This window comes from Sturnira hondurensis, unplaced genomic scaffold (genome assembly GCF_014824575.4).
Source record: "Sturnira hondurensis isolate 20B ecotype Veracruz unplaced genomic scaffold, ASM1482457v3 Scaffold0022542, whole genome shotgun sequence".
NCBI lineage: Eukaryota > Metazoa > Chordata > Mammalia > Chiroptera > Phyllostomidae > Sturnira > Sturnira hondurensis.
In genome coordinates, this window is record NW_028095173.1 from 60,557 (window position 1) to 182,452 (window position 121,896).

Here is a 121,896-nt window from a genome sequence, read left to right on the forward strand (position 1 = left end):
AGTAAGAGGCAAGACCCTCAATGCTTACTGTCATCTCTTAGAACACCAATGTCATGTGAACTAAACGGCACCTGTGTAATTTTAGCAGCATATTGTGCACATGTTTTTAAAAAATCAATTTTTCTTAAGAGCCAGGGGGTTAAGGAGAGGTCACAGGCACAATTGGAAAGCCTAAAAGCCAGATATTATTTTTGAGAGACTATAATAGCCTGGTGATCAGTTCAAGAAAATCACAGTCATTCAAGATGATGTCTTACATGTACTGGCTTCTTTGTAAAATGAATTTACCTTTTCATTATTATTTACTGAGTGAGCCAGAATTTCATTTGTATGGATTTTATCCAGCAACTAGGAAGAAAAAAAACACAGGGAATCTAATAAAAAGATGAAGCTGCTGTACAATATTTTGAGTCTGTATGCTGCCTTTTGAGGTCACATTTCTGTCTTTTTTATGATGTTCATTTTAGAAAATAAAAAATTTATACATTTGGAGTTATGCATTTTATGTATTTCAGTTGACAGCAAATTCAACCTGACAAATATGGAGACAGACACACCTACCAGGAATGACAGCAACAAAACAGTAGCAAAAATAAAATCACAACCTCACAGCAGGATGGTCTCATTGGTTTATCATTTGAGTGATAATATAGAATCTTGTCTGCCTTGTAAAGGCATTTCAGTTCTATCATTTCAGGATGGGTGGCAGGAACATAACACAGTTAGATGTGACATATGCCATTTTTTAAGATAGAAAATTTTTCTTTTATTAATGACCCCGATAATATTTGAGATACAGGAGTTTTGAATTCACATACTTAGGGAAAACAAGTTAAGATTGCGTTATCCTGAAACTCATTACCAGTAACATATTGCAAATCAAAACAGCTTGAAATAAGGGTAGAAGGGAAGGGGGTAAGGGACAGAAGATAAAGGAGAAGAATTAAGTCGATCAAGTGGGATTTTTTTTAATTCTTGGGAACTATGAAGTCCTTGCATGCACAGCTCATTTCTGCAGGCTATTTTCCAAATGTGTACAACTTAGAAACAAAATAGAGAATCCCTTAAGAACCTGAAGAGGTACAACACTAAAAGCAAGTGTTCCAGCCTTCAGTTCCCAGCCACTTCTTCCTCCTGTTCCCAAGAGGAGTGGAATGAAAATGTCTTCCCTGTGATTGTTTTCATTTCCTTCTTCTCAGCATCTAGGCATGCACAGTTCAGCATCTTCAGGAAGTTGGATGTTTTTGTATATGTGTGTGAATACAGGCCTTAAAGCACTTGATGTGGTAGTGCAGGTGGTCCAGCACATGTGGATCAGGAAGATGGTGTTGTCTCAAGCACCGACACGGTATGATAAGGGAACGGCACAAAGGTAATACAGTCGGTGTTGCCACTCACAGCAGCATCGTCTTTCAGCTCCAGAGGAGGTTCCCTGTGGCTAAAGAGGACCTGCGGGGCTATGTGTCTGGCTATGCATCCTTCTTTGAATTCCTGCATAAATACCTTTCCAATGGCCACACTGCCATCATGCTTAAATAGTGTGCTGAAGACTGCTGTGACTCTGTCCTTTTGAGACTCAACATACATGGTCTCATCATCTCCATAATAGATAACTGCCCTGTTCTCCCCTTGCTTGCTCTCTTCTTGGAAGTGGAAGTATTTCTCAAAGACAGAGGCAAAATGATTTTGTTTCCATATGTCAGCCTAATGCACAATGGAATCTTTGGATACAGGCAGATTTTCAAGGTTGTATGGCAAATAGACATTGTGTCCTGATTCTGGATTTACCAAGTAACTCCAGAATATTCTCTTTCGTAACTCATTAGTAGCACATGCCTAAAGTTCCTTGTAGAATTTCAAAGATACACTGACCATCACTTTCATTTTGTCTTCACTAGGATTTGAAATATGATAGAGGACCTCATCAAAATTGGCAAATGTTGCTTCTACTGCTTCTGATTTGCTTCCGTAAGCCAAGTTCTCAAACTTGGAACTTGAGCATGAGCATCTCCTGGATGATGCGATTGTTCATAGGATCATGGCAGTGGCTGGTCCCAGAAATCTGAATCCACCTGCTGAGCTGCTGCCACTGCCTCACTCGCTGTTGTGCCATTTTTGATGCAGAAAGCTGAACCTTTAGAAAGTATGTTCATTAGCAAGTCCCCTCCTCAGCAAAGTCCTTCATTGCAAAGGAATTTCACTAAACCCCCCACCCTTTCCATTTCTCATGGTTCACTGTTAAGTCCTGGGGTATAGAGAGCTTCACAATTAAACATTTTCTTTATAATATCATTTTATTATGCTGGCTTCCAGGTCAGGGTTCATTAAAAAGTCTTTAAAAATTAAAATCTATTATGCAATGATTTTGCAACCTGTGCATCCCTAGTAGCTATAGAGTCACTACAAAGGGTCTGGGACTCTATTTTGGATTTCCCTAATTAATAGTTACCAAAAAATCTAGTTACTGAAAGCAACCCAAGTGTGTATCAGCAAAGAATAGATAAGCAAAATGTGGTGTATACATACAATGGAATATTATTCTGACTTAAAAAGGAAGGAAATTCTGACACAGGCTACAAAATGGATAAACCTTGAAGATATTATGCTAAGTGAAACCAAAATAAGCAATTACAAAATATAAATACTGTATGATTCCACTTATATGAGGCAATTAGAGTAGTCAAATACACAAAAAAGAGTAGAAAAGTAGAATGTGGTTGTCAGAGACCAGGAGGAGGGGAATGAGGAGTTACTGTTTCATGAACCTGGAGTTTCAGCTTGACAAGATGAAAGAGTTACAAAGATGGGTAATGGCAATGGTTGCATTTGTGATAACTGTATTTAATATCACTGAAGCATACACTTAAAATAGTTAAGATGGTGCACTTTATGTTATGTGTAGTTTACCACAATTTAAGAATTGGAAAAATATGTATTTATGGGTATATATGGCTACTATTGTATAAGGGTTCTTAAATATTTAACACAAAAACAGAGTCCTCACATGCAAAAGGCTGGGAAGCACCAGTCTAGTGGGAAAAGTACAGGTGGGAGACATAGAACCCAGGTTTTTATCCTATGTCAGACACCACGTTTTGGAGCTTGAGCAAATCATTTGTCTTCTCTGTATCTCAGTCTCTACATTGAACAAACAAGGACAGATGAAGGAAAGCTCATGGAAAAGTTTAAAAATAGCCTTCAAAGGAAATAGTTATGACTTATCCAGCTTCCTGCTCCATTGCTCCTAACCAGGACTTAAAATATCAAATTAACAATATTCATTTCTCAAATAAATACCAAATCCACCTGAAACCATAATTATGAACCCCAGATTCATTGATTAGGGTTATTAAATGTAATCCTATTTCTGGCTGTCAATACTTGACCACATTGTGGTTCCCTAACTCTTCAGCTGCTTTGTGAGCAGTGGAAAGCTTACCTGTCAAATGACATTACTTACAGCATCCAAATACATGAAGCAGTATTCACTCTTAATGCAAGAACCATCTGGATGTCTGTACTGCCCAGACCCAGAGCCAGGGAGGCAGTCCAAACCTTGTGGGCCCATCAGGAGAGAGTCAACGATCGTTCAGTACTCACAGCCTGCTGCAGTGAAGCCAAAGCTGGGCCACAGGTCACTGGGGTGGAGAGGTGGGCAAGGCGCTGCCTTCTTTTCCACACCAGCTATTACAAAATACCCAGGTTCACACATTTATTGCTGAATTCCCCTGATTTTGAGAACTCAGGCTATATCCCAAATGTTAGCTTGAGCTGAAAAATCAAAATTCAAGTTAAAATCAACAAACTGCAGTAATTCTGAACAATAGCAACCTTTGAAGCAACATAGCCCCTGTCCACTTTAATTTAAAGATAAGCTTCAGAAATTCAATACTAAAAACCAATTTGAAACCACAGCTTTGTGGCCCATCTTGATGGATATAAAATAACATTATTGTTTGTATGAAATAACATTAAAGAGGAAAAATGGCATAGCAAATGATATTTTAAGACAAAATGATTGATTATAACTATGCAGAATACTTTTATGTGCATTAGAAAAGATAGATTATTTTGAATAATAAAGATAGTTTAATATTTATTATTTTTCATAACTTTGTTTAAGTGTGGAAGGAAATTAGAATGGGAGAGAAAAAGATACAGAAAGATTCATTATGACTTAAGTCAAACCAGTTTTAAACAAGTGACCTGAGATACAAATCTGTAAAAAGCTTCCTTAGAAACCTCTGGCATCCCCCCCGGGGGCAAAGGTGCATAATTCAGCGCCCATTTCATTATCTGAATTGAGTGAGTACCATCCTAGTCTCATGTTCCACCACCACCTTTGTTTTTGTTGTTTCTTATTCTGTCCAGATCACAAACTGCAAGTTGTTAGAGAAGTAAAAGTGCAGCCCCACTGGTAATGGGTAAAACCCCACAAATGTTTGGATAGGTAGTATTATCTACCAAACCAGAGGCACAAAAAGCCAATCAGGAGAGAAGGGTCTCTACTATATGTTAATGCTGACCTTCCTGGAGCATCGTGCTCTCTCTAGCTTCCACACATGCCTAATCACTAGGGAGTTGTCTAGCTACATGAATTTTTCACATTTGTCAGCTAAATCAGAGCTCCAAATGCACAATGCAGCACTTAGAAACATTATGTGAATTTATTAAATTCTCTGGAGGACTTTGGGTCCATAAAGTAGTAAATTGATTACAGGAAACCAAGGCCATAATATTTTCATCAGCAACAAAAGCAGTCATGCCCCCATATTGTCCACGGCATGTGAAGAGAAACTGTTCCTCACTTTTCTCAAGCCAGCAGGCTGAGAATCACACAGCAAAAGAGAAGAAAGCGCTGAGATGTGCTAACAATCGATCATTTAATCAGTTTCTTTTAGAATGCCAACTTTCCAATGCACCAATTATAAGGAAACACATGTGAGAAACTTAAATGGCCTCTTTCTACTCTGGATTTGCATGAATGCTTCCAGAATTAGCCCCTGAGATCATCTGCTCACTGTCTTTCCCATGAAATTGCCAATCAACATGGCTATCAAAATGAGGAGCACAAGTAGCAAGCCCAGAGGAGATGATGAGTCAATGTTGATGACACAGTTTTGATACTAAACATCCTTACTTGTGATCTGTGACCATGTGACTGACTACCAATGCCCTCTCCAAAGGGGGGAGGGACAAATGTAGCATCTTCTAGGATGCCTAATACATCAGGAATTCTTTTAGGTGCTTTCCACTATGTTATCCTGTGTCAAGCATTGCAACAACCTTATGAGCTAGGAATTACGATTTCATTTTTAAGTTAGGGCAGTTAAACAAACTGCCTCAAATCACAGGTGTTACGTGGTTCAGTGGGGATCTAAACAAGGACTGCATTTCCAAAGATATCCTTGTTCTACAACCCCACTCATAATAGTTGCTGCTCATTCCTTCGAAAAGCTTTGACTCTTGCAGAAGATAATTATTGGGCATCTTTCTAGTGCTGCATGGGGAGACTTTCACTATCCTGAACCTTCCTGGATGATGAGTAGAGGGTAAGTCTGGGGACAATCTTGTTAGTGCCTTGGCAACAGAGGTGTCATTTTAAAGCCTCCTCCTAGAATATGACTTTGACCATTTCACTGTGTCTTCGAACCTTCTCTAGGCATGCCAGAACAGGATATAATTATGAAAGTTAGGTATGACGAGTGATAACATGTCTAATTTATCACTAGATTTTAATAAGCATCTAGAATGACCATTCTCCATTCTGTGTTAAAGGGTGGTGGTATATGAGGCATAGTCAGAGGGTCAGCAATTCTTACTTCTCTTTGGCCTCCAGACTAGACCAGGTGTATGTAGGAGTGAAGCAGGGAACTTGCTGCAGGGGGAGCCATGGATTTAGGGACTATTGACTCCTCTCCTCTCACTACAGTCCTTGGAGAAGGAGCAGGGTCTTCATAAAGCCTAAAAACAGCTGGGCTAAAGGCTAGCCTGGAAGGAAGGGCTCTGTTTTATTCATTTGTGGATTCCTAGTGCTTGGCAGGCTGCTTGGTACACAGTAGATCCCAAATAAGTATTTATTAAATTCAAATGAAATATTAAGACAGTTCAGAAGTTCAGAAAGTTATATGGATCAGAGTATTAAGAGCTACTTTGTGAGTTGTTTTTAAATGTAACAACTTGCAAATGTAATTGTATTTCATATATGGTTGTTCACAAAACTGTCCAGCACCTCCCAGTTCATCTTAAAGCTTAATTCAAATGATTCTTGATCCTGTAGTAAAAACTATCCATTACATCCAATTTTCCTAGCAGATGTCCCCAACCAAAACAGCCTTTCAAAACTGGAATTATCTAAGCCATACCAGGCCATATAATAAAAAATGATTCACCACCTTTAAATCTATCAAGTGTTTTTATTCTTCACAATACCATTGGCTTAAGTTGTCTGAATGACAAAGACTGTATCTCCCTCTGACTTTTTTGCTTATGGAAGGGGGGAGGTATTTTTTTTACCCTACTGACTGCTTCTCTGATGCTAAAAAAAAAATTCTATCAATCCTTCAGAAACTAATCTAATTCATTCTGAGGTTAATGTGACACAGTCGAAACCTAAAAAGGTCGAAACCTAAAAAGCCTCAGTTGCTACGTGAAACAGCACCACCTGCTGTCAAATTCCCACATTACATGCTCATATTCTCAGCCCTGAAATCCATTCAAAATAGCTGAATTTGCTAGGAAACTTTGACAAGTAACCTCATAACAGAAACAATTGGAAAAACTTCAAACAATAAATTTATTACTCTGTCCTATGCTCATGGAAACTATTCATTTCTCACAATACTTGTTTTTTAAAAAGGAAAATATCTAACCTGACCAGGTAGCTCAGTTGGTTGGAGCATCATTCTGTACACCAAAGAATTGCAGGTTCGATTCCCAGTCAGGGCACATACACAGGTCATGGATTGAATGCCCCATTGGGTTGCACGCAGGAGGCAACTGATCAATGTTGCTCTCTATAGCAATGTTTCTCCCTCTCTCTTTTTCTCCCTTCCTCTCTCTCTAAAATTAATAAAACATATCCCCAGATGAGGATTACATAAATAAATAAATAAATAAATGTTTTAAAAAGTAAAAAATGAAAAATATCTCTCTGCTTTTTCTTGGGCCACAAAATTGTAAAAGATAGACGTTTCCTTCCAATGTTTCACCAATATCAAATATATTCAAACCAAGTATTTCATGTATTTATGTTACAGGAGTTCATCAGTACTATTTCATGTACAGTAAATTTATTTCTTACAAAGCACCAAAACTAGCTTTTTTAAAGATTTTATTTATTTATCTTTAGAGTGGACAGGAAGGAGAGAGGGAGAGAAACATCAATGTATGGTTACCTCTCCTGCGTCCCCCAATGGGAACTGGTCTGCAACCTAGGCATGTGCCGACTGGGAATCGGGAATCGAACTGCAATCCTTTGCTTCCCAGGCCCGCACTCATTCCACTGAGCTACACCAGCCAGGGGCTCCAAAACTAGTTTTAATGATAATCATATAGTTGTTTCTTTCACTGCAGATATTTATTTATTTCTGATCAGAACATTCATTCAACAAATATTTACTGATCACCTCAACTTGGGGATACCACAGTGAACAACATGGATCTTGTCCTTGACTACACAGAAATTGTAGCCTAAGGGAAAGAGCAGACAAGCCATACAATGTCATACGTTTTATAACAGAAGAATTTGGGGGTTAGAGCAAGAGCACCCAACATAGTCAAGGGGGATTCACAGACAACCTTATATCAAACACTGTTGGTACCCAACCCCATACCCCATCAACCCACACTGAAAGTCATTCGTAGCTTCAATAAATAGTTCTAGTCCCATGGATGTTTTTCTGTTCAAGTACCTGTGTCTCCACAAAATGGGCCAGCTAAAAGTGCCAGGGAATTGATACCTCCAAAGCAACCCTCAGCCAGTGAGGGATGGGAATTGGCTGATAAATACCCTAGCCTCTTTGTCCCTCAATAGATGATTCAGAGTGTATTATTATATGTGGGCCCTTAAGAGGTCCCCAGTGGAACACATCTAATTACTAATAGGCACAATAAATAAATCAATCTTTCCCACGAATATTGTGAGATAATTAAGAAATAAGACCAAAGAATAAGACAGGATATCATGCTGTTAATATTGAAGAATGTGGCTTATTAGGCAACTGGATTTTATTATACTCAGTCTAAGAATTAAACTATAATAGTCCTCCCCCAGCCACCATCTGGTTTCATTTTCTCTGGTTTTAGTTACCAGGGTCGACTTCATTCTGAAAGCATCGAATGAAAAATTTCAGAAGTAAATAATGCTTAGGTTTTAAACTGCACACCATTCTGAGTAGTGAGATGAAATCTCACCCAGCCCTGATGCCCCGACCCAAGACATGAATCATCCCTTGTGCAGAGTGCCCACACTGTGCACCCACCCACCCATGAGTCCTTTAGTAGCCATCTCAGTCACCAGATAAGTTATTAGAGAGGCCACACTCACATAACTTCTACTATACTATATTTTATAACTGTTCTATTTATTATTGGTTATTATTATTATTAATCTCTTACTGTGCCTAATTTATAAATTAAACTTTATCATAGGTGGGTATGTATAGGAAGAAACATAGCGTACACAGAACTTAGTACTATCTGCGATTTCAGGCATTCACTGGGGGTCTTGGGATACCGGAGGCTGCTATACTCATCTTCTCAGTCACAAGCTCCACTGGAAGCAGACAAGCCTCTGAGAGACAGGTCCTATCCTTGGTATATTTGTGGCAAGGAAGAGCAGAAGAGAATGCAAGCTTCCTGTAGACAGCCTCACTCCCAAGGAAAACAGGGAACAGCTGAGCCCTGCAGTAGCAGCCGCTTCCCCCACATTCACCAGTCAGATAAGCGACTCCTCTTTTGGAAAGGAACAGAAAAAGAGACCAAAAGGCCACAAGTATCATACTAGTGGGGCTCCCTTTGCACAGAGCAAAGCATCAACAAAGGGAAGCCATGTCCCCAGCACCAGCACTGATGCTCTGTCTCCTGTCAGCAACACCTTAACATAGTTTGGCTTGTTCAGTTTTTCCCTCACAACACTGCTCAATATAATAGTAAATAAAAACAAAATATTTTACTTTTCACACTCTCAGTACTCTTCCCAAGTGATACTGGCCCCCAATTAAGGCCACGGTGATCAGTTCTGTGAACAATGAGCATTAAAGCAGTGGCCTCTAAGAATTAATAAATGGATTTTAGTGAGGTGAGTACTGGTATTATCCCCACTAGTCAGCTCAGGAAACTGACGTTCAGATTAGAAAACTTGCAGCAAGTCACGTGGCTAGTAAGAGTGGAGCTAGCATTCAAACCTTGCTCAGTCTTATGCCAAATCTCATGCTCTTTTTTAAAAAAAAACTATTTTATTGATTATGCCATTACAGTTGTACTATTTCTCCCCTTCATTCCCCTCCACCCTGCACACCCCCTCCCCTACCATTCTCCCCTTTAGTTTCTGTCCTTAAACATCACCCTATCCTTCCCCTGTAATCATTGAGCTAACGTAACAGTATGTCTTCGAATGAGTCCTTCACAGAAAAGGACAAAAACCATATGATTACAGTCATATGTAGAATATTTTTAAAAAGTGACAAACAAACAAAGTTGTACACACAGACAACAGTATGGTGTTTACCAGAGGGAAAAGGGGGTGGGGGAAGTTGTAGAGGGTAATAGGAGTCAAATATACAGTGCTGGACTTGACCTGGGGTGGTACTCACAAAATGCATTATACAAATGATGTATTATAGAAATGTACACAATCTTTTTAACTAATGTCACCCCAATAAATTTACTAAAACAAGAAAGAGAGAAAAAGAAGTCATTCAATTTGCTTTAAATTAGAAATGCCAATGGGACAATGAGCCCTGAAAATAACCAATGAATAATGTAAATTGATTCTGCTCCCACCTTTTTCAGACAAACCATTGCCAAGTAGCTTCTAACCTGAAATTAAATCCCAATAATATCTCTGACTTTTTGAAGTTCTATTTATCCCTATTCCCTATATCAATGAGATTTCTTATTTCATCAGTTTTGATTATCTATCAATACTACCTGTGAAATATATACAATTCCAGAAAATGCTACAAATGAACATCTTCACAACTCATGCTATAATTACAGCCCCTTAGTATGTAGTATTGTAGTTGTTTTATGTCTTTAAAGAAAAGTTCACAGAAGTCAGTGATATATTCCTAGCACCCAAAATGATACCTGGAAAAATATTATTGGCCAAATAAGTATTTATTTGAATAAATGAATGGGTGTCTCTGAAGATTTGACTTAACTAAAATAAGTTTCTCACAGGATTTTTCTGCTTTGGAAATTTTCAAAAATATGTGATATGAACTTAAAGTTGATCAACTCAAGTGATCTTTGTTATCAAGCTTTTTTCCTTAATGGGAATAGATTGTTGGACCAAGAATAGCATCATATCTGGAGCTATGAGGAGTGCACATTACCCAGAAATCCTAAACTTGGCGTTTAATTCATAAACTCAGTGAATTTTTGAGTTGTCTCCTCTGGAAGAAGAGGGGAGTGAGTGTGTGTTGTTGCATTGCACTCAGGAAAAAAGTACTTTTGCACTTTCAGAATCGCATACATGGGAAAAGGATCTGAAAGTGTGCTGGTGTCCGAGCAGTGGAATGCTGTGAGTGGTGGTTGCTCTTCCAGTTTGTTCTTTCGCCCAGCAAGCATTCCTGCAAATCCTGTCGCTAAGGTAACATACTCATGTCACTAAGATCCCTTCTCCTCTGCCCCCCAACCACAGGGGATTGTCACCAAATTCAAGCTGGTTGTTCATGGAGCCTCATTCCCCCATCACCTGATTGGTGCAGGGTGTGGCAGGTCTCCGAAATCAGGCCAGTCCTTCCTTGAGGTTCCTCTACTTATACCTGAGTCATAATGCAGACACGACTTAAGGTCTGGACTTCTGGCAACAGTCTTCCTTGAAACACGAGGGAATAAAGCCAAACAGAAATGAGAGAGGGGCCTGGGGAGACCAGGTCCTGGATCTAGCTGCCACGGCCTTGGCTCCTACAGCAGCTCCTTCAGTTCCTGACAGGAACCCCTTTCTTGCTTAAGCTACTTTGAAATAGGTTTTGGTCAACTGAGGCTAAAAGACACCTGATGAACATACCAGGTCTTTGCCATAGCCAGATAAGGAGGTAAACTCCCTTTACAACATTGATTCTATGGTGAAAAATTTTCAAATCCAAACAACCCAAAAGCCCTCATAAAGATTTTAAATACAATCTTTCTGGCAAGCTGAAACTGCATTCAATGCATTCACAATATTGGCCACAAGATGGCGGCTGAAGCATTCTTTGAAAGACTTCTCAACAGGACACTCTGGATGACTACTACTTTCTAGGGTCTTATTTTTGTCACATGTAGATCCTATTAGGTTGCAAAACCACTCCACTCTAGCGATCCCATACATGTTCTGGTAGTTACAGTGTGCCTCAAAGAGCATCTTAATGGTCTTCAGCAGAGATCTAGTCACTAAAATGTTGGACAAATGTTAAAAGGTGCGCTTGCTCATTTCTTTCAGGATAAGCGATCTATCTGCAATGTGCTCAGAAAGTTTAGTCATATCCAATGTTCTAAGACTGATGAGATCCCCAAATTAGTATTATACACCCATGATATAGGCCTGATTATCTGCCCTTTTTTCATGGCCAAACACAACTTTATATAATTTTTAAATTGTTTTCCTTGTTGACTACTTAAAATCACAAGCTTATGTTTCTGTCTTTAAACCAGATTTAGTATCCACTAACTAGTCCAAGAAGTCTTTAAGCTTGCCTTCAGTTTCAGTTACACCCTACTACACATAAAACAGCACAAAGATATACTACATCTTACAGATTCTATCTTTGAATTATGTTTTAATGTGAGAGAATGAAAGTGAAAGGACAAAGCCTCTTGAATAAAACACAAGGAAAAGGCCTTCTTTGTTGTCCTTACCTTGACAGTAAAACACCACCATCATTTGTTACAACCTGATCACAGCTTGTAATTTTCCGTTATAACTCTTGGTACACTTTGTAATTATACATTTCTAGTTAAACCATTTGCTTAATATTTTTCTCCCTCTATCTATAGCTACTGTCTTCATGAGGGAGAAACCATATCTGCTTTGTACCACTATGTACTTAGCATCTATAAGAATAAATATTTATTGAATTAAAAAATGAGTGTCACAATTCTAAGTCAATTTCCTGAATACAAAGAGTTGCTATACAACAGGTGCAATTGTTTATCAGATTGCCATTTATGTCCTTCTAAACGATGGCAGGTACAGAGAACAGTTCCAGAGCCAATCCAATCCAAGCTGGGAGAACAGCCTTCCTTGGAGAGCCTTGGATCTGCTCCAGTCCCTGGTACCCATCCACTTCCAGCACACACACACACTCTTCTGTCTAAGAAAGAGTCTAAGAAGTTTCTGGATCTATTCCTGTCCCAGTTAGAGTTCTCCCCAAACTCCCTTGGTCATGGATGACACTTAGCATAGGACTCTTGGCCAATAAACATCGCTCTAATCAACCTTCTTTCCTGCCTTTTCTCTCCTTGTACAAACTGTTTTCAGGTGATCTCAGTTAGATTTCCCACACTTTCATTAAGTGTTTAACCTGCCTCCAGCTTGTTTCCTGGCTAAAAAGACCCTTTTCTTTACAAATTTGTATAGGTGCAAAAATATTTACGTAGAATACGAAAACTGCTCACAACAGAGGCCAGTACTGTCGCAGTACCTCTTACACACATTTAGTTTTAAGCGACAAAAAGTAACTCTGGCCGACTTAAACTAGAAAGCATTGTATTAAAAGGACATGTGAAAACTCATAGAATCAAAACTCATAGGATCACCCTCCATGTGATCTCCATTTCTGTGATTCTGTTCCTGTTCTAGTTGTTTGCTGAGTTACTTTTTGTTTTGCTTTGGTTTTTTTGATTCAGTTGTTGATAGTTGTGAGTTTGTTGTCATTTTACAGTTCATAGTTTTTTATCATCTTTTTTCTTAGTAAGTCTCTTTAACATTTCATATAATAAAGGCTTGGTGCTGATGAACAACTTTAACTTGACCTAATCTGGGAAGCCCTTTATCTGCCCTTCCATTCTAAACAATAGTTCTGCTGGAGAGAGTAATCTTGAATGTAGGTCATTGTCTTTCATGACTTGGAATACTTCTTTCCAGCCCCTTCTTGCCTGCAAGGTTTCTTTGGAGAAATCAGCTGACAGTCTTATGGGAACTCGGTTGTAAGTAACTGTCTCCTTTTCTCGTGCTGCTTTTAAGATTCTCTCCTTATCTTTCATCTTGTGTAATGTAATCATGATGTGCCTTGGTGTGTTCCTCCTTAGGTCCAACTTCTTTGGGACTGCCTGATCTTCCTGGACTTCCTGGAAGTCTACTTCCTTGCTAGATTGGGAAAGTACTCCTTCATTATTCTTTCAAATAAGTTTTTAATTTCTTGCTGCTGTTCTTTTTCTGGCACCCCTATGATTCAGATGTTGGAGCATTTAAAGTTATCCTGGAAGTTCCTAAGACTGTCCTCATTTTTTAAAAATTCTTCTTTCTTCATTCTGTTCTGGTAGAATATTTATGTCTTTCTTGTGCTCCAAAGCATTGATTTGAGTCCTGTTTTCCTCCCCGTCACTATTGGTTTCCTGTACATTTTCCTTTATTTCACTTTTCATAGCTTTCACTTTTTCCTCTATTTTGTGACCACACTCAACCATTTCTGTGAGTATCCTGATTACCAGTGTTTTGAACTGTGCATTTGATAGGTTGGCTATCTCTTCACTACCCAGGTGTATTTTTTTCTGGAGCTTTGATCTGTTCTTTCATTTGGGCCATATTTGTCATCTCATTGTGCCTGTTATGTAGTAAGGGGCAGAGCCTTAGGTCTTCACCAGGGCAGGGCAACCCACTTTGCTGCCTGTGGCACACTGTATGTGGGGGAGGTGTCCAAGAGGAAACAACGCTGCTTGCTCAGCTGTCTGCTGGCTTTCAGTCACTTCCTCCTCTACCCACAAGCAAATGTGGCCCTTCTGGTGCTGATTCCTGGGTGGGTGGTTTTGTAGATATTCTAGGACCCTGTGGGTCTCTGCAACGTGCTCTCCTGTGAGGCTTGGAGTTTCTCCCGCTGCCCAGCCCCACAGGTTCTTTCAGTCAGAGGTTTTTAGGATTTAATTCCCTGTGCTGGAACCCTGGGTTGTGCGGTCTGTCTAGCAACCATTTGTTCCTTCTGGTTTATCCACACACAAATGTGAGGCCACCCACTCCACCAGCCACTGCCTTGCCATGAGTCCTTGCTACCGCAGCTGCCAATCTCTGCCCCTCCCACCAGTTTGGGTGAATGTTTCCTCTTTAACAACTTGGTTGCCATATTCCTGTACAGTTCTATTTTCTGGCAGTTCTGGTTATTTTTTGTTTCGGGTTTTTGTTTTTTAAATTTTTTAAAATATTTTATTTATTTATCTTTAGAGAGGAAGGGAAGGAGAGAAGGAGAGAAATATCAAGGTATGGTAGCCTCTCATGAGTCCCCCACTGGGAACTGGCCTGCAACCCAGGCATGTGCCGACTGGGAATCAAACTGTGATCATGTGGTTCGCAGGCCTGCACTCTATCCACTGAGCTATGCCAGCCAGGGCTGGTTATTTTTTGTTTTTAAATTTGTTGCTGTCCTTCTTTAGGTTGTGGGAGGAGGCAAAATGTATCTATCTATGCTTCCACCTTGGTCAGAGATCGGCATCTTTATTTTCACTAACCACTAATTTAATTTAGTATTTTCTTCAGTTAAGGATATAGGCAGCCGAGGTGTTCTCACTTTTCCACATCTAGTGTGAGGGTGAAGACCATTCTCAGCAATCAGACTGTCGACATCCCTCTGAAAGGATGCACGGTTATTGTGAAGGGCTCCAGGGGCACCCTGTGGAGGGACTTCCATCACATCAATGTAGAACCCAGTTGCCTTGGAGAGAAAAAGATGCTCTGGGTTGACAGATTGTGAGGAAATAGAAAGGAACTGGCTGCCATTCACACTACCTACATTTCATGTGTGTCACACTAGACTTCTGTTACACCATTACAAGATGGGGTCTGTGCACACTCACTTCCCCATTCATGTTGTTATTCAGGAGGATGGTTTTCTTGGCAAAATCAGAAATTTCTTGGGTAAAAAATATATTCACAGGGTTCAGATGGCATTGTTTATTCGCTATCACAAGCCCAGAAATATGAGTTGGTTCTTGAAGGAAATGACATTGAACTTGTATCAAATTCAGTTGCTTTGAATCAGCAAGACACAAAAATTAAAAACAAGAATATCAGATTATTTGGGGATGATATCTATGTCTCTGTAAAAGGAACAGTTCCAATGAATAAAGTCTAAGTTGTTCAGTTATAGAAACAAAGAGATGTCGGATTATTCCTCAGACTTACTTGTGATATTTTAAAGGTACAACAAAAGCCATGTATTGGGCCCTGACTTGTGTGACTCATTGGGTTGGGTGTTATCCCTCATACCGGAGGGTTGCTAGCTTAGGGCACCTGCCCAGGCTGCCGACCAATTCTCCGATTGGGGTGCATGTGAGAGGTAAGCAATCAATATTTCTCTCCTTCTTTCTCCTTCCCTTCCCCTCTCTCTAAAAATAAATAAATACAATATTTTTTGAAAAGCCATGTATTGGGGAGGAAAAAGAATATAGGCAAAAAAAAACACATAGTGTTAACAGTATCTGTGACTTAGTCAACCAATCAATATCACAAATATTTTCTTTTTTTTAAACAACATGTCTTTTTAAAATATTTTATTTATTTATATTTTAGAGAGGAAGGGAAAGAGAGGAGAGAAATGTCAATGTATGGTTGCCTCTCGTGGGCCCCCTGCTGGGAACTGGCCTGCAACCCAGGCATGTGCCCTGACTGGGAATCGAACTGCGATCGTCTGGTTCACAGGCCCGTGCTCAATCCACGGAGCTACACCTGCCAGGGCGATAGTACAAATATTTTCAACACACCTTACAGTGGCGGCAGATATCACGAAGTATGCTGTAAACTCATTACTACTTACAAACTTACTTAAGATGTGCATATATTATAATTTTTAACTATTTTAATAACTGTATTTCAATATAATTGGTTCCCTTTATGATCCTACTTATTTTATTTTATGCATTGAAAAATATTTTTCTGACTTTTACCAGTCTAGCATGTGATTCCATGGCATAAAAAAAGTTAGGAATCCTTGTTCTAAGAGGAGCCAATATAAGATTTTTAAGTCAAATGACATGATTAGACTTTTCTTTCATAAAGAAAACTCTGGAAACCTCTATAGAATGATATAGGGTTAGGGGAAATTGACACGTAATACAAAGTTCTTTACAATCTGGCATTTGTATCCCCGCCCAGTCTCTTGTCCTGCCTTTCTCCCGCATCTATGTGATTTTCCTGGTCTTTTCACTTTCTCTCATAGATTTCATGTTCTTTACTTCTCTGGGACCCAAAACAGTTCCCTTTCCTCTGAATGACTGCTATCCTCTTTTTCACATCATGAACATGTACACATTCTTTACAACCCACTTCACATCACACCTTGGAGTCACCTTCTTTTTTTTTAAGATTTTATTTATTTATCTTTAGAGAGGAAGGAAAGGAGAGAAGGAGAGAAATACCAATGTATGGTTGCCTCTCGTGAGTCCCCTGCTGGGAACTGGCCTGCAACCCAGGCATGTGCCCTGACTGGGAATCAAACCGGGATCATGTGGTTCACAGGCCCACGCTCAATCCACTGAGCTATACCAGCCAGGGCTGGAGTCACCTTCTGTTGCATTCCCAAAGTCACAGCACTGTGCACATAATGTAGCATAATACATAACACATGGCAATCCTAGTAATCACGTCTATCTGTCTCTCAGGCTAAGCTGTAGTATCTATTATCCTGGTATATGCAAGAATGCTGTCTACCAGTTCTCCTGATCTGTCTCCTCTTGTGCTGGTTTTGCCACTTACACAGGCCATCCTATCTTTCTTTGATTTTAAAAGCCTCTGTTCCCACTGCATGCAGACAGTCTTGTGCTTCCCCTCTTCCCCTTAGCTACCATGCCTAAGCAAGAACTCCTGGACTCCAAGGACTCTCCAAGTTCCTAGTTGTGTCCCAGTCAGTTCCATGCCTCTGTTGGTGACTGTTCAGATTCTGTGTACACCTGCCATACAGGGCAATTCCTTTCTGCCCTAACATCTTCCAAGCCTTATTGGAAGTATCTCTCCTTTCTTATCTTCCCCCTCCACCTCCATCACACGGTTCAGTGTAGGAGTCCGCTCTGAGACACTCACCAGCATCAAAGCCTCAGTGCCCTCTCAGTGCTGGCCTCCCACCAGCCACTTAGACTTCAATGCCTGTCAGATGGGGAACTGCTCCCACCCCATTATGCATTCCTTCCAGACTACAGTTAAAAAAGAAATTCGATGCTTAAGGATTTTTTGCTCTCCCCCAAATCTGACTTTTTCAGTGGGTATCCTGGTTTTCAATAAAACAATGAATGCTGCAATGTGGGTTTTTTTTTTAATTGAGAGTCTCAATTTTTACATTTCTCAAGGCCAAAGCATTGAAGGTTGCCAACAGGCAGAATCCTAAGGGGCAAGAAAACTATAGAAGAAAAAGCATTTGCAATTTTACCTTGCCACATTAGTCTGTGTGTTATGTGAAGACTTACAAATGAACAGTAAGGACATTTGGTCTTGTGTTTCTAAAGTCGAATAATGAATTAAACTGGGCCAGCAAACATCTTGGGAACTAAATCTAGCAGCATTGAAAGTCAGAATTTGAAAGACCTGGAGAATACTTCTCTGTTTAATACCCTCACTGCAAAGATGAGGCACTGAAGCTCTAGGAAGGGAGAAAGGGGAGCCATTAAATGGCTCACCTAAAAACACAGAAACCAACACTCATTTTTCATATTTAACTCATACCTATTCAATGCTCACTCTATGCCAAGCACTCTGCCATCACTACATAGTTGTCTCATTTTCTCCTCCATCACTCCTGAGAACTGCTGTAATTAGGTTCATTTTACAAAGGAGTAACTGGTGCTTAGACAGGTAAATTTACTTGCCCAGTGTTATAGAACTACTAAATAGAGGGCCAGTTTTCAATCCTGTGATATTTGATGCCAGAACCCAGGCTACTAACGAGGACCTTTTGTATGTCACTATGCTGAGAGCTCAGAATACGTGAAAAACAAGATACAATGTTACCAAACAGAGGTCTTGGGAGGGGGGCAATATTTGACCCACCCAGGGATGTCAAAAACTGTTACAGAACAACAGGGGCCCCTCACAAGGACAGTATACTAATACCTACTGGGCTTGTCTGTCCACCACCAGAGGAAAGACATCTCTCAATGCCAGAGATGTGTGAAAAGGAAAGGAAAGGTTTATTTAAAGCTATACAGACTTAAAGCAGTGACCCAATGTCCCCATAAAAATATCCAAGTCCTTTAGGATAACCACAGATGCCCACCGTGCTTCCGTCTCCCCCTGCCCTAATTCGTGGTACCGTAACTCAGGGAAAGAAGCACATGTCTGTGTTTCAGGCTGCTGGCACTGTCAGCTGTGTCACCATCCAGGCAGGATCTCTAATTAATCCTAAGTCATGTGGCACCTTCTCACCGTCCACTGGCAAAGAGTTCTTTCACTATTCTTCCTGGCAAAGTCTCCTGCTTCCCAGGCCACGCAGCCAAGGGTAGCACCCCAAAGCCACGTGGGCCTCTTCTACCAAAGCTACAGGGGTCAGCACTCTGACCAAAAGCGTATGTCTTTCTTCTGCACCTGGCTGCAGAGGTCCCCATTCTGGCAAAGCACATGGTTCTCTTTCACCTGGGCAAGAGGGGGGTCCTCACTCTTCTCAAAACTGCATGGCTCTTCCCCAGTGGCTGCCATGCCTGCATTAAATCCCCTTGCCAGTCCTCCTTTGCAGCCCCATTTCTTACTTCTACAATCAGTTACAGCTGCCAGGACTCCCATATCCTCCCAGCTTTACCAGGCTGCCATTCTGAGTCTGGGCAGGTGTGACCCCATGGTGTGGAACCAATCAACTCCAAGCTCTCACGCAGGCACTGTAACTCAGGGGGACCAGCCCCCAGGTACATCTTGGGTAGAAGCCACTCCCTTCTCCCTGGCTCAAAGCATGGCCACAGCTATTTAACATATCTATGAAACCAGTTAAAGGTTATAGATATGTTAAATGACCATTCCAGAGGTTAGCTGCAAAACTGTTGCTATGCAAAACAGCTCTCAATGGCCCTGCTCCATTTGTCCCTTCCCCCAACTGACACCTGGAAGTGGGGGCGGGGGGTGAGGACATCTTAATATTTCCTGGACACCCTGAGCTCTGGACCCCATTCCCAATTCCTTTTGGGGGGCCCCCCTCCTGGCTGCACCCTGTTACAATCCCTCCTTTCAGATTTACAATCCCTTTATAATCATATAAAGGACAATGGACAAAGGTCTCATCTTCTTGTAACTACTTCTGGCTGGACATGGATGTCATCCTACCTACCCTTGGGTCAGGGGTACCCTGAAAGAGGAAAGGGGTGCAGCATGAAGGGGGTCCTTCCTGCAAGGGGAAGGACCTTACAAGGGTCCCGGTCAGTTGGCTGTCACCAGGAAGTTGCAGGCTTGGTGTCCAAAGGCTGGAATTACTGGACCATTGGAATCCTGGTTGTATTCTGGAGGCGACAGATTAGGCAAGAAATTGGAAGCACAATTAAATCATAATCATTAAATGACAAAGGCAGGGTCTAAAGTAAAGAATAGCTTATCTGGAGGAAGGTGTACAAGGCATGCTACACCTATCCAAGACTCTTGTGGCCCATTATACTTCACTCGGGCTGAGGGGCGTACATTAAGATTTCCCTCCTTTCAGATCTCTGAGCTCTTTCTGTCCAAGCCATCAAGACAGAAAAGGGAAAATCAGTTCTAAAGTGAAGCCCACAGACCGCTCCAACCCTTCACCAACCCAACAACTTAGTTCAGCCAAACCATTGAGTCTCGGGGCGGTGGGGGGGGGAATGATGAAGATGGGCTCCTTAAGTGAGGCCTATATTGCAAGCAATCACTCATAGGCATAGGCAGGTCATAGGCATATGCCCTATGAAAACAGAACACACAGGTCGATTCACACAATAATCCCCAAAGCAGTCTAGTCTCCTATGAGACTGTCTTTTGGGAAGACATTCCACTGCAAGGTCCTTCCTGCAATGACATTTAACAGTGGCAATTTGACAGGTCCTTTGCACCTGTAATTTGCACATCTTCAGTGCCATTACAAACCTGGTTTCAACTCTTAAACGAAAACAAACTTTCAAGACAGTTAGCTGTGCCAGTCTGATGTCTAATACTGAGCATTGTGATTTTCCTTGAACCACAGTTCTTCTCCTTAAGATCACCCTCACTGTTATTACAGGGACTACTTTGGGTCCCGCTTTTGATTTTGACTGTTCATTTGCATAAACACACCAAGAGCAGCCTGGATCACTTATGGTCCTTAAGTCCACTCTGCTGGAACTCACACATGGAACCTTCAGATTGACTTCTCAGTTTGCCCCTTGGGGCACAGAGCAGAGCCACACATCTGCCATCTGGCTTTGCCTGTACCAGTCATTTCACTCAAATCCTTGAGCCTCCATTGTGCCTATAGGTTCCTTATAGCCATCTTTCAGGAAGGCAAACTTTGTTCCTTCCCCGGAAAGACTGGCACGAACCGCATAACCAACCAAAGTACCAGGCATTTCTCATGGGCTTTTGCTAGCTTCACAGGTTAATCCCAGTTCCTCTGAGCTTTCTGGTAATGACCAGAACCCATACATGCCTCCTTCAGGTGTGACATTTCAGTCAAAGTCCTGGTTAACAAAACCACTATTAATGACTGGTCTTACTGGCTTTATGCAAAGAAACCTTATGTCATCACTCATTCCTTCAGAATGCCAAATTCTGGAGGGCTCAGGTAGGGAGAAAAATACAAAGCATAATGGAAAATCCTTATCTTCATTCACTTTCCCACAGAGTATGAAGTTTCAACTTTTTCTGGAATCCTCAATTTCCTTTTCAGTGCAGATACAGATCAAATCCGAAACACAGAGTTCTGAAACAACACACAGGTAGAGGCATTCTCTTGCACCAGTGCGTCCACCGTTGCCTTGCAGAGACATACTCCTTCAGGCCCGGTCTCATGGCAGAGACGTGCTATTTGCCTCAGGCCAAAACACTTATCAGCCCCAAATGACCCTTCCTGGGTCCCCAATGGCAAAAGGATTTTCCCCAACCAGCTGCAGCGACCTTTACTAGGTCTTTAGGTACACAGGGTTTCTGATCAGAAACAGAACCGCTGGCAGAGACTTGCTCTCTTCTGGTCCAGTTTCTTGGCAAAGACATGCTGCTTTGCCTCAGGCTGAAACACTCATCAGCCCCAAATGACCCTCCCTGGGTCTCCGGTGGCAAAGGCATTCTCCCGAACCAGCTACAGTGACCTTCACTAGGTCTTACAATACACGTTTCTGATCAGAAACAGAACCACATGCAAGAAACTTGCTTTTCCCATGAAACCAGAAAAACAAGTAGTTGAGGTTTCCTTTACTTTAGGTTTAAAACTTTCACATCCTTTATACATATTTCTACTCATCTAGATTTACCCATCATTCTCTTTTAATCTTGGTTCTTTTTCCACGTGGGAAGGACTATGCTTAAACTCAGTACTTAAACCCAGCATCTGGCAGCCAAAAGTCCCCAGCTTTACAAACACTTGCATGACATATCAAGCACTGTCACCCTGTATCGGGGTTTGCTGTCTCTTCCTGGAAGAGGAATTTCAGACCTTCCTCTGGAGTGCAGGTCCAACTTTCCCCTTCTGCCTCAGCTGCAGCAGTAGGGTCTGCGTCTCCCTTAGGCGGTGCCTGTTTTACCCGTGTGTGGTGAATCCAGGGCTTAACTCCCATCAGCTTCAGGGAGGAATGTGTTGTCCATAGGAAATCCTAGGGACCAATCCATTGTTCAGACAGTTGTTGCTCAGGGCCTTGGTTCTTTCAGGTCTTTAGCAGGACCTGGTCCCCTGGCTGGAACAGGTGCAGAGGCTCATCAGAGGGGTAGGCAGACCTGCAATGAGCAAACTTGTGCAAAATGGATAGTGTTTGCCCTAAATGCTTCACGTACTGCTTAATTCGTGCCTCATGCTCCAAATCTAGGGGGCGAGGGTACACCTAAAACAGAAACTCGGAGGGGTTTCCCATAAACTGTTTCAAAAGGGCTCAGTTTAAGCCCACTTCTGGGTGCCACTCTGATTCGGAGCAAAGCAATGGGGAGTTCCTGGTCCCATTTTAAATGTGTTTCCTGGCATATTTTTGCCAGAGTCTTCTTTATGGTGTGATTCATTTTCTCAGTCTTTCCTGTGGACTGTGGTCTCCGAGATGCATGCAGCTTCCGTTGTATTTATAATGCCTGTCCAACCTTCTGGGAGATTTCTAAAGTGAACAATGGTCCATTGTCACTTTGAATGCTCTGGGGAAGCCCAAACCTGGGGATTATTTCTTTAAGCAACAGTTCTGCCACCTCAGTTGCCTTTTCAGTCCTGGTGGGGTACGCTTGTACCCACCCAGAAAAGGTATCCACAAAGACTAACAAGAATTTGAAGTTTCCCTTCATTTTAGGCATTTGTGTGAAATCCTCCTGCCAGTCCTCGAAGGGGCACATTCCTTTGTACTGTACTCCTTTTTCTGTGGGAACACGCTCTGTCTTAGGATTGTTTTTGGCACATATCTGACAGGCTTGGCTGATCCTGTGGACAGTCTTTTGCAAATAAGGGCCTTTCCGATACGGCCCAATGAAATCCACTAGAGCATCCCTTCCATAGTGGGTCCCTTCATGTAGGTGCTTGAGCACGGGATACACTAGAGCTTCAGGGAGTAGAATCATACCATGGGCATTGACTTTCCACATAGAATCGGGATCAGTGTTAGTGAATCCCCATTCACGGGCCCGCTCCTCATCCTGTTCTGTGTAATGAGGTTTAAGCTCTGACAAGTCCAATGGGAAACCGAAGCTGCTAGGCGTGGCAGCTCCTTGGCTGCCTGTCTTGCTGCTTTGTCAGCAACTTGACTTCCCTGACTGGTTTGGGAACCATACCTCTGGTGTCCTAGGCAGTGTATTACAGCAACCTGGTCCGGTACATCTACTGCCTCTAACAACTGTAGAATCACCTCTGCATGTTTAACATCTTTGTTCCCTGAGGTTAAAAGTCCTCTCTCTTTCCACATTGCTCCATGGGCATGGACTACCATGAAGTCATACTTGGAATCTGTATATATATTAACTTTCTTTCCTTGGGACAGCAGCAAGGCTCTTGTGAGGGCTATAAATTCAGCCTTTTGTGCTTACGTTCATGGCATGAGAGCTTGGGCTTCTATTACCTTGTCTGCAGTGGCCACCGCATACCCAGCTCGTCGCTGGCCATTGTCCATGAAGCTGCACTGTCTGTATACAGCTCCCAGTCTGGTGACGCCAGCGGCTGGTCTGTCAGATCTGGCCTGCTAGAATAAACTTGGTCAATTATTTCCAAGCATTCATGCTCAAGGGCAGAGTCCCCCTCCATATCTGGGAGTAGGGTGGCTGGGTTCAGGGTGGTGGTGGTCTGCAAAGTAACATTAGGATTGTCCAGCAAAATGGCCTGGTATTTCCCCCTACGCCCTGCTGTCAGCCAATATCCTCCTCTCTGTTCTAACACAGTCAGAACCTGATGTGGCACCAACACTGTAGTAGGTTGTCCCAAGGTAAACTTCTCAGCTTCCTGTAAGATGTCACAGGTGGCTGCTACTGCTCGGAGGCACGGTGGCCATCCTTTTGTTGTGTGATCCAGCTTGAGAGATAGGCTATGGGTCAGGGGATATTTCCCAGGGTCTGGGTCAGCACCCCCAGTCCTATCCCCTGCCTTTCATGAATGTACAATTTGAAAGGCTTCTGTAAGTCTGGCAGTCCTACTGCAGGGGCCAAAGCCGGTTTCTCCTTCAGAGTATCAAATGCTACTTGACAATCCTCTGTCCATTCTAGGGGTTCAGAGCCCAGTTCTTTTGGGGAATTATACAGTGGCTTTACTATGAGTCCAAAGTTTGGAATCCAAGTCCGACAAAACCCTGTAATTCCCAAGAACCCATAAAGCTGCCTTCAATTTTCTGGGATTTTTAGCGTACCAATAGCTTGCTTTCTATCTGCCATCAGACTCCTGGTACCCTGTTTCAGCTGAAACCCCAGATATGCCACCTCCTGCTTGCAAATTTGGGCTTTATGAGGGGACACTTTATATCCTTTCTTTGCCAAATGATTTAGAACTATGATGGTATTGTGCAAACAATCCTCATAGTTACTGCTGGCTATTAACAGGTCATCCACATATTGTAAAAAAACTCCTGATCTCAACTGAACATCCCTTAAGTCTTTTGCCAGCACTTCCCCGAATATGGTCAGGGAGTTCTTAAATCCTTGTGGCAGCACAGTCCAGCAGTATTGGAGCATGGCTTTAGTCTCTGGGTTCTGCCACTCAAAGGTATACAAGTGCTGAGCCTGCTTACCTATCGGGATGCAGAAAAAGGCATCCTTTAAGTCCAGGACTGAAAACCATTTGCTATCCCCAGGCACCATAGTCAACAATGTCCTGGACAATGTCATTGATGGTCCTGAGATCCTGTATGAACCGGTACTCATCTGAGTGTGGCTTTTTGACTGGAAAAATGGGAGTGTTTGGCAAAGCCAAATTAATCCTGATTTCAAAAACTTCTGCAACACTGGCTGGATCCCCTCTAAAGCCTCCTTTTTGAGGGGATACTGCTGCTTTCCTGGGACCCGCACCCTTTCTTTCAGATATATCTTTACAGGTTGCACGTTAACTGCTTTACCTGGAGTTCTGTCAGCCCAAACAGTTTGATCAACCTGCTCGCAGATCTCAGGTGGGAAGGGTTCACCTACAGGGCCTCCGGGACAGGTCAGGAAGACCTGCAACTGGAGGGCATTTTCCAGCGGGACATCCACACACAGCTGCTGTGGCTTGGGGGAAAAGGTTATTTGTGCATGCAGTTTATACAGCAAATCTCGGGCCAACAATGGAATGGGACAATCAGGCATATACAGAAAACGATGTGTAAGCTTCTGACCCCCAAGCTGGCATTCCAGAGGTTGCAGGAATGTCTGTTTTTGTACCTGGCCAGACACACCAGTAACCATTACTTCATTTGAGCTTTTTCCAGTCAACTTTGTGTTTAACACTGTGTATGTGGCTCCCATATCTACAAGAAAGTCAATTGGCTTGTTCCCCACAGTCACTTGTATCCGGGGCTCCTGTGGGGAAATAGTGATGGGTCAGGAGATGTCCAATGGAGCCCCTGGGCCTCCTCATTCATTGTCACTCTCTGTTTCCTGCTTTACCATCATTCAACCTGGAGTCTTACTCTTACTTTCCCTTTTGCGGTGTGGGCACTCATTGCTCCAGTGCCCCTCCTCCTTGCAGTGGGCACACTGATGAATGCCTATTGTGCCTTTCTTCTTCTCCGTGGGGCCCCTTTTGCCACTGGCATGGTGGCGGGCACCTGACAAGTTTCCTTTCCCTGCCCCAGGGTCCTGCTTCTTTTGGTTTCCCTGAGCTAATTCCATAAACACTGTGACCCGTTTGGCCTTCCCTGCTTCCCAGGCGTTGTAGACTTTAAATGCTATATACACTAGCTGATAGCAGCTCATTACCAGTACTCTGTCTACACGCTAGAGTTTGTTCCTAATATCCGGGGCACTCGGTCCAATAAAAGTCATGTTTATCATCCTCGCATTTTCTGGTGCCTCCGGATCAACATCACTGTATTTCCTATATGCCTGATAGATCCTTTCTAAAAATTCAGAAGGATCCTCGTCTGGCTCCTGCTGGAGAGTCTCTATCAAGTTCAGACTCTTCTGCTTGGGCACTCCTTTCCTAAGTCCTTCCAATATGCATCTTCTATAGTGTCCCAAAGAGGCTAAGCCGTCTCTGCTAGTCGGGTCCCACTTAGGGTCCACCTGAGGAATTGCCTAGACTGGGTTGAGGATCCCCTCAGTGTCGTCATCATGGAGACGCTGGGCCTCCTGATCAGCCCTATTTAGACCCAACTGTCTTTTGTCTGCCCTTAGCAAAATGTTCAGGAGGGCCTGTATGTCTGCCCAGTTTGGGTGATGAGTGGCAAAAATACAGGCAATAAGATCTACCATCTTCTGAGGATCATTCCTATATGAGGAACTGGCATTCTCCCAGTTCACTAAGTCTGAAGTGGAGAACGGCATGTGGGCCCAATAATAGCCAGCAGGCTGACCTTCTTCATTTATGCCCCCTATTGGGTATTGACTCAAAGGGTATTGGCTGGCTACACCTTTGGAGGCTCCCCGGTTATGGGAGGTACCCTGGTGAGTTCGAGGGGGTGAGACACATTCCTCAGCAGGTGAAGGTGTAGCAGTTGGCTCATCAGTCTCAGCTTCAGGGGCAGTTACTGGAGGAGACAGTACGGAGCTGGCTCCCACCGCCTGCGGAGGGGGAGGCATCACGGCAGTGGCAGTTCTCATCACTTATGCAGCTAGAGATGTAGAAACCTCCACCAGCTGTGAAGATGGCAATCCCATGGAGGACCCCCCTCACCTGAAGGGGGCAGTGCCCCCAGGCTTCACTCTGCAGAGGGGGCCAGGCCCCTCCCACCTATGAGGGGGGGTGGGCCCATGGAGATGCCCCCCACACCCAGGGGGTGGGGGGGAGGCAAAATGCAGGTTCTGCCCACTTGTGAAGGCCCAAGGACTTCCCTTTCAGGAACCCCTGAGGCTTTAAAGGCTCCTCCCACCTGCGGGCATGGGGGCACTGCAGAGCCGCTCTCCACCCATTGGGGGTGGTGCACTGAGGCTGCAGTCACTGGTGCAGGCAGGGCGGAGGTCCTGCCCACCTGTGAAGGTGGGGGAGGGGGAACTCCCCCAACCCACTGGGGTTGGGGTACTGAGGCCCTAGGCCCAGGAGGAGTGCAGGGTCCGCTCACCTGTGAAGGTGGTGTAGGCAGGACTCTCCTGACCCACTGGGGTCAGGGTTCCCAGGCCACAGACCCCGGTAGACCATAAGCTCCACCTACCTGCAGGTGTGGGGGCACCACAGAGCCGCCCTCCACCCATTGGAGGTGGTGTGCTGAGGCTGCAGTCACCATGGAGGTGGAGAGCAGGCCCCACCCACCTATGGAGGTGAAGCCCCACCTCTCTTGGAGTCAAGGAGACCCCTCCCAACCCCCAGTGTGGCAGGTGAGCAGAGCCCACTTGCAGAGGCTGGGAATCCATGATGGAGACTTCTCCCACTTGCAGGGCAGGAGAAGCCTTAGTGGGCCTCACCTCCCCAGAAGGCGGGGCCACCACTGGAGTTTCCACTCTCTGGGGCCCCCATTTCCTGGGTTTAGAGCATTAATGAGGTTTCTTTCCTCATCATCTTTCTCCTCCTGTGATCTACTATCAGGGAGGGGTTCTGAGACCCCTTTCTCTTTCTGCACCATTACACGCTTCTCTGTCTCTGGCACAAGGCTGTTGTGCACTATTATAAATGCATTAAGGTAGTGTAACTCTTCCAAGAATTCACACTGCAGGCATAGTTTCAATCTAGAAATGATGCAGTAACTCAAAGAACCATTCACGGGCCATCTCAGCTCATCACTCAAAACATAAGCAGGCCACAACATGTTATAATAACAAAGCAAACAAAGATTCAAAGCAAAAAGAATACAGATGGTGTAAAGTCCGGGTATTTCCCAGACTTTGCTCCCTCCCCACTTCATTCCCTTTTCACCCTTCCAGGCATGACTAGGCAGCCAATGCTCTCAAGAGTGCAGAGAAAATCTCAGAGGCTGGGAAAATTCTGAAGTCTCACTCTCTCGCACCTGAGGGGGTAGGTCTGCCATGAACATTTATCATCCCTTCGTGGTCACCAAAAACTGTTACTGAACAGAGGTGGGGGGGTGCAATATTTGGCCCACCCAGGGATGCCAAAAACTGTTACAGAACAACAGGGGCCCCTCACAAGGACAGCATACTAATACCTACTACTGGGCTTGTCTGTCCACCACCAGAGGAAAGACATCTCTTAATGCCAGAGATGTGTGAAAAGTAAAGGAAAGGTTTATTCAAAGCTATACAGACTTAAAGCAGTGACCCAATGTCCCCATAAAAATATCCAAGTCCTTTAGGATAACCACAGATGCCCACCATGCTTCCGTCTCCCCCTGCCCTAATTCATGGTACTGTAACTCAGGCAAAGAAGCACACGTCTGTGTTTCAGGCTGCTGGCACCGTCAGCTGTGTTACTGTTCAGGAAGGATCTCTAATTAATCCTAAGTCATGTGGCACCTTCTCACGGTCCACTGGCAAAGAGTTCTTTCATCCTTCTTCCAGGCAAACTCTCTTCTGCTTCCCAGGCCACACAGCCAAAAGAAGCACCCCAAAGCCACGTGGGCCTCTTCTACCAAAGCTGCAGGGGTCAGTACTCTGACCAAAAGCATATGTCTTTCTTCTACACCTGGCTGCAGAGGTCCCCATTCTGGCAAAGTGTGTGGTTTTCCCTTTCACCTGGGCAAGACGGGGTCCTAACTCGGCCCAAAACCGCATGGCTCTCTCTCTCACCTGGGTGCAGAGGTCCCCATTCTGGCAAAGCACATGGTTCTTTTTCACCCGGGCAAGAGGGGGGTCCTCACTCTGCTAAAACTGCATGGCTCCCCCTTTCACCTCTCCAACAGGGGGTCCTCACTCTTCTCAAAACTGCATGGCTCTTCCCCAGTGGCTGCCATGCCTGCATTTAAATCCCCTTGCCAGTCCTCCTTTGTAGCCCCATTTCTGACTCCTCCCACAATCAGTTACACTGGCCAGGACTCCCATATCCTCCCAGCTTTACCAGGCTGCCATTCTGAGTCTGGGCAGGTGTGACCCCATGGTGTGGAACCAATCAACTCCAACTCTCACGCAGGCACTGTAATTCAGGGGGACCAGCCCCCAGTTACATCTTGGGTAGAAGCCACTCCCTTCTCCCTGGCTCAAAGCATGGCCACAGCTATTTAACATATCTATGAAACCAGTTAAAGGTTATAGATATGTTAAATGACCATTCCAGAGGTTAGCTGCAAAACTGTTGCTATGCAAAACAGCTCTCAATGGCCCTGCTCCATTTGTCCCTTCCCCCAACTGACACCTGGCAGGGAGAGGGGCTGGCGAGGACATCTTAATATTTCCTGGACACCCTGAGCTCTGGACCCCATTCCAAATTCCTTTTGGGGGGCCCCCCTCCTGGCTGTGCCCTGTTACAACTATACCTGACCCTGAGTTGCTGGATCTACTAACAATACATACTTCTGTTAGTCTGTTGCTCTAGCCTGCAATTTATTTCTGTCAGATTAGAAAGAAGGATTTCTCCTTTGAAATCTACTCAATAGTAGTAACTCATTCATAGGCAATGTCATTTCATGCAAAGATCACAGTACTTAGGGTCTAAAGACTCTGGACTTAACCTCACCTCTGTTACCTACATATCAGTTAAGAATCCTGGGTTGGCCTCTGTTCCCCATATGCAAAAGAATAAATTGTCCATCTTGGTTAGCTTGCAGGACTAGTGGGAATTTTGAAAATCATAGTCTTGAAAGCCCTTGCCAAAAGGTCAAAAATTACTGCAAATACCCATCTGAAGTCACATGGAATATTCTCCCACAAAGGTTTTCATACCTTTTAAAAATAATTGAAATCAGTTCATGAAAATTGGAGGAAATAAACACAATAGTGGTTCATAGTAGGAGGGGAAGGATGGGAAAACAAAGGAACCACAGATTAATACAAGGGTGCTGGTCCTTGTCCAGGTGCTTAAGTCAATCAGTGGTTTCATGGGTGCTTTTTTATATGTTAAATATTGAATAATAAGCAATTTGCATTTTTAACAGAGAAAGTAAGGGATTACTGAAGAAAAGAAGTTTAAAGAAAGAGGTTAGAAATAAGTAGACTCTCTTAAGGATCTTTTTTGTGTTTAGGGTTCTTTTATGGAGAAAAATTAAGGCCACACAAATTTTGGATGGTGAGGGGGAGAAACAAAACAGCTAACCTACTAATTTCCTTAAAGTCAGGTCCCACCAAGTTTCACCCTTAGAACAGTTGTTACCTACTTTTTTTTCTTTTGAATAGTAGAAGACCATTTCTTCTTCCAAGAAAGAACTCTCATCTACATTTGTCATACCTATAAATTTATTTGGAAGAACAACTGGATTTTACACAAGCCATCTGGATAGGACAAATGTTTTACGTAAGCATGTAGGAAATTTCACTGACAACAGATGTAGCTAAATAAACTGTCTTTAGCACTGCCAAAAGGAGAAAATTCCATTACACACAAGGAAGGTATTTCAACAATCACCTCAAAANCCAAGAAAGAACTCTCATCTACATTTGTCATACCTATAAATTTATTTGGAAGAACAACTGGATTTTACACAAGCCATCTGGATAGGACAAATGTTTTACGTAAGCATGTAGGAAATTTCACTGACAACAGATGTAGCTAAATAAACTGTCTTTAGCACTGCCAAAAGGAGAAAATTCCATTACACACAAGGAAGGTATTTCATCACCTCAAAATAAATCACATCAATATCTTAATTCAACTAAAACATATGTAAGGTGTAGCTATGTTTCTTCTCAATGTACTGACAGCCAAATATACATCCTCTGCAGGAAATGCATTGGGTTCAATTCCATGGGGACAGCCTCAAAATTACTATATTCCTCTATCTACTTATGCTTGCCTACAACCGCCCCTGCTTTACAGCCCTTGACATGATGTCATGGAAGAGTGTGAGACAAAACATCAAAAGTTCTAGTCCTACCCTCACCACTAATTCGGAGTGACCTCGAACAAGTCACCACTCTGTTTTATTTTTATCTCCTCTAAAGTGAGAAAATAATTTCTTCCTTATTTATATCTTAAGGGTTTGTGGGGAAAAAGACTATTAATACCTCATGTTAGTATAATATTTTACAATTTAAGTATTTCAAATAGATTGTTTCATTCAATCATAACAACTATATTTCTACTTTATAGGTAAGAACATGAATACTATATTAGGGGAAAAATAGAGCTACAATAAATAAACTCCCAAAAGTCAGGGGCTTAACACGACAATAATCCCCTATAATTATGCATGTATTTCTGGAAACTGAGTAGCTCTCCTGCATGCAATGATTGAAGAACCCAGGTTCCTTCTGTCTGTGGCTCTACCCAGGCCCTAGGACCTTAGCATCCTTTGTCTTCAGCTGGCAGACAGGCAAAAGAGAGGGGATAAAACACACCCACTTCTTAGCAACCTCATCCTGGTAGTGACCCAGACAACTTCCATTTATATCTGATAGGTGAGAACCAGTTAATGATTTCACCTAGATGCAAGAGATCACTGGGAAATGTAAACCCTAGCTGGCCAGCTACCACTCAGAGAAAATGTTACTCAGTGGTTTTTTCCCCCTTTGCTCCCTTCCACTCAGGATAGCTATAATAGCATAATCAATAAAATAGAATTTTTAAAAAATGTTATTGGGTGGAATGACAGAGTGGATCTGTAATTACCTCAGTGCTCCTCAACTAGTAGATAAGTGTATGAGCTATCTATTTCTATACACCATACTACCACAAACTCTTAAAGCAACACACATTTGTTTTCTCCCAGTTAATGTGGGCCAAGGGTCTGGTCTCTGCTTCAGAGTCTCACCAGGCTGCAGTTAAGATGTTAACTGGCTGAGGCCTCATCTGAAGGTTCAGCTAGGGAAGGATCCACTTTCACACTCCCACGGGTTTTGGCTCCTTGCAGCTCTAGGGTTCATGGAAGCTTCCTTCTTCAAAGCTAGCAGTAGAAAGGAAAAGGCTCTAGAGGGACTAAAGTAGCAAGACAGAGTGGATACACAGGGTAATTGATCATGGGAATAATATCTAGTAACTTTTGCTATATTCTACTGGTTAGAAGCAAATCACAGGTCCACATACACTCAAGGGGAAAGGATTACACAACAAATATAATACCAGGAAAAGGACTACAGAGCCATCTCCAAAGTTTGTCCATCACGGTAAGAAACCTCCACCCAGATTGCCTGACTACAAATTCAGTATTTCTTCCATTTAATCATTTGTCCAGCTATCAACTCCATAGTTCTTATCTGTAAAATGAGGATATTTGCATATAACATACTCAGTTGTTATATGAGGAACAAATGAAATAATGGATCAAAAAATGCACCCTACGAGCTGTAAAGTACAATGTAAATTTAATGGGAAATTATTATTACTATTGTATCCCCTTGCTTCTGATGTTCCTTTACTCTTCTTGTCCACCTAAATTCTACTCTTTCATTAAGAACCTTCTCATTGTTAACTACTCAATGAAGCATATGTATGAGTTGACATTAGGTTCAGCTTCACATAGTAAGAAAACAAAATAATTGATCAAGTAACACCGAAGGTAGAGCTAATAAGATAGATCCACAAAGTCACTGGGACCCAGGCTTCTTCCAGATCTCTGGTCTGCCTTGACTAGAGTGTGGTCCTTGGCCTCAAGATCCTAGATGGCTAAGGAAGCCCCAGACAACAAATCCCCAACCAAGCATCTTCAAAGAAAAAAATGTTTTTATAGATAATTCCCAGATGTCCCACACAATATTTGTATTCATGCCCTTTTGACAAGAACCTAGTCCCATAGTTACACCTGGATACAACAGAGCCTGGGGGGTATACTTTGCAGTTGGGTATGCTATTATCTTGAAAAAAATGGGATTCTGTTACTAAGAAGGAGGGAGAGAATAAATGTGGGGACAATAAATAGTCCCTGACATGGGCGTTTTGAAGACATTAAGTACGCACATCTACCTAGAAGAAAGGAGATAAATAGGAGTTTCAGTAGTTTGGAACCAGATTGTGGAAAGCCTAAATTCCAGGCCAAGGAGTGAACTTCATCTGGTATCTAATACAGAACAACTACAGGATGAAAGGGGTATGCTAGGAAGCTCAGCCTAATGGTGGCTTAAGACTTGGAAAATAGTTCTAAGACTATTATAATCTAGCAAGAGATATAAAAATCTGGATGATGCTTAACTGGTGATGACAGAGAAGAAAAAAATGTGAGGAATATTTTAAAGGAAGAACCCAATTATGTGTGGAAAGACTGCCACTGGGGCATAAGCAGAGAACCATAGTCTTCCTCATTCCTATTTGAAATCAGTATTCTTTTATTTTATTTTACTTTATTTATTTAGAGAGAGGGGAAAGTAGGGAGATAGAGAGGGAGAGAAACATCAATGTGTGAGAAAAACATTGATGAGTTGCCTCTTGCATGCACCCCAGGTGGGGACCAGGCCCACAAACAAGGTATGTGCCCTGCCTGGTAATGGACCCAGCAAACTTTTGCCTTGTGGGACGATGCCCAACCCTTTGAGCCACACCAGCCAGGGATGAAATCAGAATTCTAAATGCAAACAGCATTGCTGGCCAGCTACAAATCTGCCACCATCGCAGGTTCCACATGCAGCCCCTTGGTGAGGAGCACCATCGGCCAGCCTAAGGAGCCAGGGATCAAAAGACTAACTCACACTGCAGGTGTGGGGGCAGGAATGTCCACAATCACTTGTACCCAAGGTTCTTGGGAATTACAAGGTTTTGTTGGATTTGGATTCCAAGCTTTGGACTCATAGCAAAACCACTGTATAATTCTTAAAGGACTGGACTCATGGTTCCTCTGCTTCAAGAGACTGTGGACATCTAGCTCAAGCTAAAAGGAAGATCTGCAGGCAACTTTAGGTCCTTCCCCAAGCCAAAATCAACAGACAACCTGAGGTTGCACAAGATGGGAAATCAGACAGAAGAGGCACCCAGTGTAGAGAAATTACATTCATTCCTGTTTAATCAGAAGGTTATTTAAAAAGGTTCTATTGCAGGGACCAGGCCACTGAATGAATGAATGTCTCTAAAGTTTTTGTTCAGAAAGTTGGGCTACAGAACAAGTAATTACTGCAAAGTATTTTGAACTGATACCAGAAGACCCACTTGCTTGATTTCCTCCATAAATATGACATGAGGTCATCTGGTCAAGATGGAAGAACAGGAGGGCATGCTTTGCTCACGCAACCACAAGAAAAATTACAACTAAACCTCAAAATAAATAACACCCAGAACTGTCAGAAAATGGAACTGTGTGGAAGTCTGACAATCAAGGATTTAAAGAAGCCACATTCATCCAGACAGGTGGGAGGTACAAAGACTCAGAGTCCAGGCAGAGGTGAGGAAATGCAAGGTAGAGTAGGAATGGGGCAGCAGTTGCAGAATGGGTGGTGCCACATTCAGGTGTGGTAGATAAAAATTGGGAGGGATACTTTGGGAGCAAGCACTCCTAGCCCCAGGCCAGACTGCACAGCCCAAGATTCCAGTGATGGAAAAATAAAGCCCCATAACTTCTGGCTATAAAAACCAATGGGGGCCCTGGCTGGTGTAGCTCAGTGGACTGAGCACAGACCTGCGAAACAAAGGGTGACAGGTTTGATTCCCAGTCAGGGCACATGCCTGGGTTGCAGGCCAGGTCCCTAATGGGGGCCAGATGAGAGGCAACTACACATCAATGTTTCTCTCCCTCATTCTCCCTCCATTCCCTTCTCTCTAAAAATAAATAAATAAAATATCTAAAAAAAAAAAAAACCAATGAGGGCTGGGGCAGCAGAACTAACTGCTGGTTTTTTAGGAAAGTCCATTTAAAGGGTCTGCATGGACTCAAAACATACACAAACCCACTTATGCTGGAATTCACCACTAGGGAAACAGCTGAAAGGGCACCACATATGGGAACTGGGTGAAATAACTGGAAACAGGGCAAGTGCCAGGCAAACCTCCAGAAGTCAGGCAGCTTCATAGTTCCCTCTCCAAGCCCTCCTCCCACACAAAGCCACAAAGTAGTGAAGCGGGTTGCCCCACCCAGGTGAGTGCCTAAGGCTCTGTCCCATACAACTTAACAGGTGCTCTAAGACAGCAAGCCAAAGCACCTCTATCTCATATACAGCAACAAACATAGAGAGGCTGCCAAATTGAGGAGACAAAAAATTGTGGTGCAAATTAAAGAACAGAACAAAACCACAGGGGAAAAAAACTAACCAGAATGGAGATAATCAATCCATCAGATGAAGAGTTCAAAACACTAGTGATCAGGATGCTCAGAGAACTCACTGAGTACAGCATAGCATAAATGAAGAAATTAAGGGTACACTAAGTGAAATGGAGAATAACCCACAGGGAACCCACTGTGAAGGGAAGGAAGCCAGAATCCAAATCAATGATTTGGAACATAAGGAAGAAATAAGCATTCAACCAAAAGAAAATGAAGAAAAAAGAATTCAAAACACTGAGGGAGACTACTGGCCAAGATGGAGGTGCAGGTAGATATACTTTGCCTCTTCATACAGCCAAAAAAAGGACAACAAATTGAGAAACAAAAACCAAACAGAACTGTCAGAAAATTGAACAGTATAAAAGACTGACAACCAAGGAGTTACAGAAGACAGATTCCTCCAGACTGGTAGGAAGGGTGGAAATGGACAGCTGGGTGGAGAGGACACGTGGCAAGGTAGCCGCTGGTGGACCAGGCTGTCAAACATTCATGTGAGGATAAGCCAAGAAAAACAACTGGGGAGTGAGACAGTGCAACCCAGGGATCCAGTGCAAGAGAAGAAAGCCTCAGAACCTCTGGCTGTAAAAATCTAGAAGAGCAGGGGCGCATTGTGTCAGCAGGAGAAACTCTAAGTATCACAGGAGAGATTGTTGGAAAGACCCAAAGTGTCCTAGAATGTACAAAAACACAACCACCCTGGAATCAGATGCAGAAGGGCCCAAATTGCTTGTGGGTAGCAGGGGAAGAGACTGAAAGTGGGGCAAGAGCCACACAAACTACATTGTTCCCTCTCTGACCCTTCTCCCACATACAGCACCACAACGCAGTGACATGGGTTGTCCTGCCCTGGCAAATACCTAAGTTTCCACCCCTTACAATGTAACAAGAACACCAAGACAAAGCAATGTGGCCCATATGAAAAAACAAATCAAAATTCCAGAAAAAAGAACTAAGTGAGAGGGGATGGCAAACCTATCAGATGTACAGTTCAAAACACTGGTTATCAGGATGATCACAAAAATGGTCGAGTATCGTCACAAAATAGAGGAAAAAGTGAAGGCTATGAAAAGTGAAATAAAGGAAAAGGTACAGGGAACCAACAGGGACAGGAAAGAAACTGGGACTCAAATCAATGATTTGGAGCATAAGGAAGAAATAAACATTTGACCAGAACAGAATGAAGAAAGAAGAATTCAGCCCTGGCTGGCATAGCTCAGTGGATTGAGCGCGGGCCTGTGAACCACACGATCGCGGTTCGATTCCCAGTCAGGGCACATGCCTGGGTTGCAGGCCAGTTCCCAGCAGGGGACTCACAAGACGCAACCATACATTGATGTTTCTCTCCCTCTCTCCTTCCCTTCCCCTCTAAAGATAAATAAATAAAATCTTTGAAAAAAAAAAGAAAGAAGAATTCAAAAAAATGAGGAGAGACTGAGGAACCTCCTGAACAACATTAAATGTTCCAACATCTGAATCATAGGGGTGCCAGAAAAAGAACAACAGCAAGAAATTAAAAACTTATTTGAAAAAATAATGAAGGAGTACTTCCCCAATCTAGCAGGGAAATAGACTTCCAAGAAGTCCAGGAAGCTCAGACTGTCCCAAAGAAGTTGGATCCAAGTAAGCACACACCAAGGTACATCATAATTACATTACACAAGATGAAAGATAAGGAGAGAATCTTAAAAGCAGCAAGAGAAAAGGAGACAGTTCCCTACAAAGGAGTTCCCATCAGACTGTCAGCTGATTTCTCCAAAGAAACCTTGCAGGCAAGAAGGGGCTGGAAAGAAGTATTCCAAGTCATGAAAGACAATGACCTACATCCAATATTACTCTCTCCAGAAAAGCTATGGAAGGGCAGATAAAGTGCTTCCCAGATAAGGTCAAGTTAAAGGAGTTTATCATTACCAAGACTTTATTAGATGAAATTTTAAAAGGACTTATTTAAGAAAAATAAGAAGATCAAAACTATGAACAGTAAAATGACAACAAACTCACAACTATCAACAACTGAACCTAAAAAACAAAATCAAAATAAGCAAACAACTAAAACAGGAACTGAATCACAGAAATGGTGATCACATGGAGGATTATCAGCAGGGACAGGGAGGGGAAAAGAATGGTGGAAAAGGTACAAGGAATAAGAAGCACAATTGTTAGGTACAAAATAGACAGGAAGAGGTTAAGAATAGTCTACAAAATAGTATAAGAAATAGTATATGAGAAGCCAAAGAACTTATGTGTGTAATTCATGGACATGAAACTAAGGGAGGGGAATGCTGAGAAGGGGTATACAGAGCTTAGGAGACTAAACGGGAGAAAAAAATGGGGCAATGTAATAGCATAATCAATAAAATATACTTTTTTAAAAATGAGGAGAGTATAAGAAGACTCTGGAACATCTCTCAGAGCTAACATGTGAATCATAGGAATGCCAGAAGGAGAAGAGGAAGAGTAAGAAATTGAAAACTTATTTGAAAAAACAATGAAAGTAAACTTCCCTAATTTGTCAAAGGAAGCAGACATACAAGTCCAGACAGCACAGAGTCCCAAACAAGTTGGACTCAAGGAGGAGCATACCAAGACACATAACAATTAAAATGACAAAATTTAAGCCCTGGCTGGCGTAGCTCAGTGGATTGAGTGTGGGCCTGCAAACCACACAATCGCGGTTCGATTCCCAGTCAGGGCACATGCCTGGGTTGCAGGCCAGTTCCCAGCAGGGGACTCACAAGACGCAACCATACATTGATGTTTCTCTCCCTCTCTCCTTCCCTTCCCCTCTAAAGATAAATAAATAAAATCTTTAAAAAAATTAAAAAAATAAAATGACAAAATTTAAAGATAAGGAGAGAACCTTAAAATCACTGACAGAAAAGCAGAGTTCCCATAACGAACCAACAAGGAAGTTCCCATAAGACTATCAGCTGATTTCTCAAAAGGAACTTTGCAGGCAAGAAGTATTTAGTTAGAGTGATTAAAAGCAAAGACCTACAACTTCTATCCAGCAAAGCTATCATTTGAAATGGAAGGGCAGATGAAGTGCTTCCCAGACAAGAAAAAGCTAAAGGAGTTCATCATCACCAAGCCATTATAGCAGGAAATGTTAAAGGAATTTATTTAAGAAAAAGAAGATCAAAACTATGAACATTAAAATGGCATCAAATTCACAACTACCAATAGCTGAATCTAAAACAAAACAAAAACAAAAAACCTAAGCAAACAATCAGAAAAAGAACAGAATCATAGAAATAGAGATCATTTGGAGGTTTATCAGGGGAGACAGGGAAGGGGGAGAATAAGGGAAAAGGTACAAGGAATAAAAAGCATAATTGGTAGGTACAAAATAGACAGAGGGAGGTTAACAATAGTATAGGAAGTGGAGAAACTAAAGAACTTATATGCAAGACCCATGAACATGAACTAAGGAGGGGATTGTTGGAGGGAAGGGGCTTACCAGTTGGAGGGGGACAAGGGGAAAAATTGAACAACCGTAATAGCATAATCAATAAAATGTACTTTAAAAATATAAATATGACATGACAATTGCAGAGCAAAATTTCCTGAACTATAATTTATAAATAAGAATAGAGAGAAGGAAGAAATGTAAACCCCGTGTCCACATAGTCATTTCCCATTATTAAAAGAAAAAAAAGCAAAGCTGCTAAGATAACATTATTTACTTTCTTAGTAGAAGATGAAGTTGAACTTTTGATCTGACTTTGGCTTATGTCTGTGAATTTTCTTCTAACAATGTAAGCAATTATTTGATGAGACCATTTTACAAAAAAATGAAATCAGTACAGGAAATAAATGTTTCTTGTTATCAAGTAAATCTCCTAAGAACTCACGTATTCAGTTGGAAATGCTGAACACACACACAAAAATCTGATTTGGTCATCACGTCAGGGATTACTATGCCTTTGTCAGCTGAATGACTTGTACTGCCAAGAAACATGATTCTGACCCAAAACTACCTCAAGAACGTGTTAAAAATAGCAAACCATAAATGAACTGAGCACAGGCAACCAAAGCCAGCCGAGTGCTGAAGGAGTCACACTATAAACAGAAGAAAACAGACGACTGAGAGAAAACAAGGTATGAAAAACCACCAAAATGTTTTCTTTAATACAGACTAAGATTCCCATGGCACAGTTAGAAAGCGGGTTACTCCTACATTGGTTTATTAAGGGCTATCCTGGTTCACATTTCTGAAATACTGAGAGTTTTTTTTCTGGAAAGCAGCATTCCCTCCTAACAATGGCAGTGTGTTTACAGAAGAAACACACTGCTACCTGCCTTCTCCTGCTCCCCACAAAAGCTAAACTACACCATTGTAGAATCTCTAATTCCCCTTTGAGAATCTTAAATTATCCCTTTTATGTCTAGCTGTCACAATGGTGTGTTCTATGCTGAAATTTACCACTCTGCAGCTTTAGACAAATTTGTATGTTTAGTCATGAATATAGGGATTTCCCTCAGACAGCAGAGGGTAGAATCAAATATAGGTTAACAATGAGAGAAACTCAAGGCCTCCAATGCTTTTCTTCTCCATCTCACTCCAAAACGGAGAATGGAGAATTCTAGAAAGTCTCCCTCCAATTCTTGTGAGTTTGCCATAACTCTGCCCTGCCTCAGACTGCTGGGCTGAGTGTCCTAGCACTGACTAGAGGTTATGTGGTCTATAGCTGTGGGAAGAACTCATGTCTCCGTGGGCCCCATTGTCTGAGGTAACACCCCACACTAGCTTCTCTGCCCCAGACAGTTGTTCTGTACCAGACAGGAAGCTTCCAGAAGCTCCTGGGCACAATAACCTGTCTCATCCAGACTCAGGTTTAATTACATTAGTGTTAATTAAGTTTGATGGTTGCTGCTGTCCCAAAATCTACCCTGTGGGAGACATTTAGATTCTATAAATGTTCAGTAAGTCTTGTTGTATATGTTTTGTATTTAAACCATTAAAATTAGGTCTCACAATTGAGGGAGGAGAAATCCCTTAAAACTACATCTTCTTTGTTCTGGCTGGTGTGGCTCAGTGGATTGAGTGCTGGCCTGGGAACCAAAGGGTCACTGGTTTGATTCCCAGTCAGCGCACATGCCTGGCCAGGTCCCCAGTAGGGGGCAAATGAGAGGCTTTCTCTCCCTCTCTTTCTCCTTCCCTTCCCCTCTAAAAATAAATAAAATCTTTTAAAAATCCTTGTATATTCCTTTCCTAAGCCTGTGATTTAATTTTTGTCTTGCGGAGCCCTAGGTTTCCATAGGGTGCACTAAGGAGTACCAGTGGAGGCAAAAGGAGACTAAATGAATGGGACTCTGACCTTTGAACCCCATCCCCGAGTCAATAGTTTTATATATTATGTTTTAGACTCCTAAGGAAAATTTCATTTGGAAAAAAGAATTACTCAGCTACAAACAAGAAATGCTTGTGTATGTGTGTCTGTGTGCACATACATATGATGTCTACATATATGTATATATAATGTACATACATATTTATAAAACCATTTATTTTAGTACTGTTTCATTTGCAATACTGTATAGCTGTAAATTTAATTTACTCTAAATACAAACCCATTTTAGCTTAAGTGGAGGGAAAGATTTTATCAACTATTGTATCTATAAAGTCAAGGGTTTTCTGACTTCAGGCATTGATGAGTGAGAGGTATCCAACTCTATCATAAGATGGGTCTCTCTTTTCCTGTTTTCCTCTGTTCTTACTTCATTCTCAAAAGGCACTTTCCATATAGCAGCAAAGATAACCCCAGGATCTCCAGAGTTCTATGTGCAATCTCAGAAAAGATAAGAAGCTATCTCTTTATGCCCCCATTGCTATTTCAGAAGTACTTCTTGACACTCTTAGGTTTTGTGTCCATCTTGTGACCAGAAGTCCTCTAACTGGTCAGCATGAGGCAGAAGTCACTTGTCCAAATGAGAACATGGCAATAAAAGGAGGAATATGGGAATAAGGAAAGATAACTTTTAACAACTGCATCACAGTAATATCGGACCTTAATTTGTTTAATAGTAGTATCAGACCTCCGGTTTCAAAATAACACTTGAAATGGGGAAAAGAAAGGGGAGTGTCATCAAAGAACATGTATAAAGGACCCATGGACAAAGCCAAAGGGGGGAAAGATGGAGGGTGGGAGGTCGGGGTGGGTGGGGTGGGAGAAAATGGTGGGGGGGAAATGGAGACAATTGTATTTAACAACAATAAAAAATAAATAAAGATGACAGACATTTAAAAAAGAAATATAGGCTTAAAGCATTATAATATTCTTTGTTTACTAAAGCTAAATTAGAATTCATCCAGGAAAGTGATCTGGTTATTAAAAGACTGTATCTTAAATAAGTATACAGTCATTCCTCAGTATCTGTGGGCGATTCTTTCCAGAACCTCTATGGATACCAAAATCTAAGGAGCTCAAGTTCTTCAGTTGACCTTCCACATCTGTGGATTCTGCATCTGCAGATTCAACCAACCCTCAACCCAATGTTATTTTCAATCTGTGTTTGGTTGAATCTGCAGATGCAGACCCCACAGATACAATGAAAGCATGAGTATATTTATCTGTGTTTGATGTAAATATAAAATTAAAAATAAAGTTTGGAAAATATATATACTGTATAACCACTAATCAAAAAATTTTTTTAAATTTTTTAAAGGAATAGTTCTTCCCCTTCTTCTTCCTCTCCTTCTTCTTCCTTCCTGAACAATTCAGTCCTAAAGCCACAGGTAGAGGGTGGAACAAAGTCAGATGGGCCTCCACACTGGTAGTGGGAAGCCACGGTGGACCAGAAAAGGTGTCAGAGCCTGTGCAGGTGAGGAGAATGTCCATGGAGGAAGGACGCCCAGTGCAGGGTAACGAAGCCCTAGTAGAATGAAGTGATAGAACCTGTGCAGGGTGATGAAGACTTCTGTATTGGGAAGGGACAGCCTGGTGTGGGAAGTCAAGCCTCACAGGGTGAAAGGGCATCCATGAGAGGCAGTGGCCCCCCTGAATAGGTAAGAACAGCATTGGTAGAAGGGGAGGGTCTAGCATGAGCTGACAGAAACTAACTAGGAAGAGAACTCATTTACGTGAGGGAGTAGTGACAAAGGCAATATGAGACACTGGTTACAAATAAGCAAATATATCAAAGATAGCAAGCCAGATTTCTCACTGTCTGAGTAGGGACTTACAAGTGTAGAAAGGGAGAAAAAATAAAGTGGCACTGGACTGGAAATGGAGGTGTTGGAGAGAATTCATGGTTTTTCACATAGATAAACAAATATAAATGATGATGATGGTGATGATGATGATGTAAGGATGGGTAAAAAATATATATATAGATGCATGTGTATGGTAAGGTCTGGGAGCAGCAACACCCCAGGAATAATATGCACACCTAGCACCGAGATCTTGGCTTCAAATACCATTCTCCACAGAGAGAAACCAGAGCTTCTTGAGAAGTGATTAATTTCAGGGCTGGGGCAGGGAAAGTAAAGAGTGAGTCTGGAACATCTTGTGCCTATAAGCAAGGACCTAACGTGATAGGGATACGTCAAAAGGACACAGTAGCCAACGAGAAGGGGTTCCCACAGACCAAATCTGGAACAAATAAATAATGATGGCAATAAATTTTAATTCTTTAAATTAAATAGGAAACCGTGAGCTCATACTATCATAAATAAGTGGATAAAAGCTTGATGAGCAATGGGATACATAGTTTCAAATTACCTCAATCTAAATGACACATTAACCAGCAAAGGAGAACAAAAATAAGTTTGCAGTGGAAAAGCCTGGCGGACACCATCTACTATGGGCTGAATTGTGTCCTCTCAAAATTTGTATTCTCAAGCCCTAATCCCCAGTACATCTGAACGTGGCTGTTCTTGGAGATAGGGCCTTTAAAGAGGCGATTAAGGTAAAATGAAGTCACATGGGTGAGTTCTAACCAAACATGGCTGGTGTCCTTATAAGAAGAAGTGAGAACCCAGAAAATAGACAGACAGACAATGATGCGAGGACACAGAAGATGGCCAAGAAGAGAGGCCTAGAAGAAAACAACGCTGCCAACACATTTATTTTGGACTTCCAGCCAACAGTGCTTTGAGAGAATAAATTTCAGTAGTTTAAGTGACCCAGTCTAGGAATTTTGTTATAATAGCCTTAATATAAAAACTAATACACCACCTTAAGCACCAGAGCTGAACATCCTCAGTAATGGAAGAAAACAAAAGGATGTGCCACCCGATAGGATGCAATGAAAGGAGAACAGCTTATCACTTCTTACTGCTGCCCCCAAAATGCATAACCTGGATCTAATCTGGAAAACACAAATTAAAAAACATGCCCCACCCAAATTAAAGGACATGCCCCAAAATAACGGGACCATAATTTTCAAAACTGCCATCAAAAAAGGACTGAGGAATGATCAAAAACCTACACATTCATTTGCCAAATATAAATCAACTTGCAGTGTGGTGGGGAGTGCATAAAACAAGCAAGTGCAAGTGCATGATGTTTGGAAATAAGTGCTAATGGAAAAATTAAAAAGCAGGTAAAGAGATAGGGAGTGACAGGGGCTGCTGTATTAGGTAGGATGGCCAGGGAAAGCTTCAAAGAAGAGGATATTTGCGCCAACAAATAAAACAGGAAAGGAGTTTCACAAATATCTAGAAGAATGTTCTAAGCTTAAGTAACAAGTTTCAAGAACCTGCAGCAGGAATATCCTTGTTGGCTTCAAAAGAGAACAAAAAGGCCAGAATATTAGGGACAGTGGAGGGAAGGAATGACAGAAATGAGGCTGAAGAGGAAACGAATGGCCCAAATCCTAGCAAGGTCTTGGGCATAGAGGTAAGGATTTTGGATTTGATTCTCAGTGTGATGGGAAAACACTGGAAAGTTTTGAAGGTGGAAGTAACATGATTCAATTACAATTTAGAATAATCACAGGAGCTGCTGTTTACCAAACAGACTATTTTAGAAATAAGAGCAGAGGCAGGGAGAACAGTTGGAAGACCCTTACCATAGCCCAGGGGACAGTGATAGCTTGGGCTCAGGTAGCAATGGTGGAGGAAGCATAAATGGCTCTGAAAATAAAGAGGGAAATTTCAGAAACACATAGTTTTGTGATAATAAGTGACCCTCTCCTGTTTAGTTTCTTATTGTTTCCTTTGGGTGGGAGTTGCAGGGGGCTGGTGCAGGTACAAGGAATTCATTGGCCTACATTTTTCCTAATTTCACCAGAAAGCACTATTCATTCTCCACAAATATCCTCCCTTCCACACACTCTTCCATTCCCAGCATTCATCACTTCTCCATACTCCCACTTTGATCCTAGGCAAAAAAAAAAAAAGAGGGCCCTGGCTGGTGTAGCTCAGTGGATTGAGCGAGGGCCTGCGAACCAGAGGATCGCGGTTTGATTCCCAGTCAGGGCACATGCCTGGGTTGCAGGCCGGTTCCCTGCAGGCCGGTTCCCTGCAGGCCAACTCCCAGCAGGGGACGCAGGAAAGGCAACCATACATTGATGTTTCTCTCCCTCTCTCCTTCCCCTCTAAAGATAAATAAATTAATAAAATCTTTAAAAAAAAAAAAAGGCCTTGGCACATCCTCTTGTGGCTAGTGGTGTTTGACTCCAGTTCCAGATTCTAAGCTCCTGCAGTGCAGGTTCCTGTCTTAAGCAGCATAGAACCTCCGAACTAACAGAGCCTGAATCATGATATGCATTTCATAAAATATGTGTTAAATTTATAAACGATATCGGTTTAATAGATTAACTACTGGTTAATCAAATTACTATATAACCTGCTGAATAGGACAGGGTGTTGTTGCCTTTGCCCCATCCCAAACAAAATTCTGACTTTTCAGAATAATTTCAGAACCTGCCTTACAAGCTACCAGCACTGAAATTTTTTTCCCAGTTAGGAAATCTAGAACTCTTTCACTTGTTCCTGATTTAGCAACAACCAAACATCAGGGCTGTCAGCATCAAAAGGTGATTGCTATAATAAACAGGCCTAACCAAGGTCAAACCTTCAGTCAACTCAGCAATAAGCATTGTCGGATGTGCATTCCATGGAGATTAAAGATTTTATTTATGTATTTTTAGAGAGGGGGGCGGGAGGGAGAAAGAAAAGGAGAGAAACATCAATTGGTTGCCTCTCATATGTACCCTGATCAGGAGCCAAACCTGCAACCCAGGCATGTGCCCTGACTGGGAATCAAACTGGCAACCTTTCACTTCGTGGGACATTGCCCAGCCAACTGAACCACACCAGTCAGGGTAGACTAGTCCCTTCTCCCAGTCACAGATCTCAACCCCATTGATGTTGGCTATAAGAGCAGGATGCTTTTCTACAAACTCTTCCTAAAGAATGCTTAGGTATTTACTACTCCAGGCTTTATAAAAAAAACTTAAGATTTTTGAGATGGTTCTGCCCAAAATCTGTTTCTTGATTTTTTTCCCTACCTGCTTCAGAGGGTTTCCATAAACCCAGCTACTTTGTCTTTGTGTCCCCAGATCCAGAACAGTAATGGATACATAGCAAACACCAAATATATGTGTTTTGCTTCATAAAACTGGAGGAATAGTAATTTGAAAACTTTCCTAACTCTAACCTATGATTTCCAATTTGTTTTTATAATTGAAAAGAATGTTCTTTATTGTGGTAAAGGATACAGTTTTTAAAACTTCTCAAAAAATTAAATTCACTTATTTTTTAAAAAATACATATACTATTTCACCTTGAGCAGAGACTGACTCTTTGGTCCCACACTTCCAGGCACCCCATTCCCTAATTATAGCTTACAGCTCAAAAGGATCCAAAATATTTTAATTTACCAGGATAGAGCAGACATACAGGATTCAAAGCTCTCCTGGGCATCTTTACCTGAAATGCAACCAAGAGGCCAACAATTGCCAGAATTGGTATAGGCTTCCAATAGCTGCAAGAGGTACCTATCAGAGGGTACCTCTTCATTGGCCTACATTTTTGGCCTACAAAATCCCCATCAGAGGGATTTTTGACCCCCATGAAACACTATCAAAAGACTTAATGGGACCTCAGCCCAGGCTGACACTTGGGCAGTCAGAGGACCTGCCACTCACCTACAATGACAATACCACTGAACTTGCAGCCGCTTTCGGCTGCCCTCTTTCTGTTAGGTTATTGTATTCTCTACAGATACTAAGAATTTCACAGTTTTCACAGTGTCAGTCATACCTTCCTTATATATCTCTTCAGCAGAGCATTAGTTTGCAAGTTAACAGTTATGATTCTAAGAGCATTGAGTTTGCAAATTAAGAGTTATGATTTTAAAGAAGAGTTTGCACTATTTACATTAAAATGGCTCAGAGAGGCCAGAGGGAAGAGGGGGCAGGGGCTGAGTGGAGACAGGCAAAAGGTGGGGATGGGGGGTGGGGGTTGGGGGCTGTAAACATCTAGAATAGTGTCAATTTAAAAAAATAAATAAAATAAATAAAATGGCTCAGAGAAACTTTTTTAATGTTGCCACCTTCTAGAACTTTTATTTCTACCAACATATACCCACCCTCTTTCTAAATGATTTTAAAAATTATTTTGAATGCTTCCATATACTAGCAAGACTATGACTCCTCAGGCCAAAGACTGAGGGGAAGAGGCTAGGTTATCCTAGAGAGGTAAGTAGAGCAGAGGCCAGCTGTGGGCCTTCATCTTGAGGGCATTGGCTGAAACAAACTGGAGCAGCAGTTTCCAGAACTTCAAGGACCTAAGGGACAATAGATAAAGTTGAAGGCTGGACCAAGGTGGGAAGTCTAACTAGAGATTCTTCTGTTGAAGGTGGAATTACAAACGGCAACATCCTTTTAGAAGAAAGTAAAAACCAACCATCCCTCAGATGCTAGTCAGGTAAATTGTCTGTGTCAACCCTTAAAAGCTTTAGTGCTGAGTGAAAGGGAAAAATAACTTCCCCCAAGGATTTAAAACCACTTGACAATTAAAAGGGACAATCTGTATATAAACACAACACCACAGATAAATTTAAAAAACAGTATGCAGAGAATTCAAAATCACAAGATGGCCCTCACTGGGGTTTACAAGTTAGGGTCTCACTATTTATTTACATGGCTCAATAAACCTCAAGCCAATAATTTACTTTAAAGTGGTTCCAGATTGATAGTGCCAAAGAGCAGAAGTAGGCAAACTATTTCAGGTGAGAGGCCAGAGCCAATGGCCAGAGTAAATTAGACTTCGTGTGCACCCAGTCACTGAAAACTGTTCTGCTCTGCTGTTGTGGTACAAAACCAAACAAACCATGAGTTAACAAAGGCATGTGGCCGTCTTCCAACAGTTCTATTTACAAAAACAGGCAGAGGGCAAAAATCAGTTGCTGATTCCTGCTCTAAAGGCCCAAATAAAGATAAAATTCTTTGGATGACACATCAGTTTGAAAATTTTCTAAACACACAAAGAAATAAGACTCCATCAATGAGAAGCCACAAAGAAAAAAAAAGACTTAGACCCTCTAAACATGTAAGATTTTGGAATTTTTGGAAAAAAATACAAAATCAGTGAGCATAAGATGCTTCAAAACTTATTTAAGAATAAGCACATTTGAAAAAGAATCAAATATAACAATATAAATTAGAAATATAAAAATTGAAATTAAAAACTCAATAAATAGATGTAACGGCAGATTAACAGATTAGATAGAACTAAAGAGAGAATTAGTAAAATGGTAAAGCTGAAGATTATCTGGAAAGAAGTCTAGGGAAGCAAATAAATGAAAAACAACAATTAAGAAACATGTAGGGTAGAGTGGCAAAGCCTAATATTTGTTTGATCAGACTTCACGTCTTTAAAAGACATTATTTAAAGAAATATCTGAGAACTTCCAGGAATTGGTAAAAAAAAATACCAGTCCACAATTTGTAAGATTACATAGGTAATTAAAAAACACATTACCATATATACTAGTGAAAGGAATGAATGACTATAATTCAAGTTCTAGAGTCTGTACTATTCTGGAGGAGCCTAAGGGCAGTGATCAGTTTTGGACTTTGACATGTATGCAAACTGAAATTTATAATGTGACCACAAAACAAACAGAAATAAGACCATTAACCTCCAATTTAAGTAGAGAAAATGGATAAAGAAAAAGTGATAAATCCGAAAGAGGGCAAAAAGAGAGAAGTTTAAAAAATAGAAGAGAAAGCACAAAATAAGATTAAAAATAAGTCCAAATATTTTATTATATTAAATATAAATGTTGCTCTCAAATACTGCTTATGAGTTGCAAGAAATGATATAACTTCTTTGAGAACAGTATGGCTGTTTCTATGCTGAAGCGAATATGCTCACACCCTACCCTATAACAATCCTGATTCCTACTAAACATACCAACTAGAGAAACTATGGAATATGTGACCAAGACATCAGCATGTTTACAATAAAGTTAAAAATAACCCTACTGTCCACTGACTAAATAATATGTCAATTTGTGATTTTTCACACCTTCCATAATGTAGTCATGTTCTAATTATTAGCCTGGGCAACAAACAAGCACACAGGTATCTGCTGTTATCATTGCCCTTCAAGTGCACCTACACACTTTCATGCACAGTTGAGTGTACAGCACAACCTTGGTTCTTCATTCCAGAAGGCTGTTCGGAAAGGGGAATCTCCTTTGTTTAGCACCCGAGAGACAAGTGACTGATCATACAGGTATCAGCATGAAAGGGTTGTCAGGCTGAGAAATGAAGTTTTGTTTGACAATTGAGACATTTTTCCCCCATGAACAATTTGGTCAAGAACTGAATTGTTCAAGACAGAAGACGTTCAAAAGCAGAGGTTTGACTGTATTCTATAATTTCACTCTAAACAAAAAGAAAGCAAGTGAGAATCAGAGGAGTAAACTGTCAAAGCCATTGAGTGCTACAGCCACAATAAAAAACCATCTTTGACTCCTTATCTCACCATCTTAACCATTATTCAAAAAAAGAACACCAAATATTGCTAGTATCAATCCACTAGAAACCAGTATTAAAAAAAAATACAAGCACAAGTTTTATGCTAAGATGCTTACTAGGGTCTCTAGTTTTTAGAACCAGTCCCAAATTCCAGCCTCTCCCCATCATGACCTCAGATCTAGCAGGAAACCTTTTAGGTCAATAACACCACATTTCAGATAAAAGACTGAGTGCTACTCTGGTCATGACCTCATGACCACAACACATTATGTGTAGTCATGAGAAATCAGCCGTCAGAAACAACATTCTGTCATGTAAGATATCAACAGAATGTGTTGTATCAAAGTAACAACACAGGCACTGAAGGGATAATGGCAAATCACCAGGTTGAATATGCTTTGGCAAGTCTGCTTATCCACGAAAACTTTCCTCAAGATTGTTCTTTGCACCAGACTATGATCCAGGACTATATTTCCCTATGCTCTGAGTGCACTTACTATTTCATACATGGCTGCGCATCTGGTCTCAAAAGGTGCCATGATATTTCAGAAACCCTGAGAATTCCTAAAACCAGATGTCTGTCAACAGCAACAGGGCAAAAAACTGAAACTTTAAAAGGCAACCTGAAGACTCAATAAATGCATGTGTATAAAGGTTAGATGAAAGGTCTTATCTAATGGGATTTTTCTATAAAATCCTGCCTACCCTTGATATTCCATTACAATTACAAAAGACTCAGGACTAACTAAACTCTGGGCACAATATTTCTAAAGTGGGTATAAAATAAGGAGTTCTAGGAAGCACAAGCTAAATCTGAGCAGTACTCATTTTCTAAAAGCATGTTTTCGGTAATAGGGCAGTTCCTCAAACACCTTGAAAACCAGCTGTGTGGGTCAAAGACCTACAAAAGTCCGAACTGACATAGCGTGAGATTTTCTAGTAAATACGTGACAGTATTATTGTTTTTGATGGGGTTCCTGGAAAGACATATTTTATCAGTATCCAAGCAAAGCAGCTATTAGTCATTTTACTTGCTTTTCTGAGGGTGGGATAATTAGTAAAATGAACTTATTATTCAAGCTATATTGAATATGAAAAGTAAAAATGAACTCTTCTTTCTGAGAAGAAATAAATAAGACAAAGAGTTATCCCAACACACATATTTGGATTTGTTGATTTTCAGTTAAGATCAGTCCACGTACACTTTTGGGGGCAAAAGTTAAGCAAGAAGAAAAGAATGGGGACTTAGAACAGCAGAGTAACCAGGAAGGTAATCTTTGCAAATATTCCTTTGGGATCAAATCTGTCTAATTAAATACGAATCTCTACCCATACTGCTATGCCAGGCCAACGTATTGTCAATTAAAAGATAGTTGCCCAAGTTTCACCTGCAAAATAACCAACTCTGTTATAACTAACAGTAATATCTAACAGCGCCAATTATTGTGACTCTTTTCAAGACAGAGCCCACAGGGTCAAAGTCCAGATAATGAGACTAAAAAAAAGAAGACAAACTCAAACCAGCAGTTCATGCTCTCATTTCCCAGATGCTCCAGTCCAATGAAATCTATGTCTTTAAAATGAAAAACAATCACTTTTTGTAATAAGAAAGAATCTAACTTACCCCAAACCACAAGATAACAAAGGTGAAGGGGAAATAACACAAAACACATTTAGAAATATATAATTTATTTATATTTACTGTAAGATAGTTTCACATTCTGTACATGGTTACCAGAAGAGATATCATACTCTCAGAGTGTAAGATGGCATTATATTGCTATCAACATTGCTTATGCTGTGAGTTGGGAAACATTTTCCCCTTTAAAAAATTTAAGGCTCAGTTTCCAAAAGGTAATTTTACCACTGACTTTTCTATTTAAGAAACTGAAAAAATTCTGAAATAAACTACAAAGCGGTAGAAGGTGACGGGCAGTGCCACACACATCACTCATTCATACTACTGCAGAAGACACGAAAATGTGATTCTTTTGTTGTCGTAAAAGGCTCCTCCTATTTGAAATGTGTTTGGTTACAGAAGCTGGGAGAAGTACTAGGTACAGATATTTAGCATGCAAACAAGGAAAATGAAAAACCTTATCACTAGTTGCTGGCTAAATGTATTTATTAGCAACTAGCCTACATATAAATAAATGCACTCATACAGTAACTTGGACTCACTTCTCTTTGGTAGAGCTCACCAAATGGTAGTTCTCTCCTAACACACTAATAAAAAATATTAACATTTCCTTTCAGCTTTCAAATCAGATGGCCACAAAATTGTTTCTCCTAAACACTGTCTTCCATCTTTATTTCCAGTCTTGAAGGAGAACAAAACTATGATGTAAACCTCATCCCACTGTTTAAGTGACTGAGGAAGTGGGAGGAAACGACATGAGAAAGCTAATCATGAAAAAAGAATTTGGGGTATTCTTTGAGAATTACCTTATCAATGATTCCAAATACAAAGAGTTCCAAAAGTATTTTTAAAGCACTTTTTCCCATACAAACATTTCATTCAATCAACAATGACATAATCATCTTGCAAAAGGCAGAATCTGTTAAACTCAGTCACTACCTTACCACTAGGGAGGCTAATGCTCTAACAACAAAAGGGCACCACTGAGTTCTGCCTCTGGCACAAAGAGGTAGAGACAATCATCCTGTAGAAAAGGTTAACAATAAAAACACAAACAATATAACAATACAATGACCCCCACCAAAAAAAAAAAAAAACCCACACCATTCCATTCCTAAGGGCTCATTGTGGGAGGCGAAGCTTCATCTCCAGTGTGGTAATCAGTCCAATTCAGAGTTGAGAGATCCATTGCCAACAATCATCTTGCTGTAGTTCTTCTGCTGCTCTTCCCTAAAAGTGTCCTTCACTTTTGCTCTCTTCAACCCACCATCCCTGGGAATAGAAAGGCAAAGAAATAAAAAATAATCCCAGCAATGATTTAAAAGGGTTACCTATTAATACATGCTGCACAGTGCTGTGACTGGTCAGCACCAGGACAAAGGACTCTGGAATTTGAAAGCCAAATGATCTCCACAGCTACTGGACTGCAGCTGTTCTGATGGTGGCAGTGATGGCACTCCTCTGTGGGAAAGGAATTGTTACACAGTTAACACCTTTCTTAGCAAAACAGAAAGTGGGAATGTGTGTGACAGACACAGGATTAAATAAATAAATAAATAAATAAATAAATAATGTCGTTTAAAAAATAAATTAAAAAAATTGTTTTAAAAAGCCAAATGACCTGGATTCCAGTCTCCGCTCCACCACTTAGCAGAGATGTGTTACTGTGAAAAAGGAACAATCGCTTTAAGATGTGGTTAAAATAAAGATTAATGTCTCCACTCAGTTTCTCCTTTAGGGGCTGCTCTACTGAATATGTATTAAAACTGCATTAAAACTAGAATTGATTACCTATCTTTTTCTACAAAGAAAGCAAAATATTATTGTTGTCTTTTTTATCTAATTGATCTCTATCTCACTATAAAACCATATAGACAATTTAAAGTATGCATATTAGAAATGGTGAGGGTAGTGAGTATGTGTGAGTAAATAAATAGGTGAAGTGTTACTGAAAACTAATCCTATGATTATCAAGTCAGTTTCATTCACAGCACTCTATTTCAAGTATTTAAAATCCTCTGTATTCCAAAACAGACTCAGAATAAAACAAAATAATAGTAAGTTGCATTCAACTGACAGGTAGTGCCTACCTAAGCAGCACTTCTTAATTCTGAGCCTGTGAGTCTTTGAACTCTCTCCAGGTAGTGAAAACACAGACCTGCCTCAGTTATAAGGACTTTGTGCATGCCTTTCCTTCTTTGGAGAACACAAAGAAACAAAAATTTTAAGAGCAAAGAGGAGACTGAACTACCAGGGGCCACTCTCTTCTAATCAAATATTTTTCATTGTAACTCCTAAGTGAGCGTTCACTGAGAACTTGCTTACTTTATATTGTGCCTGTTTTATTTCAACACAGTTAAGCACAGATGCTTACCAAGTGCTCTCTGATAATGAGGAACAAATCACAGGTTAGCCAGTAAACTCATAAAGACAGAACTCGACTTACAAAGAGACTCCTGTCTGAAACCACTTTGATGTTCTAGTCTCAGGAGTCAAGTCTAAGACAGTACACCAGAAAGTCCTCAACTGAAAAATACACATCAGGCCACAGATCTTCCAGGGGGTCAGTTGCAGAACATTTCCATGAAACAAGGTTATTAAGTGTCTTTATGTCCCTACAATTGTTCACAAAAGCCCCTTTTATCCAAATGAGCTGCCTTGAACCATAGCATTTACTTGAATTCTGAATAGTAAAAACTAAGGAAGGGAGGGAGAGGCAGGAGAAAGGCCATTCCTTCCTTCCTGAAGTCCAGGCTAAAAATGGCAAAAAAATTGAAGTTAGCAACATTTGCCCTTGAGCATCCTGATGTAATTTTTATGCAATTGCCCTTCCCAAGCATCCAGTAAACTTCACACTGCTCTAAGCACCTCATCTGTGACTTGCCACCCCTCTATACTTCAGAGTTTACCCAGTTTTCCTTTCCAATGGCAGCAAATCTTAGTTCTTAAGGCATGCAGCAGCCATATTTAAGCCAGTTTAAGATGATATAATTAAGTTTTCACTTAATCCAAGAGAAAACTGATCCCGACATGTTAATTCAGACCTAATGAGTAACTGACAAATACATCTGGAAAACTTTTTTAAAGAAGAGGCTAGGTAATTAAAAGTAACTTTTATTATAAAATTGTATATGCCAATTGTATAAGCCAATCTAATTGGGAGCCTGTCCTGTGGTTGACTGTTTTTGTCTCTCAAAGCTTACTTTCTTTCCTTGGTGTCTGAGGCTGCCAAGCCAAAGCTCTAAGCTTTTCATAATGGATTCAGGACAGGAGCAGGACTGGGATGTCAGATAAGGGGAAAGGAGTACAGAAAACAATGAACAAGGAAGAGGAAGTCAATTATATAATGAACATGGACCACTAGGACATTTGTAAATTAAGGCATTATAAAGTAGGGCACTGGGAAGCCTGACATTTCATGTTGTTTCACACATTCCAGCTTACAGATAATATACAAATGTTAGTCTTAACCTATCTTAAACAGTCTTGATTTTGGGGCCAGTCATTACCTTAGCCAAGAACTCATACTCTGGGGTGGTCAGGCAGGCATTTAATCAGAAGCTACCATAAGGCTCCAGCTATCTTGATCTCCCACTCTCCTGGGCTTTTTAATTAGCACAATGGGTTTTCACTGCAGAAATTAGCGGCATAATTAGTGACATGTCCCACTTCTACACTGTGCTTTTAAAGACATGGCTGTGTCCTTCTTGCTTTAATTCCTCCCCAATAGCCATTTGCTGAACACACTGAGCAGAGCTGGGGCAGTCATCTCAGACCGAAAAGTACAAATGCATTGAGAGTAGCAGAACTATACAGAATGAGCTGGTATACCAACCTGAACTGCCTATGTTTAAAGGAAAGGGATATGCTTCTACCATATTTAAGCCCTTGTTATGTCGTATAAACCCCTGTCACCGACAGCTAACTAGCATAATAAATAACATTATTAAAAGTTTTTTTTTTAATTTTAAAAAAAGTGATAGTACTTCTGAAAAAATTCTTACCAGGGCAGCTCAGTCAATCCTCCTTGTACAGCAATAGCAGACTTAACCCGGTTAGCAAACTGGACTGCATCTTCTCCTTCCTGGGAAAAACAATTACAAGTATATCCTGGGTACAGAGTTTTCAAATAATGCCTTAAAATGTCTCAAAATCATTTAGATTTATTTTAACATATAAAATTCACATTCTAGCTGAAATAAGTATGAGTCTCAATCATAGCAAATATCATTTGTTTTATCAAGAAAATGCAGTGCTGGTTGTTTCATTTTCCTTACTAGGTACACATATATATTACACTCTTCATTATTCTCTTATCCAATATACAATGTTCCATAATATCTGTAGGTATCATAAAGTAATAACAACTATAAAAATTACTATGGAAAAGAGTCTCAGAATATAAAATGGCCTGATTTGAAGAGAACTAGATTTTTTAAAATGACTGATTTGCTGAGAAAGCAGAGAGGAAGTCCAGCTCTAGCTGATTTGAGGAAAGGAGACACCCAGGTTTTCAGGTAAAGGTTTTCTCATCTTTATTTGATTAAAGCCCCAAAGACCAGCCATTATTATCTATGGCATACCTCTCTCGTCATAGGAGGCAAGTACCACACATCACAGACGATGGCCCAGCTGGTCATTATTTGAAGCAGGTAGCTCACCATGTTGTATTTACTACTGTTCCAAAATGCATCACCAAACTGAGGGTTATACTGAGAAAAAGAAAAGAAAATATATCCCAGTTATGAATTAAGTGGTGGCTTCTCTTTTCCAAGACAATGTTTTCAAGGCTGCAGGCCAAACCCTATGAAAAATTGTTTGACAGAAATGATCAAAAAGGTAACCAGTATAGAGCTAACTCCTCAGACTAAACTCCCAGAGCACTGTAACAAGAGGCCAATTTACACAACTGTTTAAAAAAATTTTTTATGAGAGTTTACTTGAGCCAGACTAGTGACATATGCCAGCACATGACTCATAATTGTCTGTCTCCCCACTTACTGGAAGGATGAAAGTAGGGATAATATCTGTTCTGCTCATCACTGATTGTGTCCACAGTAAGTCCCCTGGTACCTATCTATACACATATCAATGGAGGGCAGCGAAAAAGCAAATGGGGCAAAAAGTAAACGACTGGTGAATCTGAGTGAAGTGTATACACAACTGCTCCTTATTCTTGCAGACTTTTCATTTGAAAGTATATCAAAATAAAGTTACCCAGCAACTGCCCTTTTCTAAGGGGAAGAGGGAAATTTGTTTTACCTTAATTGCAACTGGATATATGGTTCCTCCAATTTCAAAGCTTCCCTTTTTAAACATCATGACTGAGGTATTGTTAATGCAAGTTCCTGCAGGGAAATGGGAGGGGAGTGTGAATATTTTTAAAACAAAATTTTAAAAGAAATTATTTTGATACAAAATTTTTTAAATTACTCAAGTCATATCAAAATTATACACATTTTAGTACCATTTCACAAATCAATTCCTGCTTAATAGTAATCTGGCAGTTCAAAACAGGTTTAGTAACACACTTTTATTTTGTTATTGAATTCTCTAGAGATACAAGTTTTTCACGACAGGTAATATTAAAATAAATACTTTGAAAAAGTTATGGTCAATACCTTTCTTAAGTTCATTACCCAGAAATGGCTTTTAAGATCAAAAAGGTACCAACACTTCCATCAGATCTCGAGACAGCAGGGAATTACTAGCTCAGACCAGGCTGTGTCATTCCCATAACACAGCGGATGTGGGCTAAGAATGCCAATTACTCACCCACTTTGTGTGCTTCTTATCAACTATAGCTTGGTAGGCAGTCTCCCTCTTACCTTCAGGAAAGATTAATATGGGTAATTTTTTCTTATCAGCAATGTGTTCTTTTAGTCTGTGAAAAAAAACAAAGGAACAAAATTCTACCTTTAAAAAGAGAAAGATGGGAATCCTCTTTAGTATTTTTTACACAACACTAGCATAAATATAATGATACAGCAATAAGGACAAAAGAAATAAGATAAATGTAAAAGAAATAAATTCAACTGGGTCCCTTCCTAAAAAAAAAAAAGTATAAGCATAGCTGCACTATATCTGTTTCTCTCATCTGAAAGTGAGCAATTTTCAGTGCCCCCAGCCCATTCTTTACAAAAGAATGCTAGGCAGCCATGCGACAGGAGCTCTACAGTTCCTCCCCCTGTACCTTTATTACCCCATCTGAAAAATGGGGATATTGATTGCTGGACCAGCCTGCCTATGGCTGTTCAGTGTAGAAGACTCCTTAAATGTGTCAGGCTAAACTTTCTAGGAATCATGCACCAGAATAAAGCTGAGAGTAATGTAAATTCTTCCACACTTAGGTCCTGTCCTCCCTGCAGCTAGCTCTCTATTCCCAACAGCTCACCAGAACTATAAGGCTGAGGCGCAGAGATTACAGCTGCCAAGAGTGTCCCATTGCTGAGTAGTCTCAAAATGGGGGATAGTTTTTCTAACCTTGAACAGATTTCAGCAAACACTTTTCATTTAACTCTTAATAGCTTGGCTCTTCTTCATGCTTACAAGCAATGACCAGAGTGCCTTTAGGGAAAGGCCTCAGGCAAAAAGGAGCTCCCCCAAAAAGGTTTCTGGTAGTTCATCTCTACCCAAGAACCAAAGGTTCCTTATCCTGTTTTATAAAGAGATTAGCTCTGTCTCTAGGCAGAAAACAATCAACTGGACTTCCAGCCAAGATGGAGGTGTAGGTAGACACACTGTGCCTCCTCCCACAACCAAAATAGAGACAACAAAAATTTATAAACAAAAAAACAACCAGTACTGGTAGAAACTTGAACTGTATGGAAGTCCAACAACCAAGGAGTTAAGATAGACACATTCATCCAGACCAGTAGGAGGGGTGGAATCAGGCAGCCCACTGGAGAGAGGTCACAGCAAAAAGTGGCAGGTGGCAGACCCAGGAGCGAGGTGGCAGCGGGAGAACCCAGTGAGGCAGTGGATTGTGAAGAGGCATGGCCCACAGGTCAGCTGACAGACTGGATGGTCCCACATTTGAGCACAGATAAACCAGGCAAAACTGAGGAGTGGGACAGACCACACAACCCAGGGCTCCAGCACAGAGGAAATAAAGCATCAAAACACCAATTGAAAACACCTGTCGGGGTTAAGGTGCTGGGAGAGACTCCCAGCCTCACAGGAAAGTTTGCTAGAGAGACCCACAGGGTCCTAGAACATACACAAGCCCACATATGCAAAGATCAGCACCAGAAGGGCCCAGTTTGCTTGGTGGAAGAGGTGGAAGGGACTGAGATCTAGCAGAGAGCAAGCGCCATTGTTCCCTCTCAGAACCCTCCCCGATAAACAGCGTCACGACACAGCCACATGAGTTGCCCCGCCCTAGTGAATACCTAAGGCTCCACCCCTCACTATGTAACAGGCGGGACTAGACCAAAAAAAATGGCCCAAATGAAAGAACAGATCAAAGCTCCAGAACAAATACAACTAAGCGACAAACAGATAGCCAACCTATCAGATGCACAGTTCAAAACACTGGTGATCAGGATGCTCACAGAATTGGTTGAATTTGGTCGCAAATTAGATGAAAAAATGAAGGCTACACTAAGTGAAATGAAGGGAAATACATAGGAAACCAATAGTGATGGGAAGGAAACTGGGACTCAAATCAATGGAGTGGACCAGAGGGAAGAAAGAAACAACCAAACAGAACAGAATGAAGAAACAAAAATTCAAAACAATGAGGAGAGGCTTAGAAACCTCCAGGACATCTTTAAGTGTTCCATCATCTGAATTATAGGGATACCAGAAGGAGAAGAGAGAGCAAGAAGTGGAAAACTTATTGGAACAAATAATAAAGGAGAATTTCCCCAATCTGGCAAAGGAAATACACTTCCAGGAAATCCAGGAAGCTCAGAGTCCCAAAGAAAGTGGACCCAAAGAGAACACACCTAGGCACATCATCATTACGTTACCCAAAATTTAAATGAAGGAGAGAATCCTAGAAGCAGCAAGAGATAAGGGGACAGTCACCTACAAAGGAGTTCCCATCACACTGTCAGCAGATTTCTCAAAAGAGACCTTACAGGCAAGAAGGGGCTGGAAAGAAGTATTCCAAGTCATGAAATGCAAGGACCTACATCCAAGATTGCTCTATCCAGCAAAGCTTTCATTTAGAATGGAAGGGCAGATAAAGTGCTTCTTAGATAAGGTCAAGTTCAAGGAGGTTATCATCACCAAGCACTTATCATATGAAATGTTAAAGGGATTTATCTAAGGAAAAGAAGATAAAAAACATGTATAGTAAAATGACAGCAAACTCACGGTTATTAACAACCACACCTAAAACAAAAACAAAAACAAACTAAGCAAACAACTGGAACAGGAACAGAACCACAGAAATAGAGATCACATGGAGGGTTAGCAACAGGGGAGTGGGAGGAGGAGAGAGGAAAAGGTACAAAAAATAAGTAGCTTAGATGGTAGGTAGAAAATAGACAGGGGGAGGGCAAGAATAGTATGGGAAATGTAAAAGCTAAAGAACTTATAAGGTGATACATGGAGATGAACTAAAAGGGGGGAATGTGGGTGGGAGAGAGTGTGCAGGGTGGAGGGGAGTGAAGAGGAGAAATGGGACAACTGTAATAGCATAATCAATAAAATATATTCTAAAGAAAGAAAACAATCAACCTATTGATTACTTAATTATATAATCTATTAATTCACCAAACAGCTGAAAATTATTTAACTTTCTAGGTAGTAATTTTTAACTTTGAAAATTCAGCAACTGGACCATACCTAAAATCACCACAAAATAAACTGATAGGCCTTCTAATCTCTTTTTATATCCCACTATTTCTAGAAAATTAAAATTTTAAAAAATGAGACAGGTGATACACCAGAAAAACCCTACCACAAAGAGAGCTCCATATTTTAGCTTTAAATCCTTAGCACTGTTCTGCCCTCTTGGGCAGGAAAGCCAAGTTTATGCTACACCAGTGGATAATGAGTAAATGTCACCACTCACCTCTTAGTAACCAGGTGTCGATCCTTCATTTCTGAGCGTTCAAACCAGACATGTGGACAAGCCTTGACCATAGCTCTCTGAATAATTCCCATCAATCCACCATGAACCTGGCCAACCTAGAATTATCATCAGAAAAAGAAAAAAGATGGAAAGGCACAGCTGTCCAAAGAAAGTTTGTGTGTGTGTGTGTTCAAGTATGAGTAAGTTTCTATTCCCTGCTCAGAAAAAAAGATCAACCTTCTTTTGCTGACTAAAATTCCTAGTCTGTACAAAGGAAATAGATGGCCAAATATAAGCAAAAGGTGTTGTTTAGTAGCACCTTTGAAGTTTAAGGTATACTCCAGCTATTATAGCAACATAGATAAGAGAAAATATAGTAGTGAAGATAAGAAATCAAATTAAAAGTACACTGAAACACCATTCCTCACCTGTCAGATTGAAAAAAGATTTGAAAGCTTGACAACAAACTCTGAACCAAGGCCACAGGAAATGGGCGCTGTCATACATTGCCCAGGATGGGGGAGATTATAACAGCCAAGGCAGGAAATGTGGCAATATCAAAACTGCATATATATTTATCCTTCAACTCAATAATTCTACTTCTAGAAATTTATCCTGATATACCACTTCACTCCAACAAAACAAAAATACAAATGCACAAGGTTTTAATTGTAGTATTATTTCTAATTTCTAGATGGGGAGACTAAATGCCTGAACATAAGAAATCAGATGAATAAACTGTGCATCCAATGCATCCAGGAAAGGAACAAGGTTGCACTCTATGACTGATAAGAAATGACATATAGGAGCCCTGGCTGGTGTAGCTCAGTGGATTGAGCGCAGGCCTGCGAACCACATGATCGCGGTTCGATTCCCAGTCAGGGCACATGCCTGGGTTGCAGGCCAGTTCTCAGCAGGGGACTCAAGAGAGGCAACCATACATTGATAATTCTCTCCTTCTCTCCTTCCCTTTCCCTCTAAAGATAAATAAATAAAATCTTAAAAAAAAAAAAGAAATGACATATAGGAGACCTTATTAAGTGAAAAAAGCAACCTGTAAAAAGCAGATACAGTATAATACCTTTTGTATTATAAGACAGAAGGGGAAATATACACATATTTGTTTGTCTCTACAAAAATAAAGAACAACCAAAAATAATGAAGTTGGAAACTTGTAAGGGTAGAGGGGACTAGGGTAGAATGGACATGGAGGGAAGTGACACTTCTGTAAACATGCCTTTTTTGTTTAATTGTGACATTTGAAAACATGTTAATATCTACATATTAAAAAATTAAATCAACAAAAATAGGACTAGCAAATGGAAACAAATGAACCCAACTATATTTCAAATGAATAAAAGAACAACACTGGAGCTATAGTGGGAGGTGAGGGGTACCCAATAAATTTATACAGTATTTGACTACACTCCCTCCATCTTTGGTAGGGTGCCAAGAAGAACTGCAAATACCCTGAATTATTCTTACATTTGTTTTTTGTAGTAAAATAGGTGAAGCAATGCTGAAACAATTTTGGATGTATGATAGAATTGAGAAAATGAATTGATATTGTTGGGAAATAGGGTATTCACTGTGAAAAAAGGAAGATACAATTATGGATTGGGGGAAAACAACCAAGAACCTTATAAACTGGATAAATTTGTATAGGCTCAGACTTCCAATACTATATCAATAATAGAAATATTAAATATAAATATATTAAAATATAAATATTTTACATGCATTTTTATATAGAGCAACAGAGAAAGCCAGAGTATGAGAATGCGAATAATAAAGCAAATAGGGCCAAATGATATCAATAGGTAAATGTGGATAAAGGGTACAAAGATGTTTTATGTAACATTCTTATTATTACAACTTCTTTTTAAGTTAGAAAATACCTCTAAATTAAAGAAAACGTAGAGGTCTTTGCTTAGGAGGAAAAGAACTTTGAAAAGCCACTGAGATGGGATCTTGAACACTCTTCAGATATATAGTTTATGGTCAGCCTAAAGGTACTGAGTAACACATTTGAAGGGTGGCAATACAGTTTCCCATCTCTGATTTAAATCTAAATGGCTTTACGTTTCTATCACTCAGCTCACTGGAAAGTTCATAGATGCTACGCTTTTTCCAAATTTTGGCTAATATTGTAATGATAACTATATACAATCAAAAAGCATAGAAAATGGCAACAAAATTCTGAGGCCTTCAGTCACAAATGAGTTATGCTCAACTCTTTGTTGACTAGGACACCAAATGAATATAGTCTCAGAAATACAAAACCATGATTAGGTAATTGGTTAATTTCAGCCCTAACCTCACTGAATTACAGGGAAGTTCAAAAATAATGGATATAAACATGCTTGCCCACAATAATGCAGCGAATTATCACATGCACCCAGAATTATGCTGGGATGTCTATCAAGGGTTTTTAACATAAGGGTCCTTGGAAGGGCTTTTGGGAGATCCATAAGCATCTTCAAATTAGACACAAAATTATGTTTGTGTAACACACATGTATGTTGTGGTGGTGGTTTGTTTGTTTCCTTAAAAAAAGGCACATAACTATTAACTGATTCCTAACTTTAAAAATGTTAAGAAGCACCTTTTCAGAGAGTTGGTTAAAGCTTCCTTTGATTCAGAAAGAGCCCCACAGCTTAGAGAAATTTAACAATGTGTTATTAAAATGTATTGAATGTCTGAATTTATATTTTGACAGATTAAATACCTGGCAATAAGGATTTTTTACAAAGGCCTTCAAAACCCAAATACCCACACATGTGGCTTTGTGGTTTGCTGTAGGGTTTTTTTTCATTTTTCTTTTGGGAGTATAGACTAAAACTGAAAAAAGGTAATGTAGTTTTAATATTTCCCTTTCTTGCCTGAGGTTCAGTAAAGAGATAGGGTTCTTTTTTTTTTTTTCGAATTGCATATGACTCCCGAAGGAAAACAGAACTAATTGTCAGGCAAGGGGTTTTCTCAGCTCTAAGGAGGAAGACTTTAATCTCTGAAAATATTATTAAACATCACAGGTATTTTAGAAGCAGGATGTAATCAACTTTATAAAGTCCTATCAAACTCAAGTATGTCTGCATTTCAGTAAGTTAAAATTTTATAACCTTAACTATAATGGCTATTTTCTTATACTATATATTCCTCATGTAAATATATTACATAACATACATCTACTGCAATATAACTGAATCACTTTATAATATAAAACTAAGTTTCTAATTTGAGTGAAAATAAATTTAAAATTTGAGCAATCCATAGAACATGTAACGACTTGAAATATCAATAAGCTGCTTTTACCATAGCATAGCACCCATCCACTGTCAAGATCAAAACGTCGATTGGGGAGGTATGGTTGGCAACACAAATGCCTCCCTTCTGGGGTCTGTACTGCCTGCAATTACAAAAAATGGTAAATATTCAACCTTGAAAAATGGCCACTATTTCACAGAACAGCATGTAGATATACATTCTATTTTGTTTTAAAAAGCCCATTAAAAAATAAAGGTCAAAGTATATGGAACCCTCTTAAAAAACTATCTCTAGGCTATAATGATGGGATTGGGCTAAGAACACAGGAGAAGGGGCCCCTGAGTTTCCCTTAGCACATATTTATGTTATTTTTTTGTAATGAGCATATTTTCCTCTTATAATAAAAAATAATTTCTAAATATTACACTGAATTATGATGATTCCATAACTTTAATACATTTGTGATGTTTCATTTATTTTATCATAAGCATTTTTCTCTTATATCCATTTTCATAAGTGTCACTTTTAGAGGTTTCATGACAAGCCACAGAGTACATTTACTACAGTTTCTTTCCTCCCTCCCATCTTCCTAAAGCAGAAGTTGGCAAAAGTTTCCTATCAAGGCCAGATAGTAAATATTTTGAGTTTTGCAAGCCAACTAATCCCTGTCAAAATTACAGGACTCTGCTGTTTTGACATGAAGGCAGCCACAGATAATATGTAAATGATTGAACATGACTGTGCTCCAATAAAACTTTATTTACAGAAAATAGATGGCAGGCCAGATTTGGCCTATGGGCCCACAATTTGCTGCCCTCTGAGAATTCAACCAGTATCAGACACTAATGAAGCTGAGTAGTTCTCTTTGGGGCTATACAAAGTAGAAAGGGACTCAAGTACATAACAACTTTATCATAACAACTTTAATTTCCTTAAAATTAAAAGCAATTCCATTAAAAGTTATAAACCTCTCTCTATGTAATTAAAGCACCTTTTCTGTAGAAGGTATCTCCTCTGCTCACACTTCTTCCAAAGCATTTTCTTCTACTCCTCCCCCCCAAAAGTCATAGCTGAATCACAAAATCATATAATTTTAGATATTTAACTTCCAGTCAAAATGGAGGCATAAGCAGACATGCTTTCCCTCCTTAAGTAGCCAGCAGCATTGTCCTCTTGTCAACACTTCCTCCACATACAAAGCCACCAACTGGTGAAGCAAGTTGCCCTGCCCTGGCAGATCCTTAGGGATCTGCCACATACAATTTCACAGGTGTTCTACAACAGGGAGACAAAATAGATAATACACAGAAGCAAAAACAGGAAGGCTGCCAAATTGATGAGACAAAGAAATAGGGCCCAAATGAAAGAACAGAACAAAACCCCAGAGAAAAAAACTAAACAAAATGGAGACAGCCAACCTAGCAGATGCAGAGTTCAAAACACTAGAGATAAGGATGCTCAGAGAATTCAATGAGCACCACAAAAGCATAAGGAAAAAATGAAGGCTACACTAAGTGGAATAAAGAATAATCACAGGGAACCAACAGTGAAGGGAAGGAAGCCAAGATTCAAATCAAAGATTTGGAACATAAGAAATAAAGATTCAACCAGAACAGGATGAAGAAATAAGAATTCAGAAAAAAATGAGGAGAGAATAAGATGACACTGGGACGTCTCCAAAAGAGCCAGCATCTGAATCATAGGAATTCCAGAAGGAAAAGAGGAAGAGCAAGAAACTGAAAACTTATTTTAAAAAATAATGAAAGAATACTTCCCTAATTTGGCAAAGGAAACAGACATACAAATCCAAGAAGCATAGAGAGTCCCAAACAAGTTAGACCCAAAGAGGACCAGACGAAGACACATCCTAATTAAAATGCCAAAGGTTAAAGATAAAGAAAGAACCTTAAAAGTAGCAAGAGAAAAGCAGAGAGTTGCCTACAAACAAGTTCCCATAAGACTATCAGCTGATTTCTCAAAAAAAACTACAGGCAGGAAGGGAATAGCACTAAGTATTCAAAGTGATGAAAAGCAAGGACCTATAACCTAGATTACTCTATCCAGCAAAGCTATCATTCAGATGGAAGGGCAGGTAAAGTGCTTCCCAGATAAGGTCAAGTTAAAGAAGTTCATCATTATCAAGTCATTATTACATGAAATGTCAAAGGGCCTTATTCAAGAAGAAGAAGATCAAAACTATGAACATTGATAAGGCAAAAAACTCACAACTATCAACAACTAAAGTTAAAAAACAAAAAGAAAATCAAACTAAGAAAACAAGTAGAATAGGAAAAGAATCATAGATATAGAAATCACATGGAGGGTTATCAGCTGAGAAGCATATGGGGAAGACTGAGAAAAGGTACAGGGATTAAGGAGTATAATTGGTAGGCACGAAATACACAGGGAAATGTTAAGAATAGTAAGGAAAATGGAGAAACCAAAAACTTGTATCACAACCCATAGACATGAACTAAGTAGGGGGATTGTTGGAAGGAAGTGGGTATGAGGTAGAGAGAGGCAAAGGGGGAAAGATTGGGATAGCTGTAACAGCATAATAAATAAAATACACTTAGAAAAAGAAAAAAAATTTAAGGGGCATTTTATGTTGGTAGAACATGGGAAAGCCAGTAATAAAATGTTTGCCTCCCACAAACAAAACAGAAGGATCCAGTCAGTAAAAAAATTACAGGCTACCCTAGCCCTGACTGGTGTAGCTCAGTGGATTGAGTGCTGGCATGCAAACCAAAACGTCACCAGGTTGATTCCCAGTCAGGGCACATGCCTGCGTTGTGGGCCAGGTCCCCAGTTGGGGACATGTGAGAGGCAACCCACCCATGTATCTCACACATCATCTTTTCTCTCCCTGTCTTTCCCCTTCCTTCCCATCTCTCTAAAAATAAATAAATAAAATCTTTTAAAAAGTTATTACAAAATTAGAGGCTATCCTATAACTTTTAAAACAATGATTTAACATGTAAGAAAAAATAAAATTCAGTTAACAGAAAAGTAACTCAAAAGCAATAAAAATTACTTTCATTTAGGTAATAACTTCACATAGCTATCTTTATCTTCTATGACTAATGGTAAGGGAAGCAAAATGTCATGTCTGTTTTAAGGCTCAATTACAGAATTTTAGAAGTGGTAGGACTGAGAACAAACTAGGCCTCCAGACTCCAAAGTCTAGTCCTCCATCCACCACACTACAGGCCTGTCACTTTCATCACTGTTCAAATCAGAGACCTTGTTAAAATTCTGGCTGCCACTCACTATGTGACCCGGACAACCAATCCCAGAACCTCCATTTCTTCACTTGTAAAACAGGATAACAGCACCTCTTATAGGGATGACCCACAAGAAGCACAAGTCTGGCCCACATACCACAAATGCCCAATGACCAAATGTCATTCCATGTTTATTAGTATGTTCCTTCAACAAATGAATTGCTTTTTAAAAGTGTTTTTGTGTAAGAACCTATGCACCCCAATGTTCATAGCAGCACAATTTACAATAGCCAACTGCTGAAAGCAACCTAAGTTCCCATCACTAAATGAGTGGGTCAAAAAACTGTGGGACATTTACACAATGGAATACTATGTAGCAGAAAGAAATAAGGAGATCCAACTTTTTGTGACAGAATGGGTGGAACTGGAGAGCATTATGCTAAGTGAAATAAGTCAGGCAGTGAAAGACAAATACCACATGACCTCACCTATAAGTGGAACCTAGTCAACAAAACAAACAAACAAGCAAAATATAACCAGAGACATTGAAATAAAGAACAAACTGACAGTAACCAGAGGGGAGGTGGAAGGGGAAAATGGGGGAAGGGGGAAGGGTTGTCAAGGAACATGTATAAAGGACACAAGGACAAAGACAAAGATGGATAGGACCAAAGGTAGGAGCTGGGGATGGCTGTGGTGAGGGGAGTAGTGGGGGCAAATGAAGACAGCTGTACCTGAACAACAATTTTAAAAAACAATAATAAAGTTAAACTTTATTACCTTAGTAAAATTAAATTGCATTATAGACAATTAAACTATTTTTCATTTATTATGTTTTCAAATTTTCTACTGAAAACTTCATTTGTGAAAACAATAATTCAACATGAAAATGTTGAATTTTTGCCCCCCTCAAAATAAAGCGTTTTTGTGTATTGTTATGTCTGTGACACTCTAAGAAGTAGAGATGAACCCACAGGAAATACTTACTTTACCTGTCAATCACACACTAAACTGACCTACAGAAAAGCAGGCACAGAGCTAGCAGACACTCACTTGTTATGGTAATGAATGGTACCAGAGAGAGCTCGCACACAGATCCGGCAGCAGGTCAGGTGCACCAGCTCACTCAGCCAGTTTTTGAGGCTGAAAGAAAAATATTTTATTGTGTAGTACTGAGCACTCCTAGGAAATAATACAATAAAAGCTTTAATGTGCTCCTTTACAGCAGCATCCTGTGCTCTGAAACACAAGCACAATTCAATTCTTATAATCACATGGAAGCAGCTGGAAAAAAACTCTAAAGCAGGAATGTTCAACCTGCAGCCAGCAGGCTGCACAAAGCCCAGAATGGCTATGAATATGGCCCAGCACAAAACTGTAAATTTACTTAAAACATTATGAGATTTTTTTGTGATTAAATGTCACAATGTATTTAATGTGTGGTCCAAGACAACTCTTCTTCTTCCAGTGTGGCCCAGGGATACCAAAAGGTTAGACGCCCCTGCAGGAGGAAAATAGCTCCCACTAGACTTGACTTTCATGATTAATTTCTGATCAAGATTAGCTGAAACTTCTTTGGTCTCAGCCTTTGAGTGTGACAATACCATAAAACTCTTATTTCCCTTGAAGGTCCTTGGTCATTTTCTTTCTTCTCTTTTCCCTTTTGAAAAAACTTCTTAGAATTTATATGAAAGTATGCTAGAAAATCAAATTAGAACTATAAATATGAAGTAGGCAGGATTTTAACAAGTGTCTTGAGGCCATAAAATTGATACAGTACATAGGAATTAAACACATATTCTTTTTGTGGACACAGGTAAGAAAAGAACGCTGGGTGGAGTGACACAAGTTACCTGCTGTCTGGCAGCTGCCCAACTAACGTAGTTCCAATCACCAACAAACTGATCCCAATAAAAGCCAGCATAACCCTGAAAAAGAGGGAACAAAAAGGTAATTCAGACTTCTGGCCAAGATGGAGGTGTAGTAGAAATAATGTGCCTCCTCACACAACCAAGTTTAAAGACAACAAAGTTTTAGTAATAAAAACACAGCCAAAACACAGCAAATTGAACTGTATGGAAGTCCGACAACAACGAACCATTCATCCAGACTGGTATGAGGGGCGAAGCCAGTGGCTGGAAGAATGGGGGTCGCACAGGAAAAGTGGCTGGCTGACCCAGGGACTCAGGCGGCAGTTGGCGGATCCCAGGTGTAGGATGGCAACAGGTGGACCCAGTGAGGGTGTAAGACGGCTGGCTGACCACAGTCACACATTCACGCGCAGATAAACCAGACAAAGGAGCAAGCAATGAGACAGATGGCACAATCCAGGGCCCCAGCCCAGAAATTAAAGCCTAAAAACACCAACTGGAAAAACTTTTCAGGGTCGAGGTGCCAGGAGAAGCTCCCAGGCTCACAGAGAGTTCACTGGAGAGACCCACAGCATCCTGGAGGGCACACAAGCCCACACATCCAGGAACCAGCACCAGAAGGGCCCAACTTGCTTGCGGGAAGCAGCAGAGGGGACCAAAATCCAAGACAGAGCAGAACAAATGCCATTGCCCCTCTCTGACCCCGCCCTCACATACAGTGTCACAATGCAGCAACTGGGTCACCCAGCCCTGGTGAACACCTAAGGCTCCCCCAGTCATACATAAAAGGCATGAACAGACCTAAACATTATGGCTCCAGAAAAAGCTCAAAGCCCCAGAGCCAATAATTCTAAGGGACCAAGAGATAGCCAAATTTTCAGATGCACAGTTCAAGACACTGGTGATCAGGATGCTCACAGAACTGGTTGATTTTAGTCATAAATTAGAGGAACAAATGAAGCCTAAACTACCTGAAATGAAGGGAAATGCACAGGAAACCAATAGTGATGGAAAGGAAACTGGGACTCAAATCAAGAGAGTGGACCAGAAGAAAGAAAACAATGACCAAACAGAAAACAAGGAAGAAACGAGAATTCAAAAAATGAGAGGCTTAGGAACCTCCAGGACATCTTTAAATGTTCCAACATCCAGATTATAGGGGTACCAGAAGGGGAAGAGGAAGATCAACAAGTGGAAAGCTTATTTGAACAAATAATAAAGGAGAACTTCCCCAGTCTAGCAAAGGAAATAGATTTCCAGGAAATCCAGGAGAGTCCCAAAAGAAGTTGGACCCAAGAAGGAACACACCAAGGCACATCATCATTACATTAGCCAAGACTAAAATGAAGGAGAGAATCCTAGAAGCAGCAAGAGATAAGGGGACAGTCACCTACAAAGGAGTACCCATCAGACTGTCAGCTGATTTCTCCAAAGAGACCTTACAGGCAAGAAGGGGCTGGAAAGAAGTATTCCAAGTTATGAAATCCAAAGACCTACAACCAATATTGCTCTATCCAGCAAAGCTCTCATTTAGAATGGAAGGGCAGATAAAGTGCTTCTCAGATAAGATCAAATTCAAAGAGTTCATCATCACCAAGCCCTGATTATATGAAATGCTAAAGGGACTTATCTAAGAAAAAGAAGATAAAAAAGATGAACAGTGAAAGGACAGCAAACTCATAGTTATTAACCATCACACCTAAAACAAAAGCAAACTAAGAGGACAGCTAGATGAGGAGTGGAACCATAGAAATGGAGATCACATGGAGGGTTAGCAACAGGGGAGTGGGAAGAGGAGAAGGGGTGAGAAGGTACAGAGAATAAGTAGCATAGATGGTAGGTAGAAATTAGGCAGGGGGAAGGTCAAGGATAGTATGGGAAATATAGAATCTAAAGAATTTGTGACACATGGACAGAAACTAAAGGGGAGAATGGTGGGGGAGGGGTGTGCAGGGTGGAGGGGAATGAAGGGGGAGAAATAGGACAACTGTAATGGCATAATCAATAAAATGTATTTTTTAAAAAGGTAATTCAAACTTAGTTTAATGTTAGGAATAAAGGAAAATCACTGGAAAGTCCACAAATAATGAAATTATAAATAAGATGTGTGGCATCCACCCTATAGAGGATGGTATAGCCATTAAACAGAATTTGATAAATCTACAGATCCCAACATGAAAGAATGGTCCTTTGGTATGTTGACAGCTAAAAAGCAAAATTTCAAAAATTATATACAGAGAATATTACCATTTTCAAAATAATAGCAGGCGCATAACTAGTCTACAGATGTATAGATAAGGCCTGGAAATTGATTCACAAACCATCACATTCAATCTACATAATCATCAGAGGGTTAAGAGGGCTTAAATGAAGGAAATAAATTAAGTGAATTGCCCTTCTGCTTTTCTAATTAATTTTTAATTTATTCTGAATTATTTTAAATACATACATATTAATTTCCATAAGAAAAAAATTTTTATTGTATGAAAGTGTCATTTCAGGTTGGAAGTAGTGATCATTTTTTATCCAGGATACTTTGATGTGGCATCATACAGTTGTAGAAGAAACACCTTGCAAAAGTCTAAAAATAACTTGTTTTTCCTTTGTTTTGCTAACAACAGGGAAGCAAAAGGGTACAAATCACGTATTTCTCAAAGAAATTTAAAATTATAGCAAATGGCAAAAATGTATCTAAAGGCCCTTTTATAATAAGAACTACAAATTACATATTCCTTAATGCAAATTAAACTGCTGTCCCTTTAAGGTTCAAGATAACTTGGAAACTAGTAAACAAGATGACTGACGATACCTCTTACCACCACACAGACATCCTCTCATATTTGAAGAGTTTTTAATATGTGTCAATTACTTCAAAAAGAGTCATTTTTAGAAACATAATTGAATTACTCAAACAGAAAAGATTTAGATTTATAATCTTTCAAAATAAATGGAGTTTCCTCATAAACACTTTATTAAAAGATTTTAAAGTCTTGCTTTAACACTTCTTGACACAGCAATTTGAAGGTCAAATTCAGTTTTCTTTAGTTGCCATATTTTCATGTGAGTCACTGATGCTATAACTAAACTACCGTTTTAATTTCTCCAGCAATTATGCAAAAATGTTTAAATGTTTTGTCATCTTGCCCTAATGAGAATCACTTGTTCCTACATATTAAATTAGAAGGGGTGACCTGGCTGGTGTAGATCAGTGGATTGAGCGTGGGCCTGCGAACCAGAGGATCAAGGTTCGATTCCCAGTCAGGGCACATGCCTGGGTTGCAGGGCAGTTCCCGGCGGGGGACTCACGAGAGGCAACCATACACTGATAATTCTCTCTCTCTCTCTCCTTTCCTTCCCCTCTAATGATAAATAAATAAAATCTTAAAAAAAATAAATAAATTAGAAGGGGTGACACATTAAAATGTTTAACAATTATGTTCAAAACTATTGAAGGTTTTTGTTTGCTAGATTAACAGGCCAGAAAATTCAGTTTTCAAGTTTCAGTGAGCAAACAGGAGAGTTCTCTTAGATAAGTATCAACCACAATCTGGCTTCTTTTTTTTTTTTTTAAATTCTTGTTCAAGTACAGTTTTCCGTCCCCCACTCCCATACCAGCCCACTCCCCCGTGCTCCCCACCTCCCTCCCATTTCCACCCCCCTTAATTGTTCTCCATACTAGTTTCTGTGAATTCTTCCCCATTTCCCCTGAAATTCTCTCCCTTCTCCCCTCTGGTCCCTGTCAGCCTATTCTGAATTTCAGTGTCTTTGGTCATATTTTGCTTGCTTGTTTGTTTTGTTGTTTAAGTTCCTGTTAAAGGTAAGATCATATGGTATTTGTCTTTCACCACCTGGCTTATTTCACTCAGCATAATGCTTTCCAGTTCCATCCATGCTGTTGCAAAGGGTAGGAGCTCCTTCTTTCTTTCTGCTGCATAGAATTCCATTGTGTAAATGTACCATAGTTTTTTTATCCATTCATTTACTGATGGGCATCCAGGTTGCTTCCAACTCTTGGCTATTGTAAATTGTGCTGCTATGAACATTGGGGTGCATAGGTTCTTTTGGATTGGTGTTTCGGGGTTCTTAGGATATAATCCTAGCAGTGGAATTGCTGAGTCAAAAGGCAGGTCCATTTTTAGTTTTCTGAGAAAATTCCATACTGTTTTCCATAGTGGTTGTACCAGTCGGCAATCCCACCAACAGTGGACCAGAGTCCCCTTTTCCCCACACCCTCTCCAACATTTGTTGTTTGTTGCTTTGTTTATGATAGCCATTCTGACCCATGTAAGGTGGTATCTCATTGTGGTTTTAATTTGCATCTCTCCGATAGCTAGCAATATTGAGCATCTTTTCATGTGTCTCTGGATCCTCTCTCTGTATGTCCTCCTTGGAGAAGTGTCTGTTCAAGTCCTTTGTCTGGCTTCTTTTTAAAGAGCTTTACAGAACCGCCATTCCCATATCATAAAATTCGCCCATTTAAAATGGACAATCAGCAGGCGGCTGTCTGGCATAATCACAGAGTTGTGCAACCACCAACATAATCTTGTTGAGCACAGTCTGTGTTTTAAATGCTCGCTTTGTAGCAGCTCCTTCTCTCCAACACCATTCACAGAGCAATTCTTTCATAATGATGAGTATGTAATCAAAGTAGGAGTATTAATTCTGTCATTTCTTCCTGTTCTTGGGTGCTTACCATATTATCTTAAATCTGGTTTCTTCGCAAGAATCTTTTATGTCACTTACGTATTTTGTGAGCCCTACTGTAGTTTAAACTGTAGACAGTAAAGTCAAACACTATTTGCTGGACACCCACAGCAGGTGAAAGCTAACCATCAAGGAAATCTCAAGTGAAGGAAATCTCAAGTAAAGTGTCATAAAATCATTGTTCCCTAAGGTTTCCTTGTATATGGTGCCTGACCCATTGACCACATAGAGATGGAAGAATTCATCTATATATTCAGCTTCACTGAAGTTTCATTTCTTTTTAAGAATAAAAACAATGAATGGGAATTCTAATTTAATAAACTGGAAACTTAAATAAAAGCTTGAACACTTCTTTCCTGCATGCTTATGAGTAGCCTTGGGCATCCCCAGAATACATGACCCCTGCTTTGGGAACCCTGGCTTAAGGTTTAAGCAAAAGTGTATATGAAACCCTGAATTTCACTTTGCTATCACAGCTGAAATGATTCCCAAAAGACATATCACGCCCTATTATCTAGACACTGGCAACATGAGCATCAGAAAAGAAGAGTTTCTAAGAAATGTGCCTTTGCTTATACTTAAGCAATCTCTTCCTTTGTAATGAATCTAAGTGAGGCAAGTAGAGGTCACCCTAGGGATGGTAAAGAGGTTTCAACTCATGCACCAATTTTGTTGCCTGGTAACAACTGTGTGGAAAGCACTACTGAGAGAATGTCAAGGTCATGTCCAAGGGAAATGAGGCAACACAATCAGTAGCAATGTGACTGGTACACATGCTTACCACCTGCCACCACTCGGCTAAACAAACCTGGATCATTTGTGCATCATCCCAATGCCCAGTGTTACCTCTTCTACTCTTATGTTCCACATTATGGTTCTAGGTAACTGAGGTCACGCTCAAACTTAGAACCAGAAGGAGAGCCAAGTGCAGAAGTTTTAATAAGAAAAGTGAGTGATCATAAATGAACATGGATAGAACAAATTCACTGTTCTGCATGGCTCTCTTCCATGGCTCTCTTCTAATTCCAGTATCAGGAATTTTTTTCTCTCCTATGCAGCTATGAAGCACTATGGGCCAGTAAAGAGACACAGTTATAATTCTGTAGACACACAGGTGAATGTGAAACTGTAAATCCTCTTCTTTTTCCTTACTTCCATTTTCTATCCATCAAATCATCTATGACTGAAAGAGTAATGTGGATCCAGACTGATACATATTAGATTCTAGACATATCGTACCTTCATTGGGTGGGGGTGGGGGGAGAGAATATGAAAGAAGAATAGATACTTAATAAAATCCTGTGGAGGACACATTTGGTGGTGTTTTCTTTTTTAAATATATTTTACTGATTATACCATTACAGTTGTTCTATTCCTCCCCTTCATTCCCCTCCACCCGCACACTCCCTCCCCCACCATTCTCCCCACCTTAGTTTATAACCACGTGTCTCAAGTTCTTTAGATTCTATATTTCCCCCACTATTCTTGCCCTCCCCATTATCTATTTTCTACCTACCATCTATGCTATTTTCTGTGCCTTCTCCCCCCTTCTCCTCCTCCCACCCCCCTGCTGCTAACCCTCCATGTGTTCTCCATTTCTATGGTTCCACTCCTCATCTAGCTGTCCTCTTGGTTTCCTTTTGTTTTAGGTGTGGTTGTTAATAACTGTGAGTTTGCTGTCCTTTCACTGTTCATATTTTTCATTTTCTTTTTCTTATATAAGTCCCTTTAGCATTTCATATAATAAGGGCTTGGTGATGATGAACTCCTTGAACTTGACCTTATCTGAGAAGCACTTTATCTGTCCTTCCATTCTAAATGAAAGTTTTGCTGGATAAAGCAATCTTGGCTGTAGGTCTTTGGATTTCATGACTTGGAATACTTCTTTCCAGCCCCTTCTTGCCTGTAAGGTCTCTTTTGAGAAATCCGCTGACAGTCTGATGGGTACTCCTTTGTAGGTGACTGTCCCCTTATCTCTTGCTGCTTCTAGGATTCTCTCCTTCATTTTAATCTTGGCTAATGTAATTATGATGTGCCTTGGTGTGTTCCTTCTTGGGTCCAACTTCTTTGGGACTCTCTGAGCTTCCTGGATTTCCTGGAAGTCTATTTCCTTTGCCAGACTGGGGAAGTTCTCCTTTATTATTTGTTCAAATAAGTTTTCCACTTGTGGCTGTTTCTTTCCCCCTTCTGGTACCCCTATAATCCGGATGTTGGAACATTTAAAGATGTCCTGGAGGTTCCTAAGCCTCTCCTCATTGTTTTGAATTCTCATTTCTTCATTCCTTTCTGGTCGGATGTTTTGTTCTTCCTTCTGGTCCATTCCATTGATTTGAGTCCCAGTTTCCTTTCCATCGCTATTGATTTCCTGGACATCTCCCTTCATTTCAATTAGTTTAGCCTTCATATGTTCCTCTAATTTGTGACTATAATCAAACAGTTCTGTGAGCATCCTGATAAATAGTGTCTTGAATTGTGCTTCTGAGAGGCTGGCAATTTCTTGGTCGCTTAGAGTTATTGGCTCTGGGACTTTGAGTTCTTCTTGCGCCATCTTTTGGGCTGTTCATGCCTGTTCCGTAGCAGCATCGGAGCCCTAAAGTGTTCACTAGAACAGGGCAACTAAGCCGCTGGGTTGTGACACTGTATGTGGGGGCAGGGTCAAAGAGGAACAATTGTGTTCCGTCTGCCGCCTGCCACCGCGGCCCCCACCAGCGCCGCAGCCACCATGGTTACCAGGCCCACGCGTTTCGTTCCATTGCAGGCGAGTGTGCCACCACCGTCAGCCCTCCACCACTGGGTTTGCCCCTGGGGTCTGCGTGGTCCGTCCCACTGTGTGCGAATGTGCAACCGAGGTCAGTCTGCCCCACACCCCGACTGGTTCCGGGCTGCCTGCGTGCCTAGGTCCGGGGATCTGTCCTGCCCAACCCAGCTCCGCTGCTGGCTCCGCCTCTCTTACCGTCCCCGTTGAACGGTTCATAGTTGTCGGACTTCGTATAATTCAATGTTCTGGTCTGTGGGTGTGTCCTTGTTCTCCAAACCTTTGTTGTATTCAAACTTGGCTGTGGGAGAAGGCACAGTGTTTCCACCTATGCCTCCATCTTGGCAGAAGTCCAGTGGTGTTTTCTTAAGTGAGAAGTATTAGTACCATAATACTCACATGTGGCCATTACATACATGATTTTAAAAGAAAGCTGAACCAATTCAATTACACCATCTAATTGCTGGGCAGGAGACATACCTCAGAGGTAGTAGGACACAGTAGCGTACTATGACACCCAGTACCCACACCAGGGTGAGCCGCAGACTGATGTACTGGAAATTTACATTGGTCCTTGTGAGGAGATTCCACGACACGAGCTCCTCCGAGGAGAATCTCTGGGTCACTTCATCTTCCACAATGGCTTCTAATCCCTTCTTGGAGAAATAAAACACATCGGACAGCTCAAAGTCCCTTCCTCGCAGACCAGAGAGCCCTTTTTCCATGGGTGATTCATCTCTTTGGATAATACCTTAAAAGAAAGTAACAGGACATGAGAAAATGCCATAGAACATACAAACTGACCAAAGGCTCTACTGTGTACAAGTACATTTAATGGGTAATGTGACAGATTTCAGAAATAAAAGGCAAGCAAGCACAATGGGGAAAGAGGTAAAATCACAGAATCTGCATGAAATGGCCCCTACGCAAGGATTTCAATTTACTACAGAGGAATTTTGTTCCTTAATAACCCTCCTGCTTACATTTCCTCCCTCACATTAGTGAAAGAACTCACAGAAAGAAGTTCTCCCCAAGTACAGGTCTAGACTGTGTAAAAATAAAGACTTCCGTTTTCCCCTGATAAAACCATAAAGTCAAAACCCAAGCAAAATGGCAAGAGGTAGATGCTTTTAATAAGTAAAAATTATTTTATAAGAAAAACACAGACTCCAATAGAAAAATAAGCAGAGTACATGACTGAATTCACAGAAAAAACATAGTTAATATATAAAAACCTTTTTTAATTGTAAGAAAAGAAATGTGAATTAGACTGACCTATTTATTTATATTATCAAATCAGCAACATTTTTAGTGATAACTTTCAATGACACAAATAATAAATACAGGCACTCTCATACTCAATTTGTATGAGTACGAAACTGGTAGCAACTTTGTCAAAATCTGTTTGGCATGAAGACTAAAAATAGGTTTTTTAAATTATATTTTATTGTTTATGCTATACAGTTGTCCCCACTTTTCCTCCTTTGCCCACCTAGAAACAGTTTTGCTGAAGATTCCATGATTCTAATTCTAGGAATCTGCCATAAGGAAATCATCAGAATTGGAGTCAAGAGTATTCACTGTAGCACTGTCAATTATAATAGATCTAGACAATGAGATATAATGCACCAATTAATAAATACTTAATATTAAGTAAAAAAAGCAGGATCTAAATCTATGATATATACATACATTGAAAAAATGTTAAGAAGGATATATTAAGTAGTTATCCCCGGACAATAAGATTTTTCCTCCTTGTATTCTTATTGCATTTTCCATAAAAAAATAATTCAAAGATTCTTCAAGTACCAGAAATTTGTAAGATGATATAAGCCTACTGCCACTCAGTTCTAACTAATAAAAATGAAAAACTGATGGGAAGGTCATTGACGAATAAAGAGTAGCTATATACTATCCATTTGTCCCTCTGAGGTGTGTCACAAAGAGAAGAAACATATTTCCTACATTAGATAAGCCTTTTATTTGAAGGTGGAGATTAAGATGTTAAATTCCTTGGAAAAGACCCCACTTCATGTTCTCATCACCCATTTTTCTAGGAAATCAATGAGGAGTGGAGCTGGAGAAGTTGTACATAGATCCACAGAGGCAGCTGAGATGCATCAATTTTTCAAAGGGATAGTAGCATAATGTACTAGAACAGAAAGTAGTGAGCTCCTGGGGTCCAAAGTCTAGTGCTATTTAGGACAACAACCAGCTCTGTGACTGTGGCTAGTAAATCATCTCACTTGGTACCTCCTTTATAGAATGGCAGGGTAGAGAGAGATTTTTAGTTTCCTTACAGGGTTAATATTTCATGATTTTACTTCTGGGGGTCCTGGGAGGTTTTTTATTTGTTTTTGTCCACTTATAAAGCTACTATTTTCATCTTAAGAGTTAGCACAATACACTAAGTTCTTGAAGGAGCATGAGATTATCTTTTTCAGCAATCAAATCTAAGTGGTGTAACCTCTCCCCGCCATCTCTGAAAATTAGTATTGGAAAATGAACCAAAACAGTGTCACTACTGAATTACCCTCTTGTTTTCAGGAACTGCAATGCAAAGCAGGTTACTCAATCCAATTAACTGGCCAAAATTTAGCAGTGCAAGAGTTTCATTATTTAGCAATATATAAATTTCTTTAAAGTCTAGAAGAGGAGGGAAGAACAAGTTATTTAGCAAATCTCTGAATGAAACACACTAGAGACAGTGGACAGCCTTTCTAAAAATAACCTTTTTCAGAGGGGCCAGAGCTAAGAAGGCAAGTTCAAGGTACTGATCCAGAAGATCTATAAAAAGAAGCCAGGCCCCAAGCCCCTATACCCTTGCTGTGCAATATTTTCTCTGCCTTCTGAGTTACTTTATTCTGCATAACTCTGATAAAATATAACTCAATTTTCTATTTCCATGAAGGCTCTTTCAAAAGTATGTGGGTAACTGTAATGCATCTACTTGACAAAGGATTAAATTCCAAAATATATTAAGACACACAAAAAATAAGAAAAAGTCAAAGAACTCAGTAAAAATTTTAACTAAGAATATGGAGTCACAAAAACAGTTAGTCTTAATTAATGACTAAACATTTAAAAGATGTTCAACTTTTCTATAATTAGAGAAATGCAAACTAAAACCACAATTTTATGTCCATAAGACTGATAAAACATATTAGATTGAATAGCCCTGGCTGGTGTGTCTCAGGGGGATTGAGCACCACTGTGCAAACCAAGAGATCACTGGTTCGATTCCTGGCGAGGGCACATGCCTGGGTTGGGGGCATGTGAGAGGCAGCCAACTGATGTGTCTCTCACACACTAATGTTTCTCTTTCTCCCTCCCTTCCCCTCTCTCTCAAAGTAAATAAATAAAATCTTAAAAAAAATTTTTTTTTAAAGAGTCAACCAATAGCCCTGGCTGGTGTAGCTCAGAGGATTGAGCGTGGGTCTACGAACCAAACAACCGTGGTTTGATTCCCAGTCAGGGCACATGCCTGGGTTGCAGGCCAGTTCCCAGCAGGGGATGCACAAGAGGCAACCACACATTGATATTTCTCTCCCTCTCTCCTTCTCTTCCCCTCTAAAGATAAATAAATGAAATCTAAAAAAAAAAGAATCAACCAATGAATGCATAAATAAGTGGAACAATAGATTGATCTTTTTCTCTCTTTCTCTCTCTAAAATCAATCAATAAATAAACTTTTTAAAAAGATCTTCATAGCCAAAATCAGCAATTATATCCCCAGGTACACTTCAGGAAGATTTCTGTTTAACAATTTCGAATACACAGAAAAGTTGCAACAATAGTTCACTTCACTCAGAATTACTAATTGCCAATATTTTGACATGTTTGTCTTATTGTTCTGTCTCTATAAGTATAAAAAGATACTTTTTTTCTGAACCACTTTGAGAAAAAATTGCAGACATCACATCCTTTACCACCAAATATTTCAGCAGAGATATATTTGGACATAGAGCTTCACTTTATTTAACCACAGTATACTTATGAAAATCAGGAAAATGTCAGTAATTAACATTACTGCAATACTAGTAGTAGCTGATCTAGACACCTTATTCAAATTTTGACAATTGTCCCAGTAATATCCTTCATAGGATGTTTTTTTATCAAGTCCAGGATTCAATCCAGGACCATATGTTACATTTATAGGTCAAGTCTCTATAGTGCTATATATGAAAACATTCCTCAGACTTTAGTTTTTCAAAGGTATTGACATTTTTAAATATTGCAAACCACTTATTTTATAAATAGAATGTCTCTTAATTTTAATAATTCAATTTCTCTTCAGGATTAGATGCAAGTGTATACACTTTTGGCAGAAATATTATATAAGTACTGTTATGTCCTTCTCAGAGCATCATTATCAAGAGGCACATTACAGCTAGTCCCATACTGGAGATGTTTAACTTTGATCACTTGGCTTAAGGTAGCTAGCGCTTACCAGGTTTGACTACTGTAAAGTTACTATTTTTCCCTGGTTGGTGTGGTTCAGTGGCTTGAGTGCTGGCCTGTGAACCAAAGGGTCAGTGGTTCAATTCCCAGTCAGGGTATATGCCTGGGTTACAGGCCATGTCCCCAGAAGGGGTCACACAAGAGGCAACTGCACATTGATATTTCTCTCCCTTTCCTTCTCCCTCCTTTCCCCTCTCTCTAGAATGAATAAATAAAATCTTTTAAAAAGAAAGAAAGAAGAAGCACTGTCATGGATAACATGAAAAGATTCATTAAAATGATTATCATAATCTCAAAAAATTATTTTTCTTTTTCATTAATAAATAAAATTTATGACCTATAACTATCTAAAAAAGGAAGATGCTTTGAGACTACAGAATTATCCTTCTCCTCAAACTTTCATCCAGTGGTATTAGCACTACTGATGAGTCTTACACGAATAAATTGGGACTATATGTCTTTTAAAATAGTATTTTCTCTCTCTTCCATATTTTTTATTTGGCATTCCACTCTAACAAAGATCTTTTCCATTATACTCTAGAGTAATTCTTATATAATTGTGCACAAGTAGATATATATAAGAACATTTTGCTACACTGTTCGCAATAGCAAATAGTGAAATCAAGCTGAAGGTACAATAGAGAAAGTTTATTTAGAAAGTCTCAGAGGTAGCAGAAGTGAGCAAACTGGGTTGTGGAGGCTCAAGAAGCAAGTTACAGAAGCAAAAGAAGGGCCCTTAGAGCTGAGGAGGGAGGAAGGTGAAGGTAACGTGCCTGGGGGGAAGATGAGGGGAAGGTGGAAAGCACAGGTGTGGGACTGGGTGCCACATTTGCCAATTTAGATAATTTGTGAACATCAGAATGATATATGAAAGGTGGTATTTTTATACAGCTTGAATAATACAAAACAATAAATGTTATGTATTGTTTAAGGATACAAACATATATAAGGGAAGTATGAAAATATGCATAAAATAATAAATATGAAAATCACAGTAGTAGTTTCATGGGTTGGTAGGGTAATGGAATCAGGGAGGGATCACAAGACACTTTAACTATTTCTATAAAGTTTTATTTATTAAACTAGGTGGTAGGTATACATGTGCAATAAAAAAAAAAAAGGTTACATTGAACTGACAGTTATTCCTAAGATGAAAAAGGCCTCTATTGTAAAAGACCTGGTACTAGCTTGAGAGCTCTTTAATAAGGCACACAAAAATCTGAAAATTACACAATTAAATGACAAAAGAAGCACCACTGAATATGTAATGTTCTTTCCTTCCTGAAATATATTAACAATTGAAGGTCAGAATCACTGATTCATGATAAGTATAAACTTCTGACAGAAAAAATATTCAATTTGATCAACATATAGTGAACATGCTCCATGTATCAGGCATCAAAATACAGATTAGAAAGAAACAGGAAATATTTCTTTTGGCACCAAAAAATGTTCAGAAGTGGATTGACAATCTTAAAAATAGAGATATAAATAAATATATGTCAGATTTAACTAGCACAGGCACAATTTTGATATTTTTACTGTCATTAAGGAAACTCAATTATTATTAATAATTTATCCCTGATCCTTCAGAGAAACTTACAGTTCTTAGATTGGTAAAACTCTGATTCTAGGAAGTATTTCCTTGTTTCACAAGTCAGCTTTAAAAAGTAAAGCAATAAACATTTGAACTTTGTCCTTATACCAAATGCTTTTGCCAACATGACAAGGTCCATGCTTGCGTGAAAATAAAATCACAATAATGACCTCTCTTTAACTGAAGAGATTAACTGCACAAGATGCCCAGTGCCCCTGTACCTTTAGCTAGTCACTGGGACATAAATAATTCTAGCTATAAAAGGCCTGTTAGAAGGAATGGAGGCTAAAGTTAAAACCAACTCAAATATAATTAACTCTAAAGTAGCTGAGTGAACTCTTAGAATAATTAGCCATTTATAACTCATACTAGTTTTTCATTCTCCAGTTGTACAGCATGCTTTCTAAGTTAGCAGTTAGGGAAAGTCAGACCAACAGTGGACACAGTCTTATATACAGAAGTTGATCTTAACCTACCAATGTGCTATATTCCAAAGTCAGAAGCTAAGAGTTCAAAACACACTCTCTCATAGAAATTATGAGTTAGTCTGTTTGAGCTAGAATCCTATCCACGCATAAACCTTACTAACCCAAAACATAGATGATTATATGGTAGCAGTACTGTGAACTAGAAATCTTCCTCAACATCATTTCTATAAAGATTTTTTAAATTAAATCTAATTTGGACTTAACAAAAATATATTTCTTTATCCTGCAGTGACTTAGGGGGGCACTGGAGAAACTTTCTAAGGTAGAGGATTCAATAAGTACTATTTCCTTTAAAAAAAAGTTTACTTCACATCCCCCAACCCAATTATTAAGCGATTGATCAGGGAGGAGTTCCCCTGTCCCAGAACCTCCTGTTGGTAGTGAGGTCCTTTTCCCGATATGAACAGCTCTGCTGGGTTCTGGTCCTTGGCAAGAAGCCAGGCTTACGTTCTTCCCTCCCAGGCCCCAATTTCCTTTCTGATTCATAAATATGACTGGCCTTATAAAAGAAGAGGTAGGTAAAGTAGCTGGATCCTGTAATGGGTAAATCACTGAAACAGGATTCGCAGAGAGAAGCTACTTCAATTATTTTTTTAAAAAATTGTGATAAGAGCACTTAACATGAGATCTACCCTCTTCACAAACTTTTAAGTGGATGATACAGTACTGTTAACTGTGGGCAATAACTGTCTAGCAGGTCTCAAGCAAAACTTTTGAAAAGTTGAAGCGTAACATACGTAGACAAGAATGTAAAATTATAAACATACAACTTATTGAATTTCCCAAAGTGTTGATGTACCATCCAACTAAATCAAGAAATAGAACATAACAGTACCCCACAAAGTTCCCCTAGTGCCCCTCTATGTCACTGCAGGATGACTTTATATGGGGTCGGGGAGTAGGACAAACCAGTGCTACTGGGACTAAAGAAGAAATATTCAATGCCAAACTCAGGAAAGACAAGACCCATATTTAAACAATCACTTACATGTAATTCTAACAAGATAGGGCCACTAACAGATCCCTAAAACATAGCACCAATCTGTCCTCATCAGTCTCCAGTTCACTAATCACTATACACATTAATATATCGACTACATAGTCATCTACTGTGCAGGTCTCTAGTATACGTTTTGCCACCTTTTATTGCAATAACTTAGCTGTAATACTGCAAGGCTAAGTTCTAGATATACCATGGTCAAAAATTTCACTGGGCTATTAGTCAAGTTACAATATCCAGCACACAAATTAGGCAATTTAACTATACTCCTTAGTCTTCCTGATTACCACTGTTTTCCTTCCTAAGTACTTTAAAATCTACTTTATTGCTATTAACATATTTTAAGTGTGCTAACTATTTTAAGTGTGATAATGGTATCAGGGTTATGTTTTTTAAAAGGTTAATTTTATTTTGAGATGCATACTAGAGTACTTCAAGTAATATCCAGAACTGGCTTTCAGATACTTCCATACAAGGCCTTCCATTAACGTAAGAATATACTGTTTCTAATTTGTCTGTGTTCTTTAATTTTCTACATTGCTCGCATACTGCATCTTTCATAAAAACTTTAATTTAAAAAATACTTCCACAAAGAAAAAACTGAAAGAAAGGACACATAAAACAAAGTCTTATTGAATTTGGGTGATGGGTATAAGGGGATTAATTGTACTATTGTCTTTACTTTTTAAAACTGAATGCTATTTTTTAAAAAATCACTTAAGAAATTCATTTGAAAAGTTAATTTAGCTAGGAATCAGTTTTCTCACTAAATGAAAAACTTTCATTCATTCATTCACTCATTAAGTTAGTCAGTGAGCCAGACACTAAAATATAGGAAGTGGGGGGGAGTTAAAGTAACTCAGCAGTTCTCAAGTATGGCTGCATATAGAAATATCTTTAGAATCCATAGAAATATAGATGTCAGGGCCCAACTATTAAACTAAAATACCAACTACATTTTAAAAGATATACATGAATTGGGAATATAAATCAAAATATTAGGTCTTTTCTGGGTAATAAGATTTCATATGGGTGATTTTTAATTTTCCTATTTATACTTCTGAAAGTCTATTTTTTCAATAAAGTATATGTGTTAAAGTCGAATCTTTCAATAAAGTATATGTATTATATTGTATAGTCAGAAAAAGTACTTAAAATGCTATTTTTAAACCAAAATGAGACTACTACATACCCACCAGAATGGCTAAAATTAAAAAGGCCACAAACACCAAGTGTTGAAGAGGCTATGAAGCGACAGGATGGAACATGTGTGAGACACTGTCTGAGAGTGTGCAGCCACTTTGGAATATCACTTACCAGTGTCTAATAAAGTTACACATAAACATGCTTAGCCTACAACCTGGCAATTCCACTCTGGGGTACATACCTTGGTATATAAATAGGTTCTCAAGAATCTGTTCAACAATGGTCATAGCAGCTTTACTCCTAACAACTAAAAACTGAAAACCACCCAAATATCAACCAACATAATAATAGACAAACAAATTATGATATACTCGTAAAAGAAATATTCCAGAGAAATTTTTAAAAATTGACCAATTCATTCAATGACGTGAAGAAGTCTCAAACATTGCCCTGAGTGAAAAAAAAAAAGATACAAGAGCACATGCTGAATGATTCCATTTGTGTGAAGTTTTTAAAATATATTTTATTGATTATGCCATTACAGTTGTCCTATATCCCCACCTTCATTCTCCTCCACCCTGCACACTCCCTCCTCCACCATCCCTCCTTTAGTTTAAGTCCATGTGTCACAAATTCTTTAGATTGTATATTTCCCATACTATTCTTGACCTTCCCCCTGCCTATTTTCTACCTACCATCTATGCTACTTATTCTCTGTAGCTTCTCACCCCTTCTCCTCCTCCCACTCCTCTGTTGCTAACCCTCCATGTGATCTCCTTTTCTATGGTTCCCCTCCTGATCTAGCTGTCCTCTTAGTTTGCTTTTGTTTCAGGTGTGGTGGTTAATAACTGTGAGTTTGCTGTCCTTTCACTGTTCATATCATATTTTTTATCTTCTTTTTCTTAGATAAGTACCTTTAATGTTTCATATAATCAGGGCTTGGTGATGATGAACTCCTTGAATTTGATCTTATCTGAGAAGCACTTTATCTGCCCTTCCATTCTAAATGAAAGCTTTGCTGGATAGAGCAATCTTGGATGGAGGTCTTTGGATTTCATAACTTGAAATACTTCTCTCCAGACCCTTCTTGCCTGTAAGGTCTCTTTGGAGAAATCAGCTGACAGTCTGATGGGTACTCCTTTGTAGGTGACTGTCCCCTTATCTCTTGCTGCTTCTAGGATTCTCTCCTTCATTTTAGTCTTGGCTAATGTAATGATGATGTGCCTTGGTGTGTTCCTTCTTGGGTCCAACTTCTTTGGGACTCTCTGAGCTTCCTGGGTTTCCTAGAATTCTGTTTCCTTTGCCAGACTGGGGAAGTTCTCCTTTATTATTTGTTCAAATAAGTTTTCCACTTGTTGGTCTTCCTCTTCCCCTTCTGGTACCCCTATAATCTGGATGTTGGAACATTTAAAGACGTCCTGGAGGTTCCTAAGCCTCTCATTTTTTTGAATTCTTGTTTCTTCCTTGTTTTCTGTTTGGTCATTGTTTTCTTTCTTCTGGTCCACTCTCTTGATTTGAGTCCCAGTTTCCTTTCCATCACTATTGGTTTCCTGTGCATTTCCCTTCATTTCAGGTAGTTTAGGCTTCATTTGTTCCTCTAATTTGTGACTAAAATCAACCAGTTCTGTGAGCATCCTGATCACCAGTGTCTTGAACTGTGCATCTGAAAATTTGGCTATCTCTTGGTCCCTTAGAATTATTGGCTCTGGGGCTTTGAGCTGTTCTGGAGCCATGATGGGTCTGTTCAACCATAACAAGTCTGTTCACACCTGTTATGTATGAGGGGTGGAGACTTAAGTGTTCACCAGGGCTGGGTGACCCAGTTGCTGCATTGTGACACTGTATATGAGGGTGGGGTCAGAGAGGGGCAATGGCATTTGTTCTGCTCTCTCTGGAATTTCGGTCCGCTCTGCTGCTTCCTGCAAGCAAGTTGGGCCCTTCTGGTGCTGGTTCCTGGGTGTGTGGGCTTGTGTGCCCTCCAGGATGCTGTGGGTCTCTCCAATGAACTCTCTGTGATCCTGGGAGCTTCTCCCGGCACCTCGACCCTGAAAGTTTTTCCAATTGGTGCTTTTAGGTTTTAATTCCTGGGCTGGGGCCCTGGATTGTGTGGTCTGTCTGCTCACTCCTTTGCCTGGTTTATCTGTGCACGAATGTGTGACCACAGTCAGCCAGCTGCCTTACGCCTTCACTGGGTCCACCCATTGCCACCCCACACCTGGGATCTGCCAACCGCTGCCTGCACTCCTGGGTGTGTCTGGCTGATTTTTCCTGCGCAACCCTGCTCCACCAGCCGCTGACTCCGCCCCTCATACCAGTCTGGATAAATGGTTCGTTGTTGTTGGACTTCCATACAGTTCAATTTTCTGTGTTTTGGCTGTGTTTTTGTTACTAAAACTTTATTGTCTTTAAACTTGGTTGTGCGAGGAGGCACAGTGTTTCCACACTGTGGAAATTGTGTGTGTGGGGGGGGTGAGTCTTACAGTCTGAAAAATACAGTACACAGACTGGGGCAGGAATCTTCCCCCCCCCCCCAGTTTTACTGAGATATAATTAACATATAACATTGTATTATTTTAGGCATACAAATTATTTGATATATGTATATATTGCCAAATGATTACCACCATAAATTTAGTTATTATATTTTCTTATGTTAAGAACTTTTAATATTTCACTTATCAACTTGCAAATATACAAAACAGTATTGTTAACTGTAATCACCATGCTGTACATTATATCCCCAGACTTAATAATCTTATACAAGTGGAAGTTTGTACCTTTTGATCACCTTCACCCATTTCTCCCACTCCCCACCCACATAGCAACCATCAGTCTGTTCTGTTTCTATGAGTTCAGCTTTTTTTAGATTCCCAAATATAAAGAGATCATAATATTTGTCTTTCTCTGCTTGACATTTGACGTAGCACAATGTGAGGCAGGAATCCTTTATAGACTAGAACACATCTGATTTCCATTTGGTTAGGTCTCTGAGCCCCTCATGATAAGCCCAGTAAAAAACATCCTCTGGGTGGTGGGCCACTTAATGCTCCTGCAGTTCTGTATTTCAGCCAAATTTGAGTCCTAAAAGGAGGCTGTTCTTTCAATTTATGACCCTATAACCTCAGCACACAGATGTCCTGCTACCACCCTTACTCTTCACGTCCTTCTTTGAGTCAGAAGCAGCTTCTCTGTGCATCTTGCAGGTTAGTCAAGATTTAGAAAAGATAATCACCTTGATGTTTTGTTGCTATTGTTGTTCAGATATATTCTAAAACCTCTCATTCATTTCCATTCACCTGGGCCATCAACCAGCCAAGGCTTGTAGAAAACAATCTCTCTCTCTTTCTGACCCAATAGCTGAGTAAACCTGCTACATTCTCACCAAAAAAAGTCTAGGTTTCAGTTTAAGGGATGTGAGCTTTCAAAGATAGGTTGACCATGAAGCTACTAAGGTTAAGCGTCAATCTCCTCACCTGTACAGCTCGTTCCAAGGTCCTGCACTAATTTTGTGTATCTTCCTTCTTAAAGAGGGCCTATAAAGTTCAGGCTCCCACAAAACCTGAATTTGCCCCCACTGAAGCAGGCAGGCTACCCCTTGGGCTCAGCTGGTTGAAAACCAAGACGTGCTTCACTACTGCTAGTGCCTTCTCAAACAGGACAATCAGCAATTATACTGAAGGATAATGCTGCCTACATGATTTACTTTAAAATTTTCCCCAGCCTTTGTTGGGGAAGCACCCCACTTCCTTTCCCTTTGCAATGCTGGCTTCCTTGTGCACAAGCTTAAACAAACCTTCTTCTTCTATATCGGTTTTGGGTGCTCTCTCTTGATTTCTATACTGGGAGCTCACAAGAACCCAGGGTGTGGGTGACACCACCTGTGCATCACATTAATGTTTTATTGCTAGAGGCAACAGATTTATGTTAAACCATTCACCTTACAAAGTATAATAATTTTGGAGGAGAGATATTTACAATGAGGGAACTAAGTCATTACCAATAAGTATTAAAACACTGGGAGTTCATAGGTACCGTTAACACCTTTCTCCTTAATTTCACCTATTATTAATAATACTTTAGACTTCTGCCAAGATGGAGGCATAGGTGGAAGCCCTGTGCCTTCTCCCACAACCAAGTTTCAAGACAACAAAGTTTTAGTAAACAAAAACACAGCCAAAACACAGAAAATTGAACTGTATGGAAGTCCGACAAAAACCATTCAGCCAGACCGGTAAGAGGGGCAGAGCCAGCAGCGGAGCAGGGTTGGGCAGGACAGATCCCCCAACCCAGGCACGTAGGCAGCTAGGGTAACAGCGTGGACCCAGTGAGGGTGCGGGGCAGGCTGACCACAGTCACACATTCCCGAGCAGATAAACCAAGCAAAAGAGCGAACAGTGAGACAGACCGCCCAGGCACCAGTGGCAGGAAGCAGCAGAGGGAACTGCCATTGCCCCTCTTGGACCCCGCCCACACATACAAGGACACAACCCAGAGACTGAGTCGCCCTGCCCTGGTGAACACCTAGGGCTCCCCCCCTCATACATAACAGGCGTGGACAGACAAAAACGTTATGGCTCCAGAACAGCTCAAAGCCCCTGAGCCAGTAACTCTAAGCGACCAAGAAATAGCCAACCTATCAGACGCACAGTTCAAAATACTGGTGATCAGGATGGTCACAGAACTGATCGATTTTAGTTACAAATTAGAGGAACAAATGAAGCCTAAACTACCTGAAATGAAGGGAAATGCACAGGAAACCAATAGTGATGGAAAGGAAACTGGGACTCAAATCAAGGGAGTGGACCAGAAGGAAGAAAAAAATGACCAAACAGAAAACAAGGAAGAAACAAGAATTCAAAAAAATGAGGAGAGGCTTAGGAACCTCCAGGACATCTTTAAACGTTCCAACATCTGAATTATCAGGGTACCAGAAGGAGAAGAGGGACAGCCACGAGTGGAAAACTTATTTGAACAAATAATAAAGGAGAACTTCCCCAGTCTGGCAAAAGAAACAGAATTCCAGGAAATCCAGGAAGCTCAGAGAGTCCCAAAGAAGTTGGACCCAAGAAGGAACACACCATGGCACATCATCATTACATTAGCCAAGATTAAAATAAAGGAGAGAATCCTAGAAGCAGCAAGAGATAAGGGGACAGTCACCTACAAAGGCGTTCCCATCAGACTGTCAGCTGATTTCTCCAAAGAGACCTTACAGGCAAGAAGGGGCTAGAAAGAAGTATTCCAAGTTATGAAATCCAAAGACCTCCATCCAAGATTGCTCTATCCAGTAAAGCTTTCATTTAGAATGGAAGGGCAGATAAAGTGCTTCTCAGATAAGATCAAATTCAAGGAGTTCATCATCATCAAGCCCTTATTATATGAGATGTTAAAGGGACTTATCTAAGTCCCTCCTCTTTTTTCTTATCTAAGAAAAAGAAGATAAAAAATATGAACAGTGAAAGGATAGCAGACTCACAGTTATTAACAACCACACCTAAAACAAAAGCAAACTAAGAAGACAGGTAGAGCAGGAGCGTAACCATAGAAATGGAGATCACATGGAGGGTTAGCAACAGAGGAGTGGGAGGAGGAGAAGGGGGGAGAAGGTACAGAAAATAAGTAGCATAGACGGTAGGTAGAAAATAGATAGGGGGAGGGCAAAAATAGTAGGGGAAATACAGAATTTAAAGAACTTGAGACACGTGGACATAAACTAATGGTGGGGGAGGGGGGTACAGGGAGTAGGGGAATGAAGTGGGGGAATAGAACAACTATAATGGCATAATCAATAAAATCTATTTTAAGAAAATAATACTTTACCTACTTGATACTAATACAATGTATTAGTAACAGAGGTTGCTGATGATTAGGTCATTTTTTTTGTTGTTTTTTCAAGGCTTGAAGTTTCTCTATTCTTACAAGTGGAGGAATTGGAGAGGATGAAAAAGAAAAAATGTGAATACAATGCAAAATGAAAAAATTCACTATATAAAAGTTTCGTGAGTGTCTCTATAGCAGCAAAATTGCTTCAGAAGAACTAGATCTTTATAAACTATATAATGTGTCCATAAAAAGAAATGGGGGCAAAATCACAGCAATTCCAACCCAAGGCATACAGGACAAATGCTAAAAATATATGCTGACTCCTCTAGTTCCTTAAGAGCTACTCAATCACTGTAAAGAAGCATTAGTTATGAAACTACTCATAACTAGTTCCTCACCTCACCAGTAAGGTTTTCCAAGTTGGCACATTTTAAGTGTTACAATAAACTTCTTTATTTTATTTTTTTACCAGACAAAGGGTAAATTATACTTTAAACACCTATGTACCCCACTACAGTCTACCCTCCATATCAGGGGATTCCTCACCTCCAGATCCAATCAACCTTGGATCACAAAAATTTGGGGGGAAAAGTGTGATGTTATTACTGACATGTTCTATGTAGTTAGGCCTATGAACCATCATTCTTGTCCTGAACATGAATAAACTTTTCTCTTGTCATCATTCCCTAAACAATATAGTATAATACCTATTTACATTGTGTTACATTGTATTAGGTATTATAATATTTTAGAGACGACTTAAAGTATACCAAAGGATATGCAAATGCTATGCCATTTTATATAAGGGACTTGAACATCTGGGGATTTGGGTACCTGGGGGTTCCTAGAACCCATCCCCCAGAACACTGAGAGATTACTTAATCCAGCTAAGAAAAATAAGGATGGGGAGAAAGACCACATATAATAAAAATTAAAATTTAGAAAAAAAGAAATAACATAAATAGAAAATCATAAAAATCAGAATAAAGTTTTCACAAACTCCTATGCAAATAAAGTTAATAAATATTTGGGGGAAACAGTTTTCTACAAAAATAACTGTACTAATACTGACACCAAAAGCTGAATGCTCTAAATAGATACCTCTGCACAAACGACATGTTAAAGGGAGTAAAAAAACTTTACTGGCCCTCAAAAGCACGAGGCCCAAACAGTTTTACAAGGAATTCCACCAAATCTTTAAATATGAAAAGGAAAGGAAGGAGGGAAGAAGGTAAGTATTTAGGCACACTAACCTCAAATAAAAGGATCAATTAGAAAAAGGGGAAGGATTTACAGGAACAAGTATAAAGGACACATGGACAGAAACAAGGAGGGGGTGGATACAAGAAGGAGGTGGGGAGAACAGGGCTGGGGGTGCTGGGATGGGAGTAAAAGGCAGAAAACTGTACTTGAACAACAATTTTTTAAATGCCGTATGAATAAAAAAAAGAAGAAAAGAAAAATCCTAACTCCGATTTTGGAAGATGGTTTCCAGCAACATATTATGACTAGGCACTGTTTAGTCCATAAATGCAAAGATGATACAAATATTAAGTTATTAATGTAATTTAGCATAATTTGCCTAAAAGGAAAATAAGAGGGGGTCCTCCTCAAAAAACCAGAATTATCTTCTGGAGGGCAGGCCCCTTGTAGTACAGGCTTCCCCACTGAGTGTTCTAGAAACCCATCTGTATCAGTGTACCAGCTGGCATTGTTGTCAGGGGCTGCATTCAGCTCCAGTGAATTTTTTTGAAGACTTTCAATGCATTTGCCCATTTCATGATGGGTAGTTTACAAACTCACCTGCCCATACTGTGCTGAGTGTTCTGCAGTTTTGACCAAAAATGGCATGACCGCTGTGCCCCACTCTCCCTATTCTCCCTATCTTACACCAAGTGACTTTTTTGTTCTTCTGGATGAACAAAAATGTCCTCAAAGAGGACATTTTGCCAATGCGGAAGAGGTGAAACAAAAAAACAGGAAAAACACTAAAAGGCATCAAAATCAACAAGTTCTAAAACCATTTTGAGCAGTGGAAAAAAATATCTCAGTAGGTGTATTGAGTCAAATGAAGAGTACTTTGAAGGTGACTGAAGTTTGAACATGTGAGAATAGATACACAGCTTTTAATAAATAAATTCTGGTTTTTTGGGGGGCCCCCCTTGCATATATTCATCACCAAAGATGCTGACAAAGCATAAAAATCAATATTAATTCTTGGTTTAAGATAGCAAAAACAAGAATCAACAATTATTTAATAGAAGATGGAGAGCTAGGGCAAAGCGAACATAACACTTACTGGGAAGATACTGAAGGCAGCACAGCCCATCCCCAACAGGAATGAAAACTGGCATCACTGTCACTCAGCACTACCAGAATGGCTGCTGACACAAGTAGACAAATGAGAGAAATAGAGTACACTCTAAGAAAAAAATAAAATACATACAAAAGTTACATAAGAAGTGGTAAAACTATCACTATTTGAAATAAAATAATTGCATATGTGAAAAAAAAAGAACCCAGCCTGTCTGAAAACCTACAAACGGTTTGAGAAGTCTTACTTTTATATCCTTCTTTCTACCTTACTAAAATCATAAGCTTTTCAATATTTGAACAACCAGGTGATATGATGAAAGAAGACAATCCATTTTTAATAGTAACTAGAAATATAAACTTAATAGGAAATGTACAGAATCTGACAAAAACTCTGAGACATCTCTGTAGGATACAAAAGAACACCTAAACTAATGGAAAGATAGAATGTCCTTGGAGAGTAAATTCAATATAGGCAATGTCAAGCCTTCCTTAACATATTCATAAATTTAATCCAACTCAAATAAAAACAAATAGTTCTATTTCCTCTGGATCAAAAAGAAGCTGAATGCCAGATCACATAGAAAAATAATTGAGCAAGAATAGTGAGATACAAAATGTCAGAAGAGTAAGTAGAAGCTACACTAACCTCCTCCCAGGACCAATCTGGAATTACAATTAAATTGCAAAGAAATCATCTGGAATAAACAAAAGAACAATAGCAGGAGAGAAGCCTTATAACCCCAGACAGAAAGAAGAAACCCTTCAGTACAACATGACTGGTAAAGAAGGTGGAGGAGACGCAAAAGGGCTGCCTGGGTGCCTTACATGTGAGTGTAAGCACCAAAGGAATATTTCAGTGGTTGGGGGATTCCCTTGCGAAGTGTGGGGTCTAAAACCCACACTAGGCTCCCCAGCCTATATCACCAGAGCCTGCAAAGAACCCAGATAACATCCAGCTGCAAAAGGCGGCAGGGTTTTTCTCTGTCAGGGACAGATGGCTGGAGTCATGGAGAGCCTTTTATAGGTCTAAAGCACAAAATTTCATTTGCAGTGCCTTGCCCTTGGTGCTGGCAAAGGGAGGGCAGAGTGGACTAAGATATACTTGAAGAGAGTCTGAAGCTGGTGGCTCTGGGGATAGAACTAAGGAAACAGCCGCCAGCATTCTGGTGCTGTCTTCCCCCATACTACAGAGGCCATCTCTCTCAGGCAGAGCAACCCCTTCAGAGTGGTGTCAGCCTGAGGGGAAGCAATAGCCCAGCAATTCCTGCAGGAATTACTCTGCCCCATACTGTGGTGATTAAGCCTGACTGCTGATTACAGATTGACTAGATTAACAACTGAAGGAGTCAGCCAGACTATAGACCCCCAAGAGTCTCCAACAGGCTGCCTAAGGCCAGACTGGGACACCATGTGATGTCACCAGAGGTAGATCCAGAGGAAAAAACAGTAGTAAATACCAGATGCTACCGAGATGAATTCCACCACGATCTTCTAGATTTACAATATTTTTTCTCCTACGTGGCATTTTAACATTCATTTCTTGTCCTTCAAGTTTGTGCATATTAACTCACTAGATTTTACACTATAGTTTATTTCAAATCTCGTGTTTTGCTCCTCCCTTTCATTATTCCAGTCTATCTACTTCCACCCTCTTCTATTCTGCCTTCCTCCTGCTTTTTCTTTTTTTCTCAAATTTAATTTTTCCCAGTCTTAGCCTGCTTTTCATTTCTCATTCTAAGTATTCCTTTTCTCTCTATCATCTCAAAATCTCTTCCCTTTCCTCTAGACATCTGTTAAGCTTTTCTTTCTTTTTTCCCTCTTATGCCCATCCCATCTATATTAATATTAGCCCATTTGTTGTTGATAGTGCTGTGGTGAATCTTTTTCTCCAATTTGGTTCCTATTTTTTAAATTTATTTACTTATTTGTTTCCTTTTTCTTTCTCTCTCTCACTATATGCATATTTTTAAATTTCTGTTTAAATTTAATACTATATGCTTCCCTTCTCTTGCTCCATTCCACATTCTTCATTCCTTTCAATTTACAATGTCAATTTGTAATTCCCTACTCTTATTATTCATTCCTTTCAATTTACAATGTCAATGCCCTACTCTTATTATTGCTCCTCTCTCTATCCTCTCAAAATCATTTTTCTTTCAGTACATCATCTCCTATTCATTTCCCCTTTCTTATAATAGTCCCAATCTCTTTACACCCTTATTAATACTGGATCATTTGCTGTCGATACTGTAATTGTGCATGGGGGGTATTTTTGCAGATGTGGTTTGTTTCCTGCACTGTGTGGTTTTGTTAAGCAGCACAACAGCATATAAGGTATGATGGGCAGAGTGACTCAGTCAGCCAGCAGGAGGATGGAACCACCGAAGAATGACCCAACAACAATCAAAACCAATTACTAGAGAGCTAACATAAATAGAATAAAGGGAATCCCAAGAGCATCAAGTTCAAGAGATCAAGGAAACTGTACCACTGAATCACACAGGTCTCCTATCATAGAAGTTCAGAACAGAAAGACAGGGAGTCAAAGCATATCAATCTAAGAAGCAGAAACAAACAAGAGGAGTCTCCCCTAAAATGGGGAGACAAAGAAACAACCCCCAATTGAAAGGAAAGGAAGAATCCCCAGGAAGAGTGCTACATGAAATATAGGCAAGTAAACTATCAGACACTGAGTTTAAAACAATGGTTATGAGGAAGCACAATGAGCTCAGTAAGAACAACGAAGAACACAGAGAAGCTACAATGAACTTACTATGAACAACATCATGAAAAAGGACATAGAAACTATCAATAAGAGCCAGGAGGAAATGAATAATACAATATCTGAATTGAAGGACACAGTAGAAGGAATCAAAATCAGGATCAACAAAGCAGAGGATCAAATCAGTGAGATGAAGGACAGGGCAGAAAAAAAATTCCCAGGCAGAGCAACAAAATGAAAAAAAAAAGACTCAAAAAGAATGAAGAAGGTTTAAGGGAGCTGCAGGGCAACATGAAACATAATAATATCCATATCACAAAAATACCAGAAGGAGAAGACGAGCAAGGCATAGAAAACCTGTTTTAAAAACTTATGACAGAAAACATCTCTAGAGTGCTGAGAGAAAAAGTCACACAAGTCCAGGAAGCACAGAGGGTCCCAATCAATGGGTCCACAAAGAGGCCCATTCCAAGACACATCATCATTAAAATGGCAAAATTTAAAGACAAAGAGAGAATTTTAAAGGACACAGGGAGAAACAGCTAGTAACATACAAGAGAGCCCCGAAAGGCATCAGTTAATTACTCAACAGAAACACAAGTCAGAAGGGAATGGCAAGAAATATTCCAAGTAATGAAAAGCAAAGGACTGCAACCAAGACTACTATACCCACCAAGGCTCTCATTTAAAATGGATAGTAAAATAAGAGCTTCCCAGACAAAAAAGGCCAAAAGAACTAAAGGGCATAGTTCTAGCCAAGATAGAGGTGCAGGTGGAAACACTGTGCCTCCTCACACAACTAAAATTAAAGACAACAAAAATTTAGAAACAAAAACACAACCAAAAAAACAGAAAATTGAACTATAGGGAAGTCCGACATCCATTCAACCAGACCAGTTAGAGGGGTACAGTCAGCAGCTGGCAAACAGGGGTCATGGCAGAAAAAGGCGGTGGCTGCCAGACCCAGGAGCCCAGGCAACTTGGGGCTGACCAAGGTCACACATTCATGTGCAGATAAACTAGGCAAAAATGGGCAACGAGACAGACTGCGCAAACCCAGGGCTCCAGCAACAGGAAATAAAGCCTAACAGCACCTATTGAAGAGATGCCGGGAGAGACTCCTAGCCTCACAGGAGAATTTGTTGGAGAGATCCACAGGATCCTAGAACATACACAAGCCCACCCACCTGGGGACCGGCATCAGAAGGGCCCAATTTGCTTGTAGGAAGCAGCAGAGGGGACTGAGATTGGAGAGAGAGTGGAATAAGGGCCATTGTTCCCTCTCTGACCCCACCCCACATACAGTGTGGCAACCCAGCAACTGGGATGCCCCTGATCACCTAAGGCTCTACCCCTCAGATGTAACAGGTGCGACCTGACCAAAAAATTATCGCTCAAAGAGAACAAATCAAAGCCCCAAAGCCAATACTTTTAAGTGACCAAGAGATAGCCAACCTATCAGATGCACAGTTCAAAACACTGGTGATCAGGATGCTCAAAGAACTGGTTGATTTTGCTTGCAAATTCAATGAAAAAATGAAGGCTACGCTAAGTGAAATGAAGGAAAGAGGACAGGGAACCAATAGTGATGGGAAGAAAACTGGGACTCAAATCAAGGGAGTGGACCAGAAGGAAGAAACAACCAAACAGAAAAGAAGGAAGAAACAAGAATTCAAAAAACTGAGGAGAGGCTTAGGAACCTCCAGGACATCTTTTTTTGTTTGTTTGTTTGTGCTTTTTCTTTTATATATATATATATATATATATATATATATATATATATATATATATTTTATTGATTATACCATTACAGTTGTTCTATTCCCCCCCTTCATTCTCCTCCACCCGCACACTCCCTCCCCCACCATTCTCCCCCCATTTATAACCACCTGTCAAGTTCTTTAGATTCTATATTTCCCTCACTATTCTTGCCCTCCCCCTATCTATTTTCTACCTACTGTCTATGCTGTTTTCTGTACCTTCTCCCCCTCCCACCCCCCTGTTTCTAACCCTCCATGTGTTCTTCATTTCTATGGTTCCACTCCTCATCTAGCTGTCCTCTTGGTTTGCTTTTGTTTTAGGTGTGGTTGTTGATAACTGTGAGTTTGCTATCCTTTCAGTGTTTATATTTTTCATCATCTTTTTCTTATATAAGTCCCTTTAGCATTTCATATAATAAGGGCTTGGTGATGATGAACTCCTTTAACTTGACCTTATCTGAGAAGCACTTTATCTGTCCTTCCATTCTAAATGAAAGCTTTGCTGGATAAAGCAATCTTGGCTGTAGGTCTTTGGATTTCATAACTTGGAATACTTCTTTCCAGCCCCTTCTTGCCTGTAAGGTCTCTTTGGAGAAATCAGCTGACAGTCTGATGGGTACTCCTTTGTAGGTGACTGTCCCCTTATCCCTTGATGCTTCTAGGATTCTCTCCTTCATTTTGGTCTTGGCTAATGTAATGATGATGTGCCTTGGTGTGTTCCTTCTTGGGTCCAACTTCTTTGGGACTCTCTGAGCTTCCTGGATTTCCTGGAAGTCTATGTCCTTTGCCAGACTGGGGAAGTTCTCTTTTATTATTTGTTCAAATAAGTTTTCCACTTGTGGCTGTTTCTTTCCCCCTTCTGGTACCCCTATAATCCGGATGTTGGAACATTTAAAGATGTCCTGGAGGTTCCTAAGCCTCTCCTCATTTTTTTGAATTCTCATTTCTTCATTCCTTTCTGGTTGGATGTTTTGTTCTTCCTTCTGGTCCATTCCACTGATTTGAGTCCCAGCTTCCTTTCCATCGCTATTGGTTTCCTGGACATCTCCCTTCATTTCAATTAGTTTAGCCTTCATATGTTCCTCTTATTTGTCACTGTAATCAACCAGTTCTGTGAGCATCCTGATAAACAGTGTCTTGAACTGTGCTTCTGAGAGGCCAGCAATCTCTTGGTCGCTTAGAGTTATCGGCTCTGGGACTTTGAGTTCTTCTTGCGCCATCTTTTGGGCTGTTCATGCCTGTTACTTAGCAGGATCGGAGCCCTAGGTGTTCACCAGAGCAGGGCAACTAAGTCGCTGGGTTGTGACACTGTATGTGGGGGCGGGGTCAAAGAGGAGCAATGGCGTCCCGTCTGCCGTCTCCTGCCTCGGCCCCAACAGGTGCGGCAGCTGCCATCTTCACCGGGCCCATGCATTTCATCCCACTGCAGGCGAGTGTGCCAGCGCCGTCAGCCCTTGCCCCCTGGGGCCTGCATGGTCCGTCTCACTGTGTGCAAATGTGCAACCGAGGTCAGTCTGCCCCACACCCTGACTGGGTCTGGGCTGCCTGCGCCCCTAGGTCTGAGGATCTTTCCTGCCCGACCCTGGTCTGCTGCTGGCTCCACCCCTCTTACCGTCCCCGTTGAACGGTTAGTGGTTGTCGGACTTCCGTATAATTCAATTTTCTGTTTTGTGGCTGTGTCTTTGTTCTCCAAACCTTTGTTGTATTCAAACTTGGTTGTGGGAGAAGGCACAGTGTTTCCACCTATGCCTCCATCTTGGCGGAAGTCCCTCCAGGACATCTTTAAACGTTCCAACATCCGAATTATAGGGGCACCAGAAGGGGAAGAGGAAGAACAACCAGTGGAAAATTTATTTGAACCAATAATAAAGGAGAACTTCCCCAATCTGGCAAAGGAAATAGACTTCCAGGAAGTCCAGGAAGTTCAGAGAATCACAAAGAAGTTGGACCCAAGAAGGAACACACCAAGGCATATCATAATTACATCACCCACGATTAAAATGAAGGAGAGAATCCTAGAAGCAGCAAGAGATAAGGGGACAGTCACCTACAAAGGAGTTCCCATCACACTGTCAGGTGATTTCTCAAAAGAGACCTTACAGGCAAGAAGGGGCTGAAAAGAAGTAGTCCAAGTCTTGAAAAGCAAGGACCTATCTCCAAGATCGCTCTATCCAGCAAAGCTTTCATTTAGAATGGAAGGGCAGATAAAGCACTTCTCAGATAAGGTCAAGTTCAAGGAATTCATCATCACCAAGCCCTTATTATATGAGATGTTAAAAGGTCTTATCTAAGAAAAAGAATACAAAACTATGAACAGTGAAAGTACAGCAAACTCACAGTTATTAACCACCACACCTAAAACAAAAGCAAACTAAGTAGACAGCTAAAAAGGAGCAGGGATCACATGGAGGGTTAGCAACAGGGGAATGGGAGGAGGAGAAGGGGGGAGAAGGTACAGAGAATAAGTAACATAGATGGTGGGGAGAAAATAGACAGGGGGAGGGCAATAGTAGTGTGGGAAATGTAGAAACTAAAGAACTTATGACACATGGACATAAACTAAAGGGGGGAAATGTGAGTGGGAGGAGGTGTGCAGGGTGAAGGGGTATGAAGAGGGGAAATGGGACAACTCTAATGGGATAATCAATAAAATATATATTTTTTAAAAAAGAACTAAAGGCACAATGTGTGGCATTCCTATGGGGCAATGCCCTCTTCCCATTTTTTAACCAAAAAAGGAAAAAAGGAAGGGGATATTAGTTCTTTTCATCGATTACCAAACACCTGTTTTTCTCTCTCCTTCTTACATACATATGCTTATACAAATGCCTCATTGATTAACAATCTTGGGTACATGCTTATCATACAGAATGCAGGATGACACTCTTAGAGGCTGAGGTTTCACAATGCCTATGGAATCACACACTCGATTTCCTTTGTGGAGGGCTCAGTTGGGTTACCACTGACTGGCAAGTAAACTTCATTTGAACACATGAGTCATTGAAAATGAGGATATTCATTCATTTGAGCACATCTGTGCCAACTTCACCACAGAAGCAAAAAGAGGAAGGGATATATATGCATGATACACTAACACATACAAACTTAAACTAAAAGCTTACCACACTTGGAAAAACACAACATACACTTATTCTTTGCAAAAACTTTAAGTACTTTACACAGACTACCAAGCAGTTGAATGTTATTAACTATACAAAGCCAGAGGGATGGTCTCTGGAATCCCTTATTAGTTTGCCATCTGTTTAAACCGAGTGAATGACACTGGTTGCAAAGGGGTAGCGCTGTCCAGACACCATTGCTTTCTAACTTGAAGAAAAGTGTTACTTGCTATGCATATGCACTCTCTCCAAAGTGCTTAAACTTTTTGAAAAGACCTGGAGCAAACATTTCTCCAAGTTGCCATCCTCTGCATACAGTACATTTTCCTGGATTTTCAAAGGTAAAAGGATCAAATTATCCCACCTGCCAAGTTTGTCAGTAGTGTTCCCTGCGCCCTCCAGTCCCATGGGCCAATATGATTTCCCAGGTGAAATGAGCAAGTGCAGGCTGCCCAGCATTTAGCCCCAGAGAAGCATGGAGGCAGAACCAATCAACTACAGAGAGAAAGGTCAAAGCAGACAGGGTAAAGGCTCTAACAGAAAATCAGACCAGATCATAGTCTTTCCTCTTGTGCAGCAAGTGTCCCCAGAAGGTACAGTAGACATACAGGATCTATTGGTTCTGCTCCCTAAGGAACCTTCAGAAAATTAGATAGGGCTTCATGGAATTAAAATTCTTCTCTAGCAGCCTAAGCTTCGGGGAAAACAGCTTTGAGGAAGAGAAGCAGGGAAACCAAGCCGTGACCTGGAAAAGTTACTGCAATGGTAAAGGAGAGCTTCCATCACACTGTCTGAGGTTGCTGGCACACAAAGGGCTAAGTCCCGGCCCAAGGGTTTGCCTACTCCCAAGACATCCAGACATCACTGGTGTCTTCCCACCCCAACCTAAGAAAAGGACTCTAATCACAAGTCAAACGGGCCTTCTCCTTTCCCTGATACCTCAAAGGTATATTTCACCAAATAGAACCACCACTATCTGCCCCCATCTCCCCAGCCTTCTATGTATAAAGCATGCTTTGGTACCCTGGCTCCTCACTTTCTTTTGTTTTTTTAAAGAGAGGGGAAGGGAGGGAGAAAGAGAGGGAGAGAAACGTCTATCAGTTACCTTTCGCTCGCCCCCTACCAGGGACCTCACCAGCAACCCAGACATACGCCCTGACTGACCTTTTGGTTCAAAGGCCAGCACTCATTGCACACCAGCCAGGGCTCACCTTCTTGTTGATTCAAAAACTTATGCTGCTGCTCAGACCAGTGTGGCTCACTTGGTTGGGCATCGTGCCAAAGTGAAAGGTCACTGGCTCAATTCTGGTCTAGGGCATATGCCTGGGATTCAGGTTCAATTCTCAACATACTGGTTTTTGCTATGTACTGCAGCATTTTAGGTTCTATGCTTTGCCTTGCTTTCTACTGTCTGATTGTCTAAAACTCTGTATGGCCTTCTGTGGCAAGCCCTTTCCTACACACAACCAAGCCTGGCTATTCTACCTTATTTCAGAGCATCCTCCTTGGGTAATGGATCTTGAATGTCATCTCTCTCTAATAGCTCATTTATCAAAATCATCAAGATTAGTTTAAATTCTATTCCTATTTCCTAGGTAGTTTAAAACCCTGACTAATGTAAAAGCATTCAATAAACAAACTGCACTTCCAATTATGTCAAAGCTATCCATACAATCTCAAACAATAAAAACAAACCTATGCCCAAACCCAATCATTCAACATGTTCCCCTCCTTTCGGTAAGTGATCCTCTGGCACAAAGCATGAGAGCCCTACCTATTCTCCAGATAGGGGTGGTGATAAGGTTTCATCAAGAAGGCCAACTCCACATCTGCTCACAGTTTGTAGTGAGCAGCTACCTGCAGGACTGTGTTAAGAAAAACTTTTGAAGCCACATACAAGTTCAGTGATGACTTCACCAACTAGTGATGTATGCCAGGGTCATAGAAGGGGTAATGGGTAGAATGAAATTACTGACTCTGTTATTTGGGATCAGAATAAAATCAAAAGCTTTACTAAAATAAAGGTACCCTCTACTTTCCAGTTTTCTACATTATTTATATATTTGTAATAGAATAATTTTAACCTTTTTTATCCTGAGTAATTTTCTTTAATGTCTCTTTTAGTTATCAAAACTAAAAATTCTAACCTCAAAGTACTGGAAATGTACTATTATTCTCTTGAAAAAAACTACCCCTTTTCTCCTTTCTTAATTTTTTAATCTTTTATTTAATATTTTATTTATTTAATTTTTTAGAGAGTGGAAAAAGGAGGGACAAAGAGAAAGAGAGAAATATCAATTGGCTGCCTTTCACAGGCCACCAACTGGGGACCTGCCCTGCAACCCAGGCATGTGCCCTGACTGCAAATTGAACCTGCAACCCTTTGATCCACAGGTTAGTTAGCTCAATCCACTATGCCACACCAGTTGGGGTTACCTCCTTTTTCGAATACCATTCCTTATTAAATTTACTCCCAGTAGTTCCCAGAAACTTATAAACTAATCAGTGCTGATTAACAATGGGAGGATTTTAAGTGTGGGTACATATACTAGTGATGGAATTAACAATGTTTATACTTATTTTGAACCATAAGTGGGGTAGAACTGTGGACACTATAATCAGTTGTCACCAGCATTTCAGAGAAACCAATGGGCATTGACTTGGCCAGTGTGGTTTAATTGGTTGGAGCATCATCCTATACCCAAAGGGTTGCAGCTGGATCCTAGTCAGGGCACATATCTGGTTTGCGGGTTTGGTCTCCTGTCCAGGCGCGTATCCCTGGTCAGGGTGCATATGATTCCAGGTCCTGACCATGTGGGAGAGAGGCATCAATGTTTCTCTCTCTTTCCCTTCGTCTCTAAAAGCAATAAGATAAACATCCTCAGGTGAGGTTAAAAAAGAAAGGAGGGAGGGAGGGAGGGAGACATTGAGAATAACAGGCAGAGTTTCATTTTACCAACTAACATTTTAACACACAACTCAATATACTTTTGACCCATATCTAGACTGACAGCCTGCATTAACTTCATTGATTTAGACATAACCAATTTGATTAAACAAGAAATCCCACAACATAGAAGTACCCATAAAACTCCACTGTAAAATGAGCTGTCAATTCAATTAAAATGTTAACCTTATGGTTTGACATTTACATACAGAATCTTTGATTGTTATGCTAAATGTTCATACTAGATTGGCTTCTTCAAAAATTTTGTTGGTAATTTGAGATTGAAATGTTACATGTTTCCTAGTATGTGACAAAGCCAACACTCAACAGAAATGATGCCACTTGTGGAAGAGTCACCTCAACCTTCAAAGGGAGAATGAGAAAGCACTGACCAGAGGAGCTGGTAAGGAAAGCAGGGCTTACGGAGAGGTGGCATGGGATTTTGAGTTAAAAAAAAAGAGACAAATTTGAATTCCTTTTTAGGCTGCCTTTGATAAGCAAAATAATCTGAGGCAAGTTACTTAACTTTCTTCACATGTATCTTCCTTTACTGATGTAAAATGAATATTAACAAGACCTTCCTCATGCACTGTATTTTGCCATGTATAATGCACACTTTTTTGCCCCAAATTTTTGAGAGAAAAATAAAGATGTACATTATTCATGGGTAGTACTAATTTCCTACCTATAGAAAGGTTTTTAATTCTTTTATTTATGCTTATGTGTTAAAAGTGTAACTCTAGAAAGCAATAATGATATTCACATGCAAAATAATACCCTGGAATATAATAGTTGGTTTTATTTCTAACTGTAAATAAATAAAAACTGAATTAAAAAATTAAAAGATTTCTCTCCTGAAAGTTTGGGCAAAAAACATGGGTGCACATTATACACAGAAGCGCATTATACATAGCAAGACACAGGTAAATAATTTTGCACAGTGGAGTCAGTGTTTAACAAATTGTGGTGATTATGATTATTATTGATAGGTTCTTATTTGTAAGATAGAAACAAAATAAGGAAGCTCTATAATCCTGACTGATGTTTTTTCTGGGGGGTATGGTGCCCAGAAGAGGTGCATGGGTGGGGAGGTTGATTTGGGGAACATTTCTAAAATAGCTGGCCCTGGCTGGTGGGGCTCAGTGAATTGAGCACCAGCCTGAGAACTGAAAGGTCACTGGTTCAATTCCCAGTCAGGGCACATACCCGGGTTGTGGGTAAGGTGTCTGGTTGTGGGCATGCAAAAGGCAACACATCGATGTATCTCTCATGCATCAATGTTTCTCTCACTCTCTTTCTCCCTCCCTTACTTTCTCTCTAAAAGTAAATAAATAAAATTTAAAAACAACAACAAAAAAATTCCTGGCTGGTATGCCTCAGTGGATTGAATGTGGACCTGCCAACCAAAGGGTTGCAGGTTCAATTCCCAGGCTAGGTACATGCCTGGGTTGCAGGCCTGGCCCCCAGTAGTACTCATTGCACTAATTGTACAATGTGTGGGCACATAAGGGGCAACCACACATTGATGTTTCTCACCCTCTCTTTCTCCCTCCCTTCCCCTCTCTAAAAATAAATCTAATCTTTAAAAATAAAAATAAAATGACTGGCTGGATTTTGAATTTGATGGGTACCTGATGAGATGTCATCAAACTCCCAAAAGTAAATAGAACTTCTCTAAACAAGTAGGGGATATAGGAGACATATTCTTGAGTTGACTATGCTATCATCTATTTGATCCTATTATCCTCTCACTCTCAAAGAATCCTTAGGTTTTAGGTCTCACCCAGTTTCTTCAAACCTCCACAATTCTCAGATGCAGGTACTCGTCTAAACTGCTGATGGGTTTAGAACTAGACAGCTAAATCACAAGATCCTCAACTGCTGGTTAGTTCTAGGTATAGAAAGAATTAAAAGCTGCTTATATTAGTTATGTTTCAAAAAAATGAATTTGCCCTGGCTGGTGTAGCTCAGTGGATTGAGCGCGGGCCTGTGAACTACACGATCGCGGTTTGATTCCCAGTCAGGGCACAGTTGGATTGTGTTGGATTGCAGGCCAGTTCCCGGCAGGGGACACACCAGAGGCAACCATACATTGATATTTCTCTCTCTCTCTTCTTCCCTTCCCCTCTAAAAGATAAGTAAATAAAATCTTTAAAAAAAAAAAGAATTTCACAGAAAAAAGGGATAGGGCATATCAGGCACTCTGTTACTGCTCCATGAAAATAAAAACAATCTGAAAAACAATAGAAACTATGTTTCATGAACTTCCTAACTGGTTTCTTAGGATGGGGACCTTCTTTTCTGTGATTTGGGGATTAAATCACTCCTTTCCCACACATTACTTCACAATGCAGCTAAGACCATTTGCCTGACCTGACTTACCTTCCTCCTTCCCTGCCAAAACCACTCCATCATGCTGACTCATTGTTGGCCAAAATTGAATGCTAAGTCATGTACTTTCAGAAGTCAGAGCACCCAGGAATATACAGGTCTCTAATCCCCTTTAAAGTAAAAGTCCCTCTAAAACCGTATATTTCATTGGACTATGAGGTAAATAAAAGTTGGAGGAAGATGCCCTTGTCTAGCCTCTACCTTTCCTAAAGAACACAGGTTTCCTAAGAACCATCCAGGGTTCTCTGCTCACCCCGTTATCCATGTGTCTTACCTTGCATTCCACACTTCTCCAAACCAGCCACCAAAACCTGCAGAAATCAATTTCTGCTCTTTTAAGGGCCTATTTGTTAGAAAACTAAAATAAATTATGCTAAGGATATTGGGTACCAATAATTAATGCATTATTCTCCAACAGCAGTGGTTCACGAATGAGTGGAAGGAGGGAGGAAAGAGGAGGGTTTTTGTCCCCCTCCAGGGGACACCTGGCAATATCTGAAGACACTGTCGGTTATCACATTGGTGGTGTGCTACTATCATCTGGTAGGTAGAGGACAAGGAAACTGCCAAACATCTTACAATGCACAGACTGCTCCCCATGACAGAGAATTATTCAGCACAAAATGTCAGTACTACTGAGGTTAAGAAACAAGCTCTAAGATGTAATATATTTCTATTAACAAATTCTTTGCTCTGTAGGTTTAAGTTTAAATTCCAGTCAGTGGTCAGGCTGAATGGAGATGTAATTTTGAGTATCAATCAACCCCCAAGAATGAAACTATTTTCTCTTCATATAAAATTAGTTCCATTCGTCAGACTAAAGACTCTACCTGCATGATTACTGATATTTTATTTGGTATCTTTTAAAATTTTTATGTTTAAAGTACAAGGTTAACCAAAAAATGAATTCAACAAAGAAAAGATACCCATTGTCATATTTGCTTCAGACTTTTTATAAAGATTTTAGTTATTTATTTTTAAAGAAAGAGTAAGGGAAGGAGAAAGGGAGGGGGAGAAACATCGATCTCTCGCCTCTTGCACATCCCCAACCAGGGATCTGGCCTGTAACACAGGCATGTGCCCTAACTGGGAATCATGCCAGTGACCTTTCAGTTTACAGGATGACGACCATCCCACTGAGCTACTCCAATCGGGGCCATATATATATTTTTTTAAGATTTTGTTTATTTATCTTTAGAGGGGAAGGGAAGGAGAGAGGGAAAGAAATATCAATGTATGGTTGCCTCTCGTGCGTCCCCTACAGGAAACCGGCCTGCAACCCAGGCATGTGTCCTGACTGGGAATCGAACTGCGATGCTTTGACTCACAGGCCCACACTCAATCCACTGAGCTACACCAGCCAGGGCCCAGAGCCATATATTTTTTAAAGGAAAAAATAATACACAGTTAAAATCTACCTCCCCACCTTTTCTCCTCCTAGAAGTTAACCACTATATATTAGTATATGTCATTTTCACTTATATTTTATACTTATCTATGTGTATTCATATAAATATACAGTATCTATTTATGGTACTAAATTTTAAATTAATGTAATTATACCATATTTTCTTTTCTCTCAACATTGTTTGAGATTTGTCTTCTTCTGTTTTCTTCATGTAAATCTAATTAATTTATTTTGACAGCTGTATAAGTAAACTGGTTTACATATCAATATTCCTCCTGAAAAGTGACTCAGTTCTCCTAACTTTCACTGTTTGTATACACTTGTAACATGTCTATGTGCTGATTGTTTGGAGAGGTTCAATATCTTAGAAGAAGTGGAATTGTGGAGTTATAGTGTAATAGGCCTTTAACTTTGATACAAATTGTCAAATTGTTCTCCAAAGTGGCTGAACTAAGTTTTTGTGATATTGAATTTAAATATATAGATGACAAATCCTGTGGCTTTCAAACAAACAAGCAAAATAAACAAATCTTTGTCTTCTACAGATTTATATAAGATGTGAGGATAAAAATGTATGGTACACTTATAAATTTTTCTAGAATTACCTGCTATTAAGTAATTTTTATTCCAAGAAAAAAAACTGTAATCCATATTTTCAATAAGACAATATTAATAAATAAACATTTGTGGACCATGGCTTAATCTTAATTCAAGCAAAACAATTATAAAAAATTTTTGAAAATGTATATATGGGCTGGGTATTCTATGATATTAAGAAATGTTGTTTGTTGAAGGTATAATAGCACTGTAATTATTTTAAAGTCCCTTTTGAAAAATGCCTGCAAAACATGAAATCTTGTTTCAGCATTGAATACTTGAGCAAAAACCATGGAGTGATAGGTGAATCAAGTGTGACAAGATCTTGACAAATGTTGGCTACATGGAGCTCATTATACTACTGTGTTTTGTGGGTTTTTTTAGGACTTTACTTATTTTTAGAGACATGGGAAGGGAGGGAGAAAGAGAGAAACATTGACGTGTGAGAGAAACATCAGTTGGTTGCCTCTCACACACTCCCAACTGGGAACCTGGCCCACAACCCAGGCATGTGCCTTCACAGGGAATCAAACCATCAACCTCTTGGTTCCTAGGCCAGCACTCAATCCACTGAGTTACCCCTGCCAGGGCTTGTGTGTGTTTGAAAATTATCATCATCATCCCCATCACCAGGCATTAGACTTGCCGATAGAGACAGACTAATAATAAAAGCAGGGATAGACAACTGGCCAACAAAAAATCTCAAGCTATTACCCTTCCACATCCCATAATTGGTTTTTTTTCTCTACAAGTAGTTAGACAAGTCCCAGTATTTTAAAAGTGAGATAACCGAATTAATGCATTATATTCCATATCCTTGGAAACAGCAGATACTAATTTGTATTCAGAGAGTTTACACCAAGACAACAGTAAATTAAGTTGGCTAATTTAAACAGACTACCAAAAATAGCCTGCCTAAGACAAAATGAGTATAGAAGAATGATATTCCTCAAATGTCTATCACAAACTATTATCCCACATTTTCAGCAAATTCACTAGTTTTGTTTAATGTTGATGTAATTGATGCTGTACAAGTATCAACATTGTGAGTCAAGCCTCACAAAAAACATTCCAAAAATTAAATTAGCAGGAATGTTAGGCACCATGTTTTCTCTCTGAATAGGTATAACATCAGAAGCTTTCCCAGAGGATTTGTCCTTTGTGTGTGTTGGAGGGAGGAGGATAAGGGGGGAGCAGGAATTGGAGGGCAAGAGATACAGTACAGAAGAGGAATTTAGAATTTAGCACAGGGACTTAATTAACAGTAGGCATGCGACCCCAAATCTTAAACGTGTGCTGCCTGCAGAAGCTGGGCAACAAGAGGACCTGAGGAGGTGGCATGCATTTCCCACCACCCACAGTACTGAATCACACCAACCACACACTCCAGGGAATGCTGCCAAAATGACTAAGCCACACAATCTATTTATTTGTATTGTTTGTGACTCAGACACCCCAGCAAGGGCAAAGGAGGGGCTTTATTCCTGACTGTTGGCTTTTGGTTGGTAAGCATTCAAAATATCCTAATATCATAATGCAATTATAGTGGAATTAGTCTTGAGCATGAAAATGACATAACTGATTACATTCATTACAAGTATAATTAAAATTACTAACTGATTTCAGTTTGATAGCGTAAGTCCTGGAAATCAGTCAGCTACCCAAAGAGTGAGGCTAGTGGTGCCTGGCACTACTTACAACAGAGTAAAATGAAAGTTGCTAAAATCTCTGTCAGGCCACACCTCAGGGTCTGAAGAGATGGATTTGTCCCATGGCTAGAGCGGTGAAGGCTCAGCTAACCCAAGTAAGCAAAGGAACCTTCTCTTTGCTGTGTTAGCCCTCTAGCTTATCAGCTCTCCAGGACAAAAACTGGGGTAGAGGATAACTCTATGTTTCCTACCAAAGCTGAATGTTACCTGAAGTGGGTAAAAAGATTCATCTTCATCACTGTATTAACAATGAGGAAAAGTCACACACCTAGAAGAGGAAGGTATAACAACAGAGCTTCTTTAAGAGATCTTGCTTATGATCATATCTGAAGCTCGACGATTTAGAGAGATTTTTTGTTTCCTTTTGTTTTGTTTTAGAGAGATAGACAGAGACATCAATTTGTTGCTCCACTTATTTATACCTTCATTGGTTGATTCTTGTATGTGTCCTGACTGGGGATCAAACCCACAACCTTAACATATTGAGAAAAGGCTCTAACCAACTGATCTACCCAGCCAGGGCTAGAAAGCTTTTTCAATAGAAGACAGAGTAGAATATGGGTAAAGACAGAAGAGAATTATTTAATCATAAAAATGATATTTCCCTAGGTTTCCCTTTGGGTAAAGGGATATTTCCCTTTGGATATTTCCCAGTTGGCTTGCTCAATAAAAGAACAAAAGAAATATGCAAGAGAGGGAGACTTGAAGTGTCTCCAAAAATGAGCTTCACCAAGTTATAAAGAGAAGCAGAAGGAATTTGTTGGTATAGAAAATAAATATAACTGTGTTCCCTGTTTAGCTAATCTCTTCCTCTCAGTTCCACAAAACTATCATTGGCACTGTATCATTTAGATAGACATCTCAAAATCGCTTCCTCACTCCTGGTAGCCTTGGCCTACCTGTGACCCTGGCCTAAACTTTGACTGGCTCACCTCAGCCTTGTGTTGTTGCTGGCTGCAGTACAGAGACATGATGCTCCAAAGTCAGAAGATTGCACCAGCCAGACACAGAGTGCTCAGTGTATTTCGTCACCCTCTGCCAAACATCTAGGATTGAAATACCACCTCTCCACTGACTCCAAACACCAGCATGTACGAACAGGGCACCCACCCTGGAACAGGGCTACCTAAGCAGGAGGATGGGAGCAAAGGTGCATACCATGCACAGTTGTGGGATTAAGGGAGATAAAAGCAGCACATGTAGGAACCTAAATTAGATCTCACATTGTCTTCTGCTTATGCACCTACTTTGGCATTTATCACAGCGGTCTGTTGGAAGCCTGTCTCCCTATAGGAACCACGTCTTAGTCACCTTTGGATTCCCCAAATAATCCTGTAAGGATCCCCTTAGGGGTAGAAAATGTCCAATAACTACCACTCTTTCAGTTCCGCTCCCACTCTTTCCAGAGGTATCACTGGAAAGACAAAAACCAAAAATAGAAAAGGCAAGCACGTGACAAAAAAAACCCCAACATGTGAAAATATTCACTTCCATATAGGCTAAAAAAACTAAACCAATGTTACTGGCTATGCTCACCTAGTGATTTTTTAAATCTTCTTAACCTGTCAAACTGAAACACCTCATGGCCTTTTAAATTCATAACCCAAGACACATACCACCACCACCACCAGCACCCCTACCTATAGTGCCCCCCAAAATGGTCACTTCAAGATCAATGAAACTCAAATTCTCACCAAGTGCAACAGAAAAACAGCAATAAAGTTTGTTCTCTCCTTGAAACATGTGGTACACATTAAAAAAATACACCCAACCCAGAAAAACAAAAAATTAGTAGATCTGCTATATCTGAGAGAAAGGTATCTGGCAGTAATAAGAGGATATCTAATCTTCATAGAAATGTTTTTAGTGATAATACTTTGGTGTTTAAGTAAACACCATGGAAACTCCACCAGTTGCTTCAATCATTGAACATAATAATGAATTATACAAAAATGCACAGATGTTTTCACTCAAATGTTATTTTTTAAATATGCTACAATATAAAATTTCTACAATTCCTCTTAGACAAGCCTCCAGAAAATAAACTTCTTCTAGTGAAGTGTTTAAAACATTTTGACCTCTCCCAAATTATATGGGCACAAAATTGTGCCAGCAATTATTTTTGAAAACTGTATATAGACTTAATCTTTTAATTAAATCTAGTAATTCATTTCTTCCTAATGTTATAGCCACTACTCCTATAGCATTGTAGTTCCCTACAAACCTGCTGCTTTAAACAATTCTTAAAATTTTTTCAAAAGGGAATTTGGGGGACAAAAGCAAAGCACACAAATAGAAGCAGGGACTGGTTAAATCAATTGATTTGTTAACTCATTTCTAACAAAACTTAAACAAGTGCCATAGGCAAAATATAGCCAGAGACATTGAAATGAAGAACAAACTGATAGTAACCAGAGGGGAGCGGAGAGAGGATAACGGGATAGGGGACAAAAGGGGAAGGGTCATCTAGGAAGGTGTATGAAGGACACATGGACAAAGCTAAAGAGGGGTAGGATCGAGGGTGGGGCAAGGGGAGTGATGAGGGGTAAATGTAGACAACTGTTCTTGAACTACAATAACACAAATATTTTTAAAAGCTTAAAAAAGAAATAAAAGTTTAATATGTAAAAAAATAACTTCAGGGTGGGGCAAAAGTACGTACATTTCCTTTAAAAAAAAGAGAGAAAAATATTAAACAAGTTCCTTTTCTGCAGGATTTTTCTGACCGTTTGTTACTGTGCAACACTACTCTCTAAAAGGAAGGTGTTGTATATGATTCTCAAGCTTATTTCACAGGGAAGTTATTTTATTTCATTTATTTATGAAATAAATAAATTTATTTATTTATAAATAAGGTTTATTTATTTATTAAGGCAGCAGGTTTATTTATTTATTTATTTATTTCATGTATTAACACTTAGCTTTAGCAAGATAGAGTATTCTGAGGAACATACTTTGAGAACCACAAATTAAGATAAAGTGTTACTAAAACCTCAAAAATAGCTTTAACTCCCAGGTAGTACAGTTAGTTACCTTTTTTCTTTTTTTTTTTTTTGCCATTGACTGCATCTTTAAAACCATGAACAACCACCTTTAAATGCATGCCTTTATAAGTATACTATAAGAACACATAGGTAAATAGCAATATTACCTTCTTTATAGTAACAACTCATTCAACACTCAGGCAACTGCTATTTTGAATAGAACTATGAATAATCCGAGGCCTAAAGAATGCATTGCTCTGTGCATATTTCAAGTTCAAGTTGAATGGATGTACATGGGTTATTTTATTCATCATATTTTTGGATATTTTAACCATTATGATGAAGGGAAAGACTCACCAACAGAAGCTGAGTTTTTAAGAACCGACTCCTTTGGAGCTCCTTTTTCAATTCGTAGTGTGGCCCACTGTTTAAAAACAAGATGTATTAATTTAAACTCTTCTATAGCCACAGTGTAGCACACTTAAACCATGCTTATTTGGAAGCGAAATTAAACATCAAGCCCTGGTGCTACTTGACTTAAAGAGATCCCCGATGTAGCACTATTCCAAGTCCCAGGTATACTCTCATTTTAGTTACTGATAATGCCCTCATAATAGCAAGGAAAAGATCACACTTAGCCATTTAAACCCCTCACCCACACCTGGTACCCCAACAAATTACTCCTTGAAAAGGTCGAGAAGCATGTTGGGCAAGAGCAAACATTATGGCATCAAGACTATCTGAGTTTAAAATTACTTAATCACTTTAGGCCTCAGTTTCCTCATCAGTGAAGTGAGGATATTTCCTATCCATAGGGTTTGCTATGAGGATTAAATGGGATTGACACATGTAAAAACCCAGGGCCCAAAGAACAATTATTCTTTTTATAGCAGATTAGGCATTCAAGGGTAAAACACACTCAAAGAGGCTTAAATGCCTGCATCAACAATAAGCTTGAAAAAGGAGACAGGGTGAGAGATGAAAAGCTGAAGGGAATCAGTGAAGTCGATAATTAAAGAAATCATCTGCAAATGGTCACATTTTAAGATGCACAGGGAAAGCGTTATGTTTATAAGGAACCACAGGTTTGAAAGAAGCTAAGAGGAGGAAAAATCAACCTCCATATTGTTTTGTATGTACATAGGAATGTAAAGAAATATTTCAAGATGTGACACCATTTTTTTCTTTACACTTTTTTAATGCATTTTCAAAATTATCTACTGTTTACATCATAGTTCAATAACTATAAATTAACTTTGTTGACAGCATTTCAGAAAATCCCAATGGCTATTTTTCTAGTTTAGAAAAGAAGCCATTAAAATATTTAGATGATTACAATTTTAGAAGCTAAGCCTGACTAAATTGACTGATTTGGGGTGGGGATGAGGGGAAGAGCAACATAAGAGGTAAAACACATTGTAATAATTATAATTAGAACTTAAGAGCCCTTGAAGGACAAAAATAATTCATTAAATATATCAAGACAAAAATCTCAATTATTGCTAGGCTCAGGGGTATTAAACAGAGGGATAAAAATAACAATTTCAAATAAATAATAAAATAAACTGGTAGAGAATAAAGGACCTAAAACACATACATGAAGGTCAAAGAGTAAGGCATGATCCGACTACACCAGGACCCCTGCACGACATTCCAAACAGGCAAGTAGGAACATGACATTTGTGCTTAGAGAAGAGCCTATAAATAGAGGCCTAATCTTCCCGACTTCAAGTGCCAAATCACAAATGATAATAAAACTCAGTCTTAATTTGGTGGCTTCTTTTTTCTTTTCTTTAATGACTTAAACTCCAGATTTCCCATGTTTTCTCAATAGAGATCAAGGTTTATTTCTACAGTTTTTCTTTCAATTTGTTATTTTATTTATTGGTTTTTAGAGAAAGAGAGAAAAACATGGATTTGTTGTTCTACTTATTTACCCAGTGATTGGCTGATTCCTGTGTGTGCCCTGAACAAAGATCAAACCTACGACCTTGGTGCACAGGGACAACACTCTAACCAATTGAGCTACTCAGCCAGGGCTTTATAATTTTTTAATTTAAAGCTTTGGTACTTACATCATTTACAAGTAGACCAAAAATATGATTAAAATAAAATCTTATAAACAAGCACTATTAATTTTGGAGCTCACTATTTTTATTAAAGGCATCTGATTGTGCATTTTATATAACAGTAATTACTGTTAAGTAGGACAATTGTTTCATCCTCATAATGGAAAATATTGATATTTTGTAGTTGTTATGGGTTAAATTTTACCTCCCCCACCAAAAACATATGTTGAAGGTTTAACTCCCAGTACATCAAAATCTAACTTTATTTGGAGATATGACCTTTAAAAAGGTGAACCTATTACAGTGAGGTCTTTAGGGTGAACCCCAATACAATCTGCTCAGTGCCATTACAAGAGAAAGAAATTGGGTGAACAAAGAGACACTAGGGATGTACACACAGAGGAAAGGCCATGTGAGGAGACGGCAAAAAGACAGCCATCTGCAAGACAAGGAGAGAAGCCTCAGGAGAAACCAACCTGCCACCACTTCCATTTTGAATGTCAACCTCCAGAACTATGAGGAAATAAATTTCTGTTTAAACCAACCAGTCCAAGGTACTTTGTTATGGCAGCCCAAGCAAACTACACAGGGGCATCGCTCACTGTTGATAAATTCTCTCTCTAAATCTCCATTCCCCAATCTATCAATGGTAGTGATAATAAGCCTATCTCAGAGATTAGTTGTAGAATTAAGTTAAATGAAAATCATGGTGCCTTGCTAGTTTTTCTTTATTATTACTTTCTGTCATAATTAGCCATGGCTTCTAGCACATTTACTATTCCAACATCATGTATAGTAACTGAGTATTATAATAAGAGGTGTCATAATCATCTGAGAATTATTTATATGCCATTAAAAAAGTGGAAAAACATGATGGACAGAAAAGAGGGTAAAGAGAAAGAATACTACTTAAAGTAAATGGCAGGAATTTTCTGCTCTGAGTATGTATGCTAACCCATTAAAAATTTGAAGGTAGGTTATATTTTAGCCACATAGAAGAAGAAGAAAACCATAGAGTTTTGGAATTCAAACTCCACCAAGAGTGAGCATCTACTATGCATCAACTGCTTTCATTCACCTTTCCTCATTGAATCTGCACAGTAACTCTAGGAGGCATATTCTTCTATACAAATGTCGAAACTGAGGTTGAGGTGGTAGGTGACCACCTCAACTTATTCATGCTTCCATCTTATTCCTTGAAAGTGGAGGAAAAAGTTAGTCTATTAACATTTATTATCTGATTAGGTAATTTAATAGCATTCCCCTACTTTCTTTTCCATAAATCCTATATTCTCTTCACATTCTTTATTTCCCTACAATCTTAGGCCAATGAATAGCAATCCTTCACTACCCTCACCCCTATCATACAATTACCTTTCATGGTTGAAAATGCCATTTTTCTATTTTTTTCTTTAATACTCACTGGAAGATATATTCATTAATTTTATTATTTTAGATTTGTTTATATTTACCTTTAGAGAAAGAGGAAGACAAACATCAATGTGAGAGAGAAGCATCGATTGATAGCCTCTCCCTCATGTCCCAAGCAGGTGCTGAACCCGCAGACCAGGCATGTGCTCTGACCAGGTTTATATAATCAGCAACTTTTCACTTTGCTGGACAATATCCAGGTAACTGAGCCATACCAGTCAAAACTGTCTATTGAGTTTAGAGAGAGGATGAGTGAAAGAGAGAAAGAAAAACTTCAGACTTCTGGCCAAGATGAAGGCCTAAGTAGATACACTGTGCCTCCTCACACAACCAAAAGAAGAACGACAAATTTAAAAACAAAAAATAAACAGAACTGCCAGAAAATAGAACTGTATGGAAGGCTGACAACCAAGGAATTAAAAGAGAAACATTCATAAAGACTGGTAGCAGGGCCATAGATGGGAAGACAGGGCAGAGAGGACTCCTAGCAAGGCAGTGGCTGGAGGACCAGACCAGGCGGTCCCACATTTGCATGCAGATAAACCAGGAGAACAACTGGGGAGCAAAACAGACCATACAACCCAGAGTTCAAAAGAAGGGAAATAAAGCCTCAAAGCCTCTGGTGGTAAAAATCTGTGGGGGTTGCAGCAGGGGGAGAAACTCCCAACCTCACAGGAGAGTTTACTGGAGAGACCCACAGGGTCCTAGAACATACACAAAACCACCCACCTGGGAATCATTACCAGAAGGGTTCAATTTGCTTGTGGGTAGCAGGGAAAGCGACTGAAAGCCTGCTGAGAGCTGAGCAAGAAGCATTGCTCCCTCTTGGACTTCTCCTCCACATACAAAGCCATGAGGTATCAATGTACGCTGCCCCGCCCTGCTGAACACCTAAGGCTCTGCTTCCTACAGTGTAACAGCTGCACAAGAGAAAAAAAAAAAATACAGCCCTAATGAAAGAACAGATCAAAGCTCCAAAAATAGAACTAAGAGATAAAGAGAGAGGCAACCTATCAGATGCACAGTTCAAAACACTGGTAATCAGGATGCTCACAGAATTGACTGAGCTCAGTCACAAAACAGAGGAAAAAGTGAAGGCTATGCAAAGTAAAATCAAAAGAAGTGTACAGGGAACCAACAGTGAAGGGAAGGAAATCAGGACTCAAATCAGTGATATGGAGCAAAAGGAAGAAATAAACATTCAACTAGAATAGAATGAAGAAACAAGAACTCAAAAAATGAGGAGAGGCTTAGAAACCTCCAGGACAACTGTAAACATTCCAACATCTGAATCATAGGTGTGCCAGAAAGAGAAGAGGAAGAGCAAGAAATTGAAAACTTATTGAACAAATAAGGAAGGAGAATTTCCCCAATTTGGCAAAGGAAACAGACTTCCAGGAAGTCCAAGAAGCTCAGACAGTACCAAAGAAGTTGGACCCAAGGAGGAACACACCAAGGCACATCATAATTACATCACCCAAGATTAAAATGAGAATTCTAGAAGCAGCAAGAGAAAAGGAGACAGTTACCTACAAAGGAGTTCCCATCAGACTGTCAGCTGATTTCTCAAGAGAATTTACAGGCAAGAAGGGACTAGAAAGAAGTATTCCAAGTCATGAAAGGAAAGGACCTACATCCAAGATTACTCTATCCAGCAAAGCTTAGAATGGGAGGGCAGATGAAGCACTTCCCAGAGAAGGTCAAGTTCAAGGAGTTCATCATCACCAAGCCCTTATTATATGAGTTACAGGGACTTATCTAAGGAAAAAAAGAAGATCAAAACTATGAACAGTAAAATAACAACAAACTCACAACTATCAACAATTGAATTTAAAAAAAAACTAAGCAAACAACTAGAACAGGAACAGAATCACAGAAATGGAGATCACATGGAGGGTTATCCATGGAGAGGGGGTGGGGGAGAATGGGGGGAAAAGTACAGGGAATAAAAAGCATAAATGGTAGGTTAAAAAAATACACAGGGGAGGTTAGGAATACTATAGGAAATGGAGAAGCCAAAGAACTTATATGTACGACCCATGGACATGAACTAAGGGGGAGCAATGTGGGTGGGGGAGGTTGCAGGGAAGAGGGGAATAAAGGGGGGAAATGGAACTGTAATAGCATAATCAATAAAATATATTTTTAAAAATCACATCAAGTTTTAAAAAAAAGAAAAAAAACTTCGAGGTTAGAGACAGAAATCAGTTGCCTCCCTTATATACCCCAACCAGGGATCAAACTGGCAACCTAGGTATATGCCCTGACTGGGAATTGAACCTTTTGGTGTCGAGCAACCCAGGCAGGGTGACAACAGTATTTTCAACCTTTAATCTATACTCATCTCTAATAAAATAGAAACTTCACACATATCCTCCTAGAAATGCAGCTATATATACCCTATTGTCCAAATGGATCACTCTCTCACATGCCCTCAGCCAAAAATTTTACCTTTTATAGTTTGTATTCTTAAAATAATTTTTCCTATATAATTATAATATTCCTTAGAAACTGTTATATAGACCTCAAAAGTCACTAGTTTAGATAATCACTAAACTTCTAAGAATTAAGTCTTGTCCTCAAGTAGCTTGCTTATCAGGGGCTTATATACTCATCTGGGGATAATCAGCAATGCAAAAGGCAGCATGCAGTAGGTGCTCAATAAATATTATCTGAAACAATGAGCAGCTAAGAAAGAGTCAGAAAAGAGCATAAAGCTGGGTCAGTTACTCGACAAGTAGCAATTACCACAATCAGCTATTAAGAAGGCACCCCACATACATTTCAACATCTAGAATTTGAGTTTATGGTCATAAAAAAAGCCATCTGTTGTCAATAAAACTTAGAAAAGTAAACACATAATGTACAAAACTAAATGACCTTTTAAATGGTATGCAGTTTGTAACACAGAAAACTTGAGACATTTCAAATTCCAATCAAAAAATGTTCTTGGTCCTGGAATGCAAAAAAAAAAACCAACCAAATCAGTTGAGAACATACTAAATAGCAGGAAGGGCTGGGCCTTGAATGGAATCTACAAAAAGGCAGGGTATTTGTCCCGAACTAAAGATGTTCTAATGCTAAATACGAATGAAAATATTCTCTTTTTTTTTGGTTTTAAAAAAATTGTTTCTGAAACAGGAATAATTTATTGAAGTATAATTCATAGACAATAAATTACATATTTAAGGTGTGCAGATGATAAGTTCTGACCTATGTATGCACAAAACCATCACTAACAAAGACATTCTAGTACTAAACAATCAGTACAACTTTTAAGGGAACTATCCTTATAGTCAGGAAAAACAGTCTACTATACTAACCCCCACCTAACAGAAATGTCTTTGAAATACCTAATGCTGTTCCAGTGGAAGGATCAAAACAACTGGGTTGCCATTTTCCTTTCCTATGCCTCAGGCATGCGTCACTATGATCATAACTCTTTCCTGGTGAGCCCACTAGTTCTTCCAAACAGAAGCACTCCAGGCAGCTTCAATCCACAAGTCAGAGTTGGTTCAAAAAATGAATCCTCATCCTAATCCCATATATGCCAAGCTTCTCTCTGACCTAATAACTTAGTCTTGGCAAGGAGGGTGGTTCTTTATGCTGCCACTGTCTCTTCCAAGCTAGGTGGTGTATCTCCCATTATAATTCAAAAATTGGTGTTCTTGCCCTGGCTGGTGTGCCTCAGTGAATTGAGTGCTGGCCTGTGAACTAAAGGGTCGCTGGATAGATTCCCAATCCTGGCACATGCCTGGGTTATGGGCCAGGTTCCCGGGTGTGAAGCATGCAAAAGGCAACCAAACACTGATGTTTCTCTCCCTCTCTCCCTCCCTTCCCCTCTGGCGAAAAATAAATAAGTAAAATAGTTTTTCAAAAAGAAAATAAGGACAGAAAAACGACAACCCGAATTATAAGTTAGAGAAACAAAGATGCTAGACTCTAAATAATATTATTATTCTTTTAACAGCAGCAAACACTTATATAGCACCCAACATGTCCCAGCACCCTTCTAAGATGCCTAACATATTTTAACATACTTAAGCAACCCTATGGAAATAGGTGTATTGTTACTTTGATTTGATAGATGAGAAAAACAAGGCACAAGAAGTAGGTGATTTCCCTAAGGTCACGTATTGAGAAGCAGACATGGGATTTGAGTATCAAATCTAAGCAAATCTGTACCCAAAGTCTGTACCTAACCACTAGGCAAACACATCTTCCCCTGTGTTAGGACCTCTTCATTCAAACCAACTACTGAACTCTGAGTCTCAATTTCTTTATCTGTACAAAAGGGGGATAATAAGTGCCCCCCCTACCTTCCCAGGCTTTGGGAAACAGACGACGAGAGGGTAAACAGGGAAGCCTTTGTAATTTAAAAAATCCCAGTATAAGAGGGAGCTGCAGTTGTTCCCCACCCCCACCAGGCCCACCTAACGCCTTTGCAGAATTTGGAAAGAAGAGTATAAGGAGAGTTGAGGTCAAAGAAGACACATTTCCCATGATAATTCAAGAGCTATCGATTAGATAAAATTCCTATGACTTCATTAAAATATAATCAGATCTTTTTTCTACCACTCAGCAATTGGTTTCTTATCTTGAGCATAAACATGGTGACTTACTACACGAAAGGACCTCTGAAACCTGGGGCTGTAAAAACTTCGGTGAGATGACAGTTGCACTGCTTGATGGACATAAAGAAATCCAATGATATAAAGGGGAGCCACACAGTTAATCCAATTAGTAAAAATGATAACAGAACAAGGAGTGGGGTAGTTGTGCCTTCAAGAAGAGAAATGGGATGGTCCAGTGGTCTCGGCCTGGATTTCTCCAGCTCTGCAGAAGCTGTCTTCACTATAGAGCAGAGGGTAAGTCGAAACGCACACCCCTGCGGACCACTGACCTTCAGAACTTGGTCCCCTCTCAACTATCCTGGGCCCGCACCACCCTGAGTTCTCTCTTAAGTCCTCTGAGGTGCGGGGACACCGTGGGCACTCACCTCTAAAGTTTTCACTAGAATCTTCATGTAGATTTCGGAGATCCCCAAAGACACCCCGAAGGCCGAAGGCAAGAGGATGAAAACGAGCACCAGCGTCAGCCAGGTGTAAAGGATCGTCCCGGCCAGCTCTGCGCTCTCCATGGCTCGGAGCACCCTTTCGGAAGGGGTCCCGGAGGAGATCCGAGTGTGAAGGCTGTCCCTGTCCCCAGGCAGTTGTACAGGAGCTCGCTCCAGGAGCAGAGGCGGAGTCTGGCCTGGAAAATCAGCGCTGCTGCCTCCCAGCACTCACTTGGGGGGGGGGGGGGCGGGGGAGGCAGGGAGGGAGAGAGAGAGAGAGGTGGGTAGAGAGAGGAAGGAAAAACTTTCAGAACGTCTGCAATTTCCTTCCTTCCTTTCTTTTTGGGGTCCTCCTCGTGCACGCAGATTAACTCACCGCTGGAGGCCCAGACCAGCGCTGGAGCCACCGCAGCGCACGCAGAGCTGGTAGCACTGACCAGAAGCGAAATAGGGTGACACCACAGCGCCCAGGAACTCGCCCCACCCTGTGTCTGATTCCCTCTGGGTGGCAGTCGTGACAACTCAGCGGGTGACTCACAGAGGCCCTTCGGAAGTAAGGATCCCTGCAAACTCACTGCAGCACAACACACCGGTCGCTGGCTGAACTGGCGTCAGGCCCAGAGCTGTACTGGTGGCGAGCGGCCTGGCCCGCAGCAGCGAGCCGCCCTATTTCTGCGCGCCGCCCTCGCCCCACCTCCTCCGCCAACCAACCCTGAACAACCTAGGCGGACAAGCTCCGAGAATGCCGCAACCTCCAGGGCGACCTCCCGTGTCGCCTCGCCCCGCCCCGCCTCCCCCAGCAGTCTCAGCAAGTCTCTAAGGGAGCAGAATCATCTACAAAATGTTAGCATTTTCTTCAACCCCTAAAATGAACAATTGACGCTTGAGAAGGTCTTGTTTGTGTGGGTGTAAAACAACTTCTTACCAGGACTTTCAGGGAAAGGGAAATGCACAGGGCGCCGCCCAGCTACATTTACGCCTCTCCCAGTTCTACCACATCTTCGCCTCCCTTCTCAGCGGAACTGAGCTTATCAGAGCGGTGTGGAAAGCTCTATCCATGAGTTGCCTACTCCTCTCAGCCGCTGTCTTCCAGGCACAGAAATCTTTCAGCTGGGGGT

The 121,896-nt window shown here is 40.2% G+C and overlaps 1 protein-coding gene, 1 non-coding gene and 1 pseudogene across 3 annotated transcripts; 1 reads left to right on the top strand and 2 right to left on the bottom strand.

Moving 5' to 3' along the window:
* Nucleotides 1–1,110: 1,110 nt before the first annotated feature.
* Nucleotides 1,111–3,453, bottom strand: LOC118979564 (actin-related protein 2/3 complex subunit 2-like; annotated as a pseudogene).
* Nucleotides 3,454–51,552: 48,099 nt separating this feature from the next.
* Nucleotides 51,553–120,862, bottom strand: GPAT3 (glycerol-3-phosphate acyltransferase 3). Of its 2 annotated transcripts, none has more exons than XM_037035593.1 (12): nucleotides 120,722–120,862; nucleotides 112,580–112,646; nucleotides 76,235–76,505; nucleotides 68,278–68,352; nucleotides 67,478–67,567; nucleotides 63,249–63,342; nucleotides 59,937–60,052; nucleotides 56,740–56,795; nucleotides 56,174–56,259; nucleotides 55,495–55,623; nucleotides 54,916–54,995; nucleotides 51,553–52,183 (listed from the first exon to the last, which is right to left on the bottom strand). In XM_037035593.1, the coding sequence occupies exons 1-12, from the start codon at nucleotides 120,860–120,862 to the stop codon at nucleotides 52,072–52,074; spliced, it is 1,317 nt and encodes a 438-aa protein (XP_036891488.1). In that variant the 3' UTR covers nucleotides 51,553–52,071. The 2 variants fall into 2 exon arrangements, with proteins under 2 accessions (XP_036891488.1, XP_036891489.1); XM_037035594.1 differs by lacking the exon at nucleotides 120,722–120,862 and adding an exon at nucleotides 118,603–118,626.
* Nucleotides 52,320–52,449, top strand: LOC118979572 (small nucleolar RNA SNORA41). Its single transcript, XR_005064944.1, has one exon. It is a non-coding gene; the product is annotated as a small nucleolar RNA SNORA41 (small nucleolar RNA).
* Nucleotides 120,863–121,896: the final 1,034 nt, after the last annotated feature.

Excerpts from the sequence above, each read along its gene's own strand:
- GPAT3 (XM_037035593.1), bottom strand. The coding sequence starts at position 120,862 with ATGGAGAGCGCAGAGCTGGCCGGGACGATCCTTTACACCTGGCTGACG. Across the intron at positions 76,506-112,579 it reads TAAAAACTCAGCTTCTGTTG|GTATTATCCAAAGAGATGAA; the intron begins GTGAGTCTTTCC and ends CTTTCTTTTAAG. Across the intron at positions 60,053-63,248 it reads TGGATGGGTGCTATGCTATG|GTTGGCCAGGTTCATGGTGG; the intron begins GTAAAAGCAGCT and ends TGATAATTCTAG.